Source organism: Tachysurus fulvidraco, chromosome 1, assembly GCF_022655615.1.
Source record: "Tachysurus fulvidraco isolate hzauxx_2018 chromosome 1, HZAU_PFXX_2.0, whole genome shotgun sequence".
In the NCBI taxonomy this organism is placed as follows: domain Eukaryota; kingdom Metazoa; phylum Chordata; class Actinopteri; order Siluriformes; family Bagridae; genus Tachysurus; species Tachysurus fulvidraco.
The window spans coordinates 29256534-29398443 of record NC_062518.1 but is presented as its reverse complement, the minus strand read 5'-3'; the positions used below and the strand labels follow the sequence as shown (position 1 = coordinate 29398443).

The 141910-nt window shown below is 38.0% G+C and overlaps 9 protein-coding genes across 27 annotated transcripts in view; 5 read left to right on the top strand and 4 right to left on the bottom strand.

The window, feature by feature from the left end:
• The window catches only part of rgs12a (regulator of G protein signaling 12a), a 31493-nt gene extending 11056 nt beyond the window's left edge, over window positions 1-20437 (top strand). The window contains exons 4-18 of one of the 5 annotated variants that reach the window (XM_047820112.1): window positions 7862-7880; window positions 8523-8692; window positions 8835-8927; window positions 10079-10222; window positions 10313-10495; window positions 11298-11439; window positions 11637-11725; window positions 12158-12349; window positions 12483-12556; window positions 13331-13457; window positions 13901-13997; window positions 14300-14367; window positions 15115-15229; window positions 16589-17029; window positions 19874-20437. In XM_047820112.1, coding sequence (XP_047676068.1) covers window positions 7862-7880; window positions 8523-8692; window positions 8835-8927; window positions 10079-10222; window positions 10313-10495; window positions 11298-11439; window positions 11637-11725; window positions 12158-12349; window positions 12483-12556; window positions 13331-13457; window positions 13901-13997; window positions 14300-14367; window positions 15115-15229; window positions 16589-17029; window positions 19874-20133 — 2214 coding nt within the window. In that variant the 3' untranslated portion in view covers window positions 20134-20437. Of the gene's footprint in view, window positions 1-7861; window positions 7881-8522; window positions 8693-8834; window positions 8928-10078; window positions 10223-10312; window positions 10496-11297; window positions 11440-11636; window positions 11726-12157; window positions 12350-12482; window positions 12557-13330; window positions 13458-13900; window positions 13998-14299; window positions 14368-15114; window positions 15230-16588; window positions 17030-19867 lie in introns of all 5 variants that reach the window. The other 4 variants (XM_027169339.2, XM_047820104.1, XM_047820117.1 and 1 more) reach the window with 4 other exon arrangements.
• A 1059-nt stretch (window positions 20438-21496) lies between these two features.
• LOC113657373 (galactose-specific lectin nattectin-like) lies at window positions 21497-30623 on the top strand. 3 transcript variants are annotated; one of them, XM_027169101.2, is made up of 10 exons: window positions 21497-21659; window positions 23139-23177; window positions 23342-23371; window positions 23901-23986; window positions 24058-24192; window positions 24282-24393; window positions 25978-26028; window positions 28171-28200; window positions 28304-28371; window positions 28601-30621. In XM_027169101.2, exons 2-10 carry the CDS (start codon window positions 23141-23143, stop codon window positions 28682-28684), a joined length of 633 nt encoding a protein of 210 aa, XP_027024902.1. In that variant the 5' UTR covers window positions 21497-21659; window positions 23139-23140; the 3' UTR covers window positions 28685-30621. The 3 variants fall into 3 exon arrangements, with proteins under 3 accessions (XP_027024902.1, XP_027024906.1, XP_027024905.1); XM_027169104.2 differs by lacking the exon at window positions 21497-21659 and adding an exon at window positions 21672-22375 and having other exon boundaries at window positions 28601-30622; XM_027169105.2 differs by lacking the exons at window positions 28171-28200; window positions 28304-28371 and having other exon boundaries at window positions 28601-30623.
• A 1462-nt stretch (window positions 30624-32085) lies between these two features.
• On the bottom strand, window positions 32086-49205 carry map4k2 (mitogen-activated protein kinase kinase kinase kinase 2). Its single transcript, XM_027169460.2, has 32 exons — window positions 48875-49205; window positions 46949-47006; window positions 46598-46688; window positions 45248-45312; window positions 45112-45167; window positions 44802-44849; window positions 44226-44268; window positions 43982-44054; window positions 43639-43770; window positions 43458-43520; window positions 43260-43341; window positions 42981-43091; window positions 42785-42863; window positions 41433-41491; window positions 41186-41232; window positions 40709-40747; window positions 40469-40502; window positions 40005-40164; window positions 39573-39736; window positions 39217-39258; window positions 37388-37472; window positions 36565-36644; window positions 36320-36380; window positions 36078-36201; window positions 34773-34831; window positions 34552-34655; window positions 34265-34448; window positions 34082-34150; window positions 33884-33970; window positions 33405-33475; window positions 32811-32866; window positions 32086-32703 (listed from the first exon to the last, which is right to left on the bottom strand). The coding sequence occupies exons 1-32, from the start codon at window positions 48965-48967 to the stop codon at window positions 32616-32618; spliced, it is 2607 nt and encodes an 868-aa protein (XP_027025261.1). The 5' UTR covers window positions 48968-49205; the 3' UTR covers window positions 32086-32615.
• A 2833-nt stretch (window positions 49206-52038) lies between these two features.
• Window positions 52039-59727, bottom strand: men1 (multiple endocrine neoplasia I). 2 transcript variants are annotated; one of them, XM_027169500.2, is made up of 10 exons: window positions 59572-59727; window positions 58433-58917; window positions 57909-58117; window positions 57551-57679; window positions 57423-57463; window positions 57239-57323; window positions 55761-55897; window positions 54507-54633; window positions 54208-54381; window positions 52039-53491 (listed from the first exon to the last, which is right to left on the bottom strand). In XM_027169500.2, the coding sequence occupies exons 2-10, from the start codon at window positions 58866-58868 to the stop codon at window positions 52982-52984; spliced, it is 1848 nt and encodes a 615-aa protein (XP_027025301.2). In that variant the 5' UTR covers window positions 58869-58917; window positions 59572-59727; the 3' UTR covers window positions 52039-52981. The 2 variants fall into 2 exon arrangements, with proteins under 2 accessions (XP_027025301.2, XP_027025302.2); XM_027169501.2 differs by having other exon boundaries at window positions 58433-58913.
• A 2453-nt stretch (window positions 59728-62180) lies between these two features.
• rtn3 (reticulon 3) lies at window positions 62181-80184 on the top strand. Of its 3 annotated transcripts, XM_027169430.2 has the most exons (9): window positions 62181-62483; window positions 67300-67347; window positions 69194-72034; window positions 74827-75034; window positions 76032-76170; window positions 76715-76784; window positions 76900-76946; window positions 77265-77323; window positions 79090-80184. In XM_027169430.2, exons 1-9 carry the CDS (start codon window positions 62399-62401, stop codon window positions 79136-79138), a joined length of 3546 nt encoding a protein of 1181 aa, XP_027025231.2. In that variant the 5' UTR covers window positions 62181-62398; the 3' UTR covers window positions 79139-80184. The 3 variants fall into 3 exon arrangements, with proteins under 3 accessions (XP_027025231.2, XP_027025232.1, XP_027025233.1); XM_027169431.2 differs by lacking the exon at window positions 69194-72034 and having other exon boundaries at window positions 62205-62483; XM_027169432.2 differs by lacking the exons at window positions 67300-67347; window positions 69194-72034 and having other exon boundaries at window positions 62208-62483.
• A 779-nt stretch (window positions 80185-80963) lies between these two features.
• Window positions 80964-87263, bottom strand: zfta (zinc finger translocation associated). Of its 3 annotated transcripts, none has more exons than XM_027169437.2 (5): window positions 86826-87263; window positions 85430-85948; window positions 84738-85067; window positions 83794-84213; window positions 80964-83003 (listed from the first exon to the last, which is right to left on the bottom strand). In XM_027169437.2, exons 1-5 carry the CDS (start codon window positions 86947-86949, stop codon window positions 82543-82545), a joined length of 1854 nt encoding a protein of 617 aa, XP_027025238.1. In that variant the 5' UTR covers window positions 86950-87263; the 3' UTR covers window positions 80964-82542. The 3 variants fall into 3 exon arrangements, with proteins under 3 accessions (XP_027025238.1, XP_027025239.1, XP_027025240.1); XM_027169438.2 differs by lacking the exon at window positions 86826-87263 and adding an exon at window positions 86176-86534; XM_027169439.2 differs by lacking the exon at window positions 84738-85067.
• On the top strand, window positions 86898-96880 carry si:dkey-28a3.2. 2 transcript variants are annotated; one of them, XM_027169434.2, is made up of 6 exons: window positions 86898-87047; window positions 90805-93512; window positions 93671-94227; window positions 95252-95310; window positions 95745-96056; window positions 96164-96880. In XM_027169434.2, the coding sequence occupies exons 2-6, from the start codon at window positions 90978-90980 to the stop codon at window positions 96241-96243; spliced, it is 3543 nt and encodes a 1180-aa protein (XP_027025235.2). In that variant the 5' UTR covers window positions 86898-87047; window positions 90805-90977; the 3' UTR covers window positions 96244-96880. The 2 variants fall into 2 exon arrangements, with proteins under 2 accessions (XP_027025235.2, XP_027025234.2); XM_027169433.2 differs by lacking the exon at window positions 86898-87047 and adding an exon at window positions 88567-88730.
• Window positions 96881-98431: 1551 nt separating this feature from the next.
• On the bottom strand, window positions 98432-106344 carry ecsit (ECSIT signaling integrator). Of its 4 annotated transcripts, XM_027169147.2 has the most exons (9): window positions 106211-106340; window positions 105629-105811; window positions 104756-104854; window positions 104233-104647; window positions 101543-101766; window positions 101181-101238; window positions 100570-100718; window positions 100123-100243; window positions 98432-98966 (listed from the first exon to the last, which is right to left on the bottom strand). In XM_027169147.2, the coding sequence occupies exons 2-9, from the start codon at window positions 105629-105631 to the stop codon at window positions 98707-98709; spliced, it is 1329 nt and encodes a 442-aa protein (XP_027024948.2). In that variant the 5' UTR covers window positions 105632-105811; window positions 106211-106340; the 3' UTR covers window positions 98432-98706. The 4 variants fall into 4 exon arrangements, with proteins under 4 accessions (XP_027024948.2, XP_027024946.2, XP_027024945.2 ...); XM_027169145.2 differs by lacking the exon at window positions 105629-105811 and having other exon boundaries at window positions 106232-106344; XM_027169144.2 differs by lacking the exon at window positions 105629-105811 and having other exon boundaries at window positions 106211-106310.
• Window positions 106345-106365: 21 nt separating this feature from the next.
• Window positions 106366-140037, top strand: eml3 (EMAP like 3). 4 transcript variants are annotated; one of them, XM_047811836.1, is made up of 25 exons: window positions 106366-106576; window positions 118378-118554; window positions 118687-118798; window positions 119151-119222; window positions 119541-119993; window positions 122602-122718; window positions 123531-123559; window positions 125246-125275; window positions 127077-127197; window positions 127308-127457; window positions 128767-128836; window positions 129117-129227; window positions 129336-129431; window positions 131037-131171; window positions 132934-133072; window positions 133333-133484; window positions 133621-133746; window positions 135482-135613; window positions 135707-135774; window positions 136854-136942; window positions 137423-137520; window positions 137677-137764; window positions 138750-138848; window positions 138940-139070; window positions 139389-140037. In XM_047811836.1, the coding sequence occupies exons 1-25, from the start codon at window positions 106552-106554 to the stop codon at window positions 139617-139619; spliced, it is 3051 nt and encodes a 1016-aa protein (XP_047667792.1). In that variant the 5' UTR covers window positions 106366-106551; the 3' UTR covers window positions 139620-140037. The 4 variants fall into 4 exon arrangements, with proteins under 4 accessions (XP_047667792.1, XP_027024943.1, XP_027024944.1 ...); XM_027169142.2 differs by lacking the exon at window positions 119151-119222 and having other exon boundaries at window positions 106367-106576; XM_027169143.2 differs by lacking the exons at window positions 119151-119222; window positions 119541-119993 and having other exon boundaries at window positions 106369-106576.
• Window positions 140038-141910: the final 1873 nt, after the last annotated feature.

Below are 141910 nucleotides of genomic sequence, written 5' to 3'. Positions count from 1 at the left end.
AAGTATCTGGAGAATGAAAGAACCTATTCTAACTATGAGTTGAGACATGACCAGGCTCAGTGATGCCTGTAGCCGTGGCTTTCTCTTGAAGTTTATGATGTATGATTTATCTGTAGAGAATTCTCTCTTTTACCTGGAGGTTGTTGTTTATCAGACAACGCATGTTATTTTTCTTGCATGTTTTATGATAGAGAAAATAGGTAAGAGATGCAATGATAGTTTTGTGATCCAAAATAGCCGTTTCACTGGAAGGTAATTGTCTCGGCTGAGGTCAGGCACCACTCCCCCATCACACAGGCGTAATTTTGTTTTGGAAAATGGTGAGTACAGGGATGATTTTTTTTTTTTTTTTTTTTACAGCTTCTATTTTAACCATTGTTTAAACTCTTCCAGCAATTATGGGATGATGGGTGCTTTTGGAAGTTTTTTAAATTTTTAGTTGCTATGGATTACGTCACCTAAGTACTGTGTTTATGGAAGAGTGTTAAAAAAAAAGAAGAAGATGAAGAAAAAGTAAACCAACGCATTCAATCTCACAGGCTTATTTAATTTCCCATTAACAACGTCTGGTATGAAAGACATCTTATTTAAACCTAAATTTTGCATATGCTGCTATTTTCAATGTAGCGTTATATATATATAATTAATATGTTTAAATGTTATCTATGAGGAACGTGACACGAGAGTGACATTTTCTTACTTAATCACTATAAATGAAATAAGAATAAGGCCTATGCGATATTATTCACTGGATCATGCATTTCGGGTCAGTTTTTATTCTTTACTGTTATAACTAGTTTACAAAGTGGAGATTTGAAAGACAAAGACAATTAACATCTCTACTGTCTCCAGCATAAGTTCCATCTATTTCTAATCATGATATCTTCTACCATTCTCTGTATATGGTGAAGAAATCTCGCACTTGTTTCTGCATCTTAAACTGTGAAAGAGGCCAAGGTTTCATGATTTGCTCTAGTCATATAACAGTATCAGGAGCGACACGCTGTGTCATTTCTCTCTCGCTCTTATCTGTCTCTTGCGTCTCTCTCCAGCAAATGCAGAGGAAGTCTCCTCTGAGGTCTCTGATGTTATTTTCAGGCAGTTTGTTTTCTGCTAGAGATAAGAAGGAGAGACTTACTTTAGTCCCTCGAATGTAGTTTGCTTCAATCACTGGCTGTTTCTGAGTCGCCAAAAGAAGTTCAAGGTTCATATGGTCTCAAGTCACACACCAGACACAAACATTCATACGTGTGCAGTAGCACACACACAATGTTGTGTATATGACAGGGTAATTTGCAAATGGTGGCTTCTTTCGGGTAGTGAATGATGTGAGTGGAAGTGATTTTCTTCCGATAGCTGGAAGCACATACACACATGCTCTTAGAGGTGTTACAGAGAATTAACAGCAAAATAAATAGAAACAAAAGGCAAATGCATGATTGCACATACACAAAAATATATATATATATTATTTTCAAAGTTTTCCTAAAGTAGAAAGGACATGCTGTTGTAGCAACAGGAGAAAACACATTTCCCACCATTAAATCTACAAATACAGCTCTGTTTGGATTTTGTCTAAAGAAGAGAAAACACACTAATGTAACCATTCTCTTCTGGATTTCCCTGGTTATGGCCCACCCAAAAAGGAACCACACTAACACAAATACAAAGAAACTAAATTTAACCTGCATCATGCACACTACACACACCTCCATGTAAGGCCAGTGTGTAGCTGAGTTGGACAAGTCTGTGAGAACAGAAGTTGTTTTGATTTGTTCTCTTGCTCAATTTTATACAATCTAAAATGTTGGAAATGTCTCAAATTACAGCGTAGCTACAGCAGCGTCATATTTTTGGGGGCTGAGTAAACTTGTTTAGACATGGCTCATCATGTCTGTGTGTCCCATCTTGGGAAGGGAATCATAAGGTGTGCTCACACAGGCACATGTGTATACACATTCTGTCTGATGACAAATCTTAACAAACCATGAATGACTCCAAGATACATTTTAGAAAGCGTTTATTTTCCTTCCGAGGAGCATATCAACGCATATTGGTAAGCTTTCTCTTGTATTGTTTTCTATCCTATTTCTGACTTGGATCCTACTCTTCTATCCTTGGCGTGAGTTTGTTAGATCAGCTGTTCAACTCATTAGACGCCTCACTCCTTTCTCCGTTCCTTCCTCCCACACGAAGCAGCTGTGGTGGGGAGCTTAGCGTCTGCTCAGCAGGATTTCAACAAAAGAGGTACTTCACGCTTCGCTTTGCCTCTACCGCTGGGCTCATGGAAGCTGTCTCTTCACCTTACGCACTGTTTTCTTGTGGCTATTGCTCTCTGTGATCCATCCAGCTTAAACATGCTAGGACATGCCAAGACATTTTGTTTAGATCTGGTGCTTGTCTCTTGTAAAGTCATTTTACATTTAGACAGTACAAACAGCATTCTACGTTTTTGTATGGGCTTTTTTTTTTCAACTGTCAGAATGATTACTGCTGGATCTTGTTAACAAAGTGTCAGAAAGATTTATAAAATTTTGTAATAAATTTGGAGACATGTATAGCATTGATGATGAGCTATACAACTGTGTGTTCTTAAACCCAAACATACATTTAAACTATTACCGTTGAAAATAAGGGATTGGATCTCATATTGTTGCAAAAAATTCACATAGCTACACCAGTGTAATGCCACACATATAGCCTAGGTGTGTTGCAATCTGTTTGTGGAGTGTTGCCAAAGGTGTGAGCAGTCCTTGGAAAAGGAAATGACTCTGACAGGTGTGTGTTGATATCACCTAAGAGGAACAGGATTGCTTGAGTCTCCAGGCAGCAATGATATGTAAGAAAGAAGAAAGTGTTTAGCTCTCAGCATAACCGTGACATTCTTACGTGGATGGGAAGCAAAAAAGCAGCTTTGGGCTGAACTGCGTACAAAGGAATAGACAAGCTTTCATGTGGGTTTTATGAGACAGGATGAACATCAGATTCTTTCTGAAGCTTTTGTTGTGGCAGTTCTCAGCAGACCAATTCAAATGATGCTGCTTTTAAGTTTTTAAATAATGACGATCCAAAGCCAGATATTCACCAAATTTGCCTTTGATTTTTTATTTTTTTTTGCTTCCCCTGACTGAGTCAGAGTTGTTGGTTATTCCTCATGGGTTGTCTGAAACACGTCTGCTTTTACATCTCAAACTGAATATAGGCCCACATTTCAACCCTGCCATTGAGTGTGGTAACTGTCTTCTGCTCCTGGTAAAACCCTTTTCCTGTATAATAACATACTTCCTAGTGGTACTCCAGGATATATTTAACCTGCAAAGACTGGAACGTGCATCATTAGTGGCTACAATGTCTGTGGTCTAAAATGACTTGTTACCGTAAGATTCTTCCATTTGAGGATTCTTGGGTGGTGGCACCAATTGCCGTGCTACTTCTTCTGCAAGCGATGATCATGTCCAAGCTGACTGTTTTCCTCCAGCATGCTGACTCTTTCCCTACCTCTGTTTCCCATTACCAGCCTCCTGTCTTGCTCCCTCCCTCCATCTGAACCACAAAAGGGGCCACTTTGGAGCTGAGTCTGGTTCCCTTTGGAACTGGAGTGGCTTGGCCAGCACTATACCAGTTATTTGGCTAGGAAGCTTAGCTAGAAAAATGTTGCTTGCTGTATCTCCCTGCATTCAAGATGAAGATATAACATACTTAAAGCATGAATCTTGCTAGTAAAGTTAGTAAAGTTTAAACACATTAAATAAATACTTCTTTCCACAAATACGGCACCTCATTTTGTTACTTTCTAACTTTGTATGGACATGTTTTGTGTAGTGCATGAGTATTGGCAAACCCTACGTCCTAAAGCTCGTTCATGCTTTTGGTGCCGCCTCATGAAACCTTGTGGGTTTTGGAGTCTGTCTGCATCTCTGCTCTATAGGATTTGCTCAAAAGCATTCTTGGACTAAGCCGTGTTCAAAACAGACATCGTACAAGAGGCTGTAAATTTATAGTTACGGACTTAGTCGTTTTTAATTATGTTTAATAACTAGAGCTCCAGACAGAATATGGATAATGGTGGTTTTATTGACCAACATTGCTCTGTTAAGATTATTGTGGAACTGTCTGCAAAAAAACTTGGCAAGAATTCCCAGAAGTGCAATAACTTTTCAAATCAGTGAAATAATTGACATGCATGCTAGTCATCAGATTAGCATGTAAACATTGATAAATCCTAATTCTAAATTGCATCAACGACATTTTCATGCTTTAGCACAATAATCAGCTTATTCTATATATATATATATATATATATATATATATATGTTTTGTTATTTGACAATGTTTGTATGCTTTTGTGCAAATAACCAGAGAAAGAAAAGTTCCACCACAGATAGCTCAAACCAGACCGGCATAATTTAACAGTAAAGCACCAAGTTGTCAGTTTTAATTCTAAGCAGCTAATAAGATAGAATGCATTAAAATATGTATTTTAACTTTAAGAGTTAGTCTTCCTTTGAGAACTGGCGATGTGGCTGTGTTCAGAAAGATTTTCATGTTCAGAAGTAATTATCCTACAGCTGTTGACAATGACATGATCCTACAATGACATGATTCTGATTAACACCAAATGAAGCTTAGCTGTTTGTGTAGGATTTTCTCCACATCTACCTTTCAGCATTTTTATTTATGACATTTAGCAAACAGCATTATCCAGAGTGACTTACATTTTATTCCAATTTTATACAACTGAGAGTTAAGGGCCTTGATCAGGGGCCCAGCAGTGGCAGCTTGGTGGACCTGGGATTTGAACACATGACCTTCCGATCAGTAATCCAATGTCTTACTCACTAGGCTGCCACATCCCCAATGTTTTGGTTTTGTCATGGTCCATAAAAAGCTTTCAAAGCATGCATGCTATCTCACTTGAAATATGATGATCAGAAGAAGCCTTTATTTTTGTTACAGCACAGCAAAATCATTTCTTCACATATCCCAACTTTGAAGGTTAAGGGCCAGAGTGCAGAGTAAGCCATGATACAGCACCCCTGGAGCAGAGAGTGTTGTTGCTTAAGGGCCCAATAGTGGCAGCTTGGCAGTGCTGGGGCTTGAACACCGATCCTCCGATCAACAACCCAGAGCCTTAACAGTAGAGGGGTATGAAAGAATTTCCAAATTAGATAAACCTTGAAACAGTGTATAAGTCATTGTCATCAAATAGCGAAAATGGAGCAGCACAGTGACATCACCAAGAACAGCATGTCCTTCTACCAATTTACTAACCAGGGAAGCTGCCACATGCTGATTACACTCTGCATGTGACAACAATCTCTCAAATTCGTCTCATATCTGGTCTATGGGGTAGGATGCCCTTTAAAAAAACTTCCAAACTCAAATAATTCACTTCAAATCATGTTGCAAAATGTGTTATGGTCTGATGAGATTTATTCCAAAAGGTATAATAATGTCGTAATTCCAAAATGTATGTTTGTTGTAAAACAGCATTTCATTAAAAGAACATCAAACCCACAGTGCAGCATGTTAGGGCTGCTTATTGCAGCCAGAACCGAGGGAAACATGAATATCTACAAATACTTCAGGTATCTGCAGAAGAGCTTTACCTTTAGGACTGGTTTTCACTCCATTTTCATATGTGGATATTTCACACTGAGGCTGGAAAAAGGTCTGACTCGTGATTTATCTTTGCAAGTTCAATAGCCATTTTACCAATTTTTTTTACCAGGCATTTACTATACATTGTATGTCATTAGTCAATAATCATGTAAAAATGTTCAGCAAATTATTTTCAAAATCCAATCTTCTTTTTGCAACTGCATCACATTAATATATGGAAAAAACATACCTACTTAAATTTTACAAATTTTATTCTAGTTTACACATAAATTGAAGAGAAATGTGTCATGTATATATAACATGCAGAACCATGGTGCAATGGATGGTGCACAGCTCTAGGGTCTTTGAGGTCGGGTTACTGTCTGTGTGAAGTTTTGCATGTTCTCAAAATTCTGCTAGTTGTGAAAGTCTTGTGAAAGTGTGTGCATGGTCTACCCTGCAATTGACTAGTACCCTATCCAAGGTGTACAGATCCCATATTCCTGCCTCATTCCCAGTATTCCTAATATGTGTAATTATTCCAGAACCACTGACACTGACCAGGATAAATTGATTATTAGAGATGCATGAGTGAATTTGACTGAAGTTGTGATGTTGGTTTCAGGTGTGGTTAGGCATTTAAGTAACATACATGTTTTTTAAGTTAAGTTAGTATACATGTTTCCCTGAATGCTTCTTTTAATTTTTTTTATTTTACTGTTTTGAATCTTAATGAGACAATATTTTTAAGAACCAGTTTTAATTTACCAGTTTGTATACCAGTGATTATGGCCATTAGCGGGGTCTGTTCTTGAAATGTAATGACAACTGTGTCCTCATGCAAGTTTTATTTTTTCTTTCCATCCAGTTTATATGATATATAAAATCCAGCTGTTGTAGTTCCTCGTTAAATTGTCGTTTAGAGTAAAGGTATGCAAGCCAAGCATGCATTTTGTCACCTGACCAGCTGTGATGTGATGCCAATTCTCCAGTAAAAAACTTTCATTACCATATGAAAACCCCCACACTATCTTAAGTATCCTTAATGTTCTCCGTGATCTCAGCTTTGCAAAAGGCACCCAGCTGGGATAGGAATGTAGCCTTGAGACTGTTGATGAGCTGATGTTACGCTAACAAACAGTGAGAATGAAAGTCTGAAGACTGGAACTTCAGTTATGGGACTTTTCTGACAAAGTGTGTTTGCCGTATAAACAGTTATTTCAAACTCCCAGACAACAAACACATACAAATGTCTACTAAAAAGTTATGTCTACTGCAGTAGTATCAGTTTGCTAATCTTGCTAAACATGTCTGTCGGGTTGTCATTTAAATCTCATTCATTAGGCCTCGTGTCATTAGACATTGCTTCTCTTTAGTTTTTGAATTTCTTCTAGTCATTCATCCCTGCTACATTTATGTTCTCTGTCTTTGAAGATTTTAAGCCATGCCTCACCGCTTCACTTCCTCCCACTGAATAAACAGTGTGTGTGTTGTCTCTCCCATTTGTGTGGCAACACCCATAAACACACACACACCCCTACCTATTTGATAGAATGTAGAGGATTTGAAAAAGCAGAAACAGAGCATCACAAGAGGTCTATCTATCTATCTATCTATCTATCTATCTATCTATCTATCTATCTATCTATCTATCTATCTATCTATCTATCTATCTATCTATCTATCTATCTATCTATCTATCTATCTATCTATCTATCTATCTATCTATCTATCTATCTCACTTTCTCAATGTCACTATTCCTTGATCCCATAACAGCAAAAATCACAAATACACACCCACTGTTAATACCGCTCCTCTAAAATGAGACGTTTTATTGCTTTAAATGTGCTTGAGTAAATACTTTTGTTTAAAATACAAACATTGGTAACGGACATTGTGTGTCTATATGCGTGTGTGTTTGCCTGGCCTGGGTCGGGTCATTTGCTGCAGTGTGTGTAAGCATATGTGTGGGTGGTACCCAAACCAGAGGTGTGAACAGCTGTGTGTATAGTCACCCATCCAGAGCTACTCTAAAAGGCCAGTGTGTTATTGTCTTTGTAAAATATAGCTCACACACACATTCACACTCATCCAGTCAGAATGAGGAAGGTTGCTGTGATATCAGGAGGAAATCCCTCAAGTGTTGGGATTTCCAGTCTCTCCTCTCTTTCTTCATCTCACCCGGAGCTTTCTTCTCATCTTTCCTCTGAGAGTTACGATGACTGTTTCTCATTCATGTCTTTCTTTGTTTTCTTTCAGACAGCAGCATCAGATGGTGGTGAGTATTTATTTTCAATTGCAAACATTTCTCTTAACTGTAGCCTATTTGTTATGCAAGAAGCTGTCATTTGAGGCTTCTTAGTAGAGTTGTGTCGTCATAGCTTTGCTATTTTTCTAAAATTGCCCTTTGTTTGAATTTAAAACGTCTGCTCCATCTGGTTTCTCAAATGTCTCTCTCATGTCAGTTATGTTGTCAAGAGTTTTAAGCAAAAAGACAAAATATTAAGACCTCAGTGGATGAGAAGTATGGCTGAGTAATTCAGAGGTCATTACAATGCCATTTCTGAAAAGCTCTGCCGGAGCTCCTTTAAAACACTTTACAAATGGGTAGATTTGTGTAATTATTTACGAGTACATTCATGAGCAATTTGTTAGTCATGTTACACATTGTTGTACATATTGTTAGTCATGTTAAACATTGGTGTACATATTGTTAGTCATGTTACACATTGTTGTAAATATATTGTTGACACGTAACTGTTCATAATTACGATCTTAACTAACTGATAAAGAAAGAAACTGTTTACTGTTTTGTTTGTTGGTTCATTATGGACCAAAAGCACGTTTAGTAAAGAATCCTGTTTTTTTGTTCTTTTTTTAACGAATATGGCCTCTGATTGTTTTATTCTGCTGTGCATAGAGAGAGGTAGTATAGAGCGACATGGCTTTGGAAGCATTAACAGTTTGGAAAGTAACAGCAGCCTGCCCAGTGTCACCACCCATCATGCTCTCTCAGACCGTCGTGTAGCAGCATGGGCTGTCTCCTTTGAACGCTTACTGCAGGACCCTGTTGGTGTGCGTTACTTCTCTGTAAGTAGCACCAGACATGATCTAACCAACATCAGACAGTTTGAAAAACCTCAGTCTTTCTTCTTTTATTTGCAGCAGATATGCTTTTTTTTGTTTGTTTCTTTGTTTGTTTTTCTTTATATTTCTTTCTTTACTCCTGCAGGAGTTTCTGAAAAAGGAGTTCAGTGAAGAAAACATTTTATTCTGGCAGGCCTGTGAATTTTTCAGCCAGGTTCCTGAACATGACAAGAAGCAGGTAAGTTAAGGAATGACAGTTGATTTCAGCTTGCTGTCTATCCTTCTATTCTCATAAAAACATCAAATCATGACAGGATTTTTCACAAAAAAAAAAAAAAACAAACAAAAAAAAACTTGTTTATTTCCTGTCCTTCCAGGACAGGTCTCATATGTTGATTAGTCCCTGTGTGTCATTTTGAGGGGGTTGGGGCTAAAGGGAAAATAAAGGCACACACCCACCTCTCCTACAGGCAAGCCATCGATATTTTTATTAAAGTATATGTAATTAAAGTGCATGCTTAATGAAAGGACAGATTTAGCTTTTCCTAGCAGTACATTTTGCGTAAATTTGAAAACAAAGAAAAGGAAGGTGGAGCAAGCTATTATTTTAAAATCAAGTATGCTTTGGGGTTGTGTGGGAGCTACTGGCACAGGAAACTTTGGAAGCAAATGGGACAGAGCCAGACAAGAAACTGAAGCTGAAAAGAAATTGGCTTTCACAATAACATAGTGATCCAAAATATACCCCAAAATCCACTATGAACCTCAGGAAGAAATGCAAGCTTAAGCTTTTGGACTGGTCTTCGTGGTCCATTGAAAATACACAGGTAAATCTTAAACATGGTGTGCATGAAAGAACCAAGAATATCTCAGGACTAGAAGCAGGACTCCTTGCTGGATACAAAGCACATTTGCAAGCTGTGAGATCAGCCAAATGGGATGTTACTCACTACTGACTTACTATTACCATTAACTTGCATTAACATTTGCAGAATTTTCAAAATATTTTCAGAAATTTTTTAAATGTTTGTAAAAATGTTAGCATACGGCTGTACAGTCTGTCAATGTTAAATCCAGTCACATTTCAGCAGATTCTTCAGGAAGGATCTTCAGTATTTGTTGTAACAGCACTCAGAGAGAGATACTATACTATTCAAGTGTGGACAAGACTAGTGTGATGGTTGGATTTGTTCAGATGCAATAGATCACATATACCTTCATCATGGTGCTTATCTTTCTTCTTAAAACAGAAAGTAAAATTCATAACACACTGTCAGAAATTGTACGATGGTGTGGTTGAAACTGATAACATTTTGTAGTGTATTTGTCCATTACTCATTTTTTTTCCATATTTTGATCGCTGTGGTGCTGTTTCATTCTTGTCCACAGCTTTCTCAGAAAGCCAGGGAGATCTACAATAGCTTCCTCTCCAGTAAGGCTACTACCCCTGTGAACATTGATAGTCAGGCTCAACTTGCAGATGATGTTCTCACAGCACCAAGGCCCGATATGTTCAAACAGCCACAGCTACAGGTGAGCTTGAATATGTCTACGTACACACAATCTAATGCAGTTCGAAAAAATTAACTCGATCATGAAACCTCCTTCTGTTTGCCTCTGTAGATTTTTAACCTCATGAAGTTTGACAGCTATGCTCGGTTTCTGAAGTCCTCACTGTATCAAGAGTGTATGTTGGCTGAAGTGGAGGGTCGACCTCTCCCTGACCCCTACCATGTGCCCTGTAGCCCCGCCCCCTCTAAGCACAGCTTTATCTCAGAGCGCTCCACGTTCTCCACTCCAAAAAAGGTAAAGGGAATCTTTCCATGGAACACTTTGGCTCTTATTTGACTCATGGCACTGGCTCTTGTTTAATATTTGGAGCATAATTAATAATTATTTGTTATTGCTTATGGGAATGGCATTTGGAAATGCTATGGAGAGCTACACACGGAAGAAATCTTTCCACAAGGTATTGTGTCGTGTCCCTCGCCACAACGTGACTTATACTGATGTAAATGTGGCTGCAAGTAGCAGACATTCAAATAGATTTTAATGCTGCTTCCCATGCCTCATTCAACACATTCTATAAACAGGACGAGTAAAAAGCTAACAGCAAATATGTACTAGCATATTATTTAGATGTATTATTTTCAACCTTTTCTTGGGTTTATAGATTTTCTTTGAGAATAATATCACCATAGTTTTTATTGCTAACTTAACTTGCCTGGTACAAAGCAGACATCTTTAGCTACCAGCTGGCTAACATTAACAGAGGAGCTGAAGCAAAGCAGCAAATGAAAAAACAGAACAAATGTTAAGAAGTAAAGAAAACACACCAATATTTATCAATTAACCACAAAGCAGCCGGTTTTAGTGCTCTAGCTTCTTCCAATCCAATCCACCACCCCAAACAGGGCACAGACTGTTAATTACTACTACACGATTGTTAGAGCGACTCAAGATTAACATCATATTATAGAATCTTTTTTCCATTTTATTTTTTTTAAGTACACATCCTACACACTGTAGCTTTATTTAACTCTAATTACATTAAATTGTATTCCTAGAGTTGCTATATTTATTTTCTTGTGTTTTGCGATTATTACAGGACACTCGGAAGCCTAGAACAGGCAGGTCGAGTGATGACCTAAGAGATGACCCCGACAGGAGAAACGGCATTTTCTCCTGGTACAGAAACAGGAGCTTTGGTAAAGGTCCAAAGAAACGAGAAATAACAGATTTCAATTATAGTGAGTAATCATCTAATTTACTAATCTTTATGATCTTTGCACAACCAGGATACAAGTTTAGTTGTGGATTGTGCTGTGTTGATGTATACACAATACAGTTTCAAAGTATTCTCATTACAGTTTACTGCAATATATATAGAAATATTTAAGTACTACAAACATTTGTATTGCCGATCGGCTGTTTTGTGTATTTGTAGACAGTAATGGGCGGAGGGAGTCTCAGGGATCTTTGTCTTCTGGTGCCAGTCAGGAGTTCAATGCACCCTGCTCCACATTGAGAAATGAGGTAAAATTGGCCAGTATGAAATCAACAGCTACTTAAAATGTTACTGGTAATACTGCATATGTATATGAATGAGTCTCTTGTATGGGTCTTTTATGTCAACCTTTGTTATCATATAATTTATTATAAAATCTTTAAAAATGGTCCAGGTCATCGGGTCAATTCCTATGCCAGTATAGCACTGGGAATCAGAACCCAAAACTGTAAAATAGACAATAATAATATCAATTTCTTTAACATAATAAGTGGCAAATCCACAGTAATGACATAAATTTAAATATTGAGTTAACTGTAAATCCTGTATCCTGTAATTAAGGTATTAAAGTGCCACAAGATTGTATTGCATGTAGTCCACAGTGTGGCTTTATTTTGGTAATCAAGTTTAGTTAACAAGATTTGTGTGTATGTTTGTTTGTGTGTCTGTGTTGGTTTAAGCAGAGGAGCTCCACATGGGAGAGGGATAAAATAGGGCAGAGTAAGTCATGCACAGTAGCACTCCCGGATGGCTCCAGCTGCTGTGTGTGTCTGAAACAGGGTGCGTCCATCAGACAAGTGCTGCTGGAGCTCTGCCAGAAACAAAACATCAACATGGCTGCCGTCGATCTCTTTCTTGTTGGAGGAGAGAAGGTAGTTGTATAGGACTCCTTTTTATTGCTTCCCGTTTTAGACTAGCTGCTTTCACGCACTCCATATTTAGCTGTGTTATTATATTTGCACTGTTGTGCTTTTCTTATGCTCTTATTTGTCCATTTCTTTACAGCCACTTGTGTTGGACCAAGACAGTATGACTCTCAGTTCAAGAGACCTAAGAATGGAGAAGCGTACTCTTTTCAGGTAAATTCTATACTTCTGTAAATGGCTGTCGAAACAACTGGGTCAGTGGATGTTTTCAAGACCTACATTTTCACTTGAGCACTAGTTTGAAAAAAACAATAAAGCATTTACCTCGTTAGGTGAATTCTTTTCCCAAGATGGCTGTGAAGACAAGGCACAGCTATGTGTTGCTGGGAGGCTAGAGAGTAAAACTGGAAGGGACAGTATACTCTCTTCTGTCAGTCACAGTGAAACTAGCCAATCAGGATAGGTGTATTATGTGGAAGAGGGTAGATATTGCATTCCTTTGAGTGTGTTATGCTACCCTGTGATGCTGAATGAACAGTAGTTTAAAAAGATGCAGAGGTTGTTTTCACACATCTTGGAAGAAGCACGTGTTTGCCCCCATGTTCCACGGTTGGTAGCTGTCATGTGATGTGGGGACAGTTCACTAGTGGGTGGGAATTGGCAAGACCAATATGCGGAGAGAAATTAGGGGGGTCTTTTGTAGTACTTGTACTGTATTTTTGTGTTCCAAATACTGTAAATGCAAATGAATGAAAGGCTACACAGAAAAGTCTTCTAACATTGCCCCATTATTACAATATATAAAAACAGACCTCAGTTATTACAGTTGGCTGTAACCCAGCCTTCCAAAAACAACAGTCACTTTCCAGAAATATTTTTACCTCCTGTTTATCTGAAGTGCATAATGCATAAGAAGCTGTATCAAACAAGTTCATGTCTACAGTGAATGCAGACTATAAATATTTCTTTTCTGTCTTCTATTTTTAGATTGGACCTGGTGCCTATTAACAGATCTGTTGGCTTGAAAGCCAAGCCGACCAAACCCGTTGCTGAGGTGCTGCGGCCTGTGGTTGCCAAGTACGGCCTGCGCCTTAACGACCTGGTGGCTAGAATAGTAAGTCACTTTGCCATGGCAACATGCATTTGTGCCACCACATCTGTGGTGAAGCAAGGGTGGAGCTCGATGGTTTCCAAATGTACTTCAAAGTGCTTGTTTAGAGTCTGATTTGCCACATAAAGTATCAGAAGCGGTGTCAGATAGAGGGCACAACTTCTCAGAGATCTGCACTGTTCTGAATGATTGTTCTGATAATAGATTGTTCTCTGTGTGTGTGTGTGTGTGTGTGTGTGTGTGTGTGTGTGTGTGTGTGTGTGTGTGTGTGTGTGTGTGTGTGTGTGTGTGTGTGTGTGTGTGTGTGTGTGTGTGTGAGAAAGTCCTGCGCTTATTTACCTCTATGGACAATAGCATTATTTTCTGTCAGCGTAGGACTTGTAAGCGATTTATGACATTTAATAAAGTAGCTAAGTACTAAATATAAAACTCTCGTTGTTTTACAGAGCGGAGAGACTGAGCCTCTTGATTTAGGACTGCCCATATCAAACCTTGACGGCTTGCGAGTTGTCCTAGAGCGCTCTGAACCAAGCACTTCAAATGGTATGCATCGAAGCACACCTGCTTGTACACTTACACACATTCGCTCTGATGCAGTTGTGATACAATGCTCTCTGACCGAGTATGTCAGTATGTCAGTAGTGTGTGTCCTTCAAGTAACAGGAGAGAGGTCAAAGGCACACTTCTGTACACACATAAAGTTTTGTGCGCTACTAACATAGGGGAGTTGAACCTACATCATATTGCTCTTACTGATAAAGTTCTGTCTTAGTCAATTCAAGGTCATCACTAAAATAGGTCTTGCTTTGAAAAATAACTCATGCATTGTTTTCATCTTGAAACAGACAAGTCTAAGACGATTCCCTCCAAAACGCAGGGAACAACACTGACCAGCAGGGGGCAGTCAACACAAGTAAGACGGAACAGATTTCTCTTCTTTTCTAGTACTTGTGGCTTTGGGTTTTGTGTGTGTGTGTGTGTGTGTGTGTGTGTGTGTGTGTGTGTGTGTGTGTGTGTGTGTGTGTGTGTGTGTGTGTGTGTGTGTGTGTGCGTACAGTATATCCAGAGATCATATTCTGCTTGTAGGTACATTTTTAATAAAACAGTAATACATTTAAAAGAAAAGACCTCCCTTTCCATTCACAGCTGAAATTATAATCTTAAAACTATGGGTACTTTACTTAACTTTTTTTTTTAACATATCTGGTGTGTTATTGTTTTATTCATTACATTTATTTTCTCAAACATTCATCACAGCGATGTATTTGTCAAATTCCACCAAATGGCACATTTGACTCGGCTGATTGTTACCTTATTATTATGATACAGATGTGTTGGTGCTACAACTGAACAAAAATGTAGGAACATATTATGTAATAGACTGTATGTATAGGTATATGCTGTATGTCAGGTATCACCTGCAAAACAGAAACAAGTATAGCAGTCAAAATCTCAAGAATAACTGATTGTCTGATATTACCAGATACCCAGAACAACTGACCAGCCAAATATTCTCATTACAAACTGTATGAAGTGAACTGCAGATTTCTGTGAAGCCTTCATCATTATTTTCATGGAGTTTCAAAAATGTTCTTGTGCCTAAGTGTCTGTGTACCAACAAATCTCTAAATTATTAATACTGTCATTACTGCATGGTCAGGGAGATCACAGACCATCAGAGAAACCTGTGAAAGGGGAGGGAGAAGATAAACCCCCAATCGCTGAGACACCCCAGAAAAAGAAAGGCAAGAAGATTCACCTAGATGATGCTGAAGGTGACTTGAATCTCTTTTGAATCTCTCAGTCTCTTTACGTGACTGTTTTACGTCTTACGTTTTATTTAGTGTTTATTGATCATCTACATATACATTTATGGCATTTGTCAGACCTCCTTATCCAGAGCGATGTACAACAGTGTTTTAAAGTCTCTATCGATGAATACATTAACACTGTATCTAGGTTACAGACTTAGGATACCATAAGCCTCTATTCAGGGTTTTGATTTGTTTTGTTCTTGTTTTAAATAATATACAATTGCTAAATTGCAATTGAAAAGTGCTAGTTCAAGTATTTCAGATAGAGGCAGGTCCCCACTTGTCGTTTGAAGATAGCAAATGTCTGTGTTTGGACATCTAGGTGAAGTTCATTCCACCACCTTGGTGCCAGAACATAAAAGAGTCTTGCTGTATATCTACCTCTTACCCTGAGAAATAGTTGGAACAGTCGAGCAGTGCTGGTAGATCTGAGGCGCGAGAAACAGTGCGAGTGATCAGAGGTTAAGATAAGAGCGATTAGATCACATTGTTAGATTTTCTGTTCCGTCAGACTGCCGACGTGAGTAACGGATGCGACTGACATTCTGTTATCTCTGTTAGTTGTTTTAATATTGTACTGTTGTTTTGTTCGTAGTATGGTTTACAGCTTATATTTATATTTACAGCTTTTACAGCCCCAGTAAAATTTTCCTAATAAATCATTGACCAATGAGGTAGATTACAGTAGATAAGTCTGAAAAGATGCTTTCCTGTTTATTGAATGTTATCATTTACATCATTTGAATTATTTAAAACATGAAGGCTGAGTGAAATGCTGACTGAAGTTAAAATATTTTGAGTAACCTCCTATAATGTGCTCCTACTGCTTCTTGCGGAAACTTCAACTTTCAGTGAAATGATCATTCATACCCATGAGAGATAAACTGATAGATTTGTAAATTTGATATTAATATTCTGAATTTATATATTTCAGTAAAGCTGCTTTGTGATATCCTAGCGCCAAGGTTAAAAGAGACATTTAGGCTAAATGGAATTGAATTGAAAGAAGAGGAAAAAAAGAAATATTTCATAAACATTCAGAACATTTTTCTAAAAGTTGCTTTGTCCTTTTCCCAAATGAGCAGTATCATTGTTCACCGAGGGTTAGTACTGTGGCAGATAAGGATTAGTACTGTGGCAGATAAGGATTAGTACTGTGGCAGCCCTACTACTATTTTTGTCAGATTTGTTATTTTACCTAAATTGCTATAACTTTAATGATTAATACCATCCAATCTTTGATTTCTCTAGATCTCCCACTGTTGTGTTCACTTGATTCACTCGTTCTTTGTTTCGTTCTCTGATTATTTTCACTGGCAGAGTTCTTTGAGCTGCTGAGTCGTGCTCAGAGCAGCCGTGCTGATGATCAGAGAGGCCTGCTGAGAAAGGAGGACTTGGTGCTGCCCGACTTTCTGCGTCTGAAGCCTGAGCCCAGTGCACCTCCCTCCTGTTCCACTCCCACCTCCCAAAAACATGTTCACAATTCCAGTGAGCCCCCATCCATTACCTCCAATGGACACAACCCCAACTCTGGAGACGAAACAGACGCATTTTCCCCTCCCCTCTCCCCCATCCTTCGTCCACAAGGCCCCCCAGGGCAGGATGGAGAGGGACTGTGTGACCTCACCCTGGTGGGTGAGGGAGACATTAGCAGCCCTAACTCTACTCTATTGCCCCCTTTGCCAACCTGCCCGCCCCCTCAAGATGACAATGTCGCTCCTCCAGCTCCGCCGCCGTCTGTCCACAGAAACCCCAGCTCAGGTATTTCTCCCGGATGACTAGCAGTGTGTTCTATAGTGTGTGTAGTGAGTGTATGTTTGTGGTGGCTGATGTTTGTACATGAATAAACTTTATGCCTCAGATTGTAAATATGAAGGTCAGATAGAACTGACATTTGACAGCTTTAGATGCACTTTATGGTGTTATAGAACACCTCTCAGCTATGCTGGTGGGTTTTTCTACAAAACAACACAGGACTTTCTAGAACATATCAATGTAGGGAAAAAAGCGTTTTTATACCTATTTTCCTGAAATGTAGATTTATGTTTACTTGCTATACTCTGTTAATACCAAATTTTTTCACTATTGTATTACAAACGTACGACATGCCATAGATGCTGGGGTTATTAGTTTTTGTTTTTTTTATACATTTCACTTATGTGTGGTGAATCTTGGTGTTTTAATCATGTTACTTTACCCTTTTTTTTTAATCATCTTGTAGAGAGTGACTAATGATTCATCAGCAGTGTTTGTCACTTTCTATTCATTCTCCTAAGCTGTAATTCAAAGAAGCTGAAGAGCTAAGTGTTGACCAGCGAAGGCTTAATAGTCAACTCTAGAACTGTTGGTAATCCTTCATGAGAACAAGCAAAAATGACTATATGAAATATCGTCAAATCAATTAGACATTTTGAGCTTAAACATGCACAGAGACTTTAGAGCATTGATTACAGCAGTATTATTACACTATTTTTTTGTCACTGGGTGTCCTGTAATGAGGCTCTGAACATTGATCACAAACATTCCTTCTTCTAGAATATTCCAAGCTTGAACAAAATATAGTTTAAATGCAGATTGCAGTCAGCCATTGCAAAACTTTGATGTATTGATATGTTGTGTCCTATACAGCCAAGTTGTAATTCTAATGTATAATACTGTTCCTGATCAAAATGCGTGGTGCTATAAATCACTAGGGAATAGTCAGAGATACAAAATCATTCATTTGTTTGTGTTTTTTAGTAATAATATTTAAAGGCACCAATCATTTCTACTCACCTGTAAGAAGATACTAGTTAAAACGTTTTAATGAGAATGATTTTGGGTAGAAGAAAACTACGTATTATTTTTTGCTTGAGAAAAAAATCGTCTATGTGTTACTTGCTATTATAGGCTAGTAAAAAGGATGGTGTGATTTATTGATGTAACCACCCCAAAAAGATTCTTAAATTTTTTTATTCCTCTTGTAACATGACACCCCCCCCCCAAAAAAAACACAACATTTTTCTTTATTAAAAAATACAGATATATTTGAAATGTTAATATTAATTAGGTATTTCCTGTAATCACGTTTTCACCTGACATGAATTTGTCACCTGACATGAATACTCTCAAGGGTGAACAAATATTCAACAAATATATATATAAGTAGCCCACAGGAGATTGTATCTAAACTGGAAAATGTAGATAATTCCTTTTACTACATATATTACTGACTGAAAATCTTTGCGTGTAAAATGCATGTAACTTACATGTACCCTAAAGTATCGGCTAGCTAGCTTTCTACGACCAAACGTATTGGAACAAAATGTTCCACAGACCTTTTTTATGCCACTTGATTAAAACTGTAACTGACAAATGAGCAGCTGTTAGGTAAATATGGGGGAAAATAAAAGGGAACAAATATTTAGCAGTGCTGTAGGTATACTTTATTATATGTACATAATTCTCATGAAGAATGCCAATAAGTCTGGAGCTGACTGTTACTACTGTTCACCGAGCCTCTTGTAGTGTAAAGCAGCCGAGGTCGGAGTTTTTATCCATCAGCTGCCACATTATATATATTGAAGTGCAGGTCACTCTGCCTCTGCTGTAGATCATGTTGATTTTGTGTGTCTAATAAACACTAGAGGTGAAATCACACTAGACTTGCTTGTGATCTTGTGTAGTTTCCATCTTTGTAATTATTTTCCTTTCCTGTTGATTTTTCCATCTTTTCTTTGATTCATTTTGATTTCTTGCATTTAATTCTTGAAGACTTGATGTCGCATCACAAACTAACAAAATTTGACATATATATAACATATATTTACACACACACACACACACACACACACACACACACACACACACACACACACACACACACACACACACACACATGTAGTCAGAGCTGTCAGATTCGCTTGTTTGTAAGGAGAGTTGCATGTTAGTGCTCTCACATTCTCTCTTAAGGCATTAAAACCTTCAGGTTATTTAGTTATTATTCTGAAGGTTCTTATTGCAGACCCAATTTATCTTAACAGGACAGATAGAAAGCAAATAATTAACAAATAATTGAGGAAATACCTGAAGCAAAATGACGACAAATGATGACACAAAATGAAGAAAATAATTTGTAGCATTTAATTGTGCTCTCTTATAATTATAATATCATCAATTATCATTATAATACCACATTAATATGTGGATATAAAGAGGTTTATCCATTGTCAAATAATATCGCGTTAGAATACACATTACAAATCTTTCAAATGAATAATTTTGCTTTGTTGGGCTTTGTCGGTTAGTGTTCAAGCTCATATTGAAGTGCGGTTCAACAAAATCCTGCCACTACATTTGAATTAATGAAGAAATCAATTCCTTTTTTTGATTTTAAATAAGCAGAAAGTCCAAGATGAATATATAATTATGTATATTCATAAAGCTGGGATCTGCCTAAAATCAAGTAATTTATAACATTAGAGTAAGTACAACATGTGTGTAATATGGCTTCTCCAGTGCTTGGGATTGGGAATCGCTATTCTAAAGGACTCTTTTTAGTTTACCTAAAATCATATCACCATATTGCTCCACATACTCTTGAACATTTCTCTTTCTTAGATGCAGTGGATGAAAGTGAGACTCCAGCGAGCCACCAGCATGGAAAAACACCAGCACAGATAGATTTACCTTCTTCCGAGGAAAAGACTGACGTGGATGTTGTCCCTCAGGATGAGAGCTTTGAGGGCTATGCAGCTGAACTTCGTCAGTGCCAGAGCAAAATGAGGAATGGAACTTATTCCTCTATCCATCCTCCGCGTCCTCTCAACAATGTCTCACATGGCAGCGAAAATAACACAACACGATATAAAGCTACATTTGTATGATTGATTATTACATAAAGATTTTTTTTTTGTGCTAGAGCACAAATGGTGAATAAAATGTTGTGTACAAATGTATTTTGTAATGATGAACGATAACTTATTGAATGATAATGTGAAAGCTGTGATTTTAGATATAAATAGAAAATACAAATAATAAACATGGTGTAAATTTGGGATGTACATTAGGTCCACTAATGAAGATATAACCAGTGAATCTGCTTCATATATTAGTGGCAGTGAATGAATGAATGAATGAATGAATGATTTAATGGATAGTAATAAAATGGCTCATGTTCAACCATTTGGAGATCTTTTCTTTGTGTATTTTATTTCAAAAACCCAGGCAGACCGCTCTCAGTGTTATACTATATGGCCAAAAGTGGACATGGATGTGGACACCCAACCAAAACATTTCATATTTATTAATACTTTAGTGTTAATAGTAAGCTCTGTTCTTCTGGGAAGATTTTCCACTAGAGTTTAGAGCGTGGCTATAAAGATTTGTTCATTAAGCAATAAGAGCAAATGATGTCAGGTAAAAAGATCCTGGGACAGAGACAGTGTTCCAGATTATCCCTCAGTTCAGAGAGCTTGCAGTCAGGGCTCTGTTCTTCCACTCGAGTAATAAATATAAATAATGCTACAGTTTACAAAGACATTGTTTTTGTGTTTCCCAAAAATTTGGAGATGACTCACTTCTGGATGTGATGGTCAGCTGTCCACATACATTTGGCCATATAGTGTAGTTTCAGTTGTCATCAGTTACTGTTTCTTCTTAAAAGAAGTTTTAAATAATATGATGGCCTGAAGTGATTTGTTTTTCAGTACAGGAATAAATTAATGGTCTTTTACCAGACTGCTATATGCATGGAGGGTCAAGGCACTCATCTGTCCACATCTACTCACATGTTTAATTCTATAGCAAAAGAAAGGCTTTTATTCGGTGATATGCAAGTGGAACGGTACAGGAGGTTTTTCTTAATAACAATTTCCCAGTACTTCAAGCATGACTGGTCTAATCAGATGGACTATCTTGCTCACGGGTTTCCAATATCATTCAAAAAGGGTCAGTGTGGGTGAAGAGTACTAACTGTGTATAGAGTTTCTGTGCATATGACTTTGCTCCTGGTTGGTGGGTGGGTAGTTTGGCTAGTCAAATGATTCATGTTTATCAGCTAACAAAGTACATACTATGAATAAGTCTTGGTCTGTGTTGATTTGCAGATGCACCAAAAAATTTGCATGGTCCTTCTGATGCACAAACATATGCAAATTTGTAAAAAAAAAAATAATAAAAAAAATATATATATATACGGTATCTACTAAACAAATAAAGAAAAAAGTTTTTTTAGACTTCATACTTTGCAGAACCAAAGCAGTAAATGATTTCCATGTCACACTGATTGGCGCAGTACCTGTTTTACAACATGGTATATTTTCTGAACTAAAAGCTAGGCTTCAGAAAATAAAACGTCAATCAAATAAGGGACATAGTGAGCGCTGATGCTGTCTGGTTGTTGTGGAGCAATGTAAGATTTTTATTTTCTTATAAATTCTTCCTCTGGAACCAGTATATTACACTGGTTTTACCTTTTCAAACTGCTAACAGTAATGGTCCATTACTTTATGTCGGTTGGGTGACTCTCTGTTTGCATGACATGAAACATGACACTTCAATATAGGTCTTCTATGCTTATTTCTATTAATACATAGTATTATTAATATCATCTATAGTATTATTTATGCTCTAAACTCCTGTATTTTTTGGAAAAACATTTGGTTAAACATTTTTTAAATCTTCATATCCACTTCATCTATTGGCATTTAAACCGTAGAATTAAAACATTTCAGCTAATAGGTTTATCAATGTAAGCGGTAGAAGATGGATGGATGCTAATCTTTTTATATTTTTGTTATTTAAGTTTATTATTTGCAGGCTCGTTTTTTTTCCTTATTTTTATTAGGCATGAGTGCATTGCAAATATGATTTCATTCTTAACGTATTTTAAGTTAAAATAAAAGGGTTGAACTGGTTTCTTTTATTAAGGAATAATCATCAGTGTGGTCATTAATGTCGTCAGTAATCTGTTGGTTAAACTGGAAGAGCTCTAATATGGAAAGTCATGCTAATGTGCTGCTGACTTAAAGCCATTTGGGGTATAAATAAGGCACATTTCAATACTCAATCAATATTTGCAACATTGTCATTCAAACAAAAACAGAAGAACGTGAAAAACACAAGCAGGTAGGAATTGACTGTGTATCGTTATTTGTTGCCACGGACAGGTAAGTGTACATCTCTTAATTTAAACTGGAATGTTAATAGAAATTTTAGGGAAAGAACTGGGTAGGCGGTTGTAGTTTTTTTAACTCTATAAGATGTGGCTTTAACTACAAATCACTAGCTAACTTTGAGATTGAAGGTGTACACATTTCTTTTGGAGAGCAGTTTCCTGTTTCCACATGACTGCAGAGAGACAGAGAGTTTGGTGATGTTCTGCTGCACTCTAATATGTATGTATTCTATGTAAATAGTTAAAAGCTTTTAAAAGGTAAAAGTGTGGTGGTTATAAATGGCCGAGGTGGTCTGCCTCAGTGGTCTAGCAGCTCGTCAATATCAAAATGTTGAAGATCATCAATCATATGCTAAAAGTTGAACTTTACTTATCACGGCATGAGGTAAGATGTAAGCTATGTATATTAGCTTTAATTTTTCCAACTGCTTTATAATAGAAATGTTAAATGACAAACAGTATATCCAGCGATACAAAGATTTACTTGGTTCAATCAATCTGAAGATTAATCGTCAGTCTGACGTGACAAGAAACATTAACAGAGAATGAATGTGTGCATATTTTGAATATTACTTTAATTCTCCTTCTGTGCAAATAAAAAATGTAATTCAATTTCACCCTCGTGTCGAATCCTAGTTCAGATGAAGGTTATGACGCTTCACAAAATAGGGTTGAATACTTATGCAGGCCACTGAATGTATGTTCTCTCTTTAGATATGTCTTCATTAATGTGGTTCATTCTGATTTTTTCAGGTCAGTAAATTGGAATTTTTACTTTATTTTATCTCAAATACCAAGTGAACTGACAGCTCTGAGCAAATACCTGTGATAGTTAAACGCTATGAGTTTATGAAAAAAGATGTATGTAAACCTAATCCTGCATGGCTGCAACCAATGTTTGACTTTTTATCTTTCAGTGTTCTCCATACTTTCCTGCAAACAAACCTGTAAGCTAAAATCTTTAGTAATCAAAATAATTTAAAGTCATTTTTATTTTTCACTGAGCCCCTTACACAGTTCTCAAATATAAAAATATATATAGAAAAAAAGAATGCACAATAATTAAAAGTAAATGCTGAAAAACATCTGAAGAATAGGGAAAAAATTGTAATAATTCATCTGACCAGAAATAAATGACAGAGCTGGAAATTGTTAAAGAATGATAGCTCACGTTATGGAAGAGTCTTATTATGATTGTGGTTTTATTTAAATTTTACTTTTAAATTTTAGTTCACTTTTATTTTATACAGTGCTTTGGATAGAGGACATTGTCACAAACCAGCTTGCCACAAATCTATAAATTATGGATATAAATTTAGAAATTTATCCTTAAAAATTCTATCCTCATTATTCTCAGACACTTTCTGGTGTTATTTTCTCTCCTTTATACAATTCTTCAGTTTCTAAGAAAAAGTTTAATTCCAAACCATTTAATACTGTAATGTTTTATTCTCACTATGTGTTATATCTCTTAAGCTCTAAAATGCCACCATGGCTGGTCTCAGTTTGGATCACGCTGCTTCAGGATCTTTAAAACTGCAACAAGCTGGGATGATGCAGAGGTAATCATTTGTATCAGCTGTGACTCTTTATATCAGTATCACAATATCAATATTATTGTGATTTCTTTCAGCAAAATTGTGTGATTATGGGAGGCCATCTTGCATCTGTGCACAACAAAGCAGAGTACATGTTCATCCAGGCTTTAGTCCAAAATGCCCTTAATTCAAATGCACAAACATGGTTAGGTGCCAGTGATGTACAGCAGGTTTGTAACACAAAGACACCATTTCTGTATATTTGAGAAAAGACTGCATTGCAGTTTTTGTATTTCAATCATTCCATTTGTTCTTCCAGGAAGGAGTGTGGAAGTGGACCGATGGGTCAGCATTCGATTACACAAACTGGGCTGGAGGACAACCTGATAATAAAAATAAAATGGAGAACTGTTTAATGATGAATTATCAAGGTTTGTCCAGTTTAATGTTTATATATATAATATCTCAGGGATGCTATAACTTGCAAATCAAAACTGTAACGTTCTTTGTGCTCTTTGGGTTAATGTTAAGTTGCATAGGAAATATTTCAGAATAAAGCAGCATCTGGTTCATGAAAAAATCAGCTTGGAAAAAGCATTAGCTCCTGTCTTCACACCCCTGTTGTGTAAAAACCAAGATAAATCTCAGTAGGATCCAAGATTATGAGATCTCTGGTGAAATTGTGTTGATTTTGCACTCATTTCTAAATGAATACAACTATTTACATTGCAAATCACATACATCAGTTATCAGTTATCTAATATTTATGCGGTTATCTAATCTGCTAATCATGTGGGAGCAACACAAGGCAAAAAAGGTCACATAGATAGAACTCATATTTTACGAGGAGATAGATTACTCAAATCTTAGATAGATTATTACTCTTTTATTAGATTATTACTCTTACTAGATAATAGATTATTACTCTTACTTTATAAAGATAGATTACTCAAATCTTCATATTTTACATGATAATAGGGAAATAGTGTGATTTCTATGTTTTGAACCTGGCTTGAGTAATTCAAAAACTACAGATCTGGGCATTCACAAACACCAGTCCTAAAGTTTACCCAGAAGGTCTAACCGTTTATTCTTGTATAAATTTACAAGAATTTCAGAATTTAAAATGATCTGGTTTGTTGTTGAATTTGATTTCAGATTGGAGTGTCATCTGAATAACATTAGACATGATGAATTGGGCAGAGATTATTCATGAGCAAAATCTGACCATTTGTACAAAGCAATTTACATTGTCAAAATCACAAATTAGCTACTATTTTGAATTAATTTGGACTTAAAAACGAACATTAATTTTTCACGATATTGAACGTTTATTTTCGTTGTTTTGAATATGGTTGCTATAGTGTTTTCCAAAAAGTCTGAGAGCACACTGAAAATCTGGATTTGTTTTACATTTAATATAGGAAATTAACAGAAAGATTATTTCCTATTTTAAATGATGAAAAAAAAAAAGAAAGAAACTCAGACTTTTTGGATCCCACTATAGCAACCAACACAATGCAAGTGTCTGAAGAAATCAGCTTGACAGCTAGCTGAACAACACCAGTCTCTGAGTCATCCACGTCCATCACAAATGGTGTCTCTGGATCCATTTGTTTGAGGATTGAGTCCTTTGTAGAGTGGTCCAGAGTGCTTGTTAATGGCAGAGGCATGGAAGGAGATTTTACACTTTTACACTTTAACACTTCCTAATGTAACTTTCTGACTAGGAGCAGAAGAGCTTAGATGCAGTGGGTGGGTAATAGTGTCATCACCAATGGGTGCCATTGGTAATTTAAAAGTACTTTAGACTACTTTATGTTTATTTTACATTTACCTACATATTTAGGTTGGTTTTTAAGGTATTCAGTACATATATATATATATATATATATATATATATATATATATATATATATATATATATATATATATATATATATATATAATTATCTGTGCACATCTATATTCTATAAGTTTACATACATTAAAATGTTTTGTCATTTCTTTTTTAGCTTGTTGGAATGACGCAGTCTGCACGTGCCTGAGACCATCAGCATGTGCTAGTGAGTTTCTCTCTCTCTCTCCTACTCTATCTTTCAACTATGTCTACTGGTACTAACATTACTTTTAGATTACAGATCTTACAGGGCATTTTGTTTGCCCTGCTAATAATAATGATTACATTGTTTAATACACAGTAAGGTCCATAAATATTATATTGTATTGGTTTTGCATTTTATTTGTTACTTTAGCTGTCTACCGCAGTATAATGGAGTTAAAAAAAAACAGACCTTCAGCATATTTTACGTGTGACCACCCTTTCCCTTTTTCTAAAGGACTCTAAGAAAACAGTATGAACCAACTGACATAATCATATCTGAAATGGTCATTTTTAATATTTAGTTTAAATCCTTTGCAGTCAACGTCTGCCTAACATGTGGAATGCAATATCATGCGATGCTTTCTCAGCAGTCACCTTTAGTTCATGTTTGTGCAGCGGGTGTTTTGCCTTCAGCTTTGCCTTTGGTTTTGCTTTAATAAATAAAATGCATGTTCACTTGGATTTATCTAAGGTGATAAATGTGGTGATTGCAAGAGGTCTTTGCCTTTAAAAACCCCAGGTGGATTTTTTTCAAGTATGCTTTTGGTCATTGTCTTTCTGCACTATGAAGCTCTGATAATGTAGTTCTACAGACTGCAGAAATTATCCTGATGCTTCTGTCAACAGTCACATCATAAGTACTGTCAAAACAAGAGAACCACTGGCAGCCATACATACTAACACTATAAGATGAGGTGGATTGCTTTGGATAATGAACAGTTGCTTCTCTTCTAAATACTCCAAGTCTCATGTGTCAATAGGATGTTTTCCAGAACTGTACTGGCTTTATTAGAGGTTTGTGGACAATTCTAATCTAGATTTCCAGTATTTAAGAATAATCGATGATTTACATCTTGTATTAAACTCTTTGGCCAGTTAAAAGCTTAACTGCCAATTACTTCTTTATAAAGGTAATAATATTTAATAATATAAAAAGTGTTGTAATTGGTACACAGTTTATCCATAATAGATGTGAAGATATTAAATCTAAAAGTCTGCACTTTGGGCTCATATTCATTTAGTTTAAAAGTTAATATACTGTAGTAGACAGTAAATATATAAATTTATTATTATCCAAATATTTAAGGATTATATACAAATAACCAGAGCAACATGATGCATCTGAACTTAATTAAGTTCAGTGCCTTAGGGTGTGAATTTTTCCCAAAATTGGAGAGTTTTGTTTTTAAGAGTTGAGTAAGTTTTTTTCAATTTTAAAATCAAACCAATAACTGCAAATTTTGCATTTCCCATTACATCATACAAAATGGTACAAGGTAGAAATCTTCTTCTTCATGGGGTGGTACCCATTTTTATTATGTATCATTAACCTGAAGAGATGATGGATTTCACCTTTAGTATGATTTCAGCTACATATTTGAACCATCCTTAACTTTTAAAGTTTTGAGGTACACTGCATGTACTGTTCTATGTGAAAGATACATACTGAGAGGAAAGTGATAGAATGATGAAAAAAAGATTAGAGAACCCGGGATGGAGCAAAAAACAAATACAAGAATCATGTTGTTGTTCCGGCTGCTCCCTGTTCAGGGTCACATAGCAGATAACACGGTCCACATATTAGGTTTGGCAAAGGTTTTACACCAGATGCCCTTCCTGATGCAACCTTCAGATTTCAACCGGGCCTGGGACTGGCACTGAGAGTTAACTCTTCAGCAGCTGGTTAGCACACTTTCTGGGAATCAAACCCTGTGCCACAGCGATGAGAGTGCAGGATCCTGCCACTGTACCACCAGTAGGCATACACTAGAGTCCAGTAAAAGTCAAACAAACCCTAGTCAAATAGTTTGGTTCAAAATGTAACTCTAGTAAAGGCTTGGAAACATTGCTAGACCTGCAAGTGGTTTGCTGTGGAAGCAAGTGTAAGAAAGCATGCAGGATTGTGTGTATGGTGATGTCCAAAAAGAAGCTTGAGTCTCTCATGCAATGTATAATTCTGACCCTTGCATAGTCTAGGTTTTTGTATGTGAACAAAGACAGTGAGTACTTCCTCAGCTGAACTAATTTAATGCTTACAAACACATACTGCATGCCTTGCATAATTAATATGAAACACAGCATATTTACCATTTATGTCCTGCAGAGGCAGCCATCCCAGCTAAGACCGTTTCAGGTATTACTGTAAACAACTGTTTTTAAGAAAATGGTCAAATATAAATTTGCATGGAATTTCTTTTCTGAAACTTCTAATGTCATATATTTGATTGTTTCTACAGTGCTAAAATTAAAAATAGCTTCAAAGACAAACCTCCTGGAATCTGACATTGAAGCCCTTGTACAGCAGGTAACATGCAATCATTCAGAATTTAAAAAAAGTGTGTCCTTTACTTCTGTTGAATAACACTCTCTCCAATAACACAATTTGTCACAGTCACAAATCTTTATTAGTTTTTATAACATATATAACATGTAGCAATGGAAAGGACGTTATATATTCTTTTTTTTATTGATAATGTGTTAATCTATTACTCTGTCATGCTGTCATGACACAACTATGTCTGTTGTCCCTACAGGTCAAACAGAGCCTGATAGACAGTGGAATGCCAGCCAGTGCTACACTTCGCTTGCAAAGCATTTACAATCCTTGTAAATGTTGAAATATTATTAGAGCTTGAAATTCATAATAAGGAATATGACAATAACAACAGACACATGTGCTAAACAGTATAGTCAAAAGTTTTTGGAAACCTAGCTATAACACCCATGTAAGATTGTTTGCTGTTGTGATAGCTTTCACGCTTTTGGGATTCCATTAATTTTGGAGTGTGGCAATGGGGATTTATTCGGTCAGCCAAAAGAGCATTAATATGGTCAGGCCCTGATGTTGGGAGAGGAGGCCTGGGGCTTAATCAGTTCATCCCAAATGTGTTCAGTGGTGCTGAGATTAGAGCTCTGTGCTGAACATTCGGGTTCTTCCACTCCTGCAAACCATGTCTTCATGGCGTTCACTTTATGTAGAGGGACATCGTTATCTTGAAACCGGTTTGTTCCTCCTAGTTACAGTGCAGGAAAACTGTAAGTATAGAGCATAAAAAAAAGTCATCGTTGTTTGCCTATAACTTTGTAGCAACAGTTCTGGGATGATAACACATATGGGTGTGTTGGTCAGGTGTCCACAAACCTTTGGACATGTTGTATAAGAAATTCATGCTGAAATAAATTAAATAAAAAAACTTACTTTTTTCTCTTTTGTAACTACCTGCAAATGACTCCTGGGCACATTATGATCTCAGGAAGATTAATCCTTGCCATATATACAATGATTGTTAAAACTTTTTGCCTAATAATGTTTTGATACATTATTTCAGAACGAATTAAATCCAATATCAGCTGTAAACACCATGATAGTAGACTATGTCTCTATACTTCATAGATAGGGTTAGGGAGCTATATGAATTTCATACACACACAGAAATATCATTAATCTGTGTTTGAAAATTGTTCCAATCCAAAAAACTTTTCTTCTCTTTCTTTTTTTTTGTATGTGCTTGTCCTTTATTTAGCACTTAATAACTATCAGGGTACTTCAGAGTACCTCTCACTCTAAAACCAGTTGACCAGTTCAGATTTAAGGTGTGTGCAGAAGAACCAGAGTAGAGAAGCAGAAGAGGAGAAAAAGGCACATGCATTTGCCATATATTTTTACATATTGATCATTAATATTTAGATTGTGGAATTGATTATTTTATTTGAACATTTGACACAAAATGAACTCTATTAAAATGTACGCTAATGTTGTGAAAAATGACACATGAGCTGTTCAGATCTGATAGTGTTGTAAAGAATAATCACAAGTATGAGGTTTTGGTTTATAATATTTAATACATGTTTATATAGTGTTGTAACTAATCAAAGCATCGCTGGATTAAATACATATATGTGATTGACTTTCTATAGCAGGCCTTTATGATAATGATATGGTAGCCAGACTGAAGCTGTTCCTGATTTAAAGGCATTTAAAGTCAGAACCCAAAGGGCTCAAGTAGTGTGTAAAGCTCACTGAGACTTGCCCCAGAAGATAACTGTTATATATTTCAAATATATTTCAAGGTTGGGAGGCATCACTAGCAACAGATACGCTCAGCAAGAATGCAACAATCTGTGCATGTATAAAGGTGTCAGACCAACTGAATAAAATCTCTGTCATGTTAGTCTAAAAAAGAAAGCTGCTTACACAAAATTTATTCTCCAAATATCCAAAAAAAGAGAGAGCTCGTTTAGTAGATATAAAATAAAGCATCAACGATCAATGATTAGAAAAAATCCTTTAACGCAAGTAGCCCACCAGCATGTACACTCTGTGTTACGGTTGGGGTAAATATTTGGCAGTATTATAAGCGAGACCACATCCTGTTTTTTTCTGACAAAAAAATTTATGACAATTACTGACTTGGTACATGATCAGCTGAGATGCCAAGTCACTGGTCCTACTAGTGATTCATTTACTTTAATTATTTACATTTTTTCTGTAACTGACTGAAAATATCTCCATGGCTAATTTGCATTTTTAAGCCATGCCATACATTAAGTCATGGAATAAAGAAACTACACTCTTCTTCAATTCTATGTCTTTATTCATCAGGGCCTAAATAACAGTTGTGTGGTCCTTTTTAACTTCTATAAAGGAAAAAATAACCTCAGGTGACAAAAACAACAAAAAATACAAACAGGGTTCAATATGTTTAATATTCACATAGCAGATATACAAGATATTCAATATTTTTCCCAAACAGAAAAAAAACATCATTCAAAAACCAGCGGGGAAATAAGTACACTATTTCTACTTCCACAATTATTATGAGCGCAGCCAGGTGTTATTAATGAAATACACAAGATTAGCATTTGGCATTTTGGTGCTTTGGAGCACTCAGATGTATATTCATCTTTTCAGAGGATTTCTTCTCTTTCACATAGAAGTTATTGCTACTTAAAATCTGGTACAATCATCTTTAAATTCAAGATTCTACAGAGAGAAGGATTGTTTAAGTGAAAAGCCTTCGAGATATCTGAAACCTTCCCAAGTGTGGTCATCCCAACAAATTCAGTCCAAAGTCAGACCAATTAGGAATGTGTGTGTTCACAGAAATGTGACATTGTTAAGGCAAAGTCACTGTGAAGAAAACACATGAGAAGAAGAATCCCAGTGACAACATGTTCTAACCTCTATGATCTTTATTTACATTTTAAATACTTTTTGTAAATGAGGTAAATGCATAAATGTACAAGGCATATTTTAACTTTTTTGCCCATGTGTACCAATTTATTATAGTTAAACTCACTCACTTTTTCCTATGATCAGATTAAAAGTACGGTTTTACTGAAGATGTGAAAAACCGATAGCTGTAAATCAGCATCTCGCTCCTAGATTCATTTCATTGTTAGGAACATTTGATTTTTAAGCATATGTTCCTTTATAGGAAGCCACCCACCCTTAATCTCATTAAATATATTTATATTTATGAAACATTTTTAATATGCATGGTGATTATAGTTGGTTCTGCATTTTCGTTACACTTTTGATAAGTTAGTGTCTGTGTCACTAATAGGAGAACACTTTTAATGATCTCAAACATCATCTTTTGCTGCTAGCTTCTACAAGTAGAAGAGCCAGACCTTTTCCAGCAAGGTTTAACATTATAATAATGAGAGAGCCAACACTAAAATAGGAAAGTTCCAAAATGCAATGCAGATATAGATTGCAGTTAAAGTTGGCTTGACATGGCTAGTTGGACGATAACCAAATGGCAATGATGGCAGCATTAGCATTAAAGTTAAAGCTTACTGTATCTGTTTGAGCTGAGTGAACTGATGCATATGTGAGAGAGCTTTAAGACTAACAGACCATAGGACTAAAGCGTAGCCGCATCAGTTGACGTAAGTAGGACCAAGTAGTAGTGAAATCCACTGGCCCTACTGTCAGCAGGGAGTCGAACAGCATTGCTGGTAATGTAGGAGACAGTTAACAAACAGCTAAATCAAAAACATATTAATATGAAAGTCTTTTACGGTGGAGTTTTATTAGTTTAGATCTGCAAAGGTGTTAAACATCTAAATACTATCATGTGCATCATATGAATAATTTATGAATCAGGCTTTCTGTATTTCTGTCAGATCTGACTTCACTGATAGTGGTTCATACATATAATGTACCATCTTTATAAAATGAACCATTTTATAATAAGATAAGGTGCAAGGACACAGATGACAAAATGAATGGCCATAAAACAGTCCTCCACAGCTCTATCTGGGGTTTTCAGTGCATTTAGATAATGTGCATATGTCAGTGTGGAGATGTCTTGGTGTTGTACTTTTGTCCTTGAAGAAACAAACACAATCTGGTAACAAACTGCTGTATTTGGTGACACTCAAACCAACAGGCTTTTCCTTTATGTGTAGGGTCCATCTGTTACAGAGCATGAAGGTGTAGATTTCAGACAGGTGAAAATATGGAAGCTTTGATGGACTTTATATTACTTCAGGATGATTTTTGCATTTCTCTCTATCTCCAGTTCCATTGCTTCCATACTTTCAATAGCTGTTCTCATGTCCAGTCAAAATATATAAATTGCTGGGTGACGAAGAGTTGTCAGTTGGGGTACTTTGTAAAACAATGTCTCTGCAAAATATTTTTCAATTCAATTAAAGTCTAATGAAGTTAAGTTCAACTTAAGATGTATAAGCTGAACATAAAAAAGAGGCATTGGTACAAATAAGTGTTATTACCTGTTTGTGCCTAAAACCCGAAATACTCGGGTTATATCTGTGATTTCTTGTGTTATCTGTAAAGCAGAAATATGAATTCATGGTCAGGATATCTAGAATTTACACAGTAAGAAATTATTAATCTGAGTCTATGAGTAAATAATATCTTACTGTAAATCATTACAAATTATTAACTCAACAGTAATGCTGTAATGACCTACAGATTTATGCATATAAATTATGACTACGCAAATTGGGGTTCAGTCACAAACTTCAGTCACTCAGCACAAGTTGTGGTTCTCTGTTCCTGTTCTCTGATTTTTGCCGGTGTTTCTGCATTTTGTTCCAGAATCTTATTAAATCATGGATATTCCTTGTTTGCTGCTGCATGCCTGTTTTTGACCTTCTCTGTGGACACTGACTATGATTATTGGAATAGTCCTAATAAACAACATGCGGAGCTTGCACAATTGTGACCACCCTCTAACTCACAAAGGTTACAAAATTATATTAAATAGTATTTTCATTTGCAGAAAATATGCAATGCAGATCTGTAATGCTATTTCTCTTCACCTATTTCTGATGTTTTCTATAAGAGAGTTTGAAGTGAAATACCTCACAGTTGTGCAGGCTGAGTCCTTTCAGTCCATGCTTCCAGAAAGCTAAAACACTATCTTGTAGACAAACTGCAAAAACAAATGAAAAATTTTACAAATCACTTTCTTCCTTTAATGGACAGTTCATTTTCTTGGAGAATTTAGGTCTAAGAATCGAAGCGATTTGCATTTAAATGTGTCATTTGTCAGGATAGATAATAAACAATAGAAACAATAAAACATAAAAAAAAAACAAGAATTTTTTAAAATGTATTAAAATTCATAAGCTTAACGATGATAGAATAATGAGAGTAAACAACTGGTGCATTAGTTCATTTAAAGACAAAAATTTCAAAACCAGTATATAAATGCATAAAGAATACATGAAATTTAGACAAAAAAAAAATTTAGATCATTAAGTTACTCCATAAAAAGTCTTTAATCAAATGACAGAGACATGACTAGGACTATGAGCATTTATCAAAGGAGCTTTCTGACCTAATGTCTCAATGGGGAAACCAAACTCCATTTCTGAGGCTAAATCCATGCTTGGGACACCCTTCAGATTGACAATCTTCACTGTTTCTATAGTAACAAATGCAACACTAATGGTGAGATACAATACAATACAATACAATACAATACAATATGAATACTTGAAGTACTTAAATTAAAGATAGAGTGTAGTGTACTCACTTTCTAATGCAATCAGCACTGTATCTCTGTCCAACTGTGTAACCTGCCCTGCTTTCACACATTCACTATCTACACACACCCAAAGGGCATTCATTAAAGTACAGAAACAATAGAATAATGATATAATAATGATTACATGCCAGCCTTAATTCTAGTAGTGATACAATCCTCATCAACATGTACCTGAATTAGAATTTGGTGAGCCATTCAGTTCAATTATGTCAAACTTTAGTTGCTGCTTTGTCTGAGGGTCATCACTTCTTGGCTGACATTCCCTCACACCTACACAGAGCTGAGGAAGCTCATCTGTGACCAAAACCAGCAGCTCAAAAATGACCAGAGGGTCTGGCAGGACTACAGCTATGTGCTATAAGAGATTGGAGAGATATAAGTGAAGTTAATGTTTAGTTATATTTGTCTAATACAACAGAAGATTAGCAAAAATGTGTCAACAGGATCAATGCACTAACCTTTAGATGCATGAATTTCTGCAGGGGCTCATACCACAGGAGTAAAACAAGTCCAGATGGCACAGCCGCACAAAGAAACGTGCTGTCTGTATACGGGTTACGAGCTTGTGGAAGGAAAAAAGTTTTTAGCACTAAATTGTCTTCCCAAATTGTCGAATAAAAAGGTTCAGTGAAGATCATCACAAAATGCTAAATAGCCAGCTGGAGAGAAACATCCTTACACACACTGCACTTTCTACAGCCTTTAGTCTCTGGGATTTTCAGTGACACTGCAAACTTCCTGAAAAATAAGAAAAGAGGTGGAGATTTTGACTTTATACTAATAATATGACTATTAACTGAATTTAGCAACAATTGTTTAATGATACTTGTTTTTTATTTTATTATTTTACTGTATTATTTACATGTTATATACAAATTTGATGGTCAGGCACAGTGGCTTGCATGGCCTGCTCTTTCATGGCTGCCTCTGAAACTAATCTTTACTGATGATGTAACTCATAATTGTAGCAGCAGGATGAATTCAGAAGTCAACAGAAACATACCGTCTACCAATTTACAGAGAAAAGCATCTAATCTAATTGAAAGGAACTTCACCATACAGCAAGTTGTGTAATGCACAATACATTACAATACCTCATATAACAGCTGCTATCATATTAAGTGTTCATTACAGTATTTTTGCACATGTACCGTAGAATTTACAGTATTTACTCTGGTCGGCGCTGCTTTTGTGTAATGTCTTTTAGTGTTTTGTATTGTTATTTTTTATTTTTTGTATTGTTATTATTTTGTCTTTTGTCCTGCACTGTTTGCACCAGGTGACACAGATGCACTTTATGTGGCTAGGGCTAACTTACTGAAGTCCTTATAGCTCTGTCTTTGTTCTATGTAGCACCATGGTCCCGGAGAAAATGTTGTCTCATTTCAAATTGAATTAACATTAAAAGCTTCTTGACTCTTGAAGACAATGATATAAAAACACACTGCCAGCACAAAATAGGACCCTCCTTAAGGGATAGACCAACAAAAAGAAGCTGCAGTAAAAGCCTGGAAACATGAACTGATGATGTAATTGCAAGCAGGGGAGATACAACTAAATATTAAAGAGTTATTTATTTGATTTTACATTAATCTATATTTGTATGTGTCAAATTCTGCTTTGTTTAAAACTCCTAGATGTAAACATCAGAAAATAATTTTGAAATTTTGATCTATTGCATCATCTTCTGACCTCAAACCTAAATGTCTTCAGTGCAACTGGTCTTGCTTTTCCAGTGCTTTTAGAGGACATATACATGGTGATAATCTGCTGCACAGAAGAATGCCATATCTGTAGAATTGTTGTTATTGGTGTGTTAATTTATTGTTGGGTTTAATATTTATTTTTTGTCATTACAACTACATAGGTGCATATGAAATGCAAGCCCAGTGCTTTCCCATTCATATATTATAATCAAAATGTTTTGATTGTTAGCTATTTAGTGATATCAATAACTAGCAAGGATAAGAGACTCTGAATATACCTGTGGATGATTCTGTCTGTGAAGCGGTTGGTACTGAGGGATAAGTGACTCGGTTTCCTCTGGACATGTCCACGTTGCTCAAACAGAGCCGTCAGACTATGAGAGTAAAGCTGGCATGACTTTCCTATAAGAAAGATGTCAGAGAAATTACAGAGAAAAAATGTTTTAAATTATGCAGAGCCTGTGTTATTACTTCTTAAAGTCATTGGGACATAAAAACACAGAAAAAGGCTCTAACGCACCAGAGACAGACATGAGGACGTTGTTCATGACATATAGCCATGTACATCTCTGTGGAAGTAACTGTAAAGAGGTATGAGATTCATCATGAATATCATGTCAGTGTAAATGTATTCACATAAATAGTTCATGAAAAGGTTAACAGAAATAATATCATATCCGATAACATATCTGTGTGCTAAAGCAAGATGAGATATTATTGAAACAATAAATATCCTAGTAAAATCGTATAAGCAATAAAAAAAACCTTTTCCAAAGTGTCTTCATGAAGCTCATTTAAGTTGAGCGTGTAGACCCCTTCCTCTGCCCCCAATATCAGGTATTGATCTAGAATAAGTTATTAAAACAGTCACAGATTGTTCAGTATGATGCAGACAATAATTCCACAATAATTTACAAACAAATGCACTTTTTTATTCATTAAAGCATTAAAGAAGTCACAATTTTTACCCATTTATAATTTATTTATGTAACATCCTCTAAATATCTTAGTTCCTGTTATTCCTTACATTAAAACACCTCTAAATAACCTTTATTATTCCTTTATCAGTCTTTCTTTTCTTTCTGGCTAATCATGTTTTTTGGGAAAACAAAAGTCCACAGCATTCCATCTTGAAGAAACTTGAGACTGTTACAGTGGGAAATCAAATTCAAATTCAAATGTATTTGTATAGCGCTTTTAACAATTGACATTGTCTCAATGCAGCTTTACAGAACATAAACATAATACAAAAAATGTCATATAAAGTTTAATATAATACAAAAATTCAAGATTGATATTAGATCTATTTAAATGTGAAATCATTCCAAAAATGATACAATTATGTTTCCTCACAGAAAACCTCATCATATTAACAGTTATATGTTTTTATCTGTTTATGTGGAGGATATGTTAAATAAATCCTGTTTAATTCATTAATCACTTTAATAGGAACACCTCATTCAAGCAATCAACCAATCATGTAGCTGCAGTGCAATCCAAAAAGGTATGCTCTGACCAATCAGAAATGAGAATTTAACAACTCTGTAAAATAAAATAATGACTCAGACACTACTCAGAAAATTCTTACCTCTAGTTTTTGGAAAAACCCATGTCACTGCACAGTGGATTCTTAATGGGCAGCCATTGAACACTTTAGAGAAACACGCCCCCATCTGTGCAAAAGAACAAAGACTGACGTTATTTATGAGGAATTCTCATGTGGAAAATATTGCAGTATTTAAGTTATACAATTAAGCACAAATTTTTGTCCAAGTTTTGATCTTAAAACAAGCATGCTGAGTGTAATCTAGTCTAACCAGTGTGACATAGCAAGGAACTGAAATACAGTGCTTAGTCATTGGTGTGTGAATTCGTGTTTTGACACGTGTCTCAATGTTTACATTCCTAAAAGTCATTGTGGTGGAACATTTTACTAAGGAGCTGTTTGTAAGGGTCTGACCTTCTGTGCAGAAGTTGTTGTGACTAGAAATTGTTATTACCAGAGATTGTTTAAAATATTAGAAGGTCAATAGGAACTGGAGATGAGATGGCGAAACTCAGAATCATAAACAACTTAGGCAGAGCTTGGTAAGGTTATCCTAATCAGGAGACAATCAGGCGTTGTGCATCTAGCCAATAATTGATGATGTTTTCCTTTCCACAGTTTTCTGTGTTTGAATCATGCTTATAAAATCTCAATGCACCAAACGATCAGGGCCCTTCTTCTCTCATGCTATATGAAGAGTGTTGGGTCCTGTTTCCCAGCAGCACAAATAAATTGTGAAACATTTTACTCTTTTTACCCTTTTATCATTTTTTTAAAAACTTTCAAGACAAGCATGAATTGTCAGCAGGATTCCGCGTTTGAGAGTCAACTTCGGGAATTCCCGGGGTGGCTTGCAAGCACTAGCACCTAGAAGGCTGTAAACTTCACCTAGAAACGCAAAATTGGCCCCAAGCGTGAGAGGAATCGGGAGTTCACCGTGAGCCACCTCAAGGCTGGAATCAAAACAACTGGACATGTGGAATGTGAGATAATTTGTAACCTGGTTTAAGAAAACATAGTAATTTGTAAGTTGTAAGAGTTTGGTTTTAAGAAACTAATAAATGTAGTTATAAATGTAGTATAAATAAATGTAGTTACATTTTAATAGAGTTGAATAATAACTCTGGTTCTCTCTGTGTAGAAATGGCTGTAAAGACAGGATTTAGACCTGGATCTGTCAACAGGATAGGAACCTAGATAGACACCTAGCGTGTGGCTAAGGGAAAAGAGAAAAAAGTAAAAGCATGACACTAAGCTGGGATTAGTTTTGACAAGACTGGTGTACAGACTCTCTGGAGAGCAAAGCAGGTCGGGGGGGGAAAAAAACAGAGTGACAGAGTGTGGCTTCCCTGAAGGTGGCAGTTTTAGCATAAGACAGTTAGAATCACTGACAAGTAAACTAGTCCGATCTGAAAAAGATAATGACAGGAAGAAGAATAAACATAGAGAAATGGTAAACTGGACAGACTTTCATATGTGGAAATCAGTGTAAGAGAAAAGGTTGAGAAAAGCACTGCAATCTACTCCAAGGCGATTATCAAAACGTACAGAATACACAGGTTAACAATGTCTCCAGTGTCTTTTTCAGACCTGATCCTGACCTGGATGGACCACTTCCTTAACCAAGTCCTGGGGTGGCTGGACCACATTGACAACCACCCCAGATATAGCCCCAGATTCAACAAAGAACCCCACACCCCCACCCCCTGCATATGCAAAGAAGGTCAAACTCTTACAAACAGCTTCTTAGTCAAATTTTCCATCACATCATACAGGTTTATTTGACCCATTTGTAACCTTACTGACTACATGTAAAACAGGCAGCAGTAGAGTTCACCAGAGCACATGTGAGTAAATGGGGAAACACTTACATGGACTAGGGGGGTAGGAGGGAGTCCATGAGAATCAGCTCTCTAAAGGTTAAATGGTTAAAAAAAAAAAAAAAAAAAAAAAGAAAATGTGTGGATTGTGTTAGTGACACTGGTCAGTGCTATTTTTATTAATTGAAACTTTTAAGCACAATTTGAACACTAAACAGCATTTTAGAGGTTTAACGCTGATTTCATTGTCATTGATTAATTTGAAAACATGCTGTAATATGGTGCCAAACCAACAAATAAATGAAATAAGCAATCCAAATATGAAGTAAAAAATGTGAAACTGCCTTCTAATATTACTCAGTGTGACATAACACCCATTTACAAACAAGTTAGGTTGTGTGTCTGACCGACTCTTCTGCTTTCTTTCTCATTGTGCTCCACTCGGGAGAGAGAGCTGTATCCTTGCTGGTGGAAAGGCTTTGCTGCTCATCTTGATCGTCATCTTCCTCAGGAACACAAGGGTCACTGTCCCACTGCCGCACATCATGACTGGCTGAGCATCTTATTAGAGCTGTGGAGTAAAAGCAATAGTAAAGCACAAAATACTGGATTTTTTAAGGGCTGAATGTTTGCTTTTGCTAGAGTGCCGTTAGCTTTACGAAGCTTGTGAGGCAAGTAAGGATCAAAGCAAAATGGAATCAGTGAAAGAACTGGATTCATCCATTCAACCGTTTGTCTTTAAGTTACACTTCTTATGAAAAGTGATACTATTTGAATATGTTTAGCAGTAGGGGTTTGGGGTTTGTGGTGTATGGTGATTTTGAGCATCTCTGTAATACCTGATTTGGGCCGAAGTGTTGTATCAGGCTTTAGGGTAGCACTGGGTCTCAGGGTTAGATCTGTGCCCTGCTGAGCTGTAGTGAAATTGCTCATGGGAGGAAGTGATGCAGTGGCTAATACTGGTGGAGGACTGAATAATCCACTTTTCCTCTTCCCCCACTACACAACATCAAAAAACACTAACATCAGTACATATATTTGCAAAGATACGAGGGTGAGTCAAATAAAAAACTTTATTTACTATTAGCATTACCATCCGCATTGATTATTGCCAAATGTGGACACAAAAGTTTTTGTTTCAGGCAGAAGTCGAAGAGGCTACTGAAAACAACAGGCTTTTGCACATAGACATTTACTGCATTTTAAATTTGTATTAAAGTTCTTGTATTTCTTTTTCTTATTTGACTCAGGCTGGTTATTAGACAATGTTTTAAAGGTATATTGTATGTATTTCAATCCATACCTCAAAGGGTGGCTGTTTTTTTATTGTCAGGCTCCTGAAATGGATGAGAATGTGAATATAATACATGACAGAACAGTGAAACTAAAATTATAACATTTTAAAACAAATGAAAAATGAAGGAAGGAAGGAAGACCTTATGTAACAAAAACAAGTAAGACCTTGGATTTTTTTAGATTGGATTTTTATGGCTGTGATCATTTTCAGATGCAGAAGATGGCAACCTTGAGCTTCTTTTCCTACCTCTGCTGCAGTTCCTGTTCCACACAATCCAAGAGGCTCCTGCAAACCCACCAAGCATTATATTTATATCTAGGATTTTATCGTGAAACATGTTAATGTTTAAAGCTCTGCTTAGGTTGTAGCTAACAATCAGAAGGATTTGGTGACGATTCCTAAATAACAGAAAGTAGGCCATCTGTCATGTGAGACCATCTTCCTTTGTCTTGGTAAATGTTTTAATTTAAATGAGAAGACAACGTCTGCTCATGGATAACAAACAAGGTCTTACATTTACAAATGTGTAACAATTCACTCAATTTTATGTACATGAAAATATTACGAATGTTATTTTTATGTCATATATATTCTTATACTGTATACATCCTTTGTACCTGTGTTATAGTTTGCTTGCATATAACATGATCAGGTTTATTCTGTCTGTCACACATAAACCATTAAATCAATTTATGCTGTTTATTTCATTTAAGGTTTTCTTACGGTGACTCAGTTTCATCACCCGAAATGCTCCAGTCGTCACATGAATCCTGAGAGGAATATACTTCAGTTATCTTAAAATCATCCCTTTATCTTCGTCTTTAAGCCAAATGATAATTGTATAATAAAATATTATCACCACCACAACATGACCACATTCCTACAGTATATCGGAATTGTAAAACAGCAAAAAATATTCCCAGTGATTTAGTACTGATACTGTTTACATGTAAATGAAATGTAAACTCACCAGATCTGGATAAGGATCTGTCTCTTTCCTCCTCAGAGGAGCAAATTTGACCTGATCGACTAGAATGAAAAAGAGTGTCATAAAGGTTAAGCTTGAGTTAGTTGCACTTCCCTGCATCAGTATTCACCTACTTGAACTTTTTGACTCTGGTACTGGATATTTGGTGGGAAGAAAATTCTCCCCACAGTGAAGCATGATGGTGGTAGCATCATGTTTGTAGGCCTCTTGGTTGCTTCCATGACTAATGCTCGTTCTCTGACTTTTGGTCCATAGCTCTTTAAGCAAGATATCGCTTGTGCCATACTATTTTTTTGTTTTTGTTTTTTTATGTTTCATTACATTTAATTTTTAACTAATGGACTTACTGGTGCTCTGTGACCTATACAATGTTTGATATCTTTTTTTATTATTTAACTTATTTATATTAAGCATGTTTTGAAAAGCGCCTTGGTCTTCATGATGCTATTTGTTATTTGTTATTATGTTCTCTTTGGGATCTGGTAAAATGTATTGCTTTATATTGATAGATTACGGTGTATTTTTGTGTATATTTATAATATATAATCCAACCATGTGTTTCCAACCATTTTGTAGCAACGTTATTGTGTCATTTATACAGGAGTTTTATTGTGTGTTTAGCTGCCACACCATTTGAATGTTGTAATCTTACTTATAGAGGATGTGACAATAGTGCCTCAGTGCCCATGTAGCCAAAAAGTCCATCCCTGTCCCCCACACAGACATCAGTTGGAACTGATGACTGGGTCTGCTCAAGTGTGGTTGTGTGTATGTGCTTGAATGTGGGTAGGTCACCAGCAGAGGACATGCCATAGGCGTGAGTACAACAGTGCCAGCTCTATGGGTTCTGTGCCCAATGACATCACCATTGCCTGTTTGCATGAATGCCTCCTCTGTGTCACTATACATTAAACTATCAGTGTGTGTGTATGTTGATAAATGTATGGTGTTGACAAAAACTGCCTTTGCATTGAGTAAAGCAAGTTATAATTATAAACAATAAATTATATTACAGCTCCATCAATAATTTTTATAACAGAACTCCATCAAGAAAACAAAAGGGATTACATAACGTGAATTCAAAACTACAAATTTTACACAATTTTATTACACATTTACTACCTTCTTAATGTATGTCCCTTGTTATTTACTTATTTACTGTTATTTATCGGTATTACTTTTGATTACAAATTTCTTTCAGTTTTTCGGCTTCCACTAAAAAAATGCAATGGCTTTTGTCTGTGGCTGTTGTGCGTCTTTAGTTACGTCACTGTACCGTATGTGGGAGGAGAATAATACAAGGTATATAATGCAAATATCATTCTTGTACTCACACTGTTCCTCAGAAAGACTTCTCTCTACTGGTAAAGACTTTCCCTTTGACTGGATCTTATCTGGGGTAACATCATTAGCCTGTGAATCCCGCCACATACACCCACATGTAATAAACACGTCATTATTACTGCTGTTTTTGCAAATCTGATCTTAAATCTGAGGTTAAAAAAGAGACATTAAAAAAGTCTAACTTACGTCATGATCATTGTCCTCGATGCTGGGTGCCTGGTGGAGATCTGGATTGTTGGCCATGTCCAGCAGCTCGATAACTAGGTTTCTTGTTAATAGCTGAGTAACAAAGGAATGCTAGGAGGGAACAGAAAGAACATTCATAAAAAACATTATTATTCTGGTATTTCTAAAAGCATTTAAAGAAAGCAAATGTCACATATACAATAGTATGTATATACATTACATACACACACTGGACAAACGAAATACTAAACAAATTATAAATGTTTATTTGAGAAAAACCTGTAGAAGAGTTTCTGCTGTGGGCCTCTTACGAGGATTCTTCGTCAAACACATCTTCACAAAGCTATGAAACCCTGCAGACCTACCAAGTGAGTGTAATAACAAAAAAAGACATTAAGTTAAACTATCTGTATATTAAACTGCTTAATATTACATTAACATTCTCTCAAAAGTACGGATTATTAAACATGATGTTACCATTTTGCTTTATCTTTCAGTTTAGGAGGCTGAAAACTGCTCTTGGACATCAGCATCAGAGCTCTAGGACATACCATTGTTACTGTTATCGATATTTACTCTTATTCAACACATCATAGATTTGACATGAGTGCATATCAATATGCTGCACGAGTGCTGTATGTACCTAAATCATTCTTACTTCATGGGATGAAGATCAAACATGGGTGGCTGCAGCTCTGCCAGCTCAATGGCAGTGATGCCTACCGCCCAAATGTCACACAAGTGGTTATAGCCACCTTTCTTCTCTACAGCTGCAACCTCAGGGGCCATCCTGGGATAAAAAGAAACAACAAATTTAACAGAATTCTTAAGTTGATCAGTTAAGTGGTTAATTAATCAAGTCCTGCCATAAAACAGAGATTTGAAAAAACTAGCATGAAGCATTAGTCACCACTGGTGCTGCACAGGACCTACTGCAGTGAGATAAATTGGTAATGGGTTGAAGGGAACTGGTGGTCCTAGTCATTGTGCAGATGGCTCACCAGTAGGGCGTTCCAATAAAAGATTTCCTCTTGGCAGCAGTGGCACTGATTTCTGCAGCAACCCCAAAGTCAGCTGCAAGGACAGAGATAGAGGGCAGAATGTAGAAAGACAGACGGAAAGTGAAAGAGAGATCATTCAAAGTAGAAAGATATTGGAATGTCTGATGAAAGCAATGTAGAGGTGGCATAAATGGCAAGGTGTGTGCGTTGCTGTGGCTTAAAGACACAACAAATTTCTACTGACCCAGTTTGACATCTCCTCGCTCAGTGAGAAGTATGTTGGCACCCTGCATAAAAACAGGGTTATCCGATTCAACAAAACTTCAGGGATATAACTTCTTTATCTTTCACAATTATCCGATTCAACAAAACTTCAGGGATATAACTTCTTTATCTTTCACAATTCACCAAAAGTGTTCACGGGACATTTAGACATTCAACAAAACACCAAGATAATGTGTTATACATTTGTAAGCCTTTATTATTAGTAGTAAAAATTCAGAATGATCCAACAAAAAAACAAATATGGTTTCCAAAAGTCTTATTAAAGAGATTTGGTGTAAAAAAAAAAACAAAAGAAAAAAGGAATAAAAAACAAGTGCTGCAAATAGTTATTGTGTAATACAAGTTTGACTGCAAATAAGTGAAAGCATTTGCTTATGGTGTATCTATCTCAGAGTTTTAGGAGGAGCATCTAAATACCATGTTACGTATGTTAAGGCACCCAAACAGGTTTTCTGAAATTCCAATGAGCTGCTTATCAAAGCCCCTTTTTTATTCTTTATAAAGTACTTTATATATGTTATGAATAATTTTGTACCTTGATATCACGATGAATTTTGCCAGTTTCATGGAGATGATTTAAACCCTGCAGGTGAAACAGAAATGAAACCTACATTTAGTTACAGAGTTACACAAGCAAAAAGATGCTAGTAACTACAGGCATGAAGCAAAAATGTTATTAGATAATCAGTAAATGTAGAACTAATCTTACAACAGCATGCACAAACTAAATTAAGGTGCACTATAATGATAGCAGGGAGAAAAGGCAAGATGATATTCCCATAACTGCAGGCAATATCTTCCCATAATTACCTTGGCAGTGTGCAGAAGAAAGAAAAATGTCTCACCTGCAAAGTTTCTCTACAGATGTATGCAATCTGTTTTTCCTTCAGGGGCCCAGTCACTGTAGCAGAAGGAATATAACTAACTCTTAATAAAAAATGTGCTTGGGAATTTGCGAGGTTTATAGCGATCAGTGATTACCATGATAGATGTCTTGCAATGATCCTCCTCCACAGTACTCCATACAGATCCACAGCTTTGTGTTTCTGATGAAGAAATTCTTTAATTAGATGTAATCATATGTAAACCAACACTATATGGTGAAAGTATGTTAACACCTGAGTACTGAATATCCAACCCCAAAACCATGGGAATTTTATATTGTGGATATTCCCTCTTTGCTGTTATAATAACACTGACTCTTCTGAGAAGGCTTTCCATGAGATTTTAGAGCATGGTTGTGGGGATTTTTATATTCAGCCAAAAGAGCACAAGAGGTTGGGCAGTGATGTTAGATGAGGAGTCCTGGTGAGGAGTTTGTGTTCCGGTTTATTCCAAAAGTGTTCAATGGGATTGAGGTCAGCGATCTGTGCAGGACACTCAAACATTTGAGGAAATCTTAACACTACAGCATACAAAGACATTGTCGAAAACTGTGTGCTTCTCACTTTGAAGTAATAGTCTGAACTAAATTGATGAACAAAATATGGGTGTGTTGGTCAGGTGTCCAGAAACGTTTTGCCTTATAGTGTGCCTGGTTTACTATTTACATTTAGTATTGTTTAGAACTATGTGTCATGAAATGTACAGTATGTTGCAGTCATAAATTCATTCATTCATTCATTTTCTACCGCTTATGCGAACTTCTCCGGTCACAGGGAGCCTGTGCCTATCTCAGGCGTCTTTGGGCATCAAGATAGGATACACGCTGGACGGAGTGCCAACCCATCGCAGGACACACACACTCACTCACTATGGACAATTTTCCAGAGATGCCAATCAACCTACCATGCATGTCTTTGGACCGGGGAAGGAAACCCCCGAGTACCTGGAGGAAAACCCTGAGGCACTGGGAGAACATGCAAACTCCAGACACACAAGACGGAGGCGGGAATCGAACCCTAACCCTGGAGGTGTGAGGCAAACGTGCTAACCACTAAGCCACTGTGCCCCCCTGTCATAAATTACAGTATTTAAACTAAGTAATACTACAGTATTTAAACTTGTCAAAACTGTCAAATGTTCCTTTTCTTGGTCACACACACACACACACACACACACACACACACACACACACACACACACACACACACACACACACACACAAATAGTCATTAATGTGGGAAAATCTCAATTGCAATGCTGATTAAACCTGGGCTAACAAAATGTTTAAGTCAGTGGCTGCCAATGTGACTATTTAAAGTGTGTGGATTTGAGCAGAGAATACTGTGCTGTCGATGAGTAATGTGTTTATTGTTCGAGTCCAGACATCTGCTAGAAAACACCAGGTTTCTGATGCACCAGAAGCATCAGGACTGCACATAACTCTACCTGTGGTAGCTGCCATAATAGGCCACAATATTCTTATGCTTGCACTCCTTCATTGTGGTTATCTCCTGCTGAATAGACGTGATGTCATCTCCTGAAAGCACCACAACGTGTTATATTACTGTGCTGTAATTTCACTCCTTGCTTAATAAAACTTGTTATGAACAGAGATATTGAAAGCTCTAAAACAATTTATCCTACAAATGGTCTCAGAACAAGTGAATTGCTTAGTGTATGTAGGTCAAACAAAATCTAAACATGACCATAAATAACACAGCAGAAATAACTGCATGGATGATGTTTTGAGGTTAAAAAGACTGTATAGACTTTGTTACAGTAACATTATTTACCTACCCGGATCCAGCTTGACAATTTTAATAGCAGCCATTTTTGAGGTCTTGATGTTCCTTGCCTAGAAGAAAATAAACCTGAATATTCATATGTTTTCGGTGCTCATCATTACTATAACATATTGTGTTCACATAACACTTTAGCATACACTTATTACTTTGAAAATGTGCTAGACATAGAACAAAGGAGAGACAAAGGCTTTCCTAGCAACTATGTAATGAATAATCTCCCAGTGTCATTGCATGGTGACTATTGTACATACAGTAGCACGCAAAACACCATCTTAATTCTAAATTTTATAAACGTTGTCGTGGCGACTGGGATTATGTTAGCTACTTGCAGTAGTCCCGTTTTATAAATGACCCATTTCTGCTGACAAACATGGAGGTGAAAGCAAATTCTGAGGAACTTTTTAGGCTCAGATATTTGGAGTTGGAGTATATGTTTAAATCATTACACTTTATAAACTTACATAGGCAATTGCAAGTTTTTGATTCTGCCTGGAGGTTCATTTTTGCGTTGTGCCTGTATTTCATTCCCACCGAACAAGCCTGGCTGCACACCTCCAACAAGCATAGTGCTGACTTGGGTGTTCATTTTACTCCATGTCACAATAGCACATAGAAGTGGTTTACCTCCCTATGAATATGCACCGGTATTCATAAAACATAATAGTACCCTAATGAAGAGGTGATCTTAAATATTTAGAAATGATGCTGATGGCATAATGGAAATCCTAGATTTTAAACGTTTGAACTTAATACATCATTTGACGTAGAGAAAAGGAAGGAAGGAAGCAAGCAAGCTGGAATGCAGGAGTTCGTTTCCACTATCCTCTTGTTTATGTTGCTTAGTATGACATAACCATTAGTGTACGTGTCTATTATGGCTATGCTGTTTTCTTTCTGTCACTGATGAACACAGCAAAACAAGCATCCCTGGACAAAACCTGGAACTAAGCTGAGCTGTCTTCCTGTTGTTTTTCCTGCCATAGCAGTGCACTTCCTGCTCTGGAGTAAGTGACAGTGAAAAGTGTCCCTTAATGGTCTTACAACAAAACCTGAAATAATGGAGCCTAGGACAATGGCTTGGCCAGGATGTAGGCCCTTCTTTGATCAGCAATCCAAAAGTCTGTAAGTCAACTTCTGCAAACTACAGCTTGAAAGCTGTTGAGTATTCTTAATGTTCAAGGATTTTCTTTGCATTACAAAGTGGCGTATGAGATAGGGAATAGAGTGTGAAAAGGATTCATTGTCTATTGTAAGAAATACCAAAGAGTTCTTTGCTCGCCCACTCTATTATAGCAGAGGCTGTGCATAACAGTGACAGTTGGGGTCCGTACAGACACGTGTTCTCCCTCTCTCTCTCTCTCTCTCTCTTGCTCTCTTTCTCTCTCTTGCTCTCTCTTTCCCTCTCTCTCTCTTTTGCTATCGCTCTCTCTTTCTCTCTCTCATCTCTCTCTCCACTCCAAAACAGTCACGGAATGTTAAAGCCACACCTGCATGCCTTACATTATGACTAGTACAAGGTCATCTTACCTGCACAGTCTGAATGTTTGTGAGTTTATCAGTGGTTATTCAAAATGACTTGAAATATTTAAAATGACGTGTTTAGTTGGCCAACAGAAAGAGCTGACTAGTAATGAACTGAGCTCCTAGGATAAGGTGAAATGGTAAAACAAAAAAGAGATATAATTAAGTATACTACGTCAGCTTTAACAGGGTTTAAAGTACTATTATACTAAGTATAAACATGGAAAATTGTAAATAAATGACAAAACGTGACTTTGGTTAGATGAGTCACTGCGCATACTCAGACATCTGTGCTCTCCGTGAAAAGTGTAGAGGGAAAAAATGCCATGTAGTTTCCATTCCCATGTTTGGGCAGGTTCAAATATTCCTGGTTCCTAATTCGCGGTGTGTCTCTCACCTTAAACACATCACCATATGTGCCACTGCCGATCCTCTGAATGATCTCATAGTCCTCCAGCGGGTCTAGAAATGAAACTCCGATAGTATCCATGATAGCAGTGATACACGATTAGGATCTTCAGTTCAGTCAATGGACATGACAGTTATTAAATCCCACAGTTGCATCCGAGGGACCACAAGGGAAGTTAAATAAAAAAAAAAAAAGGCTTAAGCAGAAAAAAGGGCAGAAATAACGCGCGCTACTTGTATCTGTCTGTAGACGCACGTTGTGTCTCTGTGGAGAGAATGAAGAGGTGTCAGTGCGCAGTGTGAAGCAGAGAGCCTACACACACACACACACGCACGCACGCACGCACGCACACACACACACACACACAGGCACATACATACACACACATACCTACACACACACACACACGCATAACACTGAGTTGCACAGTCATAGTAAAGTGCAAAAGTTAGCATTCTCCTTGGTTCCTAGACGGAAATACAAGCACATGCACATCTGTTTTACAGTTTAGTTACATGAATTATTAAATGATTTGTGTGGATTTACAAGTGTAGGTGCTCTTAGGACAACACGCAAGACATTGCCATATTAAGTCAGTTAAATTAAGTCATTACCATCATTATTTACAGTAATTCAGTGGTTCTCAAAGTGGAGTCTCTTGTAAGGATCCATGGTGCATAATCAGGACTCCCTGTTTTTTATTTGTTTCCGACGAGTGAAATCCCAACCACCATGAGTTATTTTCAAAGTTATGTTAGTGCTTTATTTTAATTCGCTATTTAGTTCTTAAAACGAAAGGATTTAATCGTGTAATAATAATGTTAGTGTTAACAATGTGTCGTGTTGTTGGGAAACGCAGGAATAAGTGGATTTGTACAATGTAAGTTTTTTACGAATAATTGTTTTGCTGGTTTCTATTATTATTATTATTATTATTATTATTATTATTATTATTATTATTATTATTGTTGTTGTTGTTGTTGTTGTTGTCTCACTTTAATTATTTTACCAGCTAAACAGAATTAATATTAATTAAATATCATTCTTTGTTGTCATTAATATATTCTAATGCTATTATTTATTCCACGGCATTTAATGCACCCTGAATTACATGCTGCTGCTACTTCTACCTCCACTGAAACATAAATTACAAATAAGTCTAACATTTCTGATTAACAGGACTTCTTCTTCTTCTTCTTCTTCTTCTTCTTCTTCTTCTTCTTCTTCTTCTTCTAGCTTTTCCCGTTAGGGGTTCCTACAGCGAATCACGTTTCCACCTAACTCTATTCCCAGCATCCTCTACTCTCAGAATTACCTTCATGTCCTTATTTAACACATCGACATATCTCCTCTTTGGCCTTCATCTTGACCTCTTATCTGGCAACTCCATCTCCAACATCCTTCTACCAATATAACCTCCTTTGTACATGTCCAAACCATCTCAGTCCAGCTTCTCTGACCTTGTCCTCAAAACAGCCAACCTGAGCTGTCCCCCTGATGTGCTTGTTCCTAATCGTGTCCATCTTCATCACTTCTAAAGAGAACCTCAACATCCTCATCTCTGCCACCTCCATCTCTGCCTCATGTATTTTCCTCACTACTGTCTTGTACATCTTTCCTTTGATTCTTGCTGACAATCTCCTGTCACACAACACTTCTGACAGTTTTCTCCACCCACTCCAACCCACCTGTACTTGCCTCTTCACCTCTTTTCCACACTCCCCGTCACTGGATGGTTGACCCCAAATACTTAAACTCCTGCACCTTCTTGAACTCAACCCCCTGTAACCTCACTGTTCTACTTCCCTCCCTCTCGTTCATACACACTTATTCTCTCTTACTACGAATGACTTTCATTCCTCTTCATTTCCAGAGCAGGCCACCTTTTCAGGTATTCCTCCACCTGCTCCATACTCAAACTACACATTACAATGTCATCCACAAACATCATTGTCCATGGAGATTCCTGTCTGACTTCATCTGTCAACCTGTTATCACCATAGCAGACCAGAAGGGACTCAAAGCCAATCCTTGATGAAATCCCACCTCCACCTTTAACTTCTCTGTCTTACCCTTCAACTGTCCAATTTCTGCCAGTAGGTAAACAGTGCTGGGGCAGTCATTGTAAACCTAGGCCTCGACCTATCCAGTATGGAATTCCCACTGACGATTTGCATGTTTAGATTTGCCATGTTTTATGCTGGATGCCCTTCCTAGTGCAACCTTTTCTATTATCCGGGCTTGGGCTCGGCACAGAGGTCACTGGATCGCAACTCCTGTGGCTAGATTTTCTTATTATTGGGTAAAATTTGTAAATAAGGATGCTGAGGCCAAGGAATTTGCTACATCATTTTTGTGTGATTAAGTTCCTTGAAACTGAAAAAGCAGTTCCTTGAAATAATGAAATGGCGAGACCATCTCTGGAAAATCCTTTGCAAAAAAAGTTATTGCTAAGAAACTACAGAAACCAAACTATGGAAGAGACTGGAAGAAGAGTGAACCAAGGTCAGACCAGATAAGTGTGGGAAACTAGAGATGCCCTGCAGATGCAGATATGCTGAAGTCATTCAGAGCAAGGGCCTCATTTCCTACTCATTTTTGACTGCTGTTAACCCTCAAAAATGTAATTGTAATCTTATTTTGTGCTCCAATGTTTACTGTTCTCTAATTTTGATCAGTGTTTTTTTTTTTTTTTTACAGTGCATTGGTTATTTTGTTAAACAAAATTATTAATAATTAGCAGAACTAGTATAACTACAGCTAATATTCCTTCAGATTTTGAGTAATGAAGAATAATATTTCAGAAAACAGTGTTTCTAAGTTATTCTCTCATTTTGAACTCCACTGTGTATGAGGATGCTAAATGTGCTGTGGTGTCTATAATGTGTATTGAATTGATCATTGTGAGAAGAAAAAAAATTAGAAACCTAGAAAAATTCCTAAAAAAAAATTCTGATTACAGACAAACATTTGTTCTTATGGGCCCCATTTATACAGCTAAAATAAATCACAGATAATAATGTCTTTTGGATGATTTTTGAGAAATCATTTCAGCTTCAATTCTTTACTTCTATTAAAAAAAATATATAAAATACACTGTACTTGTATCTACAAAAATATAAAATCTAAACAAAATGGCATTAAAATAATTTAATTTTCTTGAGAACTCTTTATTATAAAAATAGTTTCATAACAGAGCAGCAGTTTTTTAAAAAGCATTTACCTTGACATTATATGTAAAGAACACGTGTGAAATTGAACATTTTATGTAGAACTAATATGACAAGGCAACGCTAAACACCCGCATGCTTAACTTGTAGCCCAAGTGTGACTATGAAGGACATAATTTCTGAGAAACCTTACAAAAACATTACAATTTGGGGGGTGGGGTGGGGGTATATAACTTTTAAACACTAATAACTTTGGTACAATGCTATTTAAATTCCTATTATGCAATTATTATGAAAAAAAATACAGAAGTATTTAATTAAGTCTTAGTATGCAGTTCTAAGACAGTTCAGTGTGCCTGCCGTTATAATCCGCAGAACACGGCAGATTTTAACTAAGGCTGTGTAGTAGTTTCTACAATACATAGTTCTGAAAATGTAATGGCTCTAAGCAAATCACCGTTTTATATTATGTTTTGGAAGAATTTTGATTAATTACAATTGTTCTAAAGAAGTTTGGCTGTTTTAAACAATTGTGTTACTTTTGCCGTTTGTTTTGGGTAAATAAATGCAGACCGTGACATATCACGGTTTCATCTGCTTTTTTAAAAAAAATATTTTGCAAGGTATCTCACAATCCCAGTGTGTAGCAAAAGTCTGTTCATATTATGCTGCCCGTGTAAGAGCATGGAAAAAAAATGACATTATACAGTGCTATGGCTCTTGAGGGCTGAAATTGGGGAATCCTTCTATTGGATCATATTAACAGTCAGTGCTGGTGCATGAAGGACCATTCAGTGAGCTGACAGTTTTCAATAGAAACGTGAAGAATACTGTATCCTACAGTATTGCAGCAAAGTGATACCCAAGTGTTACTCAAGGTGACAAGAAGCCAGAAATTTTTTTATTTTTTTTTAAAGGGAGCATTCTAGAGAGTTTTGCGAGGGCGTTTCATGAAGGACAGGCTGTAGTCACCAGAGGGAGTGGGTTTCTGCCTCTTCATCTGAACTTGTGACTGGGCAGTGAGTTGCAGCTTAATAGCGCTTGAGTTGATCTTGGCTGCTGAGAGCAGCTCCTTCATGCCCTTCATCTTCTCACTGTGGAACGACACCACTGGTCCGCCGGACACTGTGACTGCTTGGGTAGGGGAAGGAACGGGACTGTTTGGAGAAGATGCATCATTCTTTCCATCCGTTTCTTTCCCTCGTCCTCCGGCCGAAGAACGACGACGGCCTCCTTCTCCCCCCACTTTTTTGGGCTGACCAGGCTGGGAGGGTGGAGTCGCAGAAGCAGCTGGTGGAGAAGGTCCTGCAGATTCCTCAGCTTTGGACTCGCGTCGTGGGCCTCTCCTCCGGCCCTCGCGGGGGTCGTCACTGGCTTGGTCATCATCGTCTTGCGGCTCTGATTCTTTGGTGATGATTGTCACTTTCTTTCTTATCTGAAAGAAAGAATATTTAAACCAGTAATGGAGAAAATCCTTCTTGCAGAAATGCAACACTGAATAGAATCTTTTGGGTCACACCAAGACAGTGTGATATACTGTAGAAGAAAAAATATTCAATCTAAGAATTAAACAGTGGCACCTTTTTACATGGTAAAAAGTTCATTTGAACTATATAATACTAACAGTTACAAATATTTCCTGTTGCTCTGAGCGCTCCTACCAGCTTTAATATTATTGTACGTCTTAACACACCGCCAGGAAATGATGAATTAGCCAAAACGGACTTGTCAAAGGAACTGTTTGGTACAATGTGTTCTTCTGTTACACCATGTAAATGTTTTGTGTTTACAGAGTGATGTGCTTTTGGCATAATTTTCTTGTTTGCATGTACAAAGAGTGGCACTTATAACCTAGTTTTTCTTTTTTTTTTGTATAAACTTTGGGCTATTTTTTCTAAACAGTGTGGCTGAGCAAGAATCCCAACAAAGGATTAGATCCCTAGTTAGGAACTGTGAAATCCCATATATTTAGTATATACAGTTTTATAACACTTAGAGATCAGCACAGCGAACAACAGACATCTTAATTTCAACAATACATGCATGTGTGTATATTCAATCTTTTCTCTGGACTTTATATACATTAGCTTAGCTACCATTAAGCTTTTATCCTACAGTTCATATCCAACTACAGGGTGAGAGTCAGTTTACCTGAGAATCAAAGCGACTCAGAGACTGCACTAGGAAGGTGGCCCAGCCTACATGAAGCACGGGTGTGGGACTTCCTTCTTCCCATTTACAGATTCCATCATAGAAACGTAACAAGTGCGCAAAGCATTCTGGGTCCTGTAAGGCAGAGAGGGCTGCAGTCTGTCTTGGTTGTTCCTATCAGGAGAAGGCAAATATAAACCGAAGAGAGGGGAAAATAGGTCACATACGTTTGTGTTCATTTGTGAAAAGTTTGTTTCTTGTTCGTCAGTTTTGAGATATTGAGTTATTTGAGTGATTACCTTATCTGCTCCCTCACTGCCCTCTCCACTCTCAGTAGCAGTCTCTTTGAGAAGGGTGGGGATGACATCATTTGCTATATCAAAGAACTCCTTATAGATCTCCTCATCCTCACGGCAGTAGTTGTAACTGAGAACCAACGCGTAATTAGAGAACTCTTACTCTCAAGATTTATCAATGTCTTATTTCACCACAGACCACATTGTAAATGAAAGGGCAAAAGTCCATAAGTGTGGCTGCACAGTTTTGCTGAAGAGATCTAGTCTTAATAAAAACCACTCAGCCTTAAGAATCATTTAAGGTCCAGCTTGCCCTAAAAAAGGCATTTTGAAATCTCTCATTAATTATAACACCAGGTTTCAAACTGCATCATGTAAGACTCAGATCACTGCATTACATTCCACTCAAAATTATTAAGTAGATCATTCAAATATTAAGATTTAAAAACTACAGGACCAAATCACAGCTGTGTGTCCTTATTTTGCAAACACGTTAAAATGTACAACATGTCCAGAAATAGATGTTGGGGAAAAGTGAGGGAGTGAGCATTCTGATTGTGGCCAGAAGGAACAGGAAACAGGAAGAGAGGGAAGGGGAAGAGGCTGGGTTTTGGGCGTGTCCGGTACAGACATCCTTCGGGACACATAAGCAGAGCAGATAGAACTATATTTAGTTCTTCAGTCTATGCAGCTTGTGCTTGCAGAGAGAGAGGTACAGATGCAGAGACTCTCCCCGTGTGTTTTTTCCTTCATTGCTAACAGTATGAGGATGTTGGCATATATACGGAATATAACAATAATGATCAATAAAATGGCCACATGCACCAGAACGCCATCTTTTACTGTGTCCTAATCACTCCTCAAAATATGGATGTGTTTTTGCTTAAATAATACCAAAAAACGCCTATGATTAGATTCTGTCTTTTAAACTATACACGATCCGGTGCACTACATGGCACCTAAGACTGAAAAATTTCTTCCAGAACGACAGCTTCCTGAAAGAGGTTACTATATCACTATTTGCTCTCTAAACCAAAAAATGCCCAAGAATGTCATCACTAAGCAACAAATCAACACTGCCATCTGCTGTAAATAAATTACTAGCACGTTACTCACATTAAATCACTCTAACATTACCTTGAAACAAACCTTACACAATACAGATTCATCACATTACATTTTTGCAGCGAAGTCATTAGTACAGTGCAATGAAAGTTAAACGTCAACACCCAAAAACGTGCTGGCCCTAAAACTTACTCTTGTATGACTGTAGCGGCCTCGGCCCAGGCCCTCAGAGCCTCCTGCACATTCCTGTGTCTGTAGTGATATCCAGCCAAGTACATAAAGGGGTAGATGTGCTCATTGTTGTAGTACTTCTTGGCGGAATCCACAGCCTTGAAACATGGTGAACCGAAAAGCACATGGTTAGTGAAGACAATCAGAGGTGACCAAAAATAAAATAAGTTTTTGTTTTTTTACCCCATCCAACAACCAAGGGGGACTAAAAATCACAGATTCCTTCTCCACACACAGACCCCCTAATAAATTGGTATGATGCTGTATTTGCACAATGCTGTATTTGCCTCTCACTTCATATTTGTTTTTGTGAACACGATAACAGCTTGTGACCCTACTCTGAGCTGCAGGTACCTGATTGGTGGTCTGCCACTGCTACTAGGGCTGGGCGATGAAACGATAACGATATGTATCGTGATAGACACGTGATTGATATCAATAAAAAAATGTGTTCGATAAAACTTTCGATATTTTTTATTCTTCATCGAAAGAAAACAGAGGTTGCAAAGCAAGTTTGGTTGCATTAACAAAGGCACTCACTCTCTGGTAACTTAGCAACGTAGGGAGTGACACGCTAACAGGCAATCATGTAACAGTATCAAGTTTGGTTGCACCATATCGTTGTCTCGTGCTGGTCTGCTGATAAGCAGAAAATTAGCCACAGCGAGCGAGGAAATTGTAAATAAAAGAGGAATGTTCATAATGATTGAATAATCAATACTTCAAGTATGATTATAGTAAGAATAACTTAAGTTACTTTTCATATTTCTGCAGGTTTTATATTTCAAATGTTACTGTACTGCATCAGGTTTGTTTTTTATATTACAGATGTATCTCAGTCTACCTCAGTTTTATTTCTGTTTACGAAACACTGCATATATTTTAAAACACTTCATTCACCAGAAGATGAACAGCTAGTAAACGTGCACTAAACTTGCACTAAACTCTCAGGTTTCTCTATGTTTATATTTAACACTTTGCACTATTTTATTACACTTTATTAAGCATTTCTTACATTTTCCACCTTAAATGTTAAGAGATAATTGTTAAGTGTTCATCGTGACTTTAGACTTGTGTTTACATTTTAATTATTTGAGTTTTCCATGGTTGTTGACATTTCTGTTTTAATAACTGAGGGTATTATGATCAGAGGAAGGTTAAATTTAAAATAAAAATGGTTAAATGTAATATACTTTTCTCCTGATCCTTATTTTAAAAGGGTCATAAAAAATATCAATAATTATCGATATCGACCGATATGAAACCCTGATATCGTGATACAGTTTTCAGCCATATCGCATAGCCCTACCTGCTATGTTAACTGAACCTGCTAAACACTGTATTTAGGTCAACCTAACACAATACGGCTTTTCAATGCCAAAAAAGCCCAGGGAACCATACATCCTGAACTCTTGAAATTCACATCAAAGCTCTGGCACCTTGAGATGAATTGTGTGAGGGTCTCCTTTGCCGACAGGTTCTTGATCTTCAAGGTCAGCAAGAGTGCCCATTGCCATTGGATATCTGCAAGACAAAGAAACAGTTTGCGTCAGTATGCAGGAGTTAGTCTCAAGGTAACTGTAGATGATGCAGTTGGTTACAATCTTACTCTTTGTAACCCACCTGTCCAAGTCTCCTCGCTCATACAGCAACCAAAGCAGCCTCTGTGAAGGAAGTAAAAGACATTAACAAGACAAAATCTACTTACACAGGCTACTTTCGCAAACAGCATGCTCCATCCTCTTGCTCACCTGCTGAAGCTGTAGGAGCTCAGAGCTGTCTGTGTGTAGATCTAAAGACGGGTTGATGGCGCAAACCATGAATGCTACTTCCATGTTGCGATTGCACTTCATGTAGGATCCTTTCAAATACAGCCAGCTCTACAGAGAAAAACACCATAACGAAATGTAGTCAAACAAGTTTGTTTCCTTGTGATCTCTTAAACATTAAACTCACTTTTCATCGAATGTACAAAGAAGCTCAGCTGGAAAAACACTAACAATTTTTTTTTTCTGCAACAGGTTTGTCTTTTATTTATTCTTAGGTTAATTAATAAGTTTTTCTTTGAAAATAAAAGGACAATATTAAGTGTAAAGGCACTATTCTCACCCTCTCACTGACTCCAGTACTGACTGTCTGGCCTCTCCTGTCCTCATTGCCTTTGCCATGCCACGTAACCTCGGCTGTTTCCTCACCGGCTTTGCCAAAGATCACCCAGGCGTGGTCCTCAGACAGGGCCAAGTGAACATCCTTCAGCCCAAGAACTTGACATGCAGCCACCACTGCAAATGCCACGCCAGAGCTGTCCAACTTTGTGCCTGTTCAGAAACCAAAACAGAAATGAACAAATGAGGGCTTCTGGGCAAGTCGTGGCGTGACTGGACATTGGTCGACTGTGGTGAAATTTTTGAACGAAAGAACATATTACTACAGATGCCAGTAACTTCTTTCTACTTGCTTAGTAATACTGCACAAACTAGAAACTATGGAGACTTTGAAATCGACACCAAACTTTGGGTTATGCATCCAAAGTGTCCCTGAAAGTTTCACTATAATAACCATACAAGTAAAAATAATAAAGTGTCTTGCCACATAACCGACAGCGTTTTCATAGCACACCACTCAACTCCTACCTGTTATTAAACTAAAGAGAGACTGAATGTGGGCTCGATCCTTGAAGTACGATCGGCTCAAGCTGTTCCAGATCACATCCGAGACCTTCTTCACTAGTTCTCTGCTCGACCCTGCGGCTGGCCTGCGGTACAGTGACAGATCCACTGCACCGCGGATCTGAGCCGTGAAGCGTTCGTGCAGTGCTGATATCAAGCCTAGGTCTACTGTAGGAAAGCAGGAGTTGAGGCAGTCGCCTTTGAGGGGTTCAAAACGCACTCCAGGGACGTTGACAGGCACCACGCGGTTGACTGCCAGGAAGTGCTCAACGAAGCCCAGCACCAGAGACAGCAGGGCCAGATCAGGCTCGGGGTTTCCCAACTCATACTCAAAGAGCTGCACCACGCCATCAATGCCTCGCAGGGGGAATAACTTCTTTTGAGCTGACCGCAGGCCCATAGCTGCTGGGTGCTGAATTTCAGGAAGGGACCTGTTGCGCTTGATCTACCTAGAGGAAACCGTAAAAACCGTAAAAACACGTATTTAAAAACAAACTACACGTGGCACTGAGATTTTAATCACACACACACACACACACACACATATATGCACATTTGTTTTAATTCTAAATCTAAACAGAATAAAATGACAGCTGCTATCCATATCCATGTGTGAAGAACTGTGTTAAGCCTAATACAAGATCACGGCTACAGAGAGACAGAAAGACGAGAGACAGAAAAAGGAGTTTCACTGATAATCAGATCAGAGACACGTTAACAAAAGCTGACGGTTTCCTGACGGTTACTAATTGTTCGCGCGTGCACAACATTTTAAATGAGCGTGACGTTACATAAGCGCACGCGACTCTAACTGTCATTAGCATGTCAGCTAACTCCTCGTCAAACTTTCCGTGACTCACTCTAACCAAATACTTGCACGTTTTAAGGCATAACTTTAAAGCTAACTACACAGTTAGCTGAACCTTATGGCTAGCACGTTAGCCGTCACACGCTCAGCCAACAAACGTTAGCAAATACAGCTAATTAATATGAAGCAAACGTTACAACGCTCTCTCAGCAAATATCAACATCTAACTCGTTTGTGTTGTTAAACCTCGTTTTGTCTCTTTACCACCTTTCTAAATCGTGTCTGTCATACACACCTGAGCTGAAAATGATGTTCACATGCTTTTGTTTTGTCCCTCGCTTTTGCCGCGCAGCACAGTGAATCCAACCTAGAAAAACATTCGAGCGACAAACAATATCCCTCGTCACTAAAGCACAGTTATTCCAATCCGTATTACGAGAAATCAGTTGGACCAAGATGGCCGCGGAAGGGCTAATATACTTCCGGTTCGAATGACGAATTCCAAGGAAATCTATTATTCTGGGTGTGGTCGTGTTTTTAAATTCTTATCGGCCTTTTTTGTATTGAAATAGTAACTATTTATAATTGTGTAAATTAACGTCAATAAAACCGATGTGTTAGGATTATATTTGTATATGTTGTTATTATTATACTTCTAAAATCAAATAACAAAAATGCACTGTAACTAACCTCAGAAGCGATGACACAATAAATTATGTGTTTGTGCTTTTCCAACAAAATAGATTATTAATGTTAATTATAATTTGTAAATTTGTAAATATAAAAAAATTAGTTTTCCAGTAGAGGGCGCCACAGTCCATGAAACGTAAATTTTATCATTAAAATAGAATTGTTTTTTAATACAGTATGATTTTTGTCAGTACAGTCTGTGATTTGTTTGTATATTTGTTTTGTTTGTTTTAACTGTACACCGCGAGAGAGAACCTGTAATTTAAATACTTTGTGTCATTCAATGTTTGTATGCTACAGCATTACTGTTATGCTGCAGAAACAGGCTGTTTCTGTTTATTGTCTTTTTTGTATTGTCTTGCATTTTTATGTCTGCACTGTCTTTTGTTCTGCACTGTCTGTCTTGTCTGTCTCGTTTGTCTTGTCCTGCACTGTTTACACCAGGTTGCACAAATGAACTTTATGTGGCTATGACGAACTTACTAAGTCCTTATAGCTCTGTCTTTGTTTTTATGTAGCACCATGATCCTGGAGAAACTTTGTCTCATTTCACTGTGTACTACGTCAGCTATATATGGTTGAAATGACAATAAAAACTTGACTTGATTACAATTTTCTTTCACTGGGACTGTGGCAGAGTATGTTCCAGCATGGCAATGTCCTCGTGGTTGATGTGGAAAAACCCAAGTGCTCTGTCCTCAACCACGGAACCTGGAATGCTGACTGATCCCTGGACATCCGTGGCCCAACATCACTGCCTGACCTCACTAATGCTCTTTTGGTTAATGAGCAAATCCCTACAGCCATGCTCCAAAATCTAATGGAAAGCTCCCCAGAAGTGTACAGATTATTATAATAGAAAAGGAGGGACTAAATCTAGAATGATTTGTTCAACAAGCACATACGTTTGAGTGTGAGGGTCAGCTGCCTACAAACCTGTACATTTCATTGTGTAGTTCCACCATTATTATTTCTCCTGTGCTTTTAATCTATTTGCTACCTTCCCCCTGTTTGTACCTCTCCTCTCTTTTATTAAAGCCGTAAATTGCTTTAATTACATTAGATATAAATGCTTTTCTAATGAAAAAAAAATGAAACAAAGATAATAAAAAAAAATCCAGTAAGCAGTTCTCTGGATGAAACACCCTTTTGATGAATGATGTCAATGTAGAATATAAATATGCATACAATGAGATGGCAGAAAGGCTACATTAACTCAGATAAACACTGTACAATTGTGGTGAACTGAAAATCATCTCAGACTGCATCTTAGAACACCTTAAGGCTTGGGGTAGACGGGTTACAGCAACAGAACGGAATGTCAGGTTTCACTTTTGCCAAGAACAGAAAGCTGATACTGCAGTGGGCACAGACTCATCAAAGCTAGACACTTGAAGTTAAAGACTGGAAAAACGTAGCTGGTTTGATGAATCTCTATTTCTAATGAGGCACACAGTCAGAATTTTACACCAGCAGCATAAACCCATGGACCTAACCTGCCTTGTGTCAACAGTCCAGCTGGTGGAGGTGGTATACTGATGTGGGGAATGTTTTCATTGCACCCCTTGGGTCTCTTAATACCAGTCAATCCTCACTTGAATGACAGCCTATTTGAGTATTGTAGCTGACCATGTGCATTTCATTTACCTTGCTTTAATGCTACTGTCAGCATGACAATGCACCATGTCACAAAGCAAACTGTACGTGACAATGAGTTCCCAGTCACCGAATCTGAATGTAGTAGATCACCTTTGGGATGTGGTAGAAATGCAGCTGAAAAATCTGAAAACTTGTATGAAGCAATTATAAAAAAAAATAAGGTTTCCTACACCTTGTGGACTGAGGCTGTTCTCATTCCAGAATGAGTGTTGGGCTCATAATACAACAGAAGCTAACTATTCGCTGGCCTCCACAGATACATTAAAACACTGGTCAGGCAATTTTCTGTATATTAAATATGAATATTAAAAATATTCATTGATTGAAGGCATAACTGCAATACTAATACCATGCTATACTGATTTTTTTAGATTTCATTTCAAACTGCATACATTTGGCACCATGCGGTACCTTTATTTTTGATATATAAAGAAAATACGCACTAACAAAATAAGCCGTCAACTATCACTTTAAGTCAGTCAGCGACCTCTCACACTAATAAACGACTCTCTCTCTGTCCCTCCCTCTCTCTCTCTCTCTCTCTCTCTCTCTTTCTCCCCCCTCCTCCCCAGTTCTCTTCCGCCTCCCCATACTTTCCCCTTGTTAAGAAGCTCCACATGCGCGCGCGCTCAGGCGTCTCCGGTCTTGGTGTCGGTGAGGTTGTGTTACGCGCTCGGGAAATACTCCAGTGATCCGGGCCTTTGCACGGACAGCGTTACTAAAACATCGTGTTAGTTTGTTTCACTTTCAAACTCAATACCTTTCTAAGCAACATGGCAGATCCGATGACACAGTCCCGTCAGATATCGTCTTCTCAAGGGCTGAACGATGGACACTCCAAAGACACGAAGTTTTCCGGTAAGAGAATTAAAGTTTTGATTCGGTTTAATAACCAAATTTGATTCACTAACTCGACTCACAGTCACCCTGACCTCGGACAAAACAAGATCGATAGCTAATAGAATAGGACAAAGATCCAGGGTTGGGTTTGAACATATACAAATATTATTGTTATTATTGTTGTTCTATTATTTTCAGGTTCAATCCTTCATTTGCATCATATTCAAATTGAACCTTTAACGGCGTTGGTGATCTTCCTACTGCGTAGTGGTGCATGTGGCTGTTTGTAGCCTTTATTTATAATAGAAAGGGAATTAAACTGTATTTAAAGCTCATAACAGAGCAATGGATGACATTTTCATGAGCTCAGAGCTCTGTACTGCACTGCAGAGCCGTGTGTGTGTGTGTGTGTGTGTGTGTGTGTTTTCTTTAGTTATAAACCGCCCAGTGTAGTAAAATACACGCTGTTATACCTGCAAATGTCAGTCTGAATTCTGTTTATTATCCTTTTCATCTTCGCAGCTCATGTAAACGTCGACTAGAAAGAAAGGCCTCGTTATTTCTAACCCTTTTCATTCGCCATAATAAACACAGCGCCACGGTGTCATGAAGGAACCTAGTGGCTCATAAAATCTCATTTCTTTATCGTATATTCTCCAGGTTCAGCTTCATATTTGAACGTGTATGATGTAGGTGGCACTGATTATTTCTCTGGATCTGTCTTCAAAATGGCCACCCATCAGGATGCATGTTCTTTTGTTGATAGTCATGACAGCTGTTGGTTTTGGGACGTTTGTTTAAACATGATAACGTTGTTTAAATTCAGACACCACATTGTGATACCACCTCCGGGGGGATACCTTTTTATACTGAGTGTGTGTGTGTGTGTGTGTGTACCTGAAAACATGGATAAAATAAAGCATTAAGCATCATATTATGTACATAATTTGGACCTTAAAGGAAAAGTCCTACCCTGAAGAACATGAAATATATTAAAGCTGAAGTGTTTCTGATGTGCTTAGTGATTCTGTTGTTAATTTGTTTAAGTGCTGTGGTTTTGAAGTGCTGTTTATTTTTTTCACTGATTAATTTAGCAGTTGTGTCATACTGACATTACTATATGCTGACATTGTCATGGGGGACATTGCATGCTAATTGCTAGCTCATTTTCTAAGAAATGATTTCAGCAAACAGAAACATACAGGATAATATTTAGGTTTCATTGTTGGCTAATAAACAGCACCCCTTCCCCCCTACACACAGTCTCTCTCTCTCACACACACACACACACACACACACACACACACACACACACACACACACACACACACTGTTGTGTGATACATCCAGTATAAAAAACATCAAACATTGGACACAAATTCTAGACTACAGCTATACCAGGTTACAGTTAAGACTCAACATGACACTCTGAGTTGGTTATTAATCTAAACTTGAGCTAGTTATTAGTCTATGAAAATGAAAACATTCTAATGTTGTTCATGGCATTAATTTTAAGGTTTGAAACCTTATCTGTTGGTGCTGAGTGTACAGATGACGTGGTGTCAAGACAGTCAGTCTAAAGGGCAGAAAATTGCTGCATCACTCTTTAGTTCGAGATGAAGCAAGGGATAACTCCCACTGCTCCTACCATCCAGGCAGTCAAAAAGCATTGTGGGTAATGTGTGAAACTGATAACCGAAGCGATCAATGTGACCATAAAGAAACTTTTAAAGTAATGTAAATAGAAATTGCATTATTTAATGAGCTAAATCTTAGCTCCACCGCATCTTCAACTCGGATTTATTGTATTTTATAACATTAATATAGAAGTGGTTCTGGGTGGATTTTTTTTTCTCTACAAGATAAATGCTATTTAAAGGTACACAACATACAGTTTCTGTACACTACAGTTTTGTCCCTTTATATCTAAGAGTGGACCAGATCCACTTGTATCCTAGAGATGGACTTCTTTTTGAATCATTCACGCTTTAACTTTCATGGACACTAAAACAGATTTCTTGTATGCACAAGCATACTTGGCAATAAAGCTCTTTCTCATTGATTCAAAGCAATATGTATTTTAGGTACAGGTTAGTGAGTTAATGTTAATAATTTCATTTGCATTCACAAAATTGTCTATTTTTATTCATCTAGTAAAGATTACATCGCTTTTTTTTTACTTGCTGTAGTGCTGTCATATTGACATTATCAATTACCATTGACATTACCATGTAAAGGCCCCTAAAGCATTTAAAAGGCAACTGAATTGTGTGTAAAGTGTATGTCCAAACAATCAGTTTCTTTGGATAAGTAATGTGATCAGGTTCTAACTTGGGCAGATCTATTTGCCTAGTTTAGCTTTGAGTTTTATAATTTATTACTCGGCAACAAAGCTGAAATTGTTAACATGGTAACTGCCACTCAGATCAGGTCATTACCCTCTGGTGACAATAATGTTGTCTTGTCACATACAGTATGTCAGGATTGGTGTCTGGGCCATTGTAAGACCTACTGCATATGTAGATACAGTATGCACTACTTATACTGTACTGAATTTCGTCAGGAATTACGACTCCTCTTACATGTTAGCAGATAAGAACTTGGTGTGATCTGAAAATGTCTTCATAAGCTTCAAGTGAAAAAGGATTTGAAATGCTTTTACTGTAAACGGTCATTAGACTGCAATTAAGAATTAGCTGCCAATAATACTGAACAAAACTGGGCTTTCTGACAAAAGCTTGTTAACTTGAATTTAGCTAAGATATGTAGAAATTAAATCTAATCTAAAAATTGTCCAAGGTCAAAAGAGTGATGGTGTCAGTCATATGACCATGTAGTTAAGATAAAATCAGCAGGATGTCTTTAGGTTTTCACACTTTTTTTTTGAATGCATGTTTTAATTATTCAGTGTCAGAATACTTGTTTCAAAGGAACTATGCACAAGCTGAAGTTTAACCTTATGCAGCATGGATTTGTGTGGGTTATAACTCCCACCCACTGCAAAAGACTTTTCTTTTTGCAATGGGTGTAATGTCTAAGCTTTTCAGAGAGGAAACATGTAGCTACATTTTTACAGCGATATCTATATATTTTGGCACTGACGCACTGTAACCAGTGTCATGGGGAGAATTCTGTTGTGGTTGTCAGAATTTTATTAAAGTTTCCCTGGACTGAAAATAACATCTGTAAACAAAGTTTTTTCCTTGATGGATGATTCCAATTATATAGATTAATGTGCAGAAAATCTATTTTTGATTAAATCAGACTTTTTGAGTACTTCTGGGGGGAAAAATAACGAGTGTTGCATTGCTTGTTGACTTCAGTTAATGACGTTACTAAATAATCTCAATGGCCTTTGGACCAGTCATTAACAGGACTGTGTGGTATCTGCAAATTGTGTCTGCAGGACCTGTGTGTAAACATTGGCTAATGGTGGTGATAAACAGATATGTAATAGGGGGGTGCAGGGAGGGGGGGGGGTGCTGACACAATTTTTGTCCAGTTAGAATAAATTGTCGCTCCAAAGTGATGGTTCACCTTTATGATGAAACGTTTCTGTCTTAATCGTAGTGATCGCTTTTCTCTTGTTAAATCCCAGTGACTTGCTACCTGAGATAAATATGAGCTAATTTACTAGCACGCCCAAAATAATTTTTAGTGTTGTATTTAAAACAGTTGCAAAATTTTGGGTATAGCCTAATAGGTTCAGAAGTTTTCTTAACATTAATCTATTTCATTCTTGAGAATGACTTTGCTATTTTGGATTTGTTTGATGAACTTAAATGTACTTATAATTTGCAATGAATAGATTCTTTTTATTTGCAGTACAAGAGTACAAGATGGCGTATGTGGTCGCTGATCATCTGATTCACTTGTATCTGTCTTGCCTTTAGTTGCAGTTAAACCTTGCTTTGGCAATATTGTTTTTAATAACTAATGAAATGTACATTAGCTTTTGAGGATTTGCTAGGCGTGCCTGCGTGAAACTAGATGATGCACAGTGTGGTCCAGGGTGCGTCCTGTAGTGAAAGGACCTTATTGTAGGGTGTGGTGAGAATGTTGTGTGTCAGGTCTGCACTCCTAATCTCCAGCCAGTTCCACATGCCCTGGTTAGGGTGCGGGTGAGACAGAATTGCTGTATGGCAGCAATGTACTGCCAATGCAACTCAGTCCTCTTCTGATTGATAGGAGCAGGTTAGTCCAGTAACGCAGCAGAGGTGTTCACGCACAAGCTTGTCACACCTTAAGCTCATTTGGGATGGGAATACGGAGCTACCATAATATATAAAAGCCTAGTGTTCGTGCATTTTAAATTTAAGAAAATGTGAAGACCAAGTCTTAGAACCTGCAGTGATTTTCAGTATCACAGTTTCTGAAGAGTAATCACAAAATGGATTCACTACATAGATTATATAACTCTCGCCCATGAGGCATTGTGTAGGTGCTTGTTTTGTGTCAAATGTTGGAATCTATGGCAGGAATTTGAAGAAAAATAATTTCTGCATTGGTTAATGATTTGTGGAGAAAGTTGTCAGGATGTTGTCCTTGGAGCATGGTAACTTTGGTTAGATTTACTACGCTAGAATGTGTGTGCGAGGTTCCGATAGTAGCAAAAATCTTTTCACACGTCATCTCTTCTAAATGGACACTGATTTTGCCCAGAAAAGATTGCTTTGATTGCTTTGCTTCGAGTGTAATTGCAAGAGATGGCCGACGAGGCATGCGAGTGGGCACTGCAGTATTATTATCCGTAATTTTTTTAATTTTTAAAGTATAAGAAGTTTCTACTTTGATTCTATTTTCCTCTCATTCTTCTGTCCTCTTTTTTTTTCAGATTCCTTTTTTTCCCCTTCGCCTGTATCTCTCATTCAGTCTTCTCAAGGCAAGTGTATAGTTTTTTTCTGCTGCTGGCTTGCTTTTCTATCATTTTTATCCTCTCTTCTCTATATCTTCTGTCCCATTTCTTCTAAGAATGTGAGCTCTTGCTCAGCTGCAGCTACAATGCTCTCAATCCCTCTCTCTAGTGCCACCCTCCTGATTAGGTAGCCACACAACAGTAGGTAGTAAAGGTGAAACTATTTGGATACCAGTGTACGCCACCCGCTAGAACAAAATTATGAATCAGAGGACAGGAATGTAACTGAAAAAAGTCATTGTTCAATTCATGGTGAAAAAATCTATTCCAAAGCCATGTGCCATGCCTATAGTTATTCATTACTTTGAATTGAATGTGTGTGTTCTGTTCTTCATGTTTCTGCTCATAGATCGTGGACCAATTTGTAAATTAAAACAGACATTCTCTTTTAACCATGCATTTGAGCTTGGCACAGTTGGTCCTCTGCTGCCCCACATCATGCCTACAACAGCCAGGTCCCACCTGTTGACAGCCATTTTGATCGTTGTAATCCCTGATGATAACCATTCTTGAGTACCTCCAGAATTCAAGAATGTCTTACCCCCCTTTCATTGTTGGTTTAAAAACCAAAGGTCCAGTATAGTTTCGCTTGTCTTGTAAGGCTATCACTCTCCAAATCTGACATTGGCTACAAACCGGAAAGCAAAACCCTCACAGATGCTTTAACTATGCTTTTTCTTAGTCTCTCAGCAGCAGGCACATATTAGAAGGATGGTGCTGTGGGTCTGGGATAATCCCAAGATTGACATATTATTTTGACCTACCGGAGTTCGAGTTCACTTTGTATGAGAGCAGAATCCTAAAAATGGATCAGGTCGGTTTCCCCGAAGGAATCCTGTCCTTGATGTTTCTCCTCGGCCACTAAATGTGTATGAAGGCTCCTCCTTCCCATCTTTACTGGTGCTGCAGGTAGAGTGACACAGGGAAGGGATCGACCACAAGGTTTGCTCCAGGCTATTCCCTCCATGGCTAAGGCTGCTAGCTAAACATTTCTGCTTATGCATGCAATATCTTACCACAAGTTAGGATTAGAAATCTCAATATTTCCCGTATAGTTATTTAACTATTACCTATTTTGTCTCATGTCTGCACTGCTATTTTAGATTAACAACAGGCTCAAATCATGATGGAATTTATGGGAAATGCAAAAGATGGGGTGTCAAGGATCGAACAGTATTTCCTCTTTGGTACTTAGACAGCATGCGCTTGTTGTGGCTCTGATATTATACACTGCTGTGTTTATACTTCTTTATGGCCTCGTCAGTCTATCTAAATTATTTGTGTGTGGTAATTCTGCGTTTTTAGTGCAGTTTAAATCTATGCTTTCACTAGCGTTAAAGATGCACCAGTAAAGGGACGCTTTCTTAATGTCAAAGGAGCTAATGTAATGTTCAAGACTGTTTGATCTTCACAAGCATCTTCCATTCATTTAGATTCTTAAAGCATACATTATGCAACTGGCATGCAAAAAAAGGCAATCCATTGAACCTTGCAATGCATGACTGCTTCAGCTGCACCAACATGGATGGTCACCATCCTGGGAATTCTGTTTAAAGTGCTAGTCTAACTGCTGATTGCTAAAGTTTTTGGGGCCTGTCTTTGGCTAAAACTAATCTCCTAGGGAAGGTATATTTTTAAAGCACTTGAGATGCTAAAATTCAAATAAAATGCATATCAAGGTGAACAGTTTGTTTTCACCAGAGCTTCAAGTATGGCCCTCTACTTTAGCATATCTTTAAGAAAATAGCGTGCCTTGATTTTTGTTTCCTCTCCACTTTCCTTCTCTTCCTTCCTACTTGTTAATCGGATGCAGAAAAACGGGTGGCACTGGACTCTGAGAAGCAATCAGAAGGTGTGCCTACCTCACTTCGCTTTTCCTCCCAGCCAAGTTCATTTTCTCCTGGGACTTACGGAAACGATAACTCCATTACTGCGATTGGAACCAAGGATCGTAGTTTCCAAGAGAAAAGAGAGCTTTTTGAATCATCACTTGCATCGCAAAAACAAGATTCTTCTCCTATAAAGATATCCCCCGTGTCTGAGCGAATCAGAGCTTTGGAAGCTCTGGCTGCGAAGCAGAATGATTCTGATTGGAGTGATACAGGGTTTCATTTCAGAGAACGCCACTATGAAAAGTCTCATTCTGAGATTCATGGAGTCACTCTTCGTTCGTCCATTAAGAAAAAACCCACTTCGAGTGAACAAGATTCTCCTGAATCACCCTTTGAGATACTTGGTGATTCCAGGCGTGGAAGTGACTTTGAGGATACTGCTGACTGGATGAGAGCTCATTTGCCACCAGCGCCTAACTTCAACATTGCAGAATCTGACTTTGATGAAATTAAAGAGTCGTCTCTAATGCCCGAATGTCCATCTGATGAGACGAAGAGCAAAGATTTAGATGCATCAGGAATCTCTTCATCTTTTGTAGGTGTACCTAATGAGTTCATGGACATCCCTGACGAAGTGTCCAAACAATCCATTGATGATTCTAATCAGTCTAAGCAAGATGCTATTGAGGATGAGTCCGAATTTGATCTCAGATTTTTACCTACAGCCTACATGTGGGACAAACAAGAAAAACCTGATATGGATACACAAGAACCATCTTGCCTTACTCAAACCCAGGACTCTGAGATAACATTTGCTGCACCAAATGATTGTTTTAAGGCTCCTGCTCTGGAGTCTTTACCCCCTATTCCCCAGGCTGACTCTAATACAAAACAGCAATCTGCCACTCTAGGTGTTGGTACAGAAGGTGTAGGGATCCTTGAAGCTGACAGCTCGGGTGAATCTGATGATACAGTTATTGAAGATGCAATTGGTGTCAGTAATGATGCTGTTGAGGGTGGAGTTTCTACAGACGAGCAGATTATTCCAATTCAGCAAGAGAAACGGGGTCTTCAGGTGCCCATTATTAATGTCATTGAAACAGAGGAACAGGTTCTCAGTGATTATGAAGTGGAGCCTGAAGAAGAAGAAGAAGAAGAAGAAGAAGAGGAGGAGGACGAGCAGAGATATAAGATAATACAAGAACCTGCAACAGAGGCTTCAAAACCATCTGAGGAGCTTTCTGATATTTCAAGATCAGAATTTGAAGAGTCTGCTCCAAAAATGGATGACCTCATCTCACTGGAAAATATTGCAGATTCTGATGGAGAATATTCTCCAAAACATAAGATAATCAACAATGATGATGATGATAGCAAGGACACCATTAACCCGACTTCCCTTCCCTCAGAGAGTCATAGCTTCGAGGGCTCTCAAACACAGTCAACTGTCCCACTGAATACAGATGAAACCTCCAGAGAATCTTCCATCAACAATCTAAAATCACACGAAAATACAGAAATTATTCCTGAACTTCCACCTAATTATGATGATCTCACAAATGATTTTGAGGCCAGTGATATAGAGACTTACATGGATCATTACCCTAGTGAGGAACTGGCCCTAAAAGACCAGTTGAATTCTGGTGTGTTTGCTGTAAATGATGGGGACACAAACAAGTTACTAAAATCTGACTCTCCTCAAAATCAAGCTGTGTCGGCTGAGCAGTCATGTGAGGAAACTGTTGGTACAATTGACGAGACTGTTGATGAAAATAAGCAGAGTTACAATGCCGAATCGGAGCCCTCTCCTGCTAACGTTTCCGTAGATGTCCCCGTGGAGCCTCTGTCTTCTCAAAATAACATGCCGCATCTTGAATTAGATGATCAGAGTGTAGAAATTGAGGACAAGAAGACAAAATCTGATTCAGGGAATTTTTCATTGATCGAGGATGAGGATTACATGACTAGGCAGGAGGAAGAGTTGCCATCTTTCCAAGAGAGCACAATTGCCCAGTTTCCCTCTTCTCTTAATGATCCATCCAGCAATATCATTGATGTAATCTCTGAATTTGTGGCCAGTGATGTAACCGAGGGCCTACTGGTAACCAACACTGAACCAGATGTAATAAACCAGTTTGATGATCCACATAGAAAGATATCTCCAGAACCCGAAAGCAAACCCGAGTTCGTTGAAGCAGAACAAAATGAAACGGTCCAGCGTAAAGTTCCTGACATACAGATATCTGAGGACACAACAAACATATCCGAGTCCATTGACGCAGAATCCGAACCCGATGAAATAATCCAGTGCAATACTCCAGATACGGAGATATCCCAAGAAACCCCAAACAAGCTCGAGTCAACCGAGACAAAATCTTCTACAACATCTTCAACAGATAGTTTTGTGGAGTTTATGAGAGAGTGTTTGAAATCTCAGCAGGATGAAGAATCTCAAAGCCTCGGTGCAGTACAGACCACTAAGGAACCCGTATCTGATGCTCCTTCTTCCTCTGCTATGATCATGGACTTGGAGGAAGAGTGCCTTACGATCTGTGCTTTAAAAGAGCTTGGGAGTAGTCCTGACCTACAGGATGATATGAGCATTCCTAAAGACATTCCAGTCTCTGCAAAGGAAGTACTTTCACAACCTTTATTTCAGTCCGAGTCTTTAACTTGCTCAAATCCCTCTCCTTGCGCTCTTCCATATGAGAACCAGCCAGATGCCTTGCTAACCAAAGAGATTGAGGCAATCGACATCTGGGTGGCAGAAGCCTACCACCTTGCAGAGCATGTCTTGGCACTAATACTAACCCACCTGACAGGTAAAGTCCTCACTTTAGGCTGTCAGCCTGCTAACCCTGCACTCAAAGAACGCCTTAATAATAAACAAAATCTCTTAACAGTTTGGTTACCAAGTTGCATGCTTTTGGACAATCTATGTATCTTTTGAGTATCGGAGCCGGTGACGTTCGAATTGTCAAAAAAGTAGTGAAAAAAAAAAGCAAAATTGGTCTATGTGCCAGTACTTTTTATTTATTATTTTTTTTCTACGTCAGAACCGGATAACTGCCACGCAGTATAAAGCATGCTGTTGGATGGTGAATGGATTCTGTGATTGTATTAGTCATATTTTGATACCTCGTTTTAAATGTATCAAGGTTTTCTATAGAGAACGTTCATGTTTCTGCCTCTTGTATCGTCTACAGTTGGTTCTGAAGGCCATGTATATAATTCACTGCACTGAATTCCACAGTGATATTTATAGGATGTCTTGTAATCCATAGAGACCTGAGTACAGCTGGTATGAATACTAGAATGTTATGAAGACAAGATGAAACTAGGTAACGCTTCTCATGCCAATGTAAGAGCCATTGTAAGCTTGAATCGATCTAGAAATAGAAATGCTTCCTTTTTTCTGATTGGTTGAATGTTTCCCTTTTCGCGATCCACAATTTTCTACCATTTACCAAATGTTAGCTTCCTCAGACTGGAGCAGTGTAGAGATTAGCAGTGACAAATAAAGCAGCAGACATCAGTGACCTTGTTTTTGTCTTTAAAGCTGACTTGCAGAATTATTGTTTTCTGTCAGGAAACTGCAGACAAACAACGAACCATACTTTTTATGGATTTTGTCACAGAGTTCAAAATAGAACATTTCTAGTTATTGGCATTCTGTTGCTGTTTTTAATAATAATACATTTATGACGGCTCTTTTTAGCTTCCACGGTTCTATATGGGTCTGCAAGGACTGTGTGCTTTTGAAATGTCTGAACACACATGGTCAAACAATTCATATAAACAGCACCGGTGCCTTTAAGAGCTTAACAGTGCTGCTACTGAAAAGAGGCCACTGCAGTTTGGCTACCGCTGGGACGTGCTGGTGTATTTGGGGCCGCTTAGGAGAGCTAGAACGAGAGAGGGAGGGATAATGAATGAGCACTCAGTCCATGCTGGCTCCCTCTGGGCACTAAGCAAAGCATGCTGGGAAAGACTCAGACCCCTGCAGAGAGCGAGAAGGAAACCCCATTCTAGTGCTCATTGTTAGCCTCAGTGCAGCTGAAACGGAGCAGTGAAAACAATGGTGTGCTTTCTGAGGCTGTGAATCGGCAGCCTTGGTCCTTTGTGTTGCAGTTATGTCACGATGACACAGTTTCTGTAAACATTTTTAGTGTGCGACTTGTTTATTTTTTATTCTAGCATGTTTTCAGTGGAGAAATTGTTTTCGGTAGATGAATAGCATTAGATATTCTAAATATCACACATGTATAAAGTACACAGTCTAGCCTTCTAAGTGACGTGACATACATACGTGACATACGGCTAAGTACGGTGATCCATACTCAGAATTCGTTCTCTGCATTTGACCCATCCAAAGTGCACACACACAGCAGTGAACACACACACAACATGAACACACACCCAGAGCAGTGGGCAGCCATTTATGCTGCGGTCCCCGGGGAGCAGTTGGGGGGGTCGGTGCCTTGCTCAAGGGCACCTCAATCGTGGCTGGCCCGAGACTCGAACCCACAACCTTATGATTACTCTCTAACCATTAGGCCACGACTTGCCCACAAGCGTAGAAGAAGAGCCACTGTTGATTATTTTTCAATAACATTGTCCCGTAGTGTTTTGTTGCGCTTATATCTCTATAATTACAATAAAACAAATATTAGCTCAGCTTTTGAAACCAGTTTTTTTTACATTGAGTCATGGGAGTCATTATTTTGTCATTTTAGCTTGAGTGAGACAGATTATGTACTGCAGAATATCCATTTTGCAAGTCCTTGTGAATGAATTGTTACTATAGAATTTATATTGTATTAAAAGTATTAGATCAATTGTATTCATTGTAAAATAAAGCAGGTGTATAGCTGCAAATTCTCATCTCATATGTATTTTCAATGCAGGAATACTTCATTTATGGCACTTTAAATTCACAGGATTCAATATGCTGTGTGTCTTTTCACATTTACGGCATTAAGCAGACACTCTTATCCAGAGTGACTTGCATTATAAGTATGAAATTACATATTTCAATTTATACAACTGAGCAATTGAGCGTTAAGGGCCTTGTTCAGGGGCCCAGCAGTGACAAATTGGTGGACCTGGGATTCGAACTCATGACCGTCCACTCTGTAGTCCAACACCTTTAACCACTGAGCTACCACCACATCCCATGCGTCAGTGTGTCAGTATTTGTAACGAATAGAAAGAGTCTAGAGCACAATTTGAAATGCAATATGTGCTCACATGGACCAGACCTTTTGTTATAGCATCCATGGAGGCGTCCTAGAACGAATAGAGATGTAGGTTGTGAGGAAAGTCTACAACTCTGAACATGCACTAAAGGCATCTCTGTACATACTGGCCGCCGCTTATATAAGACTTACATAAAAGGTTCCTTTAACGCTTCAGCGGACATTTAGAGAACTCTGAATTACTATATGGACCCATACCGAAAATGTAAACTCTTTGAATGTCAGATAATTAAATATCATAAATGTTTCTAGTACAGGTTTGGGCAAGTCTGTGCATGATTTGTATTAATTGTTTTCCTCATTTCTTGCTCTCACCACACACAAACACACACACACACACATTCTCTGTCTTGCAGTGCATGACTTGGTGTACTGGCGGGACCCTAAAAAATCAGGCCTGGTGTTTGGCATTTCCCTGCTACTGCTGCTGTCTCTGGCAGCGTTCAGCGTGATCAGCATCATCTCCTACATGCTCCTGGCACTGCTTTGCGTCACCATCTCCTTCCGTGTATACAAATCCGTCATCCAGGCCGTGCAGAAGTCCAGCGATGGACACCCCTTCAAGTAAGACAAACAATACTGCCTCGATTATACATAAGAAGTGCACTAGCCTCAGTATCTCCTGTGTTCTAATGGTGGAAGTCAAATTAGGGGTTTAAAAAACGTGCAAAACAAGTTAGATCATTTCTAGACTTGGTTTAAAATGATGAGATGTTGTGAAATAATCAGATGGTTCTAGGGATTTATTTGCACAGCCAGTATCCTGCAGCCTTTATCGTGTTTGATCTAGACAAGGCTTTAAGTAAACACTGCTATGCCCAAATTACTCGTTTCTTTAAGATGCAGTGTTTTTTTTAAAGTAATGTCTGACACATTTTTATTTACCAAGAATCATTCACGTTTACCAAATCAGGATTATGCTGTATTGGTGTGTACTTTGTTAGTGAGCGTGAGGAATTTGTTCCTGCTATCTTTGGGTATATAAGGGTGGTGTTGAGGACTGAGCTAATGAACGGTAGCTATGAACTCTTTAGTTCTACTCCTAGCTTTTCTTTGTAATTAAGCATTATCCATTTTGCCACATTGTTCGGCAAAGAGGTTTAGATTTTCTGTGTTTATGTTGATGTTTGAGACTACTGACAGAAACCAGGTCGAGACAGAGCTCTAAAAATAAATAGTTTATTTAGGGTGGCATTGCCGTTTTTCTGAAAGTTGTTCTGCCAGTGAGTACGAGGGAAAAGGGAGCGCTTATTCAAATAAACGGGCCTTGCTCATGGGTGTGATGGCAGTGCCAACTTAGGCTCATCCCAAATGACTTTTTGAATCTCGTTAGCTCAGGTGAGCCACCCCTGCTCCAGTGAGTTAATAATAGTTTTTTATTTTATCAGTAATTTGAATGTACGGTATATAATTACAACCTTAAACTAAACGTGTTCATTTTATACTTTATTTTCATCTCCTCTCTCTAAGTCCTGGAGATATTTAAGGGTGCATCTGCGCTCAGTAGCGTGTAGTAATGTAGCTGCTGGGATAGTTTGGTTGACCTGTATGCTTGTGGCAGGGAACTGATGGAGAAGGATGTCAGCTTGGCTCCTGAGACCTTCCGCAAGCACGTGGACTCGTGTCTGACCTACATCAACCGTGCACTCAAGCAAATGTGCCGTCTCTTCCTGGTCGAAGACTTGGTAGATTCCCTCAAGGTCAGTTCATCAGAATGAAGCAGAAAGGTGACGCAGGTCTCTCTGCCCTCCCATTTGATTTATTTATATTTATTTATATTATATTCCGCTAAAGTCGTTAAAATACAGCAGAAGATAGCGTTCTGTTTGTCCAGCATGTCTCCCTCTCTCACATACACACACATCGCTACACTTTCTGAAATTTGTAACACACACCCAGGCTGTATGAGTGAGATGTGTTGATAAGCCTCTTTAATCATGTGATGACTGCGAGAGGGAGCGTGTGGTATTCAGAGGAAATAGTGCAGAGGTTTAAAGAGCTGGAGGACTGACCTAGAACAGTCTACCCTCCAGAGACACAGGAGCAGTTCACAGAATCTATAATTGGCTGCCTGCTCGTTATGTCACACATCCATGCACAATAAAACTATTCATAAGCAAATGATTACAAACAGTCGTTTGAGTTTAGATTGCAGCTGCTCTGGTCTGTTGTCTGTCTAGTCTGTGTATCTGGCACTCTACTAACCGTGTGTATGTTTACTTACTTGGCTTTCGATTGTTCCAGCTGGCTGTGGTCATGTGGTTGATGACATACGTGGGTGCCGTCTTCAATGGCATCACCATCCTCATTCTCGGTAAGCTTTCACCTGCTTAGGAAGCGCTATGCTACGTTTAAGGTCTTTTTAGAAATAAATCTTTGCTAATACTTTAAGTTGAGTTTAATAGGAAGTTTTTTTTTCTTTTCTCCAGTGGATATTCTTGCCTTTACTGTACCACCATTGTATGAGAAATACAAGGTAAGTGCACTCTTAAGATTCTGTTTCTTGTTTTAATACACGTCGGAGGTTATGCTTTGTGCAAAAGTATGGCATGTCACAGGCATCATCTTCAGCTACATTAGATACAATCAGAAAACGTTATAATTAGTGCTTTTACTCCACCTTCCTTTTTTTTCTGAAAGTTATGCTGTGACCTCAAAACCATGATAACCCACTTTGCTGTCTCCATAGTGAACTAAAATGAAACCATGCAACACTTTAAATCTGACTTAATGTGTTGAAAGGAGACATTTGCTTATTAGCCTTATTTAATCCATGCTGCTTTTTTTTTTTCAGACCCAGATTGATCGCTACATCGACCTTGTACGCACTCAGGTTAATTCTGTAGTGGCCAAGTAAGTTTCTTCTGATGATCAAAATGTTACAGTAAGCATGAATAATGCTGTACGGAAGGAAATAATAAACGATGGCATTTAAGAGAGATGATGTTACAACTAGAGGTCTTCTCAGGTCTAAAGAAATGTACCCGACCTGAAGTGACCCGAATCACTTTTTACCCGGACCCGACGTGCAGAATTTTTTATTTTTTTTAATAGAGACCCGACCCGAGACAAACCCGAAAAAATTAGACCCGAGTCCGACCCGACGGCAATTTTTTTTTAACCTGACCCGAATGTTGCATAACTCTACACTAAAGTAACCGCTACAGCATGGATTCAAACTTGATTGACAGGTCTGTTTCAACGAAAATTAGCTTACCGCAAGCCACATGTCGCAACCGGTCTTGGTAAACAGAGGAGAGGTAAGAAAAGGACTCGAGTCAATGCACACACGCGAGATAGAGTAGTTCGGGTCTTCTTCGGTCCGTTTAGTAAAAACACATTTATTTATATTACCCGAGACCCGATGCCGCTATTATTATACCCAACCTGTGTCCGAGGTACATGTGAAACTTTTAGACCCGAACCCGCTCGGGTCTCAGGACGGACCTCGGGTTTTTGGATCTAAGTGGACCCGTGAAGGCCTCTAGTTACAACCAATTGTTTTACACTTAATGTTCAGGAACATCTATGAGCAATCATTCCCTCGTTGGGATTTTTCCTTCCGTTTGTGAATTGAAATGGGGCAGAAAAAAATAAAATAAAATCAAAAATGTTTGTGTTCCTGAGAAAAATGTTCAGTTCACATGTTTGGAAACATTAACTGAAGCTGATAAGCTGAATGGTGGATTAGTTAACAATGACTTTGGAGGTCTTCCTAATAAAATGGACAGTATGCATATATGTTCTTTGCACTGGGTGAAAGATATAAAGGCAAAGGTTAACGATGTACGTGTAAATAATGGAATTTGTTAAGACAAAAAGGTACAAATCATTTTAAAAAGAATAAGAACATCATGTAACAATTGTCCTGATTTGAAAAAGCTGTATTGTTGTCTCATTCATTTAGTAGACAATTTTCCTTCAAAAAAGATTTTGATTTATTTATTTATTTATTTATTATAATTGAGACAAGTTGTTTAGGACCGTAACATTTTAGACCCTTGATCTAAAATATGGACTTTTTAAAGGGGGAAAAAAAATCTGACAATTTTAAAAGTTGTGTAGTACATGGTGCCTACATGTAAATGTAAACTAAATGATTTCTTTATGTATGTTTCTATGACAACCGTTGGAAAAAAACGTTTTCCAAAAAAAAAAAAATTAATTAGTTTGATTAATTAATTTGATTAACTAGTTCAATCTCACAGTAGCCTCTAACCATGTTATAAAATAAAATACTAGATTAATTGGTTTATTTTTTTTTTTAACAATGTTGGGTTGTTGTTTTTTTAAAACCCACATGTTCCTTATTATTAGCATCATCAGAAATGCAGATATATATTTTTATACTTTATTTCTTTTTACTTTAAGTTCACCAGAGCTTTAGCAGTCGTTCGTGACATCTCGTTTCTTTCACTTCACTCAGGTGAACTTGTAGTAAAACGTAAAGGACAATAAACGATTTCTCTCACATGTTAAGGGAGATTAAGCTATTGAACCATAATGAGATTATTTTATAACCTTATCTGTTTATTAATGTGCATTGACTCATTTATACTCCATTTAGTATTTAAAATATATTAACCTCATTCGTTTCTCTCTTCTTATTAACCAACCAGGATTCAGGAGAAGCTCCCCAAAGCAGCAAAGCGCAGTAAAGCAGAATGATGCACCTCACTCATGCCTTCATGACCACCTCCAGAATCCCTGTATCTCTAGCTACCACCCCACCCCAGTTTAACCTCTCCTTATAAACCTCTTACCAGCCATATGCACTGAACCAGCTAGTCTCTTTAAAATCTCTGAAGCTTCTCAATATTCTTCAATGTTAACTCTGAAGCTTAATTGCGAACATTAGGGAAGACGCTTGGTGAAGACGCTTACTGAAGCTGGTGACTCAAATGCAGGAAATGACATAATTCCACAACTGAATGTCCATTTTTGGCAGGGTGTGTGAACTAGATCGAATCTTTGACCTGGTTTTGAAGTGTCCTAAAAGCTTGGACTTGGAAACTAATGTCTGTACTTAAAAATGAAACAAAACAAGTGAATTAAATGAAAATGTTGCAGGGAGAAACATAGACAGAAGAAACCAGGGTGGATGTGTTTGTACAGGCTGCCACCCTAAAGACCACCTACTGATTTATTATCAATTTGTGACACACTGTTACTCGACTTACACATACAGATTGATTAGGATACGGACACTGCTTCAGCCGGGACGATTCGCTCTAGTTCGCTTTACCCTTATCGGCGTTAATTTTTAAACGTGTGTGTATATATAGTAAGATTACAACAAGCTCTTTGCTGTGAAGTAGTTTGCATTGCTTTTTATATTTAATATCAAATATTCTTTGGCGCCTGGATAAGGCTCCGGTTCTTTGTTCACATGGAAATGTATTATGATTAATAGGTCACATGTAGGGTAGCTGCTCTTGACTCCCCAGGCATCTTAATGAGTAGTATTAATACTTCTTATGCTTGAGATATTTGTATAGAATCTTCAGAATCGTGAAGACGACCATGCAACCTGTTACTGCTCTGAAGAGAACCAGGAAGAAGTCTGATTAATTTCAGTAGCCCATATAAAAGTGGTCCTTTTTCCTGATCTGGGATCAGCCTTCTGGCCTCAGTTCAGCATTGAGACCAGCAGTAAATGACACTATATGTATAAGTGGTTTTGAATTGGTGTATTAAAGGCTTTGTTAATTTAACACATGCCAAAAGCTGGAAACACATCTTTTGTTAATTGCGTTTGTTTACACTGTTGGTTTCACAAGAAAGTGTGCTGTTACAATAGAGCTATTATAACATGACTAAAATGGCTTCATACATTCACATCTATAAGGGACTTTAAATATAAGAGGAAAAACCTCAATGCACTTTGCTTATTGCCTGCTCTATATTTGGCACTGAACATTTTACCTGAATCTTGCTTTAAATGTACCTGGAAGCACTCTTATCGTAGGCTTCTTAGTGTCAAAAGTACACCTGTATTTATTAATGCACCAACATGTTAAATGAGCACCGGGTTAATAGAGTAACTACTGCTAATACTACTACACATGTCTACCATCTGCTGAATGTGTCCTACTAATATTTATACAGAATTCTGACTGTCGCATGCAATCCTGCTAGTTCGTGTTGGAAACTGTTTCAGTGCAGTGCAAATTTGCTTTGTGTGGATTGTTTCATGAAGGTTTAGTTCACTGAACATGGTATTGATGTACAGAACATAACATCTCCCTTAAAGCTTGACTGTAGTCTCAGAGTCAGGATCCTGAATGTTTATTTAAGGCTTTTAAGTTGTTGTTTTTCCCCCCTCCCTTTCACGTGTCCATGCAAACTGTACACCGAGACATTTATGAACAGGTCAAAGAGTGCATCGTTTATATCTGTATCCTCATGTTACTTAACTGATGTGTTCTGTAACTCTTGGGTGTGGTGATGCTTAAAGATTATGATCCCACCCATTTAAATCTTTTTTTTTTTCCCTTCCTTTCCCAGCGCATAAAGAAATGCTCATTTTAAATAGGCGCAAATCTCTTTCTCTCTCTTTTTCATTCTATATATCGTGCCCTATTTCTCCATAATGTTTCAGTTAGAAACCTGCATATTTTTTTAACTTAACCCTATAAACTGCCAGAATGTTCGTGGTCATTTCTTTTCGAGTTTCTCTGTTGGGGAGGGAGTTGCAGAAGTCATGTTTTCTTTGGTTGTTTGCTTTCAAGTCTAGATGTGATTAATATCCATGTTGAGTTTGTTAGCAATGAATTAAGTTAATCTGGGAGCTTTGGTAAAAATGGGGGGTCCATGTAATTGTCAACATGAAATTAATAAAAATGTTAAAAAGGAATTATACCGTTGTCCATTTAGTAAATCTTTTAAACAAAGAGATTATCAACAAGTGTTTATGCACTGCCTTGAAAATGAGAAACATGAGATTATATATATTTTCTTTGCATCTAGCATGGTGCATAATGAAGCATGGTCAAAGTACCTTGGTTTTCCGTTTACAGGAAAGGATTAAGATTAATCAGAGCTCCTTTGACATGATAAAATGCCATCGTTTGAACATCGCCACCTGGATTCCAAACACAGCTACAACAAAGTAAAAACAGACGGTAAGTGCTTAAATAATAAACCAAAAAAGACCTTCAGTTCCTTTTACCTTTTCACAACTTCATGTAGAAAACAAAGGCAGGAAGATGACTTCACTTCCACTTAGTTACTTAAGAACATGAACAAATTGGTTGCATTTTTCCACTCAGTTGGTAGAGAATTTAATTGCATCATTTAGTTAGTGGTCAAGTCAGTTTAAAAAAAAAAAAGAAAAAAAGATTCTACAGGACAGATGGCAAGCCCAGATTACACACACTCCCTGAGACATGGACTTGTCCCTCATTTCATTTATGATGCAGCAAAGGGCTTTAACCTATATTGATTTCATTAAGATGTGATTTAACGATATTTTTGGAAAATCACATACCTAATCAATAGGTAGTACTTTGCCGGAAGATAAGAATTTTCTCGTGTGATATTCAGTAATGATGTGTTACTTTGAAATGCATGGAACTGTTCACTCTACAGTGTGTGCTTTACAAGGCGCTGCTCTAGAAGTCATGCTTCATAACAGTTCCCTTGCCTCCCTCCCTCCCATACCAAGTGCTTTGTTAAGTGCTGAATGTGCGACCCACTGCATTGCTGACCCCATGCAAAATGATCCCTCTGGTAATTTAAACCCTGCAATCTGCAGCAATCAATAAAGCTCACAGAAGGCTGTACAAATACAGACTCATAAAAAAGGTGCTTAGGGGGAAAAAAAAAACAGGTCCTTCATTCTTATTCAGACTAGTGACATCATTCCTCTGTAGGAAACAACTTTATATTTTTCCACCTCCAAGCAGATAACAGAAAGCACATTTTGAAATCAAATCAAAAAGAAAAAGTGCACAAAACCAATTAGAATCAAGCTGACATTTCCATCTGAAAAGCTGTAGAGATCATATTTTTTGGCATGTTCCAGTAATCTTCCTGAGTGCAAGAAAGCATGCCCACACCCCCGCTGTTCATCAAACCTGGTCGAGCTCGGCGTTAGCGTTAGTGTTAGTCTGTACTCCGTGACTGTGATCCGAACCAGAGAAGCAGTTGTCTGAGTGAATGAAATTTAGTGTTGCTTGGCTGTAGCTCTGCACTGCCTGCTGCTTCTCCTCGGTACTGTAGTTCAGGGAGTGAGGATGGACTTGCTGGATGTGCCTCTTAATCGTGCTCACCTTCAGAGTTGCTAACGTGGCACCGCACACCATGCAGATCAGCCCGTGCCTCCTGCAGTCGTAGTCCATCAGGTACTCCATCCGCCAGCGCACCTGGTAGTTACGCCGCTGGTCTTTACCCGGGTAGTGGCTGTGTCGCCCGATAATAGGCGCCGACATTATCTTTGACCTTTCCCCTTCTTCCTTCTGGATGCCACTATGCCTGGGGGATGGTTTTATAGACAGCGGCTTGCTTTCGAGGAGTGTGTTGCTGGGGGAAGCTTTGCCAAAGAAAGAGAAAAGCGGTCAATATAAAGTTCTAATAATGTACCAAATTTTAATTGAAGGAGCTTAATTTAAGTCCATTGCATATGATTAATTTGATGAAAAAAAGAAATAGTCTATTCCTTTTTCTTTCGGCCTAATCTCTATTTACCGCATACACCGTTCAGTCATAACATCAAAATCACTGGCAGGTGACATGAATAGCACTGATTATCTAGTTACGCTGTTAAGACGTGTGATACATTAGGCACCAAGTGACCAGTCCGTTCTTGAGTTTGATGTGTTGAAAGCAGGAAGAATGGGCAAGGGTGAGGATCTGGGTCACTTTGACATTGGATTATAACTTTGTCCTCTTCAGGACGGAAGAATTTGTGGCTACGGGTTACAAACATAATTAGACCCCACCAGAATTGCGTTTTCTTGTATTGCTCCAGTGTTTACAAGCAAGATGTTTAACCTCTTTGGTGAGCTGTTATCTCTTTTCTATGAAGACATTAATCGTTAGACTTCACCGGTTTTAGTTTTGAGTTCACCTTATCTAGTCATGCATTTGAAATACATGCTGATGGAATGTAATCAATTACTGAGCTTAGACTTCTATGATATGTGCATTTTGAATAAAGAGGTTTTCTCAGGAAAGAAAATGAGCTACAATTCTTGTCGGTGGAAATCATCTGTACATCTGTTACAAATGTGGTAAATGGAGATTAGGTTAGAAAATCTGGAGTATCACTTTAACCATTGCTTTAATAACCAGGCTTTAATAATTCTGCTCAGTGTTTTTACCATGCTGTGCGTGTGTTTCGGGCTCCTCCGCGGCCCCGTCTTGGGTCCAGGCGCTGGCTATGTCTTCTCTCTCTCTTTGGCTGAGATTGCTGGTCTCAGGGTGGCAGTCCTGTATGTGCCTGCGAAAGCTGCTGACTCTCACCACTGGTAGCTCATCAGAACACACCATGCAGAAGCAGCCTGGCATGCTCGGAGGCCCAATGGCAACCAAATAATCCAGTCGTAGATGCCATGGACAGCTGTTTTTTACCCTGCTGTTGGTGGCGATCTGAGGTGGGGCGTCTGATTCCCTCGTAGACCCTCTGTATGGCTCTGTACTGTGCTGGAGAGAGTCAGGCTCTGTGGAAGGGAACGGCACTGGGCTGTTCGTGCTCAGATCTTTGGTCTCTGGCTCAGACTTGACATAGTCTCTTGAAGAATCTGTGGTAGAATATATATATATATAAAAATAGCATAAAAATGGCAGACACACTACTGTATATTGTGTGTTTTTATTTCAGAGCTGAAAGTGTAGAGATGCCACAGTGAATGAAAGACAGGAGGGGTTAGTTGAGGAACCAGATTTAGATGAAGAAAAACAAACTAAAATGTGTGTGAGTTGCAACAGAATGTGTAAAGCAAAGCAAATAAATATGAACATAAGATAAACTACTCCAACTCCAATCAACTTCAGCCCTGGAAATCAGTCATCCTGGATATTTCCAAGACATCCGACCCATAAAGTGTATAAGTTTAGATCATTTCGTGTTTTAGTGAAGAGAAATCATAATAATCCAGGCTAGTGCTTTTTTCTGAAAATAGCCTTTTCCTCATACATCTATTCTTTCATGTTCCTTTTTCTGTTTCTTCCCCACTTCAATGCATCCTTCACTTCCAGTCTATGTATTTCACTTCCTGTGGCTTTTCTACACTTTCCTGTCCAAAAGTTCCAGGTGGTCTCTCACCCTGGCTTTGGGCCCAGCTCTGCAGGACTCGATGTTTCTCCTCTGCACTGTACACCAGAGAGTTGGGATGCTGCCCCAGCACATGCCTCTTGATGTGGTCGAGATGAAGAGAGGGCAAGGGACAGCTACACACCATGCACACCAGCCTGCCCGCCTCTGCTTGGTACTCCATTAGGAACTCCTGGCGAAACCAGGCGTGCAGCGAGTCGTTCACGTAGCGCTCTAGCATTTCAGCAGACACACTCTGAGTCTCCTGAGTCGATGAGAAGCTCACCATGCTAGGCTCAGACTGGGACTCAGTTTTAACTAGCACAGCACTGCCAGGCTTGTCTAGGGGAAGTGGGGAGATTATGTCATATATCTGCAGTGTACGTCTACAATGATCAGTATATTTGGTATGACTAATTCCTCTTCGTAGAGAATATATGTATCTGACCTTAAAATATAGAGTAGCTCATCTTTATATTAAATTTGAACTGTGAATCCTTTTAACTTATTTGTTGTATTGTATTAATTTGTGTTTTGCGGTTTCTTTGGGTCATTTATTTTTGCTCTCTCAAAACACTCTATAGCTCTATATTATTTCCTCCTTTTATTGCATAAGAACATTCACCCTTGTGGACTTTATATAAAAACAATCTATGGGCCTCTTGTGCCCACTCAAAAATGTATATTAAACCTGAAGCACAAACCTGTAGAAAGACTGGCGCATTCTAGCGTCTCCTCTGGCTCGGAGGCGATGGCTGAATCTGGACAGGATGTCTGACTAGTCTCTAGATTAAGATGGTTTTCCCACCCCGAACGGATCACCTCCTTATCAGACGCGCTCCACAGCAAGGAATCAGGATGCTTCTGTCTGATATGTCTCTTAATGGTGCTCAGTTTTAGAGTGGCTAAGGAACTGCCACAGACCATGCAGATCATTCCATTTCTCTTGGGGTCAAAGTCCATCAGGTACTCGGTTCTCCAGTGTTCGTGGTAGTAGCGGCGGTGGTCTCGGCCAGGGATACGGCTGTGTCCGGTCCGTGATGCCCGTCCTGATTTAGCCGGAGATGTTTTGTGTCTAGACGGCCCTGGAACAGGGGACAGCAGGAAGGGCGATTCAGGGCTCTCTGAAACACTCCAGTAGCTCGTCCCTGGTGTGTCCACATGAGTGATCAGACCAGCTTGAGTCTCATCTCTCATGTGACCATTGGTCATGTCGTCATCATCTAGAGAAAAGCAAAAAGAAAATATATCAACTTCCAGGTCTAGTTTAGATTTTTATGATATATGTACATCAAATCTTTATTTGTTATTATATTGATAAATAGCAGTAAATGGCAGCACAGTGCCCTAAAATAAAACCAGGTGCTTAGACAGATGCTACCTGATTAATATACAAATGTAGTAGTTTTGCAATTCCACACAATTCAATTAAAACTGGGGTAAATCTTACCCATGTGGGCATATGTGGAAGTAGAGAATCATGGACAAGAACAATGTGGTGATATTCCAGGCTAGGAAGTCATCAGGTTTAGTGGGTGCTTTACTTGTTAATGTCTGACTGATCAACTCAGTTTATGATCACGATCTGGGAATTTGCCCGCAGTGTCAGTTTAATGCACTGCCCTGGACAGATTAGACATGTCAGCCCTGCCAGCCTTTTCTGTAATGTAGTCCTTTAAACCTACACAGCTTTTAGCTTTCCTATCGTGGACCTCTGCACATTTTAATATTTAATGTTCCTGCTCCTAACACTTCTGGTTGAACTAATCAGCAAATAAACACTTCATTTTTTATTAGTTTAGTTTAAATGGGAAAACTGGAGTTTCTCCAGGTCCAGGGTTGGTAACCTGTGGCCTGTCCAAAACAGACACCTTGTACTTCCGCAGAGGGAGTCGGCAGATGCGCTCATTTCCGCTGGGTGGCGACTGCGCACCGCTGTGCGGACATGGCACAGGATTCCGCCTTTGTTTATAGTGGAGCCAATGAAAGCAAGGGGCCATGCTGCTGTGCGCTATTGTTCATCAGCCGGATTAACGCGGCAAACACACACTGCTCTTCGATCTGTTTCAGCACTCTGATTATGAACATGGCTGTGTTTACCTGCTGTGCGCTGTGCCGACGCGCTGTAAGGCGGACTGGCCTCCTCTCCCTCATCGCTTATTATCAATGAGAGGCTTTCCGTCTGGACCCCGGGCTCCGACTCCCTGGACTCCTTTTCTTCCATGACTGACTATCTGATGTGAAACCGAACCAAGTCAACGCTCCTTTTACCAAACGCGGTTACGCGCGCAGCATTTCGAAGACGCATTCGCGTGTGTTCGGGTAAGTGTGCGTGCGGCGCGTCGCTCTGTGCGCTGCCCTGCGCTGCGTGTGCGGTTCAACTTCACTCAACTTTTACGCGTCCACGCGACTTTAGAGTCGCACTTCACTTCGCTCGAAGTACCTATTTAATCCTCATCAAATGTTCTGTCGCTTCCAAATGGCCTCCTGTGTGTGTTTTTCAGAGGCTCCGCTTGTCTTCAGGGTGGGGAGCCGAGCTTTGGGGCCCCTGGGGCTCCTTAAGGGGCTCCTGGGTAAATTTAAAGAGACAGTACGCTGTCACGTGGCTTCGGTATGGGGCCACTCAGCTACAGCTGTACAGCTACAATACAATACAATGACAATTCAGTTCAGATACAACATTTAACCTACAACAGTATTATCTGTAATTTCCTAAAATTCACCTGTACTTTAATTTTCATGACCTCACTCAACAATTTAACTTTTGGCATTTTAGTTATATATAATATCTTTGATTAGCCAAATATTAATGTGCATTTAGACTGTGTTTTAGTCAATGTTAAGCAATGTTTTTAGTTTTGGTACTTTTCAAACACATGTATTCCATATATCTGTTCCAACAAAATGAAATCATGTCTAGTTATTATTATCATCATGTCTAAGGAAAAGTCCTTAATGCTTGAGCATATAGAATTATTATACATACAGAGTTATTATTTTTTCAGGGGAACTGAATGCCTATACTGTGATTTATTTTTTACAGAATTGTACAGAATAATAGTCATAGCCACATGATTGGCAATAGTAACTTAGTGTTTTGTTACTTCCTGTCACACTTCATTGAATTCATTAGTGAATTAGCTAATTGCGGACTTGGCCATATATATATACATAGCCATATTGTATATTGATATATTGTATAGCCCTACTTGTTAGAATGAATTATATATCTCAAGGTTATAAAGAATGATATGCTTTAGATATAAATTTAGATACGCTTTCTCACCCACAATTCTCACTCATGAACTCAATTATTTTAACACCTTCCACAGATGCATTAAAACGTATTTAATTTTATAATGCAATCTGACAATAAAGTTAATTTATTTAGTGTGTCATGAATGATGTCCAGTGATTGTACCGGTTTCCCATCCAGAATGTTTCCCACCTCATGCTCTAGTGTTCCCAGAAAAGGTCCTGGATTCAACCCTGACCGGGATAAAGTGGTTAATGAATGACATTTCAAGTTAATAAATAAATAAACAGTTTACATAAAAAAAAAAATATAATTTTTATTATTGCACTATCAATTCAATTCCATTAAATTTATTTGTGTAGCCTTTTAACAATTTCCCATTGTCTCAAAGCAGCTTGACAGAAGTATGGAAACAGAAGAGAGAGAGAAAGAAAGAAATATCTAATAAAATTAAGAAGGAAAAAAAATGAAGATAAAAATAAAATTGAAGTATTAAAGTGCTTGATTCGTGGTAAATTCCCCTGATGGATTATTCTTCGTACTGTCTCTTTAAGAGCGGGTACACGCGCAGTAGTGGCCGAGAGCGAGCTTTTACATCCTGGTACTTTGCACTTACATGTCGACAGCAGCGGGAGAGAGAGAGAGAGAGAGAAAAAAAAAGGGTGATCCGGGAAGTGAACCCAGTGTCCTAACTGGACTCTGGTCTAAGCGTCTGTAAACTGTCCAGAAAAGTTCGACCTGTTGGCCAGGTAATACACGTGCATGTTTTTTTTAAACACGTCTAGAATGATCGCTTTCTATCGACGTGTGATTTGACTTGAAAGGCGGGCGGAGACACGCGAGGACGTGAAGAGGAAGAAGAGCTGATAACGTTGTAGCTGCTACTGAACCATCGCTTGTTGGTGCTTTTACGGCGGATTTTCAAGTCGTTTATGCCAAACATGTATTCGGGTAGACATAATAATGGTAGTATTACATAAAAACAACAACAATAAACAAACAAACAGAATGAAAAAGAGTCAAAACAAACCATTGAAACACTCACGGAGATGTCATTTAAAGTGACAGTGTCCTATAGATAGATAGATACAACTTTATTGTCATTGTTTAGTACAGATACACAGCAACCAAATGCAGTTTGGCATCTACCAGAAGTGCAAAGAGTAGCAAATGTGCTGATAGACAAGTGCAGATAAATATGTAGCATGTATATATGTAAACATATGTACAGCATGTAATATATACACATATATATAACGTAAACATATGTACAGTATGTAATACACCTATACAGTGTGTGTGTGTGTATAGATAGATAGATAGATAGATAGATAGATATACACACAGATGTGTGTATATATACGTGTGTGTGTATATATATATATATATATATATATATATATATATATATATATATATATATACACGTGTATATATATATATATACGTGTATATATAGATATATATACATAGATGTATACATTCTTCATATGTTTACATATTTACATATATATATTATATGTATATAAATGTATGTGTGTGTGTGTGTGTTTCTATGTACTGTATGTAATATATATTGCAGTACACAGTGAAATGAGACAACGTTTCTCCAGGCTCATGGTGCTACATAAAACAAAGGCAGAGCTATAAGGGCTTAAGTAAATACGTCCTAGCCAAATAAAGTGCCACTGTGCAACCTGGTGCAAGACAAACAAGACAGACAAGACAGTGCAGGACAAAAGACAGTGCAGACAAAAACAATTACAAGACAATACACAAAAGACAATAAACAGAAACAGCGCCAACCAGTGTAAATACTGTATGTTCATACAATATTGCGTGTGCAGAAATACTAGAATGAACACAGTGTTATAGCAGCAGGTCCCTGAGATAATGTAAAGGATTGTGCAAAACAGCATATATATATATAATATATATATATATATATATATATATATATATATATATATATATATATATATATATATATATATATATACTGTATATATGTAAACATATGTACAGTGAATAAATATAAAGGCTAGAGCAGTGCAGAGATGTGTGGACATTGTTGAAAAGTAGAAGTAAGGCTATGTGTCTCTTGTCCCTGGTTCAGGTTCATCGTACTTACGTTTATTTTTACATTCGGTACATTACATACATTTTTACATTGTTTCCTTTTCTTTTTTTATTCTCTCTTGCTTTCATTCCTTTTACTTTTCTAATCAACACTCATATCATAACCTTTGCATGTTATAAGCATCATAAATCTGACTAATTAGCTAGAACATTTGAAGAGAGAAATGATAAATGAACCATCTGAATATCAATCTGAATAATGGGTCCTGAGTAGAAATGAAATTCTAATGCTGCTCTTAAATAGTATCTAGAATCTAGTATTTAATATCTAGACACTGTGAGCACACATTGCAGTAGCTGCAATGCTTTTGTCTGCAGGATTTCTAAGGGCACTATTAAGCCATACAATTTCTTACAATGTGTAAATTATAGTACTAATCCGTTAACCAAATAACCTGATATATATATATTATATATATAATCAGATTGAATTGACCTTTTTTGTTTGTGGTAGATAAATTCTAAGGTACATGCCAGTAACTAAAGCCAGAATCCGAGGCAGAGACTTGTAGTTCTACACTGTAAATATTTCAATGCTGTCTTGGATTTAATTGGATTTTAAAGTTACTTCAGTCAACAACAGGTCACTCAATTCTGATGAATTCATAGCAACACAAAAATAAATGTGCGAATGGTGTATGGTGATCATTACAAGTTATGCAAAAAAAAATGTTTTTTGTTTAGTTGCAGATTTTGCTCTTGGATGGTACTTTTGGAAGAACTGGAACTATACGAATAAAATCTAATGCTACCCCGCTGCAAAGAAAGCATTTGGTTGACGAGGGACACCTTCTTCCTGTGATGATAATATGTGCATCATTACACTGTGGTGAGGTAGGAGGGAACAAACAGTAGGTATGTCTAAGACAACGACCTTGATGAGGCACCGATACCGGCCTGTGTCGGAATTTGATGAAGTCACTTTGGCCTCTAAACGGGAATACTGGCGGACTAAGAAAAGGGAGCAGAGAGCAAGGCTGTCCAAGGTCAAGAAAGAGGTTAAAGCTCCAAACACAGAAAATTGTAAACCTGTGTGTACAGATGGACATGTTTCACAAAAGTCTCATTGTGAATTTAGTCCTATTTTGCTTAATAGGGACAGTTCATACCAAACAAGTGTTGCACAAAACCAGACCAAGGGTGTGGTGATTTGCAAAGAGGAGATGAAAAGCTTGACCACTGAAGAATCAAACATGGATCCCTCCATGGTCGAATGTAATGGGGCACCACTCACCAAGGGCTTACCAGTGCCTGAAGCATGCATACAAGTACACTCAAACAGCATAACACATCGACAGACACGCACCAGATCTTCAGCCTTTAAGGGTAACTCCTCAAGCATTCCTCAGACAAGTGCTGTATCCCAGCTAGCACTAAAGTCCAGTAAACAAGCTCCTGAAATTAAATGCTCTGTAACACACAAGTCCTTGGCAGTTGTGAAAGGTAAGTTTGATAATGACCAGCGCATGCTAGCAAGAAGTGGTACAAATACAAATAGCAGTGCGGGTGCCGATGTTGCGGTCTGCAGCACGGGTGTGTACAATACTGCAGAAGTGGCCATGACTGAAGAGGAGAAGGCTGCAAAGCGTAGAGAGAACTGGCGTATCAAAAAACGAGAGCAAAGGGCAAAATGTGCTGAGAAGCGGAAGATGGACCGAGAGAAGTTGCAATGTTTTGAGAAAGGACATCAGGAAACAGGGAAGATTTCCTGTGCTGCCCCAGCACATTCATTATCCCCTGTGAACACAATGGCTTTGAGTGGAGCTAAGCAACGTAACTCTGTGATCCCTGTTGACTCAAGACTGAGTACTGGAAAACCATTACATTATGGAGTCGGAGTGGAAAGAGATAAATTATCATCCCGAAGACCCTATACACCACAATCAGTGGCTTTAAAACTAGCTGAAAGGCAAAGGTTACTAGCCAAAAACCTGTCCTCTGTTTCAGTTTATAGCACAAATCAATTTCAGAATTCAAAACAAAATCATATGGCCATGTCCACAAGGGCTTCTATGCGGACCTCAAGATCTATCAGAGCTATTTGGCAATCCAGAATGCCACAACAGAAGTTTGTCCGAATTCAAAGGAGGCAAGGTTTACCACAGGGGATTGAGACAGCCGAGGAGCGACTTGCCAGGCAAAGGGAGTATTGGCGTATCAAAAAGCGTGAGCAAAGAGAAAAGCATTCTTTGGCATCGAAAGGCCGTTTGAAGGACCTGAATTCATTTAACTACCGTGCAAAACACTACCAGATCATAATGGAGCAAATGCGAAAGACACCAGCAGGCCTTCAGAAAACACCACAACCAAACAAAAACACACTCCGCAACACCTCAAATCCTATTATCAAAGCCACTACAGCAGAGAAAGGTCCACCTGCTGTAGGCTGCAGTTTATCACCTGTGAAATCCTCAGAGTCATCTGGACCTCCTATGCTACAAAAATTAATTGGGACTAGCACCAGACCAGTTCTACATAGCATTCCAAATAACACAGATTTATCAGTAAATCGAAAGATTCAAAGGTCAGCTGTTCAGAACATTACTGCCTATGATCCTGTGATTGAACAAGCCAGTAATATAGAACAAGCCAATGGTACAGATGATGCTAAGATTCTTACAACCTCAACAGGGGCCACCCAAACTGAAGCGCTGTTTGCAGAGAGTAGGACGACTATTAAAAGCGAGTTGACGAGCTGTGATTTTTGTTCAGTTGATACCCCAGGTTTGATCTCAACAGCATATGATACAACCAAACAAGAACCCATTTCTCAGGAGAACAGTGCTGAGGCAGAGCCTTGCTCAAATAGTGACAACCAGTCCACTACTCTCTTGGTGGTGGCATCTATGAAAAAGCTCCTAGAAGAATCACTGAGCTCGGTCGGTGACAGTAATCGCGCATCTATAGACAAAGGTGATCTTTTACCTTGTAAAACTGAATCCCTTTTTCAGGAGGATAATGAAATGGACATAAAGGCTGACCTTACACAACCTCAGGAATTCTCTACAGACACTTGCTCTTCTCTAGTGGTCAAGCAGAGTCCATCTCCTTGTCATTCACCTTTGCAGGCACATGACATTTCTTCAGATGGTACTGTTCTTTCATCCCAAGACTCCTCACTTAACCTGCCTTGTACTGCCACTTCTTTCAGTAAAGGTCCAGGAGATGAAAGATGTGAACTGCCTATGGCTGCATGTGTGACCCGCTCAATGCATAGTGGCAAAATTTCAGGACAGCGAAATTTTCCTTCTAAGGCGCATGGAGGTCAGAAGCAGAATGAGAACAGTGAGCTGCAGAAAAAGAGAGAATATTGGCGAGTAATGAAAAGGCAACAGAGAGCCAGGAAGGCCAAAGAGATAGAAAGACGAAAAGATGCTCTGCATCTTCCTCAGGTATGAAGTCTTACTTCAGTTATGTGCATACTGAATATATCCTTTAATTCCTTTCATTTATCATTAATTGTGAATGCAAATGAGTTGAGTAACAAAATCATGTTGTTGTTTTTTTGTTGTTTTTTTTACTGTCTTGTTTTATTTTTCATTGACTTCAGAGGAAATGTGGCAGCTCTCAAGTGATTCACCTGCCTGTGGCTCAACAGCCGAGTCGCACAAACCTCAACCATCCTGTTATTCTTCCCAGTGTCACTTCACGTCCCACCTGGCCTGTGTTAAGTCCCACTGCATCATCTAATCAACAGCCATCAAATGAGGCAAGGCAGCTATTGTTTGAAGGACAGAAGGGTAAGACAACATCAGTGGCGTCTCAGGTGAACAAATGGCAGCTACAGGTTCAGGGAAACGTTCATACTTCAGCCACCAGACCAGGTGCTGTGACTTCCATCCCGACGAATCACGTAAAGCTGTCAGAGCCTCCAATACAGGCTAGAGGGTCCTCAGTGTCCAAATTCAAAAGTCATTCAAGCCAATTAAAGATTACTGCAAATCAGGAGTTTGATCCTGATGATGCAATACAAAGGAAGAGGATGCAATGGAGAATAAAGAAGCAAGAGCAGAGAGCTCGGAAGGCGGCACGGGAGAAAGAGCTCCATACAACACTCAACCAACCGAGACACAGCTGGTCAAACAACATTACACATGTAGTTCCAAAGTAAGTAAATATGTAGATGTGTGAAGTGCTGTTGTATCAACACCCTAACACTTACTTATATGGATTCAGTTCCTTTAAGTAAATCTATGCTTCTATGCTAAGTCACATTATTTGTATTTAACTGACTAGTTCATAAAAATACAATGAAAATGCTGACATTATATCTAGTTTCATATAAGCATTTCAAGTCATATGGTTATGCAACATACACTGTCTATAAAACAGTTTTATCTCTTCATTTTGGTAAAAAAAACCAATATGGAGTCGCTGAGTTCTACACTGTTTAAAGGGTGGGGGGGGGTCGCTGTCGCTGTCCTCCACAACACAAAAGTCAGAAATAATTTACAGAAAACATGGTGGTCAAAAAGTGCCAGATCTTTGTCAGTATAGTAATTCTGGATGTTAATGAAAAACAGCAAGTGTAAAACATGTCCAGAAACGAATAGGGAAGTTTCTGCTTCTCTTTATCTGCCAATGCAAAGTATGATTTCTAACTTCCCTGTTGAACATTTAGTATATTTTTGGATGCGAGTTGTGAAAAGAACAGGATGAATGTAACCATGGTTAAAAAAAGTGTCAGATCAAGAGTACCAAGAGTAATATAGTAATAGGTTTTCTTTCATTTTCATGACATACTACTGCAACGGCTCTGATTTGATTTTCTCTTTTCTCAACTTCAAAATGGCTTTCATTTCTCCCATACACACCCATCTAATCGTCATGTTGGTTTATCAAATGTGGTGTTCATAGGAGAAACCCGGGACTCAAACCAATAATAGACTTTCAGAGCATTTAGCGGTTTAATCAATCTAACAGTCTAATATGGGCAACAAGAAACACCCTGAGTATGTCTGGGCATGTAAAAAAAATTGGGTTGTTTCAATCAAAATGTAGTATGTTCAAAGTTATTTAACACATCTAGATGGAAAAATCAGGAAATAAATGCTGAAATGCTGATCGCATTCATCTTTTGAAAACCGTTGGTGCAAGTTTTGGTGTGTGATAAAGCTTTTTTTTTTTGCAGCATGCCAAGAGTTAGTCTGGACTATATGCCTGAAGATTGTCAGACAACAAGAGTGAAAGGTATAGCATTCCTTAACCTGAAGCCTTTTATAAAGAAAGTGTTGAATTTGGGTACCATCTTGAGTTTTTTAACTCTGTTTTTTAACTCTGTTTTTGAGTTTTTTTTTAAGTATTTTCACCTTTTTATTGTTCATGTAGACATTTTAAAATGAAAACCTTTATTAGTCTGAAATGTCATGGTGAAATACCAATGACATGTCAATCAGAAGTATTCTGAAAACCTCATTTTACATTTATTTTTAGTTTTTTTTATCTTGAAAGCCTTTTATGGTCTAATAGAGCTGCCGCCAGTCTAATCTAATCTACCATTCATTGACCTTGCATAGTTTTTATGAAGTCAGTTTTGATGATTTGGTCAATCTCTGTGCTTGGTGGAGCACTCTGAGGACAGTCCATTGCATTTAGTAACGTTTAGCAATTATATCTCTTTGCAGAAGAAGCAGAAGTATGTTATATTCCTGATGATGATTGTTCAGATCATCCCTTGTCCGAAAACAAGTGGAGAAGCATTTACCTCATGGATTACGATCCAGTAAACCAACTCCTGGTGTGCATGGTGTGTGGGGAACAGCAGTATACATTTAGTGTAGAGGAAGTGAAAGCTCATATAGAGGAAACCCACCCTAGCAGTCTGACGTTGGAGGAGGCGGAGCGACAAAACATCCTCGAGGCTTGGGATGAACAAGTGGCAGTGAGAGAGCGTTTCTTCACCAACCAGCTGTGGCAAAACAGCAGTGTCCTCAAAGGTAATGGAATGTATTGATCGCTCAGTTTGTTTGTTTTTTTGTAATTTGTACCAATAACAATTTGTACCAGTCACATAACAGTCACATGCTGGTTTTCTTGTTTTCAGAACAGAGCTCAGGGCACATGGCTGAGGTCGAAGTGATTCTGGGCCAAGATGATAAAGCAGATCAGTCTAAAAGACGGTAGTGTGAGCAATGACATTCTCCAAAAGAAAGTTAAAATCCACTGGTTTCAAATCCGAAAAGAATTCTTTAAGCAAAACACAAAAGCAAAGACTTTGCGAGGTGTACTCTGTCTGAGCATGTTAAAGCTCTTTTTTTTCTTTTTATTTTCCTTTTTTTGGTAAACACGCAACCCATGGTGATCCATCTGGATTGTACCGCATTGCTGTATTGCAGACTCTTTTTATAAATGCGTGCAAATGATTTAAATTTTATACATTTATGTTTACATACATACATCTATGTGCATTCATGTATTCATCGTTAACCGCCATAGCTGTTTGCATTCTCGATCTTTCACAATCTGAGGAATCGCATCTGAGATACTGTAGACCTTCTGGAAAAAAGTGACTTGACCTGTTCATTGACATGCTGTTTCATTCACCTGGTGCTTATTACTTTCTCTAAGCATTGCCTTCCTTTTTAAGACGTTACTATTTAATATTATACTTATAAGCACATGTTAAGTTACATAGTGATCTCACTGAAACATTCATGTTAATGATGTTTAAGTGTACATTTGCTACACACAGCAAGTTTTTTTCTGTTTTAATAAAGTTTTTATCCTTCTGGGAAAAGAATCAAGCAAGGTTTTTATTTTACTATCTGTAACTTTTGTGTCATCAGCAGGTAGTGAAAGGATATTAAAATCTTATGAATTCTTGGGTGCTTCTAGCTTGTATGCTCTAGACAACATAAGGCTTTAAATATACTTTGGAGGTGAAGGGAATAAGACTGAAGATGACAGAAGCTGATTTCATTATTACTCAAAAGCTCTACAGGAGGTTTAGTGGCTTTATGTTAAACGTTTAACAAGTTACATTTCGTTGAAATTTTACTCGACCACTACGAGTTCCACTTCTGTCAGCCAACCTGAGGGCACGGACACATCGAAACTGGACATATGGAGGCCCTGAAAATGTCTGATGAATCATAATTTGTACAGAGTCACAAAGTGTCCATGGACACAACCTCACTTGTCAGCACTCCCGGTGGACATAGTGTGATAATGTGGAGAATGTATTCATGGCTAAAACATTTGAAAAGGTAAAGGATGGCAATGACTGAGTAATGGGAATGAGAATTTTCCATCTTAATCTGTAGGAAATAAATGTATATTAGGTTTAGAAATTCTATATATATACATGTATATGAAGTGACGTGACGTACGGCTAAGTACACTGACCCCTACTCAGAATTCGTTCTCTGCATTTGACCCATCCAAAGTGCACAAACACAGCAGTGAACACACACACACCGTGAACACACACCCGGAGCAGTGGGCAGCCATTTATGCAGCGCCCGGGGAGCAGTTGGAGGGGTCGGTGCCTTGCTCAAGGGCACCCAAGTCGTGACCACCCCGACTAACCATTAGGCCACGACTTGCCCCAAACAACTAATATCTATATAAATATCTATCTATCTATATATATCTACATATATATATATCTACATATCTATATATCTACATATCTACATATCTATATATCTACATATATATATATATCTATATATCTACATTATATATATATATCTATATATCTATCTATATATATCTACATATATATATATCTACATATCTATATATCTACATATCTACATATCTATATATCTACATATATATATATATCTATATATCTACATTATATATATATATCTATATATCTACATTATATATATATATTATATATACATACGTGTGTTTAAGTTAAGTTTGTGTGTTTAAGTTTAACATATATATAGTGCAATTTTACAGTGCAATTTTTTTTATGGATTTATATATATAAAATATATATCACAATGCTATTTGAACAGTAAGCTGCTTTAGAACAATCTGCTTTCGGTAATACAGCTTTGAAATGATAATATTCTCAGTGTCTCACATCTGTTGTTAATCATCCATAGCCAGAACCAATTTCAGCACATTTAACTTTCATTTAATTTTGCATCTGACTGCACACTATTCTTAGATCTGCAGAACTCAAAGTAACTCAATGAGAAACGTAAATTTCTCAGAAATCTCTTGTTCAAAGTGGTGGACAAAAAGAAAATCATCTTAACTGCTAAGAGAATTCAGTGAGATGCTCAGTCTACTGGGTAACAATCCATTAGTGGTTCATGTTTCCACCAAAGACTACCATAAACAGAAAAGCTGTATAAATAGTTTATTTATTGCATTAATAGATTTAGCAAACTCACACAAACAACATTATGCAATATGATTATGCAGTATGATCAGTCTATTTCAAGGGCTCTGCTGAAGAAATCTTTAGACCAGTCTCAGTTAAATATACTTTTAAAAAATCTTCAATTTTTTTTTAAACTAAGTTTATCAGAATTTTGTCACTCAAAGGACAAACAAGAGCCCAAGGTTGTTGTCTAGGTCTTAACTAATTTCCAGGAACACACCTCACTGGGTGCTGCTTAGTCACCGCTTCATACCCTGTGAGTGCAATACTTCCTCCTCTATGATGTGCTCCTCTTCAGTTCCTGGGCACTGATTTTGTCTGGAATCATGGCGAATATCTTCAACTTTCTGCAGTTTTTTTAATCCAGAATCCAGACGAAACACAGTGGGAATCTTCCCTAAGATTGGGTTGTTCTCCTGCAATCCACTGATCCACTGTGCTAGCGTAGCCTGGTCACCTTGTCCCGTCATGCACATGGCATAGACCGCCCCTTCCACGACTGAACAAATTAAATCAAATATCACTCACCCCAGTGTCTATGATTCTTTTATTCGCTTAATAATAATATTCTACTAAACAAAAATACACAGTGGAGTTAAGAGCATCTTACAGTAAGTATACATTCACTGAGCACATTTCCAGGAACTACTGTACACTCTCATTCATGCAATAATCTGAAGCCAGCAGCTTTAGGTAATGTTGGTATTTCTCTAACTGCCAATCTCCTTGGACTTTTATTCCCAACAGTCAATAAAAAATGTTCTCAAAATGGTGCAATAATTTGAAAAATCTGTTCTGAAGACTGAAACGCCTTATTAACGAAAGAGAGCAACCATGAATGGACAGGTAGAAACACTATTACTGTTCAATTGTGGTGAGCAGAAACGTATCTCAAGAATGCATAACACATCAAACCATAATGTGGATGGGTTACAACAGCAGAAGTCCTCGCTGAGTTCCACTTTTTTCAGCCAAGAACAAATAGCTAAGTCTGCAGAAAGAACAGACTCACTGGTAATTGAAAAACGTAGTCTTACTGCTGAAGATAACAGACGGTAGGGTCAATGAATACAATCTGCCTTGTTTCAACAGTTCTGGTGAACTGGTGCACCGTCCTGGTGGAGGTGGTGTGATGGGGTGGGGAATGTTTTCTTGGCACTCTTTGGGTCTCTTAAAATGAATCATCACTTAAATGACAGCATACGTGAGTATCATTGCAGACTATGTGAATCCCTTCATGGCCTCAATTTACTCATCTTCTAATGTCTACTTCTAGCATGATAATGCACCATGTCTCGAAGCAAAAGTCTGGGTTCATGAACATGACACGATGAGTGTCTTCGGCGTTGTTTTCCAGTCACCGGATCTGAATACAGTTGACAGATCTGCAAGAATTGTGTGATGCAATCATGAAAACATTCTCAAAGGAATGTTTCCTTCGTGGTGTGGAATCCTGCTATGAGGAAACGATGCTCTTCTGAGAGCAAAGAAAGGCTATGTACAGTAGTATTAATACAGTGTTCCTATTAAAGTGCTCAGTGAAGGTATTTGTTATATTAAACTACGATTACAAATAAAGCCTCATGTTCTATGGCAGAATGCAGATGCGTTCATTTAGAACTTTATCTACACTTTATGTTTTTGTGCATGCTCACCATCATCCACATCAAAGCTGTCATCATCTCCCAAGTCTCTCTGAAGGTCAAGGTCAATATACCGGGGATAGAAAAGGCTCTGCTCTGGACCAAGCATCTCAGGATCGAGCGCCTCCTCTATCTAGATAGGTAAAAAAAAAAAGTAATACCAATTATACTACAACATTGTGATTGGTCATAAGGTGGTCATTAATGTTCTATAACAGTGTGACAGACGTCACAGGTTTATATCATCAGCCCTGTCGCTGAACTTAATCCTAATAATAAAACCCAGTAATAAATAGATATTAAAGAGTAAACCCTCTAACTGTTGACATGATCGAGCTTTCAGTGAGGAGACGTATTCAGTATTTATAGAACTCGAGTCTCTGCAATTATTAGAAGGCTGAAATGTCCCTAATAGGCAAAGCACATGTAATTCTCACACAATATTTATTCATACGGTACCTGATCCTCAGGGGGGACAGAGTCGGCTCTGAGCAGATAATAATGTACGCAGGTCTTCCTGAGCCACAGAGGAAACGGGCCTTCCACAAACACCGGTCTCTCCGAGTTGTGCTTGGCAAGAAGAGCGCGCTGCTCTGGACTCTGGATGCCTGTAATGATGGCAGAGACCATAAGGATATACTGGGAGTTTATATTATCTTACATTAAACAACAAATCTAATGCTGAGGATTTACTGTATGCTTCATTTAATATTATTAATGATTATTTTTTTATACTTCTGTGTTGGTCAGACCGGCTCTTTACCCGGCTTTGTAGAAGAATTTATTCAAATAAATTTCGCTCTATTTAGATCAACCGAATCTATGAATACTTCTGATACATTCGGTGAGTTTTGCAGCCTTCCGCCACGTGTCAGGAACCAACGGCAGTTAAACGACATATGACTAGTTTTGTATTTATTATTTACTATATATATGTATTGTGTTGTATCATTGCTGCATCTTGTTTTTGTGGATTTTGCTCAACGTATCAAAGCAGGTTTGTCTATGTTGGTACTAAACAATGGTGATTTCTTTTAAGTGAAATAAGGCCTGATGCACGAGTTCCATACCGACGATGTGCGGGAGTGAGATCTCCTCTCCTGCCTCTGTAATGTGTGTGGAAGGAAGCTGTAGGAGAACAGAGCAGATGATGGAAAATGAGCAGTTAAAAGTGACGTTCGCCTCAACAAAGCAGGAAAACCAGTTTTACAATCGGGGCTTTAAATCTTTCCATGCAGTACGTTCAGCTGTAATGTTCCCTTTCCCTTTATCTTTCCTTCGAATTTACAAAATATTTTTTTTCTTGGTATTTTTTATGACTTAAATCGTATCATTCAAATACTAAAATGCTAATTCGAGGTGTTAAAATCTTGACACGTGCTCGTAACAAACAGTCTGGGATACTAACAGCCTGGCAGCTCCTGGTGTTTACCTGATAAACTGTAATTTTAGCATCCAGGTCATTAGAGATGCGGGTGAGGCTGAAACGGGCAAGGTCCACTGGGTCTTGTGGGAGCTCGTGAGGCACTGGGAATGGATTTAGATTCTTAAATTTGGGAAACCAGTACATGATCCGCTGGTACTTCCTCATTGGGTGGCTCTTCTCGCCAAAGATCTGAACCAGAAGGACTTTAGTTTCCATGTTAGGCATAATGCCTGCAATTAAATATGAGAGAAATAAATGTCAGACATTGTTTAATGAAAGCAGAGCAGTCAAACACATAACACATCATAATAATTGTGTTACATTTTAACTTTATTATACAAGTCAATGTTTTTCTTTTATATAGCTATGGAACAGTGATGAAATAATTCCACCCATTTTCTGCAGCACTTATCCGATATGGGGTTGTGAGGAAAATCACACACACACATACACACCCCACACACACACACACACACACACAGACACCACACACACAGACACCACACACACACACACACACACACACACACACAGACCACACACACACACCACACACACACACAGACACCACACACACACACACACAGACACCACACACACACACAGACACCACACAGACACCACAGACACCACACACACACACACACACCACACACACACAGACACCACACACACACAGACACCACACACACACAGACACACACACACACACACACACACACAGACACACACACAGACACCACACACACACACAGACACACACACACACCACACAGACACCACACACACACCACACAGACACCACACACACACAAACACAGACACCGCACACACACAGACACCGCACACACACAGACACCACACACCACACAGGCACCACACACACAGGCACCACACACACAGGCACCACACACACAGGCACCACACACACAAACACACACCACACAGACACCACACACACACACAAACACAGACACCGCACCCACACACACAGACACCACACACACAGACACCACACACACACACAAACACAGACACCACACACACACACACAGACACCGCACACACACACACAGACACCGCACACACACACACAGACACCGCACACACACACACACCACACACACACACAGACACCACACACACACAGACACCACACAGACACACCACACACACACCACACACACACAAACACCGCACACACACACACACACAGACACCACACACACACACCACACACACACAAACTGGAGTCCTATCAACATTTTTCTTGTGCAGTGTTAGCATTATAGGCTCTACATTCACTGTACCCCTGAGCAGAATAATTTAGTAACAGAAGATAGATGTATGGATGAATAAAAAGACAAGATCCAGACAGAACACTGTGTTGCATTCATTCATTCATTCATTCACACACACTCACACCACTGTTGCAATGAAAGAAAAAAGACAGTTAAAAAACTGGAAGAGATACTCATAACATTTGTCTAGGTTCTCTCTGGCATACTGAAGGCGGGCCTTTTTGTGGCATGGTAACACTTTCTCCTGGCAACTCGACCATGCAGGTCATTTGTGTTCAAATACCTCCTTATTGTGCTCCTTGAAAGACCACCACTTTATTCCAGAGCAGCCTGTATTTCTCTCAAAGTCGTTTGTGGGTTTTTCTTTGCGTCCCAGACAATTCTTCTGGCAGTAGTGTGTAAAATCTTTCTTGGTCTATCTGACTGTGGCTTAGTATCAACAGAACCTGTTATTTTCCACCTCTTTATCAGAGTTTGAACAGCACTGAGGGGGGCATGGTGGCTTAGTGGTTAGCACATTTGCCTCCCACCTCCAGGGTTGGGGGTTCGATTCCCACCTCCACCTTGTGTGTGTGGAGTTTGCATGTTCTCCCCGTGCCTCGGGGGTTTCCTCCGGGTACTCCGGTTTCCTCTCCTGGTCCAAATCATGCATGGTAGGTTGATTGGCATCTCTGGAAAATTGTCCGTAGTGTGTGTGTGTGTGTGTGTATGTGTGTGAGTGAATGAGAGTGTGTGTGTGCCCTGTGATGGGTTGGCACTCCGTCCAGGGTGTATCCTGCCTCGATGCCCGATGACGCCTGAGATAGGCACATCCTTCCCGTGACCCGAGAAGTTCGGATAAGCGGTAGAAAATGAATGAATGAATGAATGAACAGCACTGACTGGCATTGTCAAGTGTTGAGATCTTTTTATATCCTTTTCCTGCTTTATAAGTTCAACAACCTTATTATGCAGGTCCATCGGCAGTTCTTTTGTCTTCCCCATGGTGCAGTATCTAGCCAAGTCAGTGCTTCACCTCATGAACTGAGAGACTCTCTGAATATTTATAGACACTAATGTATAATGATTCTGATTACAATAACAATGAGTCACAGGTGTGGAAACTTCACTTATAGTCATTTAAACCTCTGTGTGTTTATAATGTATCAGGGTTGTGAAGGTGATTTCAGTTATCATTAGGTTTTAAAAAGGAGTCAAATAACTGTGTGATAATTTATGACTTCACGTGACCACTATCATTAAGAAAAAAATATTTTGCATTATCAGTCGTATTGTTCTAATAAATGGCAATGATTAACAATTTCTTTTAAGTGCAACTGTATATTAGTGTGTGTCTGAGTGTGCAGACTGCAGCCAAGTGTATATCATTTTGGTTTAAGGCCTACACACACTCACCATAATTTTCCATCTGCTCCAGCACCTGTACACCACACTCCTGTTGCCTGGGGTAGTGATTGAACGTCCTCTGTATAAAGTTTTGTGGCACAAACACTTCTTTTGGAAATACATCCAAGATTTTGTTGTAGACTGCGATGTCTCGCTCCACTTTAAATTCAGGCATTTTCTTCAGAGCAGCGTAAATAAACTCCACATGCCCACGCCGTCGGATGTCCTTCTTGTTGAAGGTGTCCAGCACTCGGTTGAAACTGGCTTTGCTCTTTGCGTCTCTTGCTGCATGCTCAAACAGCTCATCATGCGTGACTAAAGATTTGGACTTTTTCTCAGTCTCATGTTCGACTATTTCCTGAAGATTTGTACTGTCTGCTTTACTTTTGCAAAATGCTGAACTGCTATGAATCCACCTTGGCACCTTAAAAAACAAAAAACAAATCAACAAACGAATGGATTCTTATTTACAGACCTCTTTAAGGACAGGTGGCTATTTCAAGTATTTGATGATCAGACACTGAACACTTACGCGATGACAGCAGAGCCTTGGGCTCAGTCGAGTAACGGCAGGAATAACAGTGGACGTGATGCACCCAGTGTGACAGATTTGTAGGAGAAACCTGCTGGCCTTAATGGAAAAAAAAAATGACCGGTTTGTCACAGTAAAGGCAAAATAACAGCATAAGGTAACTTTAGTATTTATTAGTACACATTGTATAAAATGTGTTCATTAAGACACTGAATATTCAATTCAATTTATTTGTATTGCTTTTTTTTTAAACAATTTGTCTCAAAGCGGCTTTACAGAAGTGTGAAAACAGAAGAGAGAAAAAGAAATAAATGTATAATAATAATAATAAATAAATAAAAATAATACAAAAATTAAATAAAGAATAAAATAAATAATACAAATAAATAAGTGAATATATACAATTAAAGTTTAAAATTATTTAAACAAAAAGATGAACTTTAAAATACTATATATCTATATATCCATCCCTATATACACCTTATGTAAGGGGAAATATTACAAAGATTAGAAAACTTTAGGCTGAACCCAAATGTTGACACATGGTGTAGTAGATATTTTACTTTTATTATGATACACTAACATTTGGGCTCCAACCTGAGAGTCCAAGCAACATTCATTCATTCATTTTCTCCCGCTTTATCCGAACTGCCTCTCAGGTGTCATCGGGCATCAAGGCAGGATACACCCTGGACGGAGTGCCAACCCATCGCAGGGCACACACACACTCTATATAATATAAAAAGTGACGTGACATACGGCTAAGTATAGTGAGCCATACTCAGAATTTATTCTCTGCATTTGACCCATCCAAAGTGCACACACACAGCAGTGAACACACACCCGGAGCAGTAACAGTGTGTGTTTCCTTACCATGGCTATTCCCAATTACAATATTCCTCGCTGTTTAGTTTGGAGTGACTCCCCTTTATTTAGGAATTGGCAGTCAAAAGAAGAATCCCAGCATTTAGCATTTAGCTTCATATCAGTCAAATCTCCTTCAATCTGAACACACCGGTAGGATGATTTCCAGGTCCGTCAGCGTTCGGGTTTCCCCTAAACATTCAGAAACATTTGCACCCTGGTTGGTTCCGCTTGGCTTTTGGTTCCTCACAATAACATCATGGCTTCAGCGGCTTTGCCACAAGGTGGCGAATCGAAACATAAACTTTTTTTTTTCAGATTTCATGCGTGAAATAAACTCTACTGGACTCTCTTTCTCTCACTCTGTGTGTGTGTGTGTGTGTGTGTGTGTGTGTGTGTGTGTGTGTGTGTGTGTGTGTGTGTGTGTGTGTGTTGGAAATTCGTATCACCCTTTTTCGTAAGAATTGAAACAACCGCATTGTAAGAGCCTGTATAGTAATTTTGCTAACGCAAAACCGCCTTTCCATGGAAATAAAAAGTTTCATAAGAAGCATAAAGGAGTTTTGCAACATGAAATCCCTCCACACCTACTGCAGTTTTATGTGCACTTGCCTTCCGCCGCATTTCCTGCCTATGTGTGGTTTTGGACTGGAATTGAATTTTCAGTCGGTCGCACACACACACATACACACGCGCGCGCGCGCGCACACACACACACACACACACACACACACACACACACACACACACACACACACACACTCTCTCTCTCTCTCTCTCTCACACACACACACACACGTGTCTTTTCCCTGGGTGTTGCTGCTGAGTACAGTTTATTTTCTCACACACAAAAATACAACATGACTCGAGTGGATTCCTCACATGCGACAATGCGCTGTTTCATAAAGGTTTAAAGAAGATAAGATTAAAACATGGATGGATCAACAAACAGTCTGGGTAAGTGTCAGATCCACTCTGTTATGCGTCTCTTCTCGACTCGTGTGATTTGTCTCGACTGACACTTTCGCACTACTACGTAGTGACTGGTAAAATCTGTGAAAGTAACACAGATGAGAGGTCAGACTAGTCATGAGACACTCAGTCCCCTGGCTGTATGTTTTATGCTTCTTTTATTTATTTATTATTCATTTATTTGAATGACAGTCTGCACTAGTTTGCTCAGTTGAAATGAAACTAGACACTAGCTATTCGTGTTGTTACTGGAAGCTACATAACACCATTCAGGGCAGGAATGCAATGTTTCACTTGAAAAAGGAAATAAAGTCCATTCAGCTCTTAATTATGGAGGAGTGTATACTTTTTTTCATGTTACACTGGAAATATGTTCAGATCTTCAAGTTTTCAACTGTAGAAATGAATCAGTATTGATGTATAATGTGAAAGTCCTATCCTGTTATAAGTTATAGGTCATATTCAGAGGTTTAATGGGGAGTGATGGGGTGGGAGAGGACCAGGAATTTGGCAACACCTTTAATAATGTGTGATTTATTACACGTCATTATTAACCCTGCTACGATGACAATGATGTTTTATGGAAATTAGTTAACAACTATTCGTGTAGTTTAGTACACTTTAGTTTACAACTATAAAGTATTTAGTACTTTCTGGTAATTTTGCCATGCTGTAAGGCTTAGTACAATATGGGAAACAACATGAAATTCCTAGGTCTTAGCATTTACTTCCTGATAGAGGAATACATTTTACAGTTTCATGTACTTGTTAGTTTGGTGATGCTTTCTGTAAAGGGCGGCTTAGTTAACATTCATTGACATAGTCTCTGCTGCCTGCTTTTTGTAACATACAGGTTCCTTCTCTGGTGAGTCTTCAAGACAGAGACAGAGTTATGTAATGTCAGTAGAATAACAAGCTGTATTGGAAAAAGACCAGGTGATTTATTTTTCAGTGTTTCTGTACCCCTGACTGCCTCAGATTCTTGTTCCTGGCAGGCAGAAGTATAACCTGTCAAGGCTTGATGTTTTGTGCATGCTGAGATGCTTTTCTGCCCACCACAGCTGTACAGAGTGATTATATGAGTTAATACCGTATATCTTTACTGGCTGCTTGAACCAATCTGACCATTTTCCTCTAAACAAGTATAATCAAGGCATTTCTACCTCCAAATCTGTCACTCAATCTGTGACTTACCATCAGCTCTAGACACTCTGTGCTTACTTTACTTGGTGTTTACAAATGATATATGTAATACTGAAGAGATATGCTATTCGGACCATTATGTGGTACCAGCGTATTTACCTTTATGTTTACGGCCTTATAAACCTCTTGAGCTGTAGTGATTTGGGTAACAATAAAGAGCACATGGAGAAAAGCCTCAGGCATCTACTGGAAGTTCTAGTTTTAACCGTGTACTTCTGATGAAGTGTTAATTCGTGCCAGTTTTTCCTGTATGTACTGTAAATACTCTAAATGTGGATTTTTGACACGGTCTGGATTAAATGTTAGGCTGGTTGAAATGGCAAAGTATAATGAATACTTTTATAGGATATACAATACATATGATGGTAATTTATGGTTTACTAATAGTCCGGAACAGAAACAATAATGTTAGCAGCACATTCACAAAAAGGCTATAAAAATAACATAATAACAACCTCCAATCCACTAATATACCACAAATACTATATACACAAAATTTTACAAAAAAAATGAAACAAAATTTAATAACTGTGTGATGATTTTTTCATGTGAGACAATTCTGAGGTTTAAAGGTGAAGGAAGAAGACATTGAGAAATCATCAGTAAGGCTTCACAAACAATCTGTCAATCATTATCAATCATTGTTGAAATATTCCTATATAGCCTTTGCACAACTGGTACTGTAGAAAGCTGTAATCAGTGTACCTAGTAATCACTGTGTTTGTTTGTGTGTGAATGTGTGTGTGTTGTGAGGATTCTGACGAATCTTACACAAACCTTATTAAGTCATTGGTGTGTTTGTGTTATCTAGAAAACGAATTGCAATATTATTTCAAGACAATAGCTTCATTTCTATTACGATATATTCCTAGAAAAGTTGTGTATACATTGTCTTAAACACACCCTGCCTGCTACACCAGGACTTTTACACAAATCTCCTTTTTCACCGGCTATATTTACTTGGAAAGATTTCATCAGTTTGAATGAATTCATTCTGATTGCACATTCCAATGAGCTGTTTATTTGTGCATGTTAAACTGGGTGGTCTGTATGCCATCTTGATTTATATGTATGTTACATGTAATTCGATCCACAGTTACGTGCCTGCGTGGAGCAAGATTTAGTGTTGGCACTCACATAACAAGGAGCACTTTGGTCCAGTCAGCATATGCTGTTCTTTAAATCGAACTTTTTGTTCGTCTAAGCAAAACATCCTCCATATGTTCCATGTGTAGCAAGCAAGTAGTATTCGTGTCCACAGTCAGATTGCTCAGCTTTTTTTTTTGTGGAAATGCTTCTAATTTGCAGTTTTTTCTGTTAAATTATTGACAACAACTGCATCAAAATAGTCATCTGAGTGTCATCTGATCACTTGCTTTAATAGAAAAGATTAGGCACGAGTAAAGTCTGACCTTTTGTCAGTACTCCATTTAAATAGTCACCTAGAAATAGTGCAGAATCTTGAATATTAATCATTCAATATATGAAACATTTACTTTCTTTGTCTAAAATATTTCAAAATATTTCAATGTTAAAAAATAGTCACAGATTTTTAATGTGGTGTCAGAGTTTTGGACCCCACTTTATATATGCACATGCAGTCAGTTCAGCCTGATTGGCCTTAAACATATGGTGATACTGACCAAGCTACTCAATTTCGATTTGAACGTCAGATCACTGCAGTGGCTTAACTTCTAGCGATGCGTTCTGCAACGACGTGAAACTCGTGACACCTGGATGAACAAAAGAGAACATGGGTGAAAACTAAAGGGCAAGAAGAAGAAGAAAAAGGAAGAAACCTTGTTTATGACTAATATTCCACCACAAGTTATGAAATCGACCAACTTTCCAAAATTGCTGTCAGATTCAAATATGTAGTTGAAAGAAGACAGATGGACTCAAGGATTTAGTCATCAGGCTCTATTTTTGTGCAGAGACATATAAAGAAATGATTGGAACTTCTCTTATTACTGCAGCCAATGTTTAGAGCAACAGTATTATCAGCTTCAGAAAGACTTTTTCTCTTTTTCTGTTCTCTATTAGTTTATGCATAAATGTGTAGGTATATCAAGAATGGTGGTGTTTTATACTGTAGTGCATGTATCCAAGACTTTAAACACATTTTGTTCTTGTTTTGATGTATATTACATTATTTATTTATTTGTTTGTTTGTTTGTTTGTTTTTTGTTTATTGTTCTTAAATTATTTTTATATCTTATTTTTGATCTTATCGGTTATATACCACTATGCTTTCAAATATTATGCTTGCTACTATATAATACGTCTAATATAACGCACCTTAAAAAATGGCCTTTTTTTTAGACAAGACTCAGTTATATTCCTTACTTTGTGTGTAAATTTACTTCACAACATATGAATCATGAACATGATAAAAATCAGAAAGAAAAAAAACAAGTAAATAATAAATATAATAATAAATAAATTGTTTGACTGATGTCTGCATCTGCGCTGTCCATCAGACAAACTGTAGCATTTCAAAGCCACAAAGTAGCTGTGTATGATTCAGAGCAACATGTCATGCTGTATCATAATGAGAGGTAAGAACTGGTGTATACCTTTTGTACCATGTGTGCAAGAGAATGAAAGTGCAAGGACAGACAGCAGAGTGCAGGTTTTGGAGACTGACAGGAAATACAGCAGCTGAGGGTGGGCGGCCTGACGGAGAGAAATGCACAGTTATTACTCATTAGTTGAGTACAACTATCTAGTTCCTCGAAGATTGATTCAACAGGTTTGGGTTGTTTGGGGTTCTTTCAGCCTTTAACACTCACGTCTGTGTCCAGCATCAGGACAGCATCTTTACTAAAGCACAGGAGTCATAAGCAGCTCTTCTAGCTAAGGCAGAATATGCTGTGTGTGATTAAATAAATTGGGAGCGTAAGAAAAAACTGAGAGTGTAAGGGCTTTAAACTGCTTAAAAAACTGCTTAAAGTGAGATGAGATGAGATAACAAAATACTGTGCATACTTTATAGGAAAATAATCCACAATGCGTGGTGTGATGCAGCTTCATTTAACACAGACTTACCCTTACCCGCATTGTCTTATATCATTACATCCTGAGGTGTTTCAGTCCTCTTATACCACAGTGATTTGACAACAACACATTTGTAATTTACTAGTAAATGTCACATTGTGGGGTTTTTTCAACTTATCGTTAAATTTAATGTTGAGTAATGTCTATGAGACAACTTAGTCCCTGCTTAATTGTTTATACTATAGCAGCTGTAAACAGTGTGACTTATCATATTGCTGAGAAAAAATATCATAAAGCCTCTCAAATACTATGGACTGTCGCAAAGCACTGACACAATTTTCAGATTACTGATTTAGTTTTTTCTTTATTAAACATCATTATTTACAGTTCCTTTACCTATGCGTTAGGTTGCATTAAATGTTACATTTTATTTCAATTACTATTTATTCAGGGAAACTACATTCATGATATTGCACCACATATTTGAATGTAAAGTAATAGTTGTCATTAAACCGGCCTGTTTTAGCTTGCTGTAGGGTTGAGGCCCTTTCTTTTGAGTTACATCATTTCCTTTTTCCTTCTCGCAGTGAACATAGTATAGGCCTACATAGACGAAGTTATTTAACCTAGAACAACTTGCATTCTAAAGATATTGCATCACCCATTTGAATATGTACTATGTTGTGTAAAAAAAAAACAAAAAACATTTTTCCATGAACGCCCGAGCCATCATCTGCCTGCATAATCAAGCACACATTATGGACACAAGCATGAGACACCTGACCATCACACCCGCATTAGGGTCTTAACCAAACTGTTGCCACAATGTCAAAGATACACGATTGTCAAGAATGTCTCTGTAAAATTTCCCCTTAACTAAAACTATGAAGTCCAACCTGTTCAAGCACAACAATTCCCCTAAGCACAACGTGAGGTTCCTAACGACATGATTTGACAAAGTTGGGGTTGAAGAACTTGAGTAGCCTGTAGAGAAGTCTGACCTTCAACCCAGTAAACACCTTTAGAATAAAGTGGAATCCTGGTTGTGAGTCTGGCCTTCTATGCATTTGGCAAATCCACACATCCATGTTTCAAAATCTCTGGAAAGCCTTTCAGATGAACAAGTCCATATTACCATGCACATGTTTATTGAGGGATGTTTAAAAAGAAAATATGGGTTTGATAGTGAGGTGTTTACATGCCATTGGTCATGTGGTGTACGTTTATCTCTTAACTAGAGGAATAAAATTTGTTGAAAATATAATTTAGGATGGAATTCTCTCATGGGAGGAACAACACAAGAATTGGTGATCTGGATATAAATGAAATTGCCTCCCCATGTAAATTAATCCTGTCTGAATAGGGATTAAATTTGTTTGTCACAGATTGTGAGCAGAATTATAGCCTTGTTATCACAAAACCTGAAAAAAGAAATACAGGTTACTTATGGAACATAGAAAAACAGCATCAGAACGTGTATGTGATCGTACTCTATACGCAGTAGTACATTAAGCCATTCTTCCACATCAGATGGAATTTAATCTGGAATCTGAATATTGCTGAGCATGCAGTGTCCATGTGTTTCATTACTTCTGCTTTACCATTCTTGTTTATTACTCAGTTAATTGCTAGTAATATTCTGTAACTGTTAGTAATTATTCTGTAACTACATTCTAAAGATACAGAAGTGAGAAATGTAAGTGTAGACCCAACAGTCTGGCAGTTTAACTGTACAATAGCATAACAGTATTATTGGAAATTGTTAAACCGTTAACTGCTTGTAAGTAGGGAATCAATGTTGCCTAAAACCACATCATTTCCCACTTCTCGATTCCTTTTTAGAACAATGGACAGTCTATAACATTCTCATTTAAAAATGTTAGCTGTTTTAAAAACAGTATAGATGAACTCATCTAGTGAGAATTAACATTGATTATTCATGCTCGGGAGCTCAGTGATGCCGTTGGGTTCAGACGTCACATCGAACGACATTTAAATACACACCACGACTTACAACTTGTTTATTTTTCCCCAGTAAGAAAGGTCATGCTACCTATTTTCCAGTGTTCTACTGAATTCACAGATTTTAAATAATGCCAATGAAATGCATGCAAATCCATAATTATTTTATGGTAACTAGCCTGTGCAAACCTATCTAGGCTGCTCCCCGTGTGGACGTGTAGTTTTTTAAAGTATTAACGAATTAATCTTTGCCAACTTGATAAACAAGATTGTCATGTGAGTATAAATCTGCAGCAATGATGTAACCCGTTCAATCAACCAGAAGTGCTTTAATGCCAGAAAAGTTGTTGTTCAGACAAGAAACAAGTTTCCAACAACAAAGCAGCATTTATTTGGAAGACCTCGAGTGACCGGACACAGTAATGAAAAGAGATATTCCGAAAAAGCGTGACATAGTATGTGGCTTTGCTTCTCACATTCCAGAGCTATCACTCATCAGCTAATCTTATTTATCTTTCAGCCTGGAATGAGCCCCTGTAACACTGATTCCACTGAAATCAAGACTGTAAATCTGGTCATTTTATCTTTTTTTTTATTGTTGTTTGACAGGAATCCTTGGTAATATTTTCTTTCCACTGTTTGTTGTTACTGCCATTTTGAAACTTGTTTCCTAAGGTTTTTTTTTAAAAGGTTTTTGTGCATCAAACGTCAAACTTGGAAATGCAGGGTATGTGGGCTGAATGCGCACATCCACTCTGATATTAGATCCAAATAGTTCATCACTCTGCACCCTTTTACAGTATATTGCAGTGTTTGCAGTATACACACGTAGGAGGATGGAATGGAGAATGATAGGGACTGAAAGAGAAGGCCAGAGAAAATTCCTGGTTCAGTCTTTTTCATGGGAATGTCATGTGACCGTACACATGTCAGGAACTCATCAGCGACCAAATAAGAGAGGACGAAAAGAGGAGCCAGATGAAGACAAATTGCTAATTGGTTCCCGATGTGCCTAGAAGTGCACTTACTTGGCTGGATCCATGCCTCTTAAAGGAGTTGGTCACCTTTTTTAAAATGTAATGGCTAACGTTGGGAATGCTTCAACTCGAAAACCTGATCTAACATTAAATTTAGTGGTCATGTGACTATTAGTAAAAGGAATAAATATTCAATAATGACAAAATGAGAATTCAGTAACTGAGCTGTAAACAACAGTAAACAGGAACAGAGAAGTAAATCTGTGAACCAGTGCATCATTATGGTTTGAGAAACATCCAGCAACTAAATTGTAAACCTTTTATTAAAGGTTATTAAACTGACTTCCAGAAAGCATGTGCTTAACTTTTATTTTTATGGGAGATGATCATGAGACAACTTGCATCAGGAGCTCTTGTGTGTGTGTGTGTGTATCTTTGTGTTTCTTTTGTCATTTTGCTTTCATCCATTATAACGGTTGAATCAGCTACACTTTTGTCCCAATGAAAGAAGGAGGGTGCATTAAATAGGACAACTACTTTGTTCGTGTTTTTTATGGTTCCTTTTTAAGTGACCACTGATGGAACGTAATTGTATGCACGCACATATCTTATTTCTTTTATCGGCCAAAAATGTCCCCGCTTCTCAATTTGGGTTTTTTTCACAGAAGCAGAAGTAGGCTAAATCTCCCATTACAAGGTTTCTTTGTAAATGACATATTTGGTTATAACCTACCTGCACGAACAATTAATTATTACTATTATTATTATTACCCTTAAGATTATTATAATATATTTGACCAAAGTGTACACAATTCACAGCCTTACAGTTTTGTACACTATGCTGGATACAACCTTTATAATCTTAAAGAATGCAATCTGACTGACTTTCTTAGCACCTGGTTTCAGTAAGAAAGCAAGCTGGCAAAATCCTGTCTTTAAAACTTATGTTTAAAGCTGTTTGTATTGAGTAGACCAGATGAATTTGAGTGTTTACTAAATGTGTAAACACTTAAAGGTCTGTTTGGTAATCTGTCAGTCAAAATTCCCCTTTCTGTGTGCTGTAAATGTATGCAGTTATTGGCCACATCTATCGGTGGTCTGGACATGTTTTTTTTTATGAGGTCAGTAAATATGTAGTTGCTGTGGTTGTAACTGGAAGGTGAAATAATGTATCTGTCGAAATTAAGCTCCAGTAACTGCAGCAAATTCATATTATATACAAACAGTAAAGGGTTTGCTGTTTGGTCATCATCCATGTCAGTCAGATTTCCCCTTTTTGTGAAAGTATGTGGTTCTTGGCCACTTCTGTTTCTGAAACATTCCAGACACTTTGCAAAGTTAGTCAGCCTTGTAAATCATAGCAGAAAGTAGCAGTTATGAATCAACGCGCTTTTTTGTATGCTGGCATTGCACATGATTTCGTTGTCTTTTAACAATGCATTGTAATGCTTCTTTAAAGCAATAACACGCTAACTGCAACGTTAGCCGATGACATGCTTTGAGTCGTACAGTAAATGTCACTGAGAGTCAACGCATTGTGCTTACATTTATATGTATTTCATTTTTTATTTATTATTACTTTAAAATTACTTGTAAACCTTATATTGCAATTAAGAGAAAGTTTTCTCGGTGCTTTGACATGCATGAGGTGCATGAGGTGTCATTTGCAAGTATATATTCTGGTTCAGCTTCAGTGATCCATGAGAACGCCATTTGTTTCCACTCTTTAGACCTGCTACTAGTTATAAAACAGATTTTTAAAGAAAGTCATAAGCTTTCTTTTTATAGGTTTTAGGGTAGGAGATTCAGAAGTTCAGTCCAAGTTGACCAACTTTCCATTTATGACAACCTCTTCAAAGGCTTTTGGTTAAATACTCTAATCCCCTTTTAATGTTGTGGTCCTAAATACGGTCAGAAACGTGGACATGAAAAGATCATTTAGGTTGTATTAGTGGTTTTTAAACCGACTTCAGCTTTTGTAATCGTGTACGTCAGCTGCTTATTGTAATAAATTGAAGAATTTCATGTGTCAAGCCTCCCACATTTTCAAAGAGCCTTTTGTGAATAAAAGGCAGCCGTGCTTCTGGTCCAGAAACTGGTTTTGTGTCTCAGCTCATAAATACCAGGAAATTGAACTGAAATTGAACTGAAATTCAAACATGATTTTAGTTTAGAAACATTCTGGTAAAACATGTCTGTCCTTCTCTCTATTCACCTCTCTAACAGACTCATCAGTCAGTCCTGCCAACGTTCTGTCAATACAAGGCTAGAGGACAATAGAAACGTCTGTGGAACGAATCTGTTAGAGGGTGGACATGTCGAGTGTAGCAGTTTATATGGGATTTAGGAAAGCAGTGTAATGAGTGTAGAGGACATTTTAGTTAGTTCATTTATATGATTATGACACCACACCTGTAAAAAAAAAAAAAAAAGTTGGGCTTGGTATTTGTAATTTTCTCTGGAGTGTTTTGCCACAGCTTGTTTTTCTTGGTAACTCGGGCATTTATTAAAGAAAATTCAAATAGTAAATATGTAGTTCATGTGTGATATGTTTATAATTGGAATATAGTGAACATATAGATGAAATGATGTACCTGTAGAAATAAAGCTCTAATCAGTGTACTGTAATAAATCCATATTAAATACACATAGTAAGATTTTAAGATTCAGTATTGGTTGTTTTTTTCTCTTTTGTCCAGCTAGTTTTGAATAGTCAGTGGACCGTTTTTTTTTTTTTCTTTTTTTTTTCATTCACAGATCTGATAAACTTACTAGCTAACTAATACTAGCTAACAATTAAGAAGCAATTTGAACAAAGCGTTCTGAAATTTGTTCACAGAGGCAGCATTTTAACGAACTGGAATTATTAATAAAAGATTGTTTCCCATTTCCGTGGCTGTTAATGGTAATAAGAGACACTGGAGAGTTGGATAGTCGATGTGGTTTATGAATTGTAAGCTCAGGACAGATTTTTGGAGATGGCTAGTTGGCTAAAAAAAGCTTTCAATAACTGATTAGCAGAGAGTACATCTTATTTTCAACCAGATAAAACAAGTACCTGCTGTACAAGAGGTACAAACATATAAGGCTACTGTAACCAAATAGAAATCTTAAATTTGTGAGAGGAGTGCACTCATTTTTATTGTCATTTATTCAACTCACAACTCCCGTTGGCTACAAAAGTCGATGAAGAAAAAAGCAGAGTAAAAAAAAAGCAAGTTTAAATCCAAACATTGACACAGCGTCCATTGCCAGGAGTACAAGAGAGCGAAACTGGGCATACTGTCTGAGTGGGAGATTGTGGTGAGTGGGAGAATGTGGTGACTAGCTACAAAGTTGGTTGGTAGCTGTGCCTTGAGAGCAAGAGAGATGGTTAGTTGGTGCGAATTAGAATGCTGTATCAACACGAAACACTGATTTATGATTGTTAAATATGCCTTAAATGTTTGTAGTTGAATAAAGTCTATTAAAAAAAAAGTTGCTGCGAATTGGCAAATAAAGAAAATGGAAAAGGAATATTTATCAAGAGCTGAAGTAAAGTAAATCAAGTGGGAAATGTGCCCAATTTACGTGTGTAAAATTTACATGTGTAAAATTATTGTATCCAGCCGATAATGTACTCAAGTGAAACAAAAAAAAGCTACTTTAAAATGTAGTCAAGTATTAAAAAGTAAACTGATGAAATTATATTAATGTCATGTTTTCATGTGAAAAACATGCTGTTGCTATATGGCTACAAGTTTGTAGACTATCTTGACTATCATACCTGCATGTTTCCATTCAAAAAAACCCATGGACATGGAGATTTAGTCCAGTTTTGCTGGTATAATTACTTGAGACTTCTCACTTCAGAGGAAGTGTTCTACAAGATTTTGGAGTGTTCCTGTATTGATTCGTGCTCATTCAGCCAAAAGAGCATTAGCGAGATTAGTGAGACGCTGATGGCTGGTGCTCAAGGTTCAGGACTCTCGAGTTCTTCCACACCAATCTTAATAAACCAATTATATCACACAGAAATCATTTTGTGAAGGTCAGTAGGAGTTTTTATTTCTCTGGTTGTTGGATGAGTGGTTTTTTTAAAAAACAAAATGGTGACCATTATTTAAACCTGTCTGTCTGCTCTGTAACTGAGTGAAAAATTGGTAGCCTAGATACGTAATATGACTGTTTCTTGATACCAGACTAATTGTTCATACATATTCCTTCATGCACATCTTAGTGGGACAAAGTTAAACACGGCTCAATTCTGTTTCTGCTTTCCTGACATACGCAAAAAGGGTGTGATGCATGAATCAGCTGTAACTTTGCTTTTGTGGTCTAACATTTTCATTGCATCGTCTGTAATTCTCTACAGATGGTGTGTCCTGTCTGTATTGAGGTTAATGATATTAGCAGTGTTCTGTTTGGCTGTATTTTGTCATGTTTATTGTTCTGTGCCTGGCGTACTACAAATACCACCATAGAGCACTGAATTATTATTAAAGTATCACTAGGCCCGTGTTCTCTGAAAGTTATATAACGATCATAACAATGATTTAACGTGACCAGGTGCTGATTATCTGTGTGTGTGTGTGTGTGTGTGTGTGTGTGTGTGTGTGTGTGTGTGTGTGTGTGTGTGTGTGTGTGTGTGTGTGCGCTCGCGTGCAGATGATGTGTCGGCTGGAAGCAGCACAGAGTTTCCAGACAGGCTCTCACTTATGGAAGTGAGGCTTCAGGCACAGGAAGATGAGATCACATTGCTCAAGTCCTCATTGGCCGACGCACTGCGTAAGCTCCGCCTCCATGACCAACAGATCCCACTACTGAAGCAGCAGCTAATTGCAAGTAAGAGCTTTCTTGTGTGTGTGTGTGACATTTTTTTATAAGTGATGTTTCTTTAAATTTTACATTATTGTTACAAATTTAATTCAAATGTCACGTATAGATAATATAAAGCGTGTGTGTTTATTCCTACAGTGAACCCGGGTGCAGCTCGGGTGTTGAGTCAGTCGTTTTCCGTTGACGGCTTCTCCAAACCCTACAGACACTCCACCAGTTCTCTGGATGGACTGCACCACACATCTGACAGGTATCAGCGAAGGGGCATCTGTGTACCTTTTAAACCATATCAGAAGAACTCTTCTCTTTGTTTTTCTTCATGATCTTAATCATTATTCTTTCAAACGCAGATTAAACTTTAAAGTCAAGACCACTAATTTTACATGTACAGTATATTCATTAGAAAAGACACAAATGGCTTTGCATATTTCGGCTGATCTACAGACGGGATGTGACAAAGCTTCTTTCTGTAATGCCTCCCTGGAGATACAAGTTCCTCAATTTGTGAGAAATGCAGTCTTCCCACCCAAATGTTTAGCACAACAAAGAATGAATACAACAGTATTTGGCACACACTGACATTGGGACAATTTCTGTTTCAGAATCGCTTGGTTTGTAAGAACATTAAGACTTCATCATGGTCCTTTTATTTGGTGTAGCAGTCAGTGTTGCATGTAAGGAAAATAGTTAAACAGCTTCTTTTAAGTGGTTTACCTGAATTATATTTCTCTTCAGGTGGAGGATTTGGAGGTTTATATAAGCTACTGTAACACAATTAACTTATTATGACTACTTAGTCGTTTTTTTGTTTGTTTGTTTGTTTTGTTTGCTTTTGTTTTTGCAGTGATACTCAGTTTTCTATTTAAAAAATGACTTTAGGTCTCAATCAAATGCTAGGGCTACTCCCCTCAGGAGAGATGATCTTCAGTGCAAAATACAAAATGGTTTATTGCTTGTATTTATCTTGATTGTGTGTGTGTGTGTGTCTTCAGCCATGTCTCAAACTCAGCTGAAAATGGAGAGAGTAGTAGAGCTCTCTCTATCCCCAGCTTGAAAACAGGCACTAGTGAAAAAGCCACACAAACAGAACCCTGGATCCCTGAGCCTGAGAGGACGCCTTTGGCCCTCACCAGGGCCTCCAAGAGTCTTTCTCTGGAGGATGCACTTCCCGAAGGCGTCTCTCTCATGGACAAGGCACTGCACAAAGCCCAGCAGGAAAGTCAGGAGGAAGACAACGAAGAGAAGGAAAAAAGCTGGCAGTATAAAATGGAAGAGACAATCCAGCCCACAACGATCAAAAGCCTCCAAAAACAACACAGCAAAAGCAGCGAAGAAAGCCATGGCTCAGCTCCTCAGACTCCAACTTCCAGTTCTCCAGCACCGCCTAAAGAGCCTATGCACACTGGAGCTCTTACTCCCATTATGGAGGGCGAGAAGAAACTACTGTGCGTTTTCCCACCCATCAATCCAGTCTTTTTCCCTCCTTGCATGATCTTCCTGCTTTTGGCTTAGTTCAGATTCTAACATTATTTCCTGCACTACTGATCTAATTAATTATTAATACCTCTGAATTCCGCTTTATTTCCAAGATGCAACTTATGCCTTCAGTGAGGAACAATCTGAATGTCATTTTGGGGCACAAAGAGTAAACTATGTTAAAGGGTTAAAGAAAAAAACAATTTTATTTAGAGTCTGAGGCCAGGGTTGGGGATTAGTGCTAAGCCCAACCCTTTGTTAGTGCAAGCCAGTTACTATATATGAGCGAGGTTAAATATAGTGTAGTTAGTCCATTGAAAGCCAAATTGCAAGTCTCTTTAAGTTGTTAAAAAATGTATTAAATTGAAATGTTGGAGATATAAAGTTAAGATCATTTTGAGATGCAAAGATATAAAGCTTAGAAAGTTTTGAGCGGATATTTCAGGAGTAATTTCTTCTCACTTTTGCTGTGAGAATGCATCCGATCCTGAGAAAATACTTGCAGTTAGATTTTCTGTTATTTGAAGAAAAAAAAAGAAGAAAAAAAAAAAACCAGAAAGATTTCCAGCATGTGATTATATCACATAATAACATATTATATTGTTTGGCGTTAGTTTTTAGCCGAGATAATGCCAGTGCTTATTGCCAGTTCTAAAGTTGTTGCAATTCAAGGTGGAATGAGATGGATGGTTTTTGGCTTCACTTCGGTGTAGAATGATGTCTGTGAAGAATCAGGCTGAATGGAAAATGTGACCAGGATCGGTAGTGTTTTACGTGCTCGACTCAACGACGAGTGATGCCGCAGGTTAGAATGTAATTTTACTGCAGGATATAAAGCAAGTGAGGTCATTGCTCAGATCTAAATTGGTCAGAGGAAGGAAGTGGTCGGTTTAGCTGTTTGGCTGAATAAATTCTTATCCCACATCTACAGATTTGCCAACGAGACAATGAGTTTGCTGCAACATTTGCATCTTGGACAGATTTCTACAAAAGTGGTGTAGACTTTTGTAGAACCTGCAAACACTTGGGAATGGCTGCACGCTAACCTAATCACATTCAGCATGTCTAATCAACTGTATTTTATCAATTCTGTGATTTATTTTCTGCCCTGTGTATGTGCATGGTGGTTTCTGGGTAATCTTTCTGTGAATGCATTTGAAATCATGTGTGTGTGTGTGTGTGTGTGTGTGTGTGTGTGTGTGTGTGTGTGTGTGTGTGTGTGTGTGTGTGTGTGTGTAGGGATGATCTTTAGACTATCAAGAAAGAATGCGTTTTTGCTCTGTAATTATTTACCCTGGGAAATCAACACAACACAATGAAATCTTTTGAAAACAGACTTACACAGAGCAAGTACTTTAGCATTATTCAAATTATTGTAATTTCAGCTTCAAAGCTTTGCTTTGTACAAAAGGCTGCATGCACTTCAGTATGTCGTGTAATCAGACGCATTAGACAGCTTGCCGTTAGGTATTTTTTTAAAGAGAACAGGATGGCCAGTTCTCAGACTGTTTATGATGAGGAATCTAGAGATAATAGATATACTGTAAGTCTTGGGTCTTGGGTCTCTCGACAGTGTGTTTGTGTGTGTGTGTGTGTGAAAAATTAGTGGAAAATGTAACCAATTGAGATCTCAGTGTCGACTGACGCCAAAGGGCAGATTGAGATTTAGCTACAGAACATAGAGCAGGTGAGCTCATCGCTTCACAGTGCAACAGTACAAAAGGAAGGAGGAGATAAATAGAGAGGTAAAACAAGGTGAAGCAGAGCAGGCAGTGTATTATGGGTGTATCAAAAGAAAAAAGGAGAAAGAAAAGAAAATATGCTGATGTGCAACGCTGTGATCTATATCTATAGATAATTAACCCCAACAGCCTTGTAGACTGTAAACTGAAGTGTAGATTGTGGCTCCAACCGTAAGACAAACTCTGCGGTAATAAATGTCGCAGCAGGATTTGTTAAGGAAGATTTCAAGATTAAAGTTTTATTTAAAACCAAATGACATTTTCGAAAGCTTAAAAAAACGCCTTTTGAGTGTGATGGACAGGAGTCAGAGCTCCATCAACAAAGTTTCACTTCTCTGTTTAGCCAGGAGTACGGTTGTTTCCTGTTTCGTATTTTTTAAATTGGAGTATTGTACGAGAGAACCGGAAATGGGGTGTGTGTGTGTGTGTGTGTGTGTGTCTGTGTCAGAGGAAACAACAGTTCAGATTCACTCACCCACACACAGCATTAAGTGTGTTCAAACACACCTACGTTTACTGAAACCGAGCAAATGCTTGTCAGTGTTAAGCTCCTCTTTTGTGTTAGAGGGAGTAGTTTACACCATAAGCACCCTAGTGTTTTGGTTGGTGGTGTGTGGTATGTATGTGTGTGTGTGTCTGTGTGTCTGTGTGTCTGTGTGCTGGGTTGATTCACTAGTTGGAAAAAAAAAAAATCTTTTGCTTTGAAATAAATTTCTTTCGAAATTCAGTAAATGCTTTAAATTCATATAGCTTTTGAGAATGAGCCTATGCACCGAATACAGAAATGATTCCTGCCCTTTATATCAGGTGTCATATAGATTCTTGTTGTGTTCAGGGAACGGAGGAACAGTGAGAAAGTAGCAAAGGACATGCAGGACAAAACCAAACAGCGAATGCCCAAAAAAGCAGCATCGTCTACCAACCTACTAACCAGATCTCCGAGTCTAGAGGGGTGAGTGGGTTTACGTTCTTCTTTCAGCATCGACTGTTTCTTTTACAAACATGGACCATTTCCAAGTACTGTAATTATCCTCAGGGTAATAGTGCTTCGAAAAACTCACGTTTGCTTCACGTTGCTCTGAAAGAAACAGGCATGGATTGTACAAATCCAGCTATTTTGTGTGTTTGTATTATTTTGTGTGTTCAGTACACCGATGGGATATAATCATGTTCTTCAGCACTGAGCTCCCAGCTTTGTGAAACTTTCGATGGATGTTGTGGTGGAACTCTTGAATAAACCGTGAGGAGAATGTGTACTTATAGAGAAAATCGGTTCCTGATCTCGCACTGAGAATGTAAGATTGTAAATATAACTAATTATTCTTCATGAGTGAATTCATCCAGGTATCATAATTACATGTTTTGTGCTTACAACAAACAAAAGGTAAAATAAATTAATTAATTAAATAACAAGGTTTTATTTCTGGATCAAACTTAGAGTACATTAGAGAAAAGGAACTTGTTGAAAAACTCCACTTGGATTACTCGTGGATTTGAAAAGATGCAAAACTATAAAAAGTGAAGTAGGTTTAACTGTAAACATATCAACTTTACATCATCATCTTTATCTCACTATATTCAAATATCACACCCTCCTAACCTTGAGCCTGTTGGATTTTAGCGTGTGGTGACAGGAAACAAGAGATTCCCACAGACTTTTTAAATGACGTGCAAGTCTTATTGCACAACTGAAAATTTCCCTGGACAACTGACAGTATTCTTTTTTTTTTTTTTTGTTCTTGTTTGCTTCTTTCTTTTTAATAGGCGAGCAAAAGACCTTCTCTCCAACACAGGTAATAAAACATCTCTTTCCTCACATTCTCATAAACACTGCAGTAAAACACAGTCACACCGTTTGCCTGCTCGAGTCCCGGGTCCAATCTGCAATCAAAGCCATTCCAAACATTCACACACAATAGATACACAAGTGCAACATTAATACGTGTCTGTAGAAAAATATATCAACCTCCCTGCTTACTTATACTTAAGTGAGAAATTGATGTTGATGAAGAAAAAAATCATTCAAGAACTGTTTCATCCTGTTTCATTTAAAAACGGCGTACATATTTCTCTGACTGATATATCAGCCCCGAATGAATTTTCACAGCAGTGTTTCTTGGCAAATCAAACAAAGGAAACGCTTTATGGATTTAAAAATACAGAACAGACCCCAGTCCTCCACAAGCGTTTTAAATCTTAATGCTGCACTACAGTGAAAACAATGAAATGAAAACTTTTCATAGTTTGAGGTTAAAAATTCTGGATCTCATGAACAGGAATCGCTCATATCTCATCTTCAGGAGTAAAAAGTTCTTTGCCCCGGCAATGCTTTAAAAAAAAAAACACCAGGGAGTTTCATCTTGATCTGAAAGAAACTCTGTGTGTGATGAGTTTCTTACACAATATGTTCATGTTTTTCCACCGTAAAAGAGAAAAAAAAAGACAATTGCACCTTAGATGTCTAGTTCTTTTATTTCCCATTATTCCCATGGGAAAAAGAAGCGTAGACGTAGACATGCGTGCATGCGTATACTCACATACACACAGACACAGGAGAGCTCGTTAGTGTTCCGTGCTCCGGCTGGAAGTTCACTCGGCGTGGTTAGTTGCATTACCACACGACTGTAAACTTTCCGACAGGAATGATAAATGTCTTCTTTTCTCTGCTACAAGAACTAGAAACTCAGGGGAACTGTTTTTGCTTCTCACTATTTTCGAACGCATCAGGTCGTCTCGGTATGTCTGTTGCCTGTATCCTGAAATGCATGTAGAATAAATAAAGAGCCAGAAAACCAGCGAACTCAGGACTGATGTTTTTATTGGATTCATTATCAAATGCCTGTAAAAACATTGACACTGGACTGGTTTCTCCAAATACACTAAGCACAGTTTCAGATTATGGCATGCTATTTATAGGGATTCTCTTTTTTTTGGCTATTTTTTTTGTTTGTTTGTTTTGTTTTTTTTTGGGTTTTTTTTGTTTAACTGAAAATCCAATTTTAGGCTTGGATAAATCTGGTCAATTTTGTGGCTGTCGTGAACAGTGTAAGAAAAGCGTACAGTACACTAACGACCCATGAGGCTCGGGATTATTTACAAAATCTCTTTTCTATACTTCACTTCCTTTTTGCGAACTGTTGTAAAACGCCATGTATTCTGTGATCCATCCAAACAGATTAGCATCAACAGGGTGACTCAAACCTAGCCGACACTGCCAAGTGCGAGAGCGGTTTTTGGCTTTTCACTTTGCATTGTCATAACATTGCACTGGACACCGAAATGCTCTGATTTCTTAAGCATTCTAATGAGCGTTGAGGTTAAAACCAATTTCTTTTTCTTTCTCTATGAATTGAGTAAGGCCGGTGTCGGTGGGTGGGGTGTGGGGGGTGTGATCTGGTTCATGGTTGAAATCAGGTGGCTGACAGATTGTGGGCTATAGACTTATAGACTTAGTTTATTTGTGTATTTCTCCCTTACAGGATCCCAGGGCTCAAGAAGAGGAACACAGGGTAGGTGTCACAATTCTGCAGTTTATACACAGTTATACACAGACTTATTACCAGCAGTTACAAGCACCAGGGAAACAGAAGAATAGAAAGACTTGGATAGTATATATAGTATCATGCTGTAGCATTAACATTCTTCAATAACATAACAAATACATAATCAAATAAAAAAACAAGTTACATAATCAAGTCACATCACCACTGGTAAGTGTTCAGAAAGGAAGTGCACACCACTGCACTAGATTAATACAGTGCTAAAACAAAATTAGATTACAATCGGCCATGCAGATGCCAAGAAAACATACCGATGATTGTGCAATCACATGGTGTATTCACACAAGGAAGTATTCCTATAAAATCTAACTAACAGACTTCGGCACCCAGGTGTCTGAGTGCTAATAATCAACTGTCTGGAAAAGATGAAAAAGAAACTCTGCCAGTTTGACTAGCTTGGTGTGTATTTTGGCAGAGGGATGCTAATCAAACCAAGATGGATTTTAAAGAAGATTAAAGTCCCTAAAAAATGGTCAAGCTTTATCTAATCGCTAAGAATCTAGCAGACATTTGAATGCAGTTTTTTTTTATTAAGCTAGACAAAAGTAAGATAGCTATTTTCAAAGCTGTTGAAGCTAATTAATATTAAGGTTTTAATTCCAGGGTTCAATTCTAATTCAACCGCATTCACTAGCATGTTAGGTAAACATCTTAACATTAGGCTATTATATACCATAAACCAAATTTGTGGTCAAATCAGTGGTTGAAATGTTAGACTGCTAATTGGATGGTTGTGAGTTCAAATCCCAAGATCACCAAGCTGCCATTGCTAGGCCCCTGAGGAAGGCTCTCAATCACTCAGTTGTGTAAAATTAGATAAACACATGTCACTCTGAGTAAGCGCATCTGCTGAATGTCATTAATTTGAAGGCTCACTCGTCATGACTGCTTTTCTGCTTTCATCAAACAAAAAACAAGTAGATTCTGCTTTTAAAATATTTCATATACATGTGTACTGAATATCAGCATTCATATTCAGACTTTAGGTCAATTTACATTCATGAGGCAGTGTATTCTTTATTATATCTGCTGATGATGTAACTAACTCTACTGTAGTGACAGTTTCAGTGTAAACACAGGGTAATGTGTTGTACTACAGGTAAACTCCACTCCAGAACGCCAAACGACCCATCAAATTAGTGGACTTCAACTAACTGTTGTATAATAGACATTATAGTCTTCATGTAAGATGTTATAAATCCTACACTATATTACTATTGAGTGACTCATAAAGCCAGGATCTCAAGACCAAACAAAAACTTAAGCCAAACAAAAACTCAGATGGTTTGTAAGAATTTAAACATCTTGATTAATCCAAATGTTGTTGATCTAATAGGACACAATATTCTGCATCTGGATTAGATCAGATAATGATAATATAGATAGCATGATAAATTGATCCAACTTTTCTGACATATTTCTTAGAATATGATGCCTTTTATAAGACTAACTTACTCTGTTTTCCTTTTCACTTTAGCAAGTAGTTAAATTCTGTGTTCAACGTTTTCTTTTTTATATAATTAATATAGTTATACTGTATATGTTTTCAACCATTCTGATGCTAAGATTTTTTTTTCCATCTCATCCATAAATACACATTATGCATAACCCCAGATAAATATTAATTATAATGTAAACTTTATTATTTTTATTCTGTATTTTTGTTGTCATTGTTAAAAGTGCAATACAAATAAAATTAACCCGAATGTCAGAGTTTTATTTGACTATGCCCTGTTTAATGGGATCCTAGGCCAGTCAATCAAAATGTTCATCCGTGGACGGCCGATCACCATGTACGTTCCCTCAAACATCCAAAACTACGAAGAACTTAAGATGGACCTTCCTTCTGAGAAGCTTGAACTGGACTGGGTGTATCCATTTTCAATTATGGTCCTGTACCATCTTAAGAATTACTTTTATGTTTTAAGAAGAAATTTTCATTATATTGTAATCCAAATGAAATTCCTTGACCTGCTTCTAGCTATGGATATCGAGGACGTGACTGTAGGGGGAACCTGTACATGCTTCCATCAGGGGAGGCAGTGTATTTTATAGCCTGTGTAGTAGTTCTTTACCACGTCAGTAGACAAACGCAGCGGTATTACCATAAACACACGGACTGTGTGCGATGGTGAGTATATCACATGCACATTAACAAATTTACACCTTGCTAGAAGATAAAACATTCGCTTTTTGTTCCATGTGATAAAATCAGACATAATAAACACAGTTTACTATTAAAATGAATCACTAAGCCATTCCCATGCACACTGGCTGAAAAACCTCGATATCAACTTTGGCTCCCGAGAAACTTGCATATGTAGAGATGCAGAGAGTTTTACGACATCTGGAAGGTGTTTTTGGATTTTGTTCAAAATGGTGACAGTGAAGAGGCTTTCAGTATCTAGCTAACCTATAATAAGGAATGTGTGGGCCTATAGTGAGGAATACACACCATACACTGCTACGTGGGTGTGTTTTTTTTATGCCTAGGAAATCTACACTCTGAACTATTAAATATGTTGATGTTGAAATCTTCAGCACTTCTGGAGCTAATTTACATTCTGTATTTTCATTGTTCTTGCGAGTAGTTCGCTGTGTGCTACATCCATATCACCGGGAGACATCACTAGTGCAGTTACGATAACATTTAACAGGAGAACAGTTTTCAGATAACTGAAGCGTAAGGACTAACAGACAGGTTTCTCTGTTTGATCTTATAAGAGTGAGATCTTGTTCGATCTTTTTTCCTTCTCTCTCAGCATTTTCCAATTTAATTTCCATTTTAAAGCCACGTAGCAGTAGTCGAGACAGCAAACATAGGGAGCAAACTCAATGTTCCTGAATGCACCGTGTTTATCTATATTACACAGTTGCACTGAGGTTTAGCAGAGCAGAGCATTGTCTTAGCTAGTTAAATCTGTGCCATGCCAATTAGATGTGGACAACAGGATGTCCTCATTCAACTAAACACAAATGCACGTACTATTCATCAACACAGATAAGATATCTGTAATAATCCTCAATAATCCTTAAATTGTAGTAATCCTCAGCTATAATTTCATATTATGAAATTGCTGTCCTACTAAAAGTTGAGATTGCACAAGGGAAAGTGAAGGCAGTAGGTCAGGATGCTCAGGACATTTTTGCTTTGGCTGGTGTTTTGATTCATGTTTTAAATAATTCGAATGATGTAAATGATAACTACGCCTGAACATGAAATACTTTTATCAGACACATCTGCTGTAATCTACCTCATCAGACAATGATTTCTCATGAATAGTTTACTGAGGTAATAAAAGTTTTACTGGAACTCATGCCCCAAGAAAAAGGGTCTAGCGACACCCTCGTACATGCCGTCCAGGGTAGATTTTTCTTTAGTAGGATAGTTTTATTGAATTTCTCTTGTGGTTTTATTGAATTTCTCTCCTGCCTTGTAGTCTTGCAGTCCATCCAAACAAAGTGCTTATAGCATCTGGACAGACAGCGGGTGTGGATAAAGATGGCAAGGTATGTTTGGAGTGAGGCAACTGAAACCTATCACATGACTTGACAACAGTTCCCAGTTTCCCATCGCTCTGTAATTTAGCGTATCCTTGTCTAGCTTCTGTTTGTTGCTTTGCCATCCATCTTGCTGTCCATGATTCATTACAACTTGTAATTAAACTGCCTTTGTATCCCTCTCCTCTGCAACTTTGAACTGAACCGCAACAGTTTCTTAATATGCTACATATTCCAGTACGCTTACTTCCTCTAGTCTCAGAAGTATTTATCCGTGTTCTCTCACCAGCCTTTACAGCCGTTCGTCCACATCTGGGACTCCACTACGCTGACGACGCTGCAGCAGATCGGACTGGGGACGTTCGAGAGAGGTGTCGGATCAGTAGCCTTCTCGAGCGCGGTATGTATAGCATAGCAGTCATAAAGTACATATGGCACAGTGAGATGATAGACGTGAATAGATTGATACTCTGTCAGGACATAATTATTGTTGAATGTTTTGGCACAGGACGCTGGGACATTTCTGTGTGTGATTGATGATTCCAACGAACACATGCTGTCAGTATGGGACTGGAACAAAAACAGCAAAATTGTTGAAGTAAAGGTATGATCATGCCAAGTCAACACCCACATAACATTCACAGGGTTTTTCATATTAAATGTTCACATGATCACCTTTCAGTTATTTTCAAGGAATGTGCTAAGCACTCTCTTAGCTTTTATGTCAACACTTTTTAGCTTTAATCTTGTTAGTCATCAATATTTCAAGTTCACTTTAAGTGAGGAGTCTTTATTTCTTTGTAATATCATATTATCATTTGTGTGACAACTTTTTCTCCTCTAATAGTAAATTAGTCAGTTAAATATACAGACAGCAACTTTCAGATTCCCTTTCTCACTCCTGTCCATATCTCTGGTACAGATGTAGAAAAACGTCTCTCGGCTACTTCCTCTCAGAGATCTTGACTTCCACAACAACCGTTCCATTGCAGGCGCCATGGCAACGGTGTAAATATTTAAGACGTGGTATTGAGTGAAGGAGTATAGGGGTTTACAGAAGTGTGCATTCACCGAGCTAATTTTTCTTCGTTGCTTTCTTTGTAGTAGTCCGTTGGAGTTGTTGGAGTGTGCTTAGTAGGGTAGAGCCATTTGTCTTGATCTCCTCGCTCGCTGGATGATTTTACAAGTTAGAAGACGTGATTTAGTATCTCGGTTGAACAAGGTTTTACATACAAGTCTTGAAAGCTTGTTCAAATTTCTGGTTGAAGATCCGTTTGTGAAGGATGGTTGTAATTATTCAGCTATTCAGGCAGAAGCTTCAGAGAGGTTGTTAGCAGTGACATGGACAGTTTAATTAGACCTCCTTTCTGGATGCACAAGAAATCTACAGCGAGAATAAAATGGATTCTCACGGAAAGAGTCCATCCTCAAGTGTATTCTTTATACATGGCAGAAAACAACTACATTTACTTTGCAAAGTATTTGTGCTGGGAATAAAAGATAATTGTGCCTAAGCACATTTACGGGTCATATAAGGGCAGTCTGAAAGGTCTGCATTATAAAGTAATGCTGACAGGCCATTTTTACAATGTCTCTGCACAACAAAAGAATAGGCGTCTCCAAAAAAAATCAACAAAAGGGTGCAAGAGATGCACTTTTAATCCACACCAGGGTCATGAGAGGCATGACTATATAATGCCTATAAAATGTTGGCCTCTGTTTTTTGTTCATGAATTTAAATAAAACTATCTATAAAAAAAAAGCACTACCACTTTCTATAAACGTATTTCGTTCATTCATTCATTCATTCATCTTTTGTCATCTTCTGGGTTATGGTGGATCTTGATCCTATCACCAGCAGGCTGGAGCTGTGAATATTTTAGAGCCAAACACAGAACAGTTAACAAAACACAATCAGGTAACAAAGCAATAAAGGAAAAGGGGCAGAGACAAGGTTTGAACAGGAAAAAAGGCACAAGGCAAACACAAACTCAAAACTAACCACATGACATGACAGCAGTGGTTAAGTTATGGGACTTCATAACAATGAGAAACTATAGAAAAAAACAACTATACGCTTTTTTTCCACGATGCTCTGTCTTATGTCCCATTTTTTACATTAACATTATTGTACATATAGAGTTCTAGATAACTGAAAATCTGGCTTTCACATTTATACTGTATGTATGTTGTACACTGTGATTCCCAGAGCACTAATGAGACAGTGTTCGCGGTGGAGTTCAACCCTGCAGACACCAATAACATCATCACTTGTGGGAAGTCGCATGTTTACTTTTGGACTCTGAGTGCTGGAACACTGACCAAGAAACAAGGCATCTTTGGAGTGAGTGCTGCTACATTTTCTATATTCTAGTTCAGGACTAATACATGAATGGGCCTGCTGTTACAGGAAAGGTATTAATGAAAAAATGATGTGAGGCGATCTGAAAGCAAGTGACTGGCTGCAACAGTATTATTATTTACACCAGCACGTGTTACAAGTGTTTTGTTCCTCTTGGAATTTGCACCTGTTTTGTGGTGTCTATGTTAAGCACCGAATTTCTTTATCATGTCACAGTCCACATTGGTGCTTAATGGCTCACTTGAAAGTAGACACTTTAAGAATGTGTAGATTTTTCGAAAAAGTATTTCTGTTTTTACTTTTTTTTTTCCCACACAAATGTTTCTATCTTCAAAGTAAATGCTGATATTTAATCCATTTCTGCTCTCTGAGATGTTCATAAGCATCTCAGGTGTTATTTCCAACCTCTAAATTCAGAGAAAGGTTAACAACACAACAGAAGTAAAAACATCTGACATGAAATTACGTGTACTGACGTTTACTGATTTGTGCCCATAAAAAAAACTCATCTGTTTATACTAATAAGTAGATTTCCATTCATGTCAATATACTGGTTAAAAAGGGTTAAATAACGACATATCAGTTTTCACCGGTCAGTTATGTTTAACGTTGTGGACGTCGGATCCTGTTGCGATCATATACGTTACAATGGCTATATTCATTCACTCACCAGGTGCTAGATAATTTACTGGGAAACTTTCTCACAAAGCTCTCTGTCCTGAAAACTTTCCCATGTAACATCGACCCTAGAAAGTTATGTAAATTTTCATAAAATGACTTTTTTTTTTTAAGAAAAACACCCTAGAAGCAGTCAAAATCCTTTTTTAATCATCGCGTAACTTGATTCTAGAGAAACAATAACGTGTTAGAATTTGCACATTAATGGAAACCTGTGAATGTTAATGCACTTAAATGAATAAATTAGGGTTTCTATAGCAACAGCTCAAGCACAGGGACTTGTGCAACAGACAGTCCGTGTAAATTGGGACTAATAATAAAAAGCATGTTTTTGCTTAAGACAGTGTCTCTTAATCGTTCATACGAGAAAGCTGTGAGGGAGTCAGTTGCTACTCTCTCAGTAGCAGTTACGCTTTACTGTACATTTTCACTGTAAAATGACATTTTGGGTGTTTGCATTTTGTGTGTGTGTGTGTGTGTGTGTGTGTGTGTGTGTGTGTGTGTGTGTGTGTGTGTGTGTGTGTGTGTGTGTGTGTGTGAAAGAGAATGATAGAGAGAGGGGGGGCAGATAGACAGAAATAGGGAGGGAGAAAATAAGAGATACAGAGTGAAAGGAACTGAGAGAAAGAGGGAGAGAGAGACAAACAGACAGATGGGTAGAGAGAGAAAGCGAGAAAAACAGACAAAGAAAGACAGACAGAGGCAGAGAGGGAGAGAAAAAGCAAGAGAGAGAGAGATAAGACTGAGTGTGTGAATGAGCGGTGGAGAGGAAGGCTGTTAAGGGAACAACTGTTTATTCAGGCTACAACATAACAGGGAACAGGAAGTTGTCTCTCGAACGCTCTACAACATTAATTATATCCTTAAACTCATAAAACGTTCAATGTATTATAAATGAATGAAGCATTCATGAAATCATTGACAGATTGTTATGAAAATAATGCCTCACCCCAGTATGCATGATTTTTTACTTGTTTGCATTCAACAGAAGCAAAAGAAATCACAGTTCTGTGGTATAATAAATAAATAATTTAACTCGATTTGTGTTCTCATTTTTTTCTTACAGAAATATAAGAAGCCCAAGTTCATCATGTGTTTTGTGTTCAGCTTAACGGGGGATGTATTAACAGGGGATTCCGAAGGTAATATCCTGACATGGGGCAAATCAGCAGCTGACATCAAGACACTGGGCAAAGGTGCAAAAGGTATACATTTCTGTCACTGTGTTTATCAACATTTTTTTCATCAGCCCATGGGGAAGCATCTCTAGCAAGTTGGAGCGTGTAGCACATATTGTCTAGTCAATGACTGTTTGGACAGGAAAATTATAAGTGAATTAATGACAGGAAAAATATCTCATGTGTCATTATCACTGGTTATTAAAGCAGAACAGTAGTGAAGCACAAAGATCTGAACATTTGTCTCATTCTCTTTGACGTGTTCGAACTCCTCTCTGTCTTTGCAGAGACGTTTCAGATTATGAAGCAGACCCGAGCGCATGAAGGCAGCGTCTTTTCCTTGTGTGTCCTGCAGGGAGGCGGTCTGCTCAGCGGCGGTGGGAAAGACCGAAGGATCATCCGCTGGAGTGCGGACCTAGCACCCGAGAGGGAGTGTGAGGTGAGCTGTGTGTATGTGTATGTCTGTGTGCTTATATGTGTGTATGTGTCTGTGTCTTCTGGGTAAGAGACAGACTCCTAGACAGAGAAACAGAGATCTTGACACTGACACTGAGTTGCCCTCATGATCTGTCCAGATTCCAGAGAAGTTTGGACCAGTCCGTACCATTGCAGACGTGGACGGAGAGGAACTGCTTGTCGGAACGACCCGGAATGCCATACTCCGAGGCACATTTTCAGACGGGTTTGTGGCCATAGTGCAGGTGAGATATAATGATCGCATGGCAGCTCTGGCAAACTTTTTTCCCTAAGGAAGCCATGATGAGGAAGCGAGTAATAGATTTTTCGGATTTGTTCCATGGGAACTAGAACAAGTACATCTTCTCATCAGTCTGTCCAGCCTTAACATTTTACACATGCTATGATTGCCACATCTGAACTATTATTTCATTTCATGTTTGGATGTCTGGTCATGTGTTGTTGTTCTTTTAATAAGCTACATATAAGAGAATATAATAATATATATACATATAAGAGAATTCGACAGTACAATTCTACAATGCACACATGACAAATCGGTGTAATAATTTGATGTCACGGGTCAGTTAGAGACGAGTCATGAGGCAGTCAGTGTGCTTCTTCACTTTAACTCTTAAGTCCCCTAATTTGTGTTCCCATTTTTGATCTTTTCATTATATCGTATTGCTTTGTTCACTCATTCATTCATCTTTTCTGTAAGGAATTGCTTGTTTGAATCATTGCTTGTTTCGATTTCAGAGAAAATAGCATAAAGCCAGTTCATATAAGAACACCACACATACACACACGATTTCATTCTTACCAATGGGCAATTTATCATAACCAATCCAGTAAACATTATATACTGTAGCGCATACATAATTTACATTTACATTTACGCCATTTCAGATGCCCTTATCCAGCGTGACTAACAGAACTGCTTGCTTGTGAAGTCTCTATCAATGATTTCACCATGATACTGGTTCACTAGGTCAAAGACTAAGAATAACATCAGTCTAAAAATTTGCTGGAATGGCAATGCAGCAAGAAGAGCGTATTAATATTTTTTTATTTTTTTTTATTAAAGTATTAATTTTTTTTCATTATTTTTTCTTTTTATTATTTTTTTGTGCTAGTTTAAGTATTTCAGTGTTACATGATAAGTGTTTACATGTCGTTTGTGACTGTTCAGACATCTAGGTGAAGTATTTTCATATCGCAAGATTGATCCATGAATAAACAAAATATTTGGAAATATATACAAACTTCTGAGAAAACTGTATATATGTCTCACAAGTACAAAAGAAAAGCATCAGCTGTATAGACGAGAGATTTGCTAATTCAGATCCTGATGATGCCACAGCTGTTCATGGAGACTAAAAGAGAGCACTTATAGAGGGGCTGTTACTTTCTCCCCTGTCGATCAGTGTGACACTAAGCAAGGGCAGAATGCATGTTCTTCACATTGTGCTGAGTTATCCTGTGGTGAACGGCTTGACATGACTCATTAAAGCATGTTAGACTCCTGGCTCTCTGCGTGTGATGTTAACATGTCTAAATCTGGTGTTCACCTACTACACAAATCATACCGGTACGTGATTAATTGCATTGTGAAACAGCTGCATTAGTAATAACATTAAATCAGCTGTTACAGGATGATGACATGACATGAGTGTTTATTATCCAAGATAATGAATCACTTTTAGTATACACGGCATGGCCAGTGTTCAAGTTTTTAAACAGTGTGGCTGTGAAGTCTGGGCTGCAGTTAGTGTTCCAGTTCATCCCAAAGGTGTTCAGTAGGGTTGAGGTCAGGAAAACCTCGTTTCTTCTGCTCCAAACTTGGCAAACTCACTTTGTGCTCAGTGCATTGTTCTGCCAGTCTAAATTAAGTATCTCTATTTAAGTGGCAGTTTCATTTTATTTCGTTTTCCATGGTAACGTTTGCATTCACGATAAATTTGCTCTTTGGTTTCTCAGGGTCATGTAGATGAGATGTGGGGTCTGGCCACACACCCCTCGCAAAACATCTTTCTCACTTGCGGCAATGACAAACAGGTGTGTGTGTGGAACGCTGAAGAACACAGCCTGGGCTGGTGCACCACTCTAGAGGTAAAAGAACTAACAGATATAGCTTCATACAGAAATCAGGACAAAGGACTGTTATGTAGACGTTTATCAACATTCCTCACTGTTGCGTTTTAGGAGTCGGGACTATGTGCTGATTTCTGTCCCAACGGAGCTGTTGTTTCTGTCGGACTTTGCACCGGAAGGTAAAGTGGCATTTTACATCATGTATGTCTCTGTTTATAAGCCAATAGAAATAAAGAACAATTTACATATTAAAAATTATGTGGAGTTGGATTATCAGTTCATATTGGACAAGAAATTAATGATTAAATCCCAAGGTCTATATAGAAGGCATTTAATTTTTATCAAAGGTGTAATAAAGGTTGATTACACAATAATAACATACAGTAAAAAATAATTAATGAGTTATAAATGCTGGGAATGTAAACAAGAACCTGGCATGTACTGTAGATTCGTGTTCTCTAGGAACGTACAAAGATTCTGCCGTTTGATGAAATTACTACACAGAGGACAGTTGATCAACAGTAAATATTTTTCTGTATAGATCATTTGTACCAATTCTTTAATATAAACTCCTACACACATTGTGTCTGAGTTTGCCCATAAACATTTCTGCAGATTTCAGGTTAATACCAGTTCAAGCACGACATCATTTATACTATTAGCACCAAGCTTTCTCCTCCATCAAAGCAAAGATGTACAAGACAGTAGTGAGAGCAGCTATGTATGTGTTAGAGACTGTAGCAGTGAGGAAAATACATGAGGCAGAGATGGAGGTAGCAGAGATGAGGATGTTGAGGTTCTCTTTAGGAGTGACGAGGATGGACAGGATTAGGAACGAGCACATCAGGGGGACAGCTCAGGTTGGCTGTTTTGAGGACAAGGTCAGAGAGGCTGGATTGAGATGGTTTGGACATGTACAGAGGAGGAAGATGGTTATATTGGTAGAAGGATGTTGGAGATTTAGCTGCCAGTTAAGAGGTCAAGATGAAGGCAAAAGAGGAGATATGTGGATGTGTTAAATAAGGATATGAAGGTAATTCTGCGAGAGTAGATGCCGAGGATAGAGTTAGGTGGAAACTGATGATTCGCTGTAAGGACCCCTAACTTTGAAAATCTAAAAGAAGTAGTAGAAGAAGAAGACAAATCTTTCTCTATCATATAAAATAATTTATGTAATCAATCTGTAATATGAATGTAATAAATTAACCACGACGATCATTCGCTCTATTGTCTTTGGTTGTCTTTTGCTGTGCTGCAGGTGGCTGGTGCTGGATCTGCAGACCCAAGAATTGGTGTCTGATTTGACTGATGGAAACGAGCAGCTCTCTGTCATGAGATACTCACCAGGTCAGATCACAAGGCCTAAACTCTTGCTTGAGTCGTGTTCGAACCATTATACATCTTTTGTAAATACGAGGACATTGTGTATTGTGGATATCCGTATTGTGATGTTATATAAAGTTATAAAGTTTGTTACTGCTTGGTTTAAGTTTAAGCCAGGAATCAAAACGGAGTATAATGACTCGGATAAGTTGAACGGATAGTATTTAATTGGAGTGCTTTTATATGATGTAATTTCCAACTAAACTGGTACAAATGGCAGAATATGAAATATAATTGTATACACTGTATAAGATGAAGTAAACATAAGGATATTGTAGAGCCTGTTAAGTATCCATTTAATTTGAAGAAGGAGAGGATAAAATATAAATACAGACGGACGTAATCGTACAATGATGTCATACAATGATGTCATACATACTAAACTTGACCTGCGAGTATGTTTTCTTTTTGCCTTAATTATTGACATCGCTTTTCTATTCACAGATGGCAGCTTTTTGGCTGTTGGTTCCCATGACAACTTCATTTATATTTACAGCGTGACAGAGGGAGGTCGGCGCTACACACGCTTCGGAAAGTGCACGGTAAGCCAAGCATGCTGGAGCAGATGTGTCTGCACTTGTGAGTCTTTTATTTTGTTATGGTGTATCTAACCATGTGCAATTTTCAGTGACATTTACATCATAACAATTAATGTAAACAGTCATCACTAAGCTTTTCCACTCTCTTTACCCTTTCAGGGTCATTCCAGTTTTATCACACATCTTGACTGGTCCAAAGATGGGAAGTATATCATGTCTAATTCAGGAGATTATGAAATCCTTTACTGTAAGTCACATTTCTGTCCATCGTGTAAAGAAATTGTGCTTTATCTTTATCATCTTTTTTTTGTTTGTTTTTATTTCTGCCTCAATGCTGAATTTGTGTACACATTTTATGCTCTGTTAAAACCTGTCTGCAAAGCTTTTAACAGAAAGCTGTTCCTCATCTGCCACAGACACCTTAACATCTGGAAGAGACGATCCTTCTACGCTCCTAAATGTTCTCCTGACTTTAGTTGCCAATTATTAAACATAACATCTTGATGCATTTTCCCAGGCAGTAAATAGGCACCAAAACCTTCAGAATAAATGAATATTCTTCAGCATTTTTTAAACTAATCTCTGTCTGCTGCATCTGTAGATGTATGTGTGATTACCATGAACAAGCCTTCATGTTTACTGGACTGAGGGGGAAAAACTTTTCAGTGGAAGTGAATGGGCAGGTGGTGAATTATTAAAATAAACAGTTTGTGTGTGATTCTTTGTTCGTAGAACGCTTTCTAAAGTTGTCAGTGAAAGTTATTTGTAAATTCGGGGTCTGAATGATATCATTTATCTTTATAGACAGTTGTATTGCTTTGATGCATTACTGTGTAAGATTAGTCTTCTCTCTCTCTCTCTCTCTCTCTCTTTCTCACTGTCTCCTCCCCCCAAACACACCCTCTCTCTCTCTCTCTCTCTCTCTCTCTCTCTCTCTCTCTCTCTCTCTCTCTCTCTACCCCCCCTCTCTACCCTCTCTCTCCTCTCTTTCTCTCCTTCTTGCTTTCTCTCTCTCTCTCCTTCGTTATCTCTCTCTCTTTCTTTCTCCATCTCTCTGAAATAAATGAAATGTATTACATGTAATAAAAATGTAATACAAAAATTCAAAAAATGCAAACTACACATTTAATTTAAGGAATTGTATTTTTTTTTAATGATGAAAATCCCAGCGCTTGTATACATGCAGCATGTCTCAGGCTACACACATTTAACAGAGCTTGTTTTTAACACAGGGGACATTACTGGAGGCTGTAAATTGCTGCGAAATCGCTTTGAGAGTAAGGATCGCGAGTGGGCTTCCTATACCTGCGTTTTGGGCTTCCATGTCATGGGTAAGACAGACTCACTAAAAATGCTTAAGGTATGTTTCTGTTGATGTTATTGAATTCTTTTGAATATGTATTGGTGTCATGTTTTATTTAGGCGTGTGGCTGGAGGGTTCAGATGGAACAGACATCAACGCTCTGTGTCGCTCTAACAGTGAAAGACTGGTAGCAGTGGCTGATGATTTCTGCAAAGTTCACTTATTCCAGTATCCGTGCCCTAAACTGAAGGTTAGTGCAAAAGAAACAACCCAGCATAATATCTTTGAATCTTTTCAGTCATAGATTGGAATTAAAATCTGTTTAAAGCTGCCCAACTGCTAGTCAAGTGGTGAACTTTGTGGGTCTTAAAGCAGTCTGTCTGTGTATCTTTATTAGACCAAGATTTTCCTGGAAATCAGGCCACATGTACTATAATTACAGTCTAGTCTAAACAGTTTCAGCGTAAAAATAACATTCTAAATATCTATTAGTGGTAATATTCTTCTTTTTCTCTCGTATTTTTTATGGCATTTTTTTCTGACATTTATGATTTTTTTTCTTTTTCAGGCACCCAGCCACAGGTATGACGGTCACGGCAGTCACGTGACAAACGTCCGCTTCACTCACAATGACAGTCACCTCCTCTCACTGGGTGGAAAAGACACATGTATTCTCCAATGGCGAGTTAGACGGGGCGGGGCCGGGGACAACAAGGACCACCCAACCTCTACACTTCCTCTCTCGTCTTCTGCTGGCTGTCCAGAACCAGGAAGCCAAACTGAGAAGGGGATAGAATGAACAGAGAGGGGGAAAAAGACAGTGAAAAGAGAATATCAGGTTGCACAAAGTATAATTCAAACTAAGTTTGACTGTGCTGAAAATCTCAAGTTCTTCTGACCAACAGAGAGTGACACGATGGAGTTTTTACCAGGTTTACGTCTTATACTATGCAAATTCTATAGAAAGGTGGACCAAGACTGCTCTTTCTGTATTCTGATATTAAAATGTCAACAAATGGTTTATTGATTAATGTGGCTTTACAGGGAATCATCTCAAAAGGAAAGTTATGCAAAAAGAAGTGTTCCATTTCTTATTCTTATCATAGTACATGTTTACATTACTGAACTCTTTCTCCTGTTGATTTCCTTTGCAGCTTTATAACTTACTAAAGATGTTTGTCTTTACACTATTAAACATAAATCATTTGTCTGTGTAATAGTGACTAACTGAAATATAAACTTTGCATTTTTTTATCACTTTGTGGCATGAATATGGAAGAGCAGGAAGTATTGTCACCTCACAGCTCCAGGGACCTGGAGAACGGGACATTGTTGAGTTTGGGTTACTGTCTGTGTAGAACTGTACATATTCCTTCAGGTACTCTAGCTTCATCCTACCTCCTTAAAATACATGCATGCAGTTGAATTGAACATGTGCGTGCATGTTTTCATGGCATTCCATCCAGGGTTTTTCCAGTCTCACGTACAATGTTGCCAGGAAGAAATAGTTGCTGAAGATGAATGAATTTATTTAGCTACTGTATAAAACACAGTCCCAGCTTGAATTCTTTGGTGTTAGCCATCCATTCATACATCGAGTTTCTCAATCACAAGACACACTGGTGACAATCTCATACACTCACACACTAGAAACAGTTTAGAGATGTCAATCATCTGACAAAGAATGTCTTTGGACTGAGGGAGGAAACCCGAGTACAAAGAGTAAACCCCAGACAAATGGGGTGAACATACTGTACACACTGCACACACAGGGAAATGGACCCCCAACCCCAGAGGTGTGAGGCAATCGTGTACACACAGTAGACCATTGTTCCCCCACCTAACTTGTTATATTATTGTTTACAATGTACAAATCACGGAATACATCAAAGTGCGTTATCATTTAAATGTCAGAATGATTCCAAATTGTATCACCGCTCAGTAATTGTATTATTCCTAAGTTGACAAAAGACTCGTATGAACAACCAAAAACGAATACTTTTGGAAAAGACTATATTGAAATTTCAGGACCCAAATTAGAAACTCAACAAAATTAATTATACAATTCTGTGACACATCAGAATTTTCTAAAATTTGGACCTATGTGTTGGGTCTGTCTGCATCTGTGACACTGAAAATCTGTGCCTTAAAAACAAAAAAATCTGTTGAAAATTTTCTAGCAGTAATTAAGAGTTACGAAACAAGGCATAGTACCACTTATCAGAGTCACGGTGGCCATCCACTTGAAATGATGCCATGGAGAGTATGCTGCTTGCACAATCTAGCTCTGAAAAACAGACGGCAAGTGCTACAGACTCGGAACAGGGGGTTCAGCGGTTCTGTGACAGCACAGACAGTACGAAGGACATTGCATAACAGTAAGGTCTACAGGCCTTGCTTGTTCTTTGGAACAAAACTGCAAAATTAGTCTTTGCTAAAGAACATGACAGGAAACCTGATGAATATCAGGAGCATAAACTTTTGGTCAGATAAGAGCAAGATGGTTATGTTTGACTGTAGACTACCACAGTGAATGCATAGACGTGTGCATATATAAATACGGGATGACAAGATGGCTCCCAGTCTTCACAACCTTACAAGAAGAGGATTACTCCAGCAGGACAGCTATCCAAAGCACATTGCCAAAATTACACAAGACAAAGTGAAAACTATAAGCTGGCCAAGTATGTTGCCTGACTTGAATGCAAAAGAACACATTTGGGGTATTTTAAAGAGTAGCATAAACCTTCCAGCAAAGAGCAGCTGAAGAAACTCGTCTCTGAAGACAGAACATCTCTCCAGGAAATTGTGCAACACTCTTATACTTAATGCCAAGAAGGATTGAGTCTGTTGTCGAAAACAAAGGTGGACATGCAAAGTATTGAAAAAGTAAAAGCCTTAAAAGAGCTCACTAATGAAAGGTGTTCTGAATTTTTCTGTTTTAAGTGCAATACAAGAACTAATGCAGTTACTGTAATATGGAACCATATTAAAAAAATATATATGATTTTGTAGCAATAATGATAAGGAGCAATAATAAGAATCAGAATCAGGTTTATTGGTTTATGTTGACACACACAAGGAATTTTG

What these genes read in the sequence shown, in the direction of transcription:
- LOC113657373 (XM_027169104.2), top strand. Translation starts at nt 23,141, where the DNA reads ATGTCTTCATTAATGTGGTTCATTCTGATTTTTTCAG. An exon ending in ACTTTCCTGCAAACAAACCT is followed by an intron (nt 23,372 to 23,900) that starts GTAAGCTAAAAT and finishes ATATCTCTTAAG; the next exon opens with CTCTAAAATGCCACCATGGC. An exon ending in TTGAAGCCCTTGTACAGCAG is followed by an intron (nt 28,372 to 28,600) that starts GTAACATGCAAT and finishes TTGTCCCTACAG; the next exon opens with GTCAAACAGAGCCTGATAGA.
- map4k2 (XM_027169460.2), bottom strand. Translation starts at nt 48,967, where the DNA reads ATGGATACTATCGGAGTTTCATTTCTAGACCCGCTGGAGGACTATGAG. An exon ending in CAGATCCTTATCCAGATCTG is followed by an intron (nt 41,233 to 41,432) that starts GTGAGTTTACAT and finishes TATTCCTCTCAG; the next exon opens with GATTCATGTGACGACTGGAG. An exon ending in AGTGCTGATTGCATTAGAAA is followed by an intron (nt 33,971 to 34,081) that starts GTGAGTACACTA and finishes TTGTTACTATAG; the next exon opens with AAACAGTGAAGATTGTCAAT.
- men1 (XM_027169500.2), bottom strand. Translation starts at nt 58,868, where the DNA reads ATGGGCCTGCGGTCAGCTCAAAAGAAGTTATTCCCCCTGCGAGGCATT. An exon ending in AGCTCCTACAGCTTCAGCAG is followed by an intron (nt 57,464 to 57,550) that starts GTGAGCAAGAGG and finishes CTTCCTTCACAG; the next exon opens with AGGCTGCTTTGGTTGCTGTA. An exon ending in TGAGTCGCTTTGATTCTCAG is followed by an intron (nt 53,492 to 54,207) that starts GTAAACTGACTC and finishes TCTTTCTTTCAG; the next exon opens with ATAAGAAAGAAAGTGACAAT.
- rtn3 (XM_027169430.2), top strand. Translation starts at nt 62,399, where the DNA reads ATGGCAGATCCGATGACACAGTCCCGTCAGATATCGTCTTCTCAAGGG. An exon ending in AGCGATGGACACCCCTTCAA is followed by an intron (nt 75,035 to 76,031) that starts GTAAGACAAACA and finishes TGCTTGTGGCAG; the next exon opens with GGAACTGATGGAGAAGGATG. An exon ending in GTTAATTCTGTAGTGGCCAA is followed by an intron (nt 77,324 to 79,089) that starts GTAAGTTTCTTC and finishes TTAACCAACCAG; the next exon opens with GATTCAGGAGAAGCTCCCCA.
- zfta (XM_027169437.2), bottom strand. Translation starts at nt 86,949, where the DNA reads ATGGAAGAAAAGGAGTCCAGGGAGTCGGAGCCCGGGGTCCAGACGGAA. An exon ending in GTCGGCACAGCGCACAGCAG is followed by an intron (nt 85,949 to 86,825) that starts GTAAACACAGCC and finishes GCTTTTCTCTAG; the next exon opens with ATGATGACGACATGACCAAT. An exon ending in GAGCTGGGCCCAAAGCCAGG is followed by an intron (nt 84,214 to 84,737) that starts GTGAGAGACCAC and finishes ATTCTACCACAG; the next exon opens with ATTCTTCAAGAGACTATGTC.
- si:dkey-28a3.2 (XM_027169434.2), top strand. Translation starts at nt 90,978, where the DNA reads ATGTCTAAGACAACGACCTTGATGAGGCACCGATACCGGCCTGTGTCG. An exon ending in ATTACACATGTAGTTCCAAA is followed by an intron (nt 94,228 to 95,251) that starts GTAAGTAAATAT and finishes TTTTTTTTGCAG; the next exon opens with CATGCCAAGAGTTAGTCTGG. An exon ending in TCAGACAACAAGAGTGAAAG is followed by an intron (nt 95,311 to 95,744) that starts GTATAGCATTCC and finishes ATCTCTTTGCAG; the next exon opens with AAGAAGCAGAAGTATGTTAT.
- ecsit (XM_027169144.2), bottom strand. Translation starts at nt 106,243, where the DNA reads ATGCGGCGGAAGGCAAGTGCACATAAAACTGCA. An exon ending in CTCACTCCCGCACATCGTCG is followed by an intron (nt 100,719 to 101,180) that starts GTATGGAACTCG and finishes CCATCATTACAG; the next exon opens with GCATCCAGAGTCCAGAGCAG. An exon ending in CAGCTTTGATGTGGATGATG is followed by an intron (nt 98,967 to 100,122) that starts GTGAGCATGCAC and finishes TAATTTGTTCAG; the next exon opens with TCGTGGAAGGGGCGGTCTAT.
- eml3 (XM_047811836.1), top strand. Translation starts at nt 106,552, where the DNA reads ATGGATGGATCAACAAACAGTCTGG. An exon ending in GGTTTGTGGCCATAGTGCAG is followed by an intron (nt 133,747 to 135,481) that starts GTGAGATATAAT and finishes TTGGTTTCTCAG; the next exon opens with GGTCATGTAGATGAGATGTG. An exon ending in ATCCGTGCCCTAAACTGAAG is followed by an intron (nt 139,071 to 139,388) that starts GTTAGTGCAAAA and finishes TTTCTTTTTCAG; the next exon opens with GCACCCAGCCACAGGTATGA.